General features: G+C 43.1%; 2 protein-coding genes, 1 long non-coding RNA gene and 3 other non-coding genes across 6 annotated transcripts; 2 read left to right on the top strand and 4 right to left on the bottom strand.

Annotated features, from left to right (window-relative positions):
• Window positions 1-9649: 9649 nt before the first annotated feature.
• LOC142447331 (U1 spliceosomal RNA) lies at window positions 9650-9813 on the bottom strand. The gene has a single exon (XR_012784072.1). It is a non-coding gene; the product is annotated as a U1 spliceosomal RNA (small nuclear RNA).
• Window positions 9814-16607: 6794 nt separating this feature from the next.
• LOC142447609 (small nucleolar RNA SNORA67) lies at window positions 16608-16752 on the top strand. The gene has a single exon (XR_012784279.1). It is a non-coding gene; the product is annotated as a small nucleolar RNA SNORA67 (small nucleolar RNA).
• Window positions 16753-23885: 7133 nt separating this feature from the next.
• Window positions 23886-50670, bottom strand: CMTM6 (CKLF like MARVEL transmembrane domain containing 6). Its single transcript, XM_075547103.1, has 4 exons — window positions 50440-50670; window positions 35932-36108; window positions 32683-32781; window positions 23886-26557 (listed from the first exon to the last, which is right to left on the bottom strand). Exons 1-4 carry the CDS (start codon window positions 50572-50574, stop codon window positions 26414-26416), a joined length of 555 nt encoding a protein of 184 aa, XP_075403218.1. The 5' UTR covers window positions 50575-50670; the 3' UTR covers window positions 23886-26413.
• Window positions 50671-64694: 14024 nt separating this feature from the next.
• Window positions 64695-64801, bottom strand: LOC142447517 (U6 spliceosomal RNA). Its single transcript, XR_012784214.1, has one exon. It is a non-coding gene; the product is annotated as a U6 spliceosomal RNA (small nuclear RNA).
• Window positions 64802-75495: 10694 nt separating this feature from the next.
• On the bottom strand, window positions 75496-122150 carry DYNC1LI1 (dynein cytoplasmic 1 light intermediate chain 1). Its single transcript, XM_075547102.1, has 13 exons — window positions 121911-122150; window positions 121652-121725; window positions 96794-96910; window positions 95909-96139; window positions 93173-93342; window positions 91306-91399; window positions 88650-88785; window positions 87942-88053; window positions 85408-85467; window positions 85241-85285; window positions 83112-83232; window positions 77320-77469; window positions 75496-75654 (listed from the first exon to the last, which is right to left on the bottom strand). The coding sequence occupies exons 1-13, from the start codon at window positions 122054-122056 to the stop codon at window positions 75542-75544; spliced, it is 1569 nt and encodes a 522-aa protein (XP_075403217.1). The 5' UTR covers window positions 122057-122150; the 3' UTR covers window positions 75496-75541.
• A 107-nt stretch (window positions 122151-122257) lies between these two features.
• On the top strand, window positions 122258-124508 carry LOC142447231 (uncharacterized). The gene is made up of 2 exons (XR_012784056.1): window positions 122258-122468; window positions 123994-124508. It is a non-coding gene; the product is annotated as an uncharacterized LOC142447231 (long non-coding RNA).
• Window positions 124509-139361: the final 14853 nt, after the last annotated feature.

Below are 139361 nucleotides of genomic sequence, written 5' to 3'. Positions count from 1 at the left end.
ATAACCACCAGCCCGCTCCTCAGGAGAAAGACGGTTTTCTACTTTTTTTATTTTAGGGTTTTCTATTTCCAAAGACTCACAGTCTCAGAAACTCATAAGGGCAGTTCTGTCCTGTCCTATAGGGTGCCGATGAGTCGGAAGCAACTCGGTGAAGTGAGTTTGGATTTGAGTTTCGTGTCTAGGAAAATCCTGTCGACACCGTGTCGTCATTGTGAGGTGCCATCTTCTGACTCCGAATGGCCTTACACACTACAAAAGCAACCATTGCCCAGCCCCGGGCCACCCGCCTGCTCGCACTGTGGAGCCATCTCCTTGAAGGCCTTCCTCCTTGTCTTGCTGCCCCTCTCCTGGTCCAAGCGTGATATCCTCCTCCAGGGACTGCTCCCTCCAGAGGGCTGTTGGCAAAGCTCGCAGTTTATTCAGCGGGCAGCAGCATTGGGAGAAAGTTTGAAATATCGTGAGACTGCCAGAATGTGCCTCAGAGACCCGAGATGACTCCATGCTGTTGGGACAGTGGTCCCCATAGACATGCTGGACAGGACACAGCAAGGACGCCCACCTATCAAGCACGAGCTAGCCACTGTCCCCGCCGAGCATCTGCCACGCACAGAAACCAAGGCGAGGCCCTGATCTTAGCCCATCCCTCAAGGAGAGCACCAGCCAGCCCTCTGAGAGAAGCTGAACAACATTTTACCCTCCGACGGATTGAATGGTGTCCCCTCAAAATAGTGTAAATCCTGACTTCAAGGCCTATGGTCATACAGCCCAGGGGGGACGGGTTGGCTTTCACTGTTAATGAGACAGGATGAGCGTAGGCCGAATCTGGAGTGCATCTTTTGACACCTGAAAGCGATCGAACAAGCCAGCAGAAGAAGTCGAGAATGCAGGAGAGAGCTGCTGAGCCTCACCTCAGAGAGCATCCAGGAGCGGCCTCTCAGAGAGGCAAGACTTCTGCAGATCACCCGGCCATGCAGCGCAGGCACTCATTGGTTGTGGCTCTTCCTCATGCCATCAGTGAAGGTGGGGAAGATGCTGATGGATTACATGATTCAGCTGCGAGGGACTCTTCACAAGGTCAGTGACTGAAATTTTAGAAATCTCACGTGCGGATTATCCCATTTTGCCATGCTGTTAGACTTGACAATGAGCGGTCTCTGAAGGAGGAAGTGGGATCTCACTACCATTGAGAGAAGAGCCGGGAGCCCGGTGGGTCTTGAACCTCTCCCATCAGGGACAGGAAACTGTTCCACAAAAGGAACCTCAGGCAGGTGGCAGAGCCGAGTCCCGGAGCACAAGGCAAATAGGAAGAGACACACTGCAGCGGTGGATTTGTCTGTTTGGCTCACAGGGCCTCCCCCAGCACCACCCTTCAAGGGCTTGCCAAGGTTTCAGCCACTGGCCATGAGAATCCACAGACCCTCACAGTGTCCAGGGGACTCACTTGACAGCAAAGTGTGGGCTGCGTGGCCGTGTGGCTGTGAGATCCACTGGTCCTGCCGATTGTCGTCCGACCTAGACACTGCTTTCCTCGCAGAGTGACGGGCTGGCCTGTGGAAGCAGCTGGCACACCAGCTCAGAAACCACCCTCAAAGGATGGGCCCCAGCCTTCCTGGCACCACCGGACCATCCTGTGGTGGCCCCATCCAGAGAGGACCTGGGTCTGGGAGGCAAGGGGCGGAGGCAGGAGGGGCCTTGCCTTCCAACCCTCCCAGAGGCCTTCCAAGGGGAATGGTGCTTCCTGACCCTGCAACGCGGGGTCTCTGGTACCCAAAGCGGGGGGTGTTTCCATCAGGGGACAGGCAAGAGCCACACTGAAGCATGGCTGTCACCTGGGCACTTCTAGCTCCCCCAGTGAGGGCCCCAAGGGCAGGAAGAGAGGTCACCACAGTGATGGGAATCATTGACCCAGTCACGTGGTCGGGGAGAGGGAGGGAGGAGTATTGGGAGCGCTCAGGTGAGCTACTTGAGGCCACTGAGAGCAAGGTACACAGGGTGGCAAGCCCTTCAGGATGAGAGGCGGGGTCGCCCACTAGCTGAAGGTCTGGAGGGGAGCAGGGAGGGGTAGTCATTGTGGACTCGGGGAAGTGAGTGAGTGTCTCCCCAGAACAGAAGGACCCCCAGATCCCACCTCAGGACTGCAACCTCCACCACCACCCCACCCTCCAGCCTACCCCCAATTGCAGGAAATTGCTGACAGATCTGTATCTGATTTCTCTAGAAATATTTTTGGCTAATGGGTCTTGCCCAAAGCCCTCCTACCTCCCAGGGCAGCCCACAGCTAATGACTTGTTGGAGCTTGAGTTTAAAGACTCGGGAACCCCATCACCCATATCTAGGGTCCTCAGGCTCTGCCGGGGTGTCCGCTCCAAGTCCCCGTGTCAGTGAGGTAGCCCGGGGACCTGCCAGGCCAGGAGCCAACTGGGCCTCCGAGATGCCAGTTCTGGACTCTGGAGCTGTAAGGGTCAGAAGACGTCTTTCTTTAGTCACTGAACTTCTCACGCAAGCAGGTCATTTGAGCAAGAGGTAGATTTCCCACAAAATGAAAACCCTGGGCAACAAGGCTCGGGGGCAGTGGGGAGACGTGGCCAAGAGAAACCCAGCACACAGGCATGTGCATTCTAACTAAAACCAGGGGGCTAGCTGGGGGAGTACTGCAAAAACCAGCCAGCCAACCAACCACCTGCGGGGGTGTCACTGCCCCCTAGCGCCAGGCCACCAAACTGCAGCTCTTTCAGTGTGCACGTATGGCTCTGAAGTAAAACCGGAAAAAAAATGTTTAAAAGCTATTCTTCAGATCATGGTGATTTCATTTGTTCGTAAAAAATACACGTATGGCTCTCGAATAAATTTTAAATTGTCACAAAGGAAAAGATTGCCTCTTCTGTCTCAAAAGTCTGCCGAGCCCTGCTCCGGAGCCAGGGCCTAAGTCTGAACTGTAGGACAGAAGACCCGTACTTCCTTCCTTCCCTGGAAGAAGCCCCAGACATTCCTGACTTACTAGATGGTGGCAGAGGCCTTGGTCTGAGCGGTGATGGATGCTCTTCTGCGAGGACCTGCTAACCGATGTGCTCCTCACGGCTGCTGTCGGCAGCTCATCCATGAGGCAGCCGACAGAGAGAGGCAAGCTTGCTAAGCATAGCAACCGAAGCAAGGCCTCTCCGAGCCGAAAACGCCTTAAGTCTTCCCGCCTACGTTTGTGTGCAAAGCTTCCTGAAGTTTAAAATATCCTTGTCTGACCAAAGCTTCCTGAAGTTTAAAATACCCTTGTCTACCGCAGCTGGGAGCCTTACTGTGGATGAGGGAAGGACGGCCGCGATGCTCCTTAGGTGCATGTTCTTAGGAGAGACCGACCGGTCCTTGGGAATGGACATCATGCTTTGCAAAGCGGCAGCTGCAGGAGATGGAGACACACGGGGGCTGCGACAATGGGCTCAGACATCGCAGCAGTGGTGCAGATGACGCAGGACCAGGCGATGTTCTGCACTGTTGTGCACGGTCACTGTGAGCTGCAACCGGCTCCACCAGACCTAACACTAGCACAGAAGCTTAAACACGTGGCCACCTTTCCTTACCTGACTGTCTGACGTCATAAGTACAAGGGGAGGCCTTGCCGGCACCCCTGGGACTCGGTGTGCAGTTTAAGGAATTGTTCGATATTCCTGTTAGAGGGCTCTGGGTGGGGGACGGGCGCACAAGCAGGTTTTGTTGCCCTGGGCTCTCCAGTGGCTCTCGCACAAAGGGCTGGAGGCATGCAGGTGCTTCAAGAATTACTCCGTAGCAAAAACTGCTTCCGCTGCATTACCTAGCACCCTCAAACAGCTCACGGCACACAGAGGGTCCCAAAGGAAGGCCAAATCCAAGGGACCCTGTGTTACGCTGGACGGACTAGAAAAACAACTCCAGTGACATTCATATGTGTGTGAGTGAGATATTTCTATCAAGAAATAATTACAGATCAAGCAAACAGCCCAGCCCAGACCAGGTCAGGTCCATAAGTCCAATACTAATAGTTAAGTCCCTCTTCAGACTCACAGACCCACATGCAATATGGAATATCACTGGCTGGTGAGTGCCAAGTCCCAGGGAGCCAAGGGCCGTGAACCCATCTCCAGGGCTCTGACAGGTCCCAGCGTGGCTTGCCAGCAGAAGGGTGAAGCCAACAGAGAGAGAGGTTCCCAGGACCCTCCTTATGAAAAGACCACGCCCACTAGGAGACATCATTCAACAGTGACCTGATTGACAGCTAGACGCCACTCCTACACTTGTATAGATCAAGTTGACGTGAAATTATGTAACTACCACAGACCCGCCTTCCAAATGACCATCTGGGGAACCCGTGTCCCAACTGGAAAAGGTATTTCACCTTCTGGGGTTAGTTATAGAATCATATGTCAATTTGAGGATTGAGAATATAAGGGGTGGAGCCTTGCCTGTCAGTCAGACCATAGCCAATGAGGCCTCTGTGTGGGCATGGCCTTCTCCTGAGGATTCTGGGAAATCCAGTACTGGAGGCAGGAAAGACGCTCACTCTCTACCTCACTCCCTGGGAGACATTGCAGCTGACAAGACACAAGGCACTACCCTAGTGCCCTGAGCCGGACAAGCCACATGGTGCAACCAGACCTCGAGCCAGAGAAACCACAGAGACCCCTGCCAGCGCTGAGATGCTTACAACCCCACTGGACCCAAAGACTTTCTACCCACTGGCTGGTGATTGTACTGCATTTGGCTTCATTGCATGTGTTTCGTGAGTCTGAAGAGGGCTGTATAGATTGGCATCACACACATGGGCTAATATCAGACTTATGGCCTTGGACTGGACTGGGTTTGGGATGTTTTCTTAATGTACAATTGTTCTTCCTTATATACATATGTGTGTCCATGGATTTGTTTCTCTAGTCTCCCCAGACTAACACACCATCAATGAAGGACAAACTTTGTAAATGTGACCCACTACAAAGAAAGTAACCCAGCACTAACTTGGTGCTTTGGTGGAAACAGTGACTCCCACACGGGGCTGCTCTGACAGCCTCCACCCCAAATCACCGGACATGTGGCTGCATCTAGTGAGACACCCAACAACAAATACTCTGAGAAGCCGTCCAGGCGGCAGTCAGAGAAAGCTGTCCTAGAGCCCTACGCTCCGCCAGGCCCCATAGAACCACAAGTGCCTAAGACGAATCTCCCAGCTCACTGGGCCTTTTGGCAAGGAAACTCCTCCGATGCCTGTGGGCTTCTGGCTTTGGGGACGTCACTCCTCCTTACTGTTGTGGCATGACTGCGGCCATTGCTGTCCCCTGATGGAGATATTCTCCAGCTGAAACTCTGAATCCAATCCCCTAAAACAGGGAAAGCCCCAGAAAGTTCTGTTGTCAGAAGTTAACAGACCCTCCAGTTAAGGGCTAAACCCAACCCCTGGGCCCTTTAGCATCTTTGCAACCAACCGCGTGTCTTCCCTACTGTGTCTCCAGACTGCTGGCTTCATGAAGGTCTCATGCTCCAAACGGGCCACTGGACAAGAAAGCATCGCAGGTGTCAGAGCTCTGGAATGCTCCAGTGACCTAGTCATGGAACCGACCTATATAAGGAGGCTTCAGAAAATGAGAGACAATTCTGTGACCTTTCCACTCCATTTCCCCTACAAACTTTTTAAAGCCCTCTGTAGCCCCCAGCAGTGGACAGGCTGTGAAAGGGCTGAGCTTCAGGTGGGACCCAGATCCACAAGCACACTGCCTCCACAGTGACTGAACTAGCCCTGAATCCGAGCTGTATGGACGGACCTCGGGGCCACCAGGACCAGACTAATAAAAGCATGCCGTATTGGAGGCCCAATCCCCAGGACACGCAATTGTTCATTCACACAGCTGATGTTTATATTACAGATAATGGTTATACAAAGTGACGATGTCTAGGGGAAAAAAGTGTAACTCCAAACTCACTGCCATCGAGGCAATGCTGCCTGCCTCGTAGCAACCCCGCTGGGTTTCAGAGACTAACTCTCTACAGGAGTAGGAAGGCCAGCCTTTCTCCCTCGGAGCTGCTGCTGGTTTCAAACTGCTGACCATGCAGATCGCAGCCCAATGCGTAACCACTACACCACCAGGGCTCCGAGAGAAATATATAGACAGAAATCCAATCAAATATCTGTGGCCATCACCTCTGCTATAGACCAATTAGGCCTGTGCTCTAATCCACCCCCGGGTCTGGAACCACCAAGATGGATTGAAATATCCAGTAAGGACTTATGGAAGCCACTGCAAGGGATTTCTCTGCCACCACCCCAGACTCCACTGGTCTGCCCGACTGCATCTGTAGACTGCATACGCTAGTACACCTCTGCCCGCCCGACCGAGCCCAGAGGCACACGCCGACCTCTTTTGGCATCAGCGGTGGCATGGAGGGAGGATGGCTCACTGGGTAGACCTGTGTGACTGGACAGACGTGGACCCGTGCTTGCCCTGGAAGGGCATCGACAGTCAGCCCCGCCTGTCTGCTGCCTGCCTATGGAAGTGCGTGGGGGGGGGGGGCAGTTTTCACTATTACACACACAGACCAAAATTCCCTCGTGTCTTCCCATGCTTCTTCCAGCCAGTACCTCCTCAGGATGATGGAAATGTCACCCCCACAGGACTCAGCTCCACTGTCCCAAGGGCAGGGGAGGGGAGAGCAAGAAAAACTTAGCCTGCCTTAGAGGTTCATTTCAGGAGCTTATTGGAAGATGGCCCCTGATGGAAGAATGAATGAATTCCAGAGCCTGAGCGCTTGCTGCTGCTGTTGTTCTTAGGTGCCATTGGGTCGCCATTGGGTCGATTCCAACCCATAGCGACCCACCCTAGGCCCCACAGAACAAAAGAGAGGGCCCCTTCCCTGATAAGATCACTTCCTCTACCTGGGAGCTGCCATTCTGAGCATTGCACCATTAAGTCTGTCACCTCGCTCCAACTTCCTCATAAATACAAGGAACCGTGGGGGCAGGGTTTCTCCAGCGTACATGGAAGGATAAAGGGGATTATGCAGACCCAACTTCCCAATAAACCTTATCTAATAGCAGTACTGTGAGGCACAGTGTCCTAGTAAATTAGACACCTTTCCATATCGATAGAGAACTGCCACATTCCACTGCATTCCCACTGCCTCACATGTGAGTAACAAGACTGATCATAGCATGCCCATCAATCGTGGAAGTAGATCTGAGGTGGGACAGTGGGCTTGGTGCATAATGCCCCCACATTCTTCACCCCTACCACACTCTCAGCCCAGTCCCTTTGGGTTTTAGCGTGCCAGCAAGTATGTGCAGACAGCGATGTGAAAGGCCGTGTGGGGCTTGTCCCTTTGCCCCTGCCAGGAGAACACTGTGGGCTAGCTTTCTGAGGGGGTGAGAGATCCATGGAGGGAGGCCAGTTTCCCCAGCTGACACTGAGGTGACCTAGAAGCATGTGCCCAGACATGCCAGCAAGCCCGGCCAAGACCAAGAATGCCCCACAGCCTGAGCCATGACCCACAGAGCCATGAGCTAAATAAGTAGTGTTTATTTGACACTCTTTGAGGGTGGCTTAGTGTGAGCATTATTTGAGACGGGAGACATCACTCATGCCATCAAGTCGATCCTGACTCCTAGTGCCCCTAGAGGACAGAGTAAAACTGCCCTGCCCCTGGGGGCATTCCGTGGCCGCAGATCTTTATGGGGGTAGGAAGCCCCATCGTTGTCCTATAGAGCCACTGGTGGTTTCGAACTCCTGAACTTACAGTTAGCAGCCCAACACATAACCCACTATGCCACCAGGGCTCAGGGTCTGCACCCCTACCACCATACAAAACCATAGAGACTGGTTTTATTAAGAGCCGGTTTCTTTCTCTGTTTCCCATGTAGACTCCAAGGCCTAGAGCCAGAGGTCAAAACTGGTTTGTCCAGTGGCAATGGCAGGCCCCAATCTGCCCCTGGTGGAACCAGTTTTCTGCAGGTGTTGAGAGCTCTGATTATATCTGGGAGGAGGCGGCTATCAGGTGTCTGGCATGCTACCCAAGAGCACAGGTGGTGGAGGCAGAACTAAAGACACAGGGCTGGGCCATTGGAAGCCTGGAGCTGGCTCTGCTGAGTGATAAAATGGAAACATGAGTAAGAGTCAGAAAATCCAGCAAAATCAGAGATTAAGCATTGAAAGCACTCAAAATATTAATAGGACAATCTCAAGGAAAATTGAATGAAAAGGCAAAACTGCAGATTTGAACCAAAACCAAAAGCGGCCATGTCGTGACTCATGGTGAGCCTATAGGACAGAATGTACATTACCTCTTTATGGGGCATCTTTTCATCTTTCTCCTATGGAGTGATCGGTGGGTTCAAAGTAAATGAAAAAAAAAATTCATGCCCTATATCTTGCAGTGAAACAATACCAAATGCAAAGATATAATCTTAAAAGAACCAAAGATAGCCGAGTAGGAATATAGGCTAAAAGTAAGATTTTTCTTGCAACAATAGAGGCCAAAGACAATGGAATACCGAAATTAGGACAAATCACTGTCAACTTAGAATTTTATGCCCAGCTTAGCTATTTTTTGTTTTTTTCCAGCTTAGCTATTTTTACAAGTATCAGTAAAATAAACACATTTTCAGACCCACGCTGAAAGAATAACACTTCAGTCAGAAGACAGAATTCAAAAAAAAAAATAAAAGTTAATCTCCGCCCCACCCCCCGCTGTCAAGGGGAACGAACAACAGAAACATGGTGAAGGGAGACGGCAGTTGGTGTAAGATACGAAAATAATAACTTATAAATTTATCAAGGGGTCATGAGGAGGGGAGGGTGGCGAGAGAAAAAAGAGGAGCTGACACCAAGGGCTCAAATAGAAAGAAAATGTTTTGAAAATGATGGCAACATATGTACAAATGTGCTTGGTGCAATTGATGTATGGATTGTTATAAAAGCTGTAAGAGTCCCCAATAAGATGATTTATTAAGGAAATAAATAATAAAGATCCCATTCTGGGTAGTTACAAAAAAATTAGTTATGTAGAATAAATCTGACAAAAGCTATGCATGACCTTTATGAAGAAAACCATAAAACTTTCATGAGAAATAATGGCCCATATCAGTGGAGATTCTAGGTTATGGACGTGAACAGTTCAATCAGTAAGATGTCATTTCCCCCTAAATTAATCTACAAATTCAGCGCAAGTCTGAGAAAAACATCAACTAGAATTTTTTTAGGAAACTTGACAAAGTCATCTTTAATATTTATAGTAAAATTAAAGTGCCAATAATAGAATACTCTGAACTCACCAGATTTTATTATTATTTTTACCAAGATTGAGTTATTAGCCCAGGTATGGGGAAATAATACAAAAAGCCAACAAGAGACCTATGTGTGTATATAAACTTAATAAGGAACAGAGGTAACACTGATTATTAGAGGCAGATGATCAATGAATCAAGGTAGAACAAGTTCTAAATATAAAATGCAAATCTAGACATTATTGAAAGTACAGAAGATCTCTGGCCCACTTACAAACATTCAGCCATTTGAAATTGCACATGCTCTCTGTCCCAACAATTTTACTTTTAATTAAACACCCAAAATATAAGTGCTCACGTATGCATAAGAAGAGCTGCTCAATTGTGATTTTTCTTTTCTTTTTTAAAAATTTTTTATAGGGGAGACCACAAACGCAGTCCCCCACTACCACAAATCATGCAGCTGAGTTTCCCGTGTTTGGGGAAATCGCAGGGGTCAGCATATCCGGAGAGCAATGGATGAGCCTCGCCCTGGGAAAACCACCCTCCTGATCATGGTATCTCCCCTGCCAGGTACGTATTCAACCGTGATTCTTACTGTAATGTTATTTACAATATCAAAACTTGAAAACCACAGTAAGCATTTTTTGTCATTAGGAGAATAATAGGTAAATTGTGGTACATTCACTTAAATACCAACTAGCCTTTAAAATTAATGAACTACTTCACCCAATTTGCAATTTAAAATAAATGAATTAAATTACATTAATGACTAGTTATATGTCGTTATATGTTATATGTTCATATATATATGATCTACTTATATTTTTGAAAAGATTAATTTTAAGCAGCAAGCTACCAAAGAATACATACAGCACAATCTCATATTATGCATTGTTTAGGGTTGCATCAGAATACAGTAAACAAGGCACAGACAAGAAGACATCAACCTAATTTGAGATAGGACTTGCCTCTGGGGTGGGGGTTGGGGTAAATATAGAGGTTCTGGTACTTTAAAAGTATACTTTTCACAATGGAAGAGAAAATTGCCAACCAAGACTCTTACGTCCATTGTATTTTTCTATATATGAAGCACAAGATTGATGAACCTATAGGGAGGGGCAAGTAGGATAAATTCGGGGTGGGGGCTGTGGTGGAGGAGACAATGTCAAGGAGCTCAGGAAGGAAAATAACGGGAACTGACTGTAGGAGCAATTGTACAATGCTGCTGGATGTGGCTGAACTACGTATTGATACATGTATTAATTCCCAATTAATAATTTAAAAAGAAAAAAATTCTTATATCCAGCAAAATGATCCCTCAAATAAGAGGGAGTATTTCCAAACAAGGACAGATTAAGGGGAAAGGTGAATGCAGAATCAGCACTACAAAAAACACTGAGGAGAATATTCTGCAAGGATAACCAGCGACAAATCGAAGACCAACATACAAGATAACACCACCCAGAAAGCAACCCAATTAAAGCAGTATTAAAGCAGCACAAAGTCCCCCAGTCCTACTTACAAATCAACTTGACTGGATCTTGTACATTGGTACAGATATGAGGTAGTTAGTTTATTGTGCCAACCTGGCCGATGAACACATGGGTTAATTGAAGGGCGGAGGGATAAATGGCTCAGTGAGCCTCACCTTTCCAGTTCTCAGGTCTCTTGCTTTGTGATGGTCGGACCAGGGTGCAGTTGCCTTGGCCAGTTCCCTGCTTCACCTGGCAAGGCTCACTTCCTGCAAGACATCCCCAAGGAGAAGTTGCATGGAACTACCCCGATGCAGCCCTGTGTGCTGGAGCAGCCATGTGGGGAGACCCCTGCCAGCACTGAGATGCTTACACGTTCACTGATTTGACTTTTCTCCTGCAGTCGGCATCATAAGTATGTGTTTTGTAAGATGGAGGAGGACTTTGTGGATTGGTGTTGGACATATGGGTTAATGTTGGACTTATGGTCTTGGGCAGCACTGGGTTGGGATGTTTTCTTGATGAGCATTTACCCTTTATATAAAACTCTCTCTTAAACATGAGTTTATGTGCATTTGTTTCTCTAAAGTACCCAGACTAACACAAGATAAGAGATCTAAACACATGGACTCCAGGACAGATGAAACTCCTCAGGAACAATCATGGGAGTAGCGATGCCATGAGGCTAGGGGAAAGGGGGGGGGGAGGGAAAAGAGGGAACTGATTGCAATGATCAACATATAACACCCCCACCATCCCACAGCCCCACAGGAATGAACAGAAAAGTGGGTAAAGGGAGACAGCGAAGGGTAAGATAGGAAAATAATTGATAATTTATCAGGGTTCATGAGGATGGGAGGATGAGAGAGGGAGAGAAAAAAGGGGAGCTGATACTAATGGCTCAAGTAGAAAGAAAATGTTTTGAAAATGATGATGGCAACAAATGTGATTGATATAATTGATGTATGGATTGTTATAAGAGCTGTAAGAGTCCTGTGGTTGTTTCATAATCTGGTGCCAACTTGAGACTATTGAGAGTGAAGGGGTGGAGTTTAGTTTGTCAATCAGGTCGCTGCCTGATGACCTCATTTGGAGTTCCTAAAGAGATATATAGCTCACTGGAGGTGGGATACTCTCTCTGCTTGGTATTCCTGATGACAAGATACATGGAGCTACGCTAGAGCCCTGGAGCTGAAGGAGCCACATGGAGACCCACACCAGTACTGAGATGCTTCCAAGACCACTGGGTCCACTTTCCACCCACTGGCCTGTGATTTTCCTGCATTCAGTGTCATTGCATGTGTTGCATGAATCTGAAGAGGAATTTATAGATTGATATTGGACTTATGAACTTGATCTGGCCTGGGCTGAGGTATTTTCTCAATATTCCGTTGCTCCTGTATATAAAAGCTCTTTCTTATACACCTATGACTCTCCCTGAATTTGTGTCTGTAGTCTACTCAGACTAACACAAGCCCCCAATAAAATGATTAATTTTTAAAAATAAAACAAAGATTTACAAAGAAGCCAATCATCATTTTTTAAAATACACATCAAAATGACAATAAATCCACACATATCAATAACAACATTGGATGTTAACGTACTAAATGGACCAGTCAAGAGACAGAGAGTAGCAAATCGGATAAGAAAAAAGCCCATCAAAATGCAGCTTACAAGAAACATATCTTAGACACAGAGACAAAAACTAGACTAAAAACCAACAGATGAGATGAAAATATCAAGGTAATGGCAAGCAAAAAACCAGCAAGGGTGGTTCTGTCAATCTCCAGTAAATAGACTTCGGGGGGGAAAGCCATCAGGAGGGAGAATAGAACTAGCAGACATGACCATAACATACTCATCTGATGAAAGAACGATGCAATGTGGTAATCAAACACTCACAGGACTAACACGAGAAACAGACAACAAAACAGGAGCAGTAGCAGACTTCAACACCACCCTCAAGGAAAACAGATCGTTGGGAAAGAAATGTCATAAAGACACAGAAGACCTAAACACAATTTAACCAATCTGACTGCCTACTCTTAAGCAGACACTCCACCCAACAAGAATACAGTATACATCCTTTACCAGTACACAAGACCCCCTCTAGAAAAGATCCTATATGAGGCCACAAAGGCACCCTTAATAAATTTTAAAATACTGAGATTTAATAATCCTTGTTCTTAGACTATAGTGCTATAAAATTAGAAATGAACAATTGGAAGTGCAAGGATTTAAAAAAAAACCCAAATACACAGAAACTGAACAATACTCTGCTTAAAGACTACCAGATAATTGACCATATAATTGAAATTAAATTCCACACAAAAAAATTCCTTAAGACAAATGAGAGTGAACACACAATATACCAGAACCTTTGGTGCACAGCCAAAGCAATACGCAGGACAATTTATTGCAATAAACACCCATATGAAAAAAGCAGAAAACTAAAAACATTTTTTTTCAATCATTTTATTGGAGGTTTGTACAATTCTTATCACAATCCATACATACATCCATTGTGTCAAGAACATATGTACATTTGTTGCCATCATCATTATCAAAACATTTGCCTTCTACTTGAGCCCTTAATATCTGCTGCTCATTTTCCCCCTACCTCCCCACTCCTTCCTACCTCATGAACCCTTCATCATTCATGAATTATTATTTTGTCATATATTACACTGTCTGACGTCTCCCCCCACCCCTGCCTTCTCTGCTGTCCCTCCCCCAGGGAGGAGGCTATATGTAGATTCTTGTAATCAGTTCCCCCTTTCTACCCTACATTCCCTCCACCCTCCAGGCATCACCACTCTCACCACTGGTCCTGGAGGAGACATCTGTCCTGGATTCCCTGTTTCCAGTTCCTATCTGTACCAGTGTACATCCTCTGGTCTAGCCAGATTTGTAAGGTAGAATTGGGATCATGATAGTGGCGGGGAGGAAGTATTTAAAAACTAGAGGAAAGTTATATGTTTCATCGTTGCTACCCTGTACTCTGTCTGGTTCATCTCCTCCCCACAACCCTTCAGTAAGGGGTGTCCACTTGGCTGCCATTGGGCTTTGAGTCTCCACTCTGCACTCACCCACATTTTCAACGATATGATTTTATGTTCCTTGATGCTTGATACCTGATCCCTTCGACAGTTCATGATCACACAGGCTGGTGTGTTTCTTCCATGTGGGCTTTGTTGCTTCTGAGCTAGATGGCCACTTGTTTATCTTTGAGCCTTTAAGACCCCAGACTCTATATCTTTTGGTAGCCGGGCACCATCAGCTTTCTTCACATGTGCTTATGCACACATTTGTCTTCATTGATTGTATCAGGAAGGTGGGCACCCACTGATATGGTTTTTAGCTCTTTGATGTCTGATAACTGGTCCCTTCTAAACCTCATGGTCAGCCAAGCTGGTGTGCTTCTTCCATGTGGGCTTTGATGCTTCTCAGCTAGATGGCCTCTTGTTTATCTTCAAACCTTTAAGACCCCAGACGCTATATCTTTTGATAGCTGGACACTATCAGCTTTCTTCACCACATTTGCTTATGCACACATTTTTCTTCAGCAATCGTGTCAGGAAAGTGTGCATCCTGGAATGCCAATTTACTAGAACAAAGTGTTCTTGCATTGAGTAAGTGCTTGAGTGGAGGCCCAATGTCCAGCTGCTGCCTTAATACTAAACCTCTAAATATATGCACATAGATGTTTCTCCACACTCATATAAATATATTTACATATGTACATTCCAGTCTTTGGACCTCTATAAATACCCTTTGTCACCTAGTTCTTTCCTCTATTTCCTTTTACTTTCTTCTTGTCCCACTATCATCCTCAGCCTTCATTTGGGTTTCAGTAATTTCTCTAGGTTACCTTGCCCTTGCTGAATCCCTACCAGGCCACTCACACCCTCCTTGCTACTAATTTTGGATCACTTATTGCTCCCCCGTCCCTGGGTTGGTCAGTACCTTGCTCCCTCCTCCCCCTCTCCCGTGTCCCCCCGGAACCATTGGTCCCATTGTTTTCTCCTCCAGACTATTCATCCAGTCTAATCTAGATAGATCTGCAGCAATAATAGGATGCACCAAAAAATCAAGTCATTGCAAGATAAGCAACGAGTGAGAACACAGCTGTGAAAGTAAAAAGGGAAATTAATTAAAAGAAAATATTTTTAAAAGAAAAACCTGTTAATAGATAAAGGTCTGATTTCTTATCTCTAGAGGTGTCCTTCGGTCAGGTCCAATGAGGGTACCATGCTTTGGCCCCAGAGTCTGTCCTTTGTACTCCCTCGGGGTGGGTGGTGCTCCCTGCTCTGCTCCCATGGTTGCTGTGTCGCACGCTTTTAGAGGTCTGCCTCAGTGTCACAGGGTCAGTCTGGGCCAGTCCAGCCCTGAGTCTACAGTGCTGTTCCCCTTAGGGCCCTGGGCCAACAAGGGACGTGTTGTCTCCTAGTGGGATCAGCCATATTGTCCACTCTGTCCATTGGCTGTTCAGAGTGGAGATATCGTCCTCCAGGCCTCATGGGCCAGGATGTGCTCCACTCTCTTTTCCTCTCCCTTCTTTTGCTCTCATTTGTGCTGATCTGACATGCCCCTCCTCTCCCCTAGCTGCAACTAAAAACATTTTAACCTAGCATCTTCAAGAACTAGAACAGTGGGTCTCAGGCTTCCTAATGCCGCAACCCTTTGATACAGTTCCTCATGTTGTGGCCCCAAACACAAAATTATTTTCATTGCTATTTCATAACTGTAATTTTGGTACTGTTATGAGTTGTACTGTAAATATCTGATATGCAGGATGTATTAAGTGACCCCTGTGAAAGGGTCATTTGACCCCCAAAGGGCCCGAGACTCACAGGTTGAGAACCGCTAAACTAGAACAAGAGTAACAAATCTTCAACCATCAGGAGAAAATTAATTATAAATATTACAGCAGAAATAACTGGAAAAAAATCAGCAAGACAAGAAGTTGATCCTTTGTAAGAGTTAACAAAATTGGTAAACCACTGACAAACTTAGGAAAGGAAAATACGTAAGTATCAAGGGTAAGAGATAAAAGGGGCGACATCACAAGAGACCCAAATGAAATTTAAAAAATAACACATTGCTACAAAAGGCTGCACTCCAACAAATTTGAAAACCTAGGTGAAATGGACATATTGTTTAAAAAAAATTACTACTTAGTCAAATTAACAGAATAATGTAGAAAACCTCAACAAACCAATCATAAAAGAAGAAACAGATCAGGTCCTTAAAAATCTTCCAACCACCAAAAGTCTAGGACCAGATGGCGTCACTGGAGAACTTTACTAAACACTCAGAGCAGAGTTGACACCCCCTTTTCACAAATTATTTCAATATAGAAAAGAACAGAAAGCCCACAGACTCATTCCATGAAGCGAGAATATATCCCTGATACCAAAACCAGGCAAAGACGTTAACTATCAAGAAAGAAAACTATAGACCAACCTGCCTCATGAACATAGATGCAAAAATTCTCAACAAAATCTTGGCCAATAGAATCCAATAATATTTCAAAAACCTAATACATCATGATCATGTAGGAGTCATACCAGGCATATTTAGAATGAGAATCAATGACTCTACCACATAAGCAAATCAAAAGATAAGAACTAAAGGATTATTATCAGTCAACACAGAAAATGCATGTGATAATATCCAACCACCACTCCTAAAAACACTCAGCAAAATAGGAATAGAAAGGACATTTCTGGAGATAATAAAGCCCATGTATGCTAACATCTCACTCAATTTGGGAGAAACTGAAGGCATTCCTCTTGGGAAAAGGAGCCATTTTATTTCCTTATTCCTATTCCCTATTCCTTTCAACATTGTGCGGGAAAACCTGGGACCATACATCAACAAAAAGAAGTCAACGGGTCCAAGACGATTCCGTCTTCCCAGGGGCCAGCGCGTGCCCCTCTCGGGATGGCAGCAGCTTGGAGTAGAACATGGTCTGCCCAGGAGGGTCTTGGGTGAAAGCAATGCTCTTTCCCTTTTGCCTTCCTTTGGCAGCCTACATAGAAAAAAAAATCAAGTTTGGCTAAGAAGAAATAAAACTCTCACTACTCGCACATGATAGGATCTTATGTCTAGAAAATCCCAAAGACTGAACAAGAAAAAATTGCTGAGACAATCCAAAGACTCAACAACATGGGAGGACACAAGATTAACATGCAAAATTCTAGTCGAGTTCTGTAGACTAACTAAGAGAGCGTGGAAACAGCAAACAGCACCATTTACAGTAAACACACACACAGGAAATACTTAGGAATAAACCTAACCAGAGAAACAAAGCACCCATACAAAGAAAACACAATTCCAAGAAACCAAAATAAGACCTACATAAAAGGAAGACTACCCCATGTTCACGTACAGGTTTCCCATTGTTAAAATGTTGATACTACCCCAAAGAACCCATAAACCACATCTGAGCCAGATCCTAACTTCATTCTTTAAAGAAATTAAAGAACTAAATACTAACTTTATATGGAAAGGAACGAGACCTAAGATAAGCAAAGAACTTCTCAAGAACAAAGTAGTGAGTTCCTCACTTTCCAACCTCAAAACCTGTACAGCCACAGTAGTTAAAACAGAGAACCCAGAAATAAATTCCTTCACCTTCAGCCGACTGATCTTCAACAAAGGGCCAAAACACTGGGAAAGAGAAGTCTTTTCCACCCAACAAATGGCGCTGACTAAATGGGAGCACAGGCCCCTTCCAAACCCGAGAGGGAATCTTGATTCTTTTAAGCCACTTACAATAGTTTGATTCTTCATGCCAATAACTGATTTAGGAGCGTGCATTGTAATATATTCTATTAAGACATCACCAGCTACTCCTTGGGAGACAAATAGGCTTTTTGCTCCCATAAATTCTCGTAAGCCCACAAGGGCAGTTCTACCCTGCCCTATAGGGCCCTTAGGAGTCAGCATGGGCTCAGTGGCAGTGAGTTTATTAAGATAAGTGGGCCAAGGTCACCAAGTTCTTATTGTTAGGTGCCGTCAAGTTGGCTCAGACCGGTAGCGACCCCAGGCCCCACAGACTGGAACACTGCACGTCCAGCGCCGTGCTCGCCGTGGCTCCTGCGCTTCACTCCACAGTTGTAACCAGTGTCCATCCACTCGTTGAGGTCCTCTGCTTTGCTGCTGCCCCTCGACTTTACCAAGCATGAGGTCCTCCTCCGGGGACTCCTCTCTCCTAAACAAATTCACCAAGAAGCTTCTTGGAATCTTAGAGCAGCGGTTCTCAACCTGTAGGTCGCGACCCCTTTGGGGGATCAAACGACTCTTTCACAGGGGTCGCCCGATTCAAAACAGTAGCAAAATTGCAGTGATGAAGTAGCAATGAAAATAATTTATGGCTGGGGTGTCACCGCAACATGAGGAACTGTATTAAAGGGTTGCGGCCGTAGGAAGGTTGAGAACCACTGCCTTAGAGAGATACAGAAGAATTCCTAACTTCTTCTTTTCTGACTTTCTAAACGTGTCTCTGTGGAGACATTGTTGTGCAAGCGAACCATGTTTGGAAATGTTGCCACCATCTGGTTACATAATTGGTCAGCCCTGAGCATAAAAAGTCACAGCAGAAGACAGCCGGACAGACAGAAACCGGGAAAGAACACAGGATTCCTGATGACACTGCTGAGACCTGTCGTGGAATTGCACTTCACAGGGTTTTTGTAAAATGAATCTCCCTGACTGCTTAAGATATTTGAGGGTTCCCTTGGAGTCCCCAGTTGCTTACTGAAAAACCAGAAGTTTGAGCCCACCAACCACTGCTTGGAAGAAAGATTTGGCAGTCTGCATGTGTGAAAATGTAAAGCTATTAAGTCCCGTGAGCGAGATCGACCTGGTCCTATGGGATCAGTATATGAGAATCAGAAGTCAAAGTATTGCTACCGGCGTTTGAGTTCATACATACCTGGGTTTACTCTAAACAATGTGTTTAAACACGTCTCTGTGGTCAGTGGATGGCTGCAGACAAGTTCTCGCAGTAATATACTTCCCTTGGACTCATTAGGGTGTGCACTGCAGAGAATAATTTAATAGGGCTCTTCTAGCCATACTCTTTGTTACGCTCACTAAATGACATTTTCCCAATGGCTCTGGGTAAGAGAACGTGGGGGGTGACACTGATAAGGTTCATTGTGGTCGCCTCCGGCTGGGTATAAAATGAGCCGTCTTTGAAACAAGACGGGGGAATCTCACTACCAACGAGAGAAAAGCCAGGCGTGGAGCATGTCCTCTGAAGCACCGAACCCCCTTGATCTAGGAGACAGCTTTGATACCAAAGGAAAAGCTGAGAAGTAGGTGCAGCAGAACCCAGAGCCAGCACATGAGACACGGTGGTGGACTTCCAGCCCACAGAGCAAGTAAAGCTGAGTGCCTCTGGGAAGAAAGATAGCTTATGGACTGGGTGCTTCCAGGCACTTGAGGGAGCTGGTTTGTTGATCCAGAGCCAGAACTGCGTGCCTTTGGGTTCAGGCAGGCTTATGGTGGTGTGCCATGCCTTTGGGCATTTATTGGCAGACCCCAAAGAACTTTGTAACATTGTACAAGCAGGGTAGAGACCAACAGGTCGTATGGCTGTAAGACAAACCAGAGGCCTGCCTGTGGGGATGGCCGAGAAGAGGCTTGCTGTCTGCATGATTGCAGCCCTATCATTCGTAACCTGGTTGACTTCCTTAACAAACCCCATAATTGTGAGTGTTGTCTGAGTTCTGTGTGGCCATTGCAATCGATTATCAGATCCAGCTGAGATGCAGTGCCGGAGGAGGATGGTTGGTGTCAGAATTGGTAGGATGGAGCAGTCCAGCCTCAGCCTTGGCCAGCTGACGCAAAACGATGGAGCGCTGGTGGGTACGTTTTGGACTGTTAACTACAAGCCTGGCAGTTCAAAACCACCAGCAGCCCTGCGGGAGAAAGATGAGGCTCTCTGCTCCCGTAACGACTAACAAGGCCTCGGAAACCCTATAGAGCAGTGGGTCTCAACGTGTGGGTTGCGACCCCTTTGGGGGTCAAACGACCCTCTCACAGGGGCCACCTGATTCATAACAGCAGCAAAATGACAGTGATGAAGTAGCAACGAAAATCATCTTATGGAGGAACTGTAAGAAAGGGTCGCGGCATGAGGAAGGCTGAGAACCGCTGCAGATCACAGTGAGTCTGAATCCACTTAATAGCAGTGGGGTTTTACTTGGGGGCGGATGTAGCTGGAAGTGCAGAACCTTCGTGTCATTCTTTTTTAGAGGGTGCTTTAAAGGGGGGGGGGGCGGTGGCAGGATGCCAAAAGTGACTGGAGGCTCAACCACCTGGAAGAGCTGATCCTTCCATCAGTTGTTTTTAAGCAAGACTGAAGCTACGGAGAACGACTTTGTGGAACAAATTGTAGTGGATGTCTTGAATTTACCAAAACAATTCAGAGAGCAAGATCTAATCAAAACAGTGGCCTCTATAGGGATCAGCTGGCCCAGTTAAATTCTAGGCAGAGATTAGCTCCGGTTATGAGCTTTTTTCTGGGAGTGCAAAAGGGGGTAAGGTTGATAGATTTTATTGAAGGACACAGGACAGTCACGAGAGCTTATCATGAACTTTTAAGACAATTGAAACCTGGTGAGAGGCCAGGACAGTTGTTCTGAGTCACTTATTTCTATCACAATGCACCTGCTCGTTCTTCCAGGGTAGCTAGGGCTGTCTCCCCAGACTTCCATTGGGAAACATGACCCCATCCCCCCTCGAACTCTGATCCTGCACCTCGACTTCTTTCTCTTCCCTAAACTCCATGGACATGTAAAAAAAACGTGCTTTGAGCGCCTCCGGCTGGCTCAAGTGGCTGTTTGGGCATGATGTAACTAGCCGAGCGCAGAATTCTTCAGGGAAGGGTTAGAGATGGAAACACTGCCATCAGCAGGTCAGACCTACGTTAAATGGCGAAGAATCTCTTCAACAAATGGTACTGATGGAGTTGGATTTCATTTGCAGAAGAGAGAAACAGGATCCGTACACTTCACTCTACATATAAAAAAATGAACTCAAAAGTAATCATTTATTGAGAGGTCACGGTTGGGGGGAGAAGAGTTGCTGATACCAAAGGCTCAATAGAAAGTAAGTCTAGAAAAGAATGGTGGAAACATATGTACAAATATACTTGATACAATTGATGTATGGATTCTTATAAGAGTTGTAAGAGACCCCAATAAAATGATCTTTTAATAAATTTTACCACTGGAGATCCCCTCATAGAGGGGTTTAGGAGAGGAGATGGGTCAGTTAGGGTGCGAGGCAGTACCGATGAAGAACACAGCTTTCCCCCAGATCCTGGATGCTTCCTCCTCCCAACTACCATGATCTGAAGTCTACCTTGCAGGGCTGGATAGGGCAGAGGTTGCACACTGGTACATATGAGGGCTGGAGGAACAGGGAATCCAGGGTGGATGATACCTTCAGGACCAAGGGTGTGAGGGGCGATGCTGGGAGAGTGGAGGGTGAGTGGGTTGGAAATGGGGAACTGATTACAGGGATCCACATGTGACCTCCTCTCTGGGAGAGGGACGGCAGAGAAGGGGGAGAAGGGAGACTCCGGATAGGGCAAGATATGACAAAATAACAATGTATAAATTACCAAGGACACATGAGGGAGGGGGGAACGGGGAGGGAGGGGGAAAAAAAGAGGACCTGATGCAAAGGGCTTAAGTGGAGAGCAAATGCTTTGAGAATGATTGGGGCAGGGAATGTGCAGATGTGCTTTATACAATTGATGTATGTATATGTATGGATTGTGATAAGAGTTGTATGAGCCCCTAAAAAATGTAAAAAAAGAAAATGATTAGGGCAAAGAATGTACAGATGTGCTTTATACAATCGATGTATGTATATGCATGGATTGTGATAAGAGTTGTATAAGCCCCTACTAAAATGTTATAAATAAATAAATGAATTTTAAAAATCAGGGAAAAAACCTCAAGATGGATTAAAGATCTAAGTGTAAATCCTAAAACTATAAAGATCATCGATGAGAAAATAGAGGCAAACTTACGGGCCCTAATACAGGGCATACACACACTGCCAAACACAATGAAAAACACACACAGCAGAAGACTGTGGCCTCCTAAAAATCACACACCAACACCAAAAAAGTAACACGTGACCCCCAGAAGAGGAAAAAACCACAACAAAGGACTAACCTCGAATATCTGTAGGACACGGAACTGCCTCCACAAAGGACGCAACCATCCAAGTAAAACTAGGCAGTAGACATGAACAGTTCACCATGACAGTGGCTCACACACACATGAAAACGTGCACAAGACCACGAGCCACTTGAGGTGCAAATTTAAAGTGAGTTAAAGCAGTGATAGCAGAGCTGAAAATCAAACACAAACTAACAACGCTGGAGAGGGTGTCAGTCTGGGAGCCACAGACACTGTATGAGGGACCTGTCAAACTGCATGGCCACGACGGCAAGTGGTATGGCTCATCCTCAAAGTGAGACGAGAAACACCATACGGCCCAGCAGTGCCTCTACTCAGCAAAATAAAGCAGAGCTGCAGCATGAACATGCACACCCACGTTCATTACCGCGCCAAGCACAATAGCAAGACAACGACTAAGTCCTAACTTGCCACTCGTGGAAGGAGGGACAGGCACAACTGGGTCCATACACACAGTGGGGTACTGTGCACATCACTAGAGGGTGATGATGAAACCGTGGGACACTCCACGTCATGGATGGATTTGGAGGCCACTCTGCCGAATGAAGTCAGACAATTGCACAAAGACAAATACTATATGAGAAACACTTAAAAATGGGGAAATCATCCAAATGAATTAGGATTATGTCTGTTAAGAGCTCACAGTAAAAGTATTCGTGCCAAAGACACAAGCTGACGGGCATTAGAGGTGGAGGGAAAGAGGCTAGCGCAGGGGTGGAAGAGCTTTGAGACTTCAGAGCCAGTCCTGTCCCTCACAATTTAAAAATGACTCAAGAGCCATACATATATTTTCACAAATGACGTCACCACTATCTGAATAAGATACTTCTAGGTCTTCAGTTTTACTTTAGAGCCACATGCACACAAGCAGCATATGGCTCAGGAAGTGCAGTTTGCTGGCCCTGAGCCAGAGGGCAGACAGTATTGACTTGGAGAAGAAATAAAGGGGTGGGCAGGGCAAGCTACCGGAGATGTGTTAAGTGAAATTGTTGAGTACAAAAATGTTCTGAAATGTAAACCCCTATCTGCTTTCCAATACAGTGATTTAAAATATGTATAGACCTAGCTGGAGGATATGTTGAGAAACAATGGTTTCACTCTGGATATTTTTAATAAAGACCCCCGTGACCTTATAGCAGTCTGTTTTTACTTACCCTCACATGCCTGAGGCAGGCAATCTGATGAGTGTGTTTCAATGGATTCAGATGTTTAAATAGGTTTTCTGCTCCTGGCAACGGAATGCTCTTGGATCAGAACAAAATACAAAACCCTCAAGAATGTACACATTCCAGTAAGTTCTTGATGACTATGAAGACCTTGTTCTTCTCATGCAGGCTGGAGGCTGGAATTCTGCAAACTATACAAATAGCTGTAACTTCCCCAGAACCACCCTTTTGCCTTGTGCTTTCCTAAGCACTGACCATACTCCAAAAGAGAATGTGCCTATTTTGTTAGCCACATGGAGAAATGTGACGCAGAATAGAGATTGGCTGTTCAGGAAGTGTTTAAAGTTTAGCACATCACATTCCTTTTGTAACTCTTCACACAGAAAACAGACAAAGCCCTTTGTCACGGAGCTGCAACCCAACCTGGGTGCCGATCGCTCTGAGCAGAGACCCTCGTCAGAGTGGCTGCAGGGCGCTGGCCCGCGTCCCAGAGGTGAGCAGCCAGAAGGCAACCCCGGGGCCCCTTCCTCCAGCTTCCCCCAACGGTAGGAAGATGTACTCCCACTTTTCAACGAGAGGGAAAGCTCATGGAGAGACAGGACTTGTCTCTTTTCTACCTTCTCTCCAACCCTGAGCATCTTCATGACCCGGTGTTTTCTGGAGACAATGATGCTGTAGAACTTCTTCCTAAAACTCTGGAGAAAACTTTCATTGAAACACCACATTTCTGTAGTAATTCAATTAAATACAAGTGTATAAATATTTTAATAAAATGTATTTATTTAAAAGATTAAAAAAGTTGACATAGAGATTTTTAAAAAGGCCCACAGAATTGATAAATACAAAAACGATTGGCTATAAACAATGTAAAAATACATCCCCGAGTCCCTCAATAAAACATAATTTAAGTATAGCAATTATAAAAATCTTTGTATTATAAGCATATTTCCCTTATAATTAAGAGCCATTTTAAAACATTTTTTATAAAATCAACTGCCATGGTTATTAATTTAAAAATATTTTAAATGTAACGAGTTTACCCTTTTCTGTATATGAGTGGTTTTTGTTTTTTTGAGTCCAAGTTCAGCTTAAATGATTTAATTTGCCATTATAAACTTTTAGGGACTAATTCCCTTCACAAAAGTCAAAGCAAACTAGTCCTGGATTGCCTAACAGCCAGAGAGGAAGGCTCCCGAGTGACCCGAAGCACTCGTGGATGTGAAGGAGCCGGTGGCCAGCTCTAAAGCCAGTGCTGCCGCCAACGACGCAAAGCAAGGAGACTCTCCGAGCAGCAGCGCTTCAGCTCAGTGCTAATGCACGAAACATCCAGTGCCTCTTCCTGCCACGGTGACACACAATTCTCCACAAATGTGTAAGCCAGCGAGGTATGTCCACCAAGTTCAACTGACCCTGATGCATGGGTGGGGACCCTGAGGTTCTTTCTCCAGATGGTCTGAAGGGAATTCTAGCTAGATCTGGACGGTATTTAAAATGGCAATGGTTAGAAGTTTGAGTGGAGAAATTTCTGAAAGCAGAAACTGGTTATCTCTGAATCCGCCTTTATTCTTGAACCCAAGGATATTTGTCTTTTCGATGACAAGCCCAGCAAGAACCGCAGCCGTGATCAGTTGCAGTATCTCCCAGCTAAGGCGTGGTGACATTATCACTAGCAGTGCCATCCACGCTCTGAGGCTAATGGACAGTCCTGAGTCCGTGAAACAGAGCAGGCAATGTCACACTGACTGATCTCTGAGTCGCCCTAACGCAAGTGAAGCTTATCTACCACACATACTCGGCAGTTGAGAAACTAGAGGAGGATCGGGTCATTAAATTTCATTATTGAAAACATGATTCCACTGTTCCAGATAGAAAACTAGCCCAGGTGCCATGCACCAAAGTACTGAAGAACCAGACAAGAACCAGACACATGGACCCCTCACCTGAATGGTGGAGTCCCGAGTCAAAAACTTAGAAGCAAGACAGGTCTAGTCCATGAACCTACTAGTGAGAAGAAAGGTCTCATTCTAAGTGCCCTTTTCAGATTGCTCCAGGACAGGATAGACCATTCTTCCAAATGATCGAGACTAATTTGACTACACCCTGGAACATCAACAGGATTAATCTGGACAGGATTCTCTCCTGGACAGTCACTATATTAGGTCTCCTCCAAAGCAAATCGAGGCAATACTACATGAGAACACGGACCCAAACCACCCTACTGTGCACCTGCAGTTCAAGGGCGCAGACTGCAGACCACCTAGCGACTATTGACAGGAGCCAGACAATGAAGACCGTACAGGCCACTCTGGTAAGACGGAAAAGGAGCGTCCTGAACAACATCAGAGACCAGAGTGACTGATTCTTAGTTTTCAGACCAGATCCCACAAAAACATTTAAGGCCCAGCAGAGCTGTATTAATTTAAGTAAAAAATAATCAGATGTCAACATGAAATACACCATTTTCTAATCACAGTATGAACTCATCTCTTCTTGCTAAGTGCTTTTGGGCAAACTGTCTTTTTTGTCTTTGGTCTGTAGACCTATTATTATCAGTTCATTCAATCTTTCTGCATTGCATTATATCACTGCCTTTTTTTTTACACTTGATATTGTTAGCAACAACCAAAGTGCAACATAAACATGGAGGTTGCTAATGTTTATGCTAATGCTAATATACATAAAATATCAATGACTTTCATATATAATTTATATTACGCTACAGTAAAATCAGAGTTAGTAATAATTATCCTAAGATATCATAATATCATTTTAAGGCATAGTGAGAAAGCAAAATCTGATTTTAAGAGAAAACCAAGACTAAAATTTTAAAGTATTTATCCTTAAACATACATTAAATTTCAGTGAACAGAACATAGTATAAACAAAAACAAGTTTAAAAAACCCAGACCCATCGCTAAGCAAATTGATTTCAAATCGAAATCATTAGGCTGTTTATTCAGCTATAAAGCAGTTTGGAAGTAGAGCCTAATGAAATACCTTATTTTTTTACATGACAGGATAGTTTATGATAATGATCTGTATGATTTTAAAAAAACATTGGTCTTGCTCCCTGCAAAAAATTTTCATTTGATGCAAGTTTAAACTGTTGTTAAAAAAGCCTCTGGCCTAATTGTGACTGACAGAGTCTAAAATGGCTGCAAACTGCCCTCTTGCTCTTCAAGTCCTTGTTTTCCAAAGAAGTGGATGCACAGACTCTTCAAGACTGTCTGCCAGGTTCAGGCATCACGCAGTCACTGCCTGATGGGCCGTCCGCTCAGAGCTCAGCGGTGTGGGAACGCTTCTCTGCTAGTGCGGAGCATTCAGTGGTTCAGTGGCGGGTTCTCTCCTCAGGGGCAACTCAGATTTTCTCAGCTGGCCATCCTGGTATTTTTTATAGAACATAATGCTAAAGTCAACCAGAAACGTGATGCTGGCCCCAAATCCAAATACCTGAGGAAGAAAAGAGGGAGAGGTTACTGGAATACAACCTCACATAAGCAAGACGATCCATTCCTCTTACACAGCAAAACCAAACGTGCTGCCAACTGAGTTGATTCCGACTCCTCAGAACCCTCCGGAGAAGCACGCCTGCCCCTGTGGGTGTTTGAGGTTGTCGACACTGGGGAGACTGGGAACGGCAGTCTCATCTTTCTCCAAAGGAGTGGCAGGTGGGCTTGCACGGCCGACCTCCTGGGGAGCAGCCAGGCGCATCTGTAATTCACTCAGTCGCCGGGGCTCTTCTCACATACGCATTGCTCCATTGTTCCTAAACTCAGTGGTACAATTTATTTAAGTCAACGCCCTTCTACCTCCAAAACTGGAAAACAAAGCTTTAAATAGTTTTGTTCTAAGTGGAGAGCAAATGTTTTGAGGATGATGAGGGCAATGAATGTACAGATGTGCTTTACACAATTGATGTATGTATGGATTGTGATAAGAGTTGTATGAGCCCCTAATAAAACAATTAAAAAAAATTTTTTTTGGGGGGGGAGGTATTTATCTGATGTCAAGGAGTCCAGGAAGGAAAAGAATGTTTGGAACTGTGGTAGCAATTGTGCGATACTGCTTGATGTGGCTGAACTATAGAATGATAAATGTATTGACTCCCAATTAAAAAAGAAATTATATACCTACATTGAAAAAACAACCCCCCCAAAAAAAAAAGAAAAGAAAAAACAAACCCAATGTCTTTTTGTGGTGAATTAAAGACAGGACCAAAAAAACCAAAAACAAAAAGTTTTCCAGAATAAGCGTTATTAGTCAAAGTTCCATAAAATACAAGCAACCTGTCTTGTGTGTGTTTGTCTATGTGAGAGGGTGCCTATATAGGAATCTAAGTAAGGCTAACAGTTGAAAAATAAAATCCCACAAAATGAAAGAAGCCATAAGCTAACTAGCAGTGTTTGGACTGCCCTACAAGTATGATGAGAGGAACACAGGAGTAGGCAACTGAGCCAGACCCAAGTTATGAACACCCGAACCATTCTATGGCCAAGAGATTCTGCTGAATTACTTCACAAACATCTTGCCACACCGTAATGACACAGCAGCACGACCACACACACTACCTACTTCCTCTTCCTTAAAGCACTTCCTCATTGTATTCTTATAATATAGGATCAAACCTTCTGAGAATCCTGTGGAGACAGGAGACCCTGGAGGAAATCTATGCTAGCAAACCCCGTAGGGACATGGGCAAGGAGTGCTTTCTCAAGAGAGAAACCCCGATCTAGGTGATGGCCGAAGTGCCTTTCAACTTGAGCACAGGCTTGCAGCATTCCCTGGCATCTGGCTGCAGTCCTCGGATCCTTCCCCTCCCCAAGCTCTTCCACTCTACAGGATGTGCATCCTGCTTTGTTCCAAGTGAGCACAAAATTCATTGTCCTCTCATGCTTCCAAATCCAAGTCTCCTCTCCCCTCTGGCAATGTTAATTCGGCTTGGTGGCATCTAATTCCTTCATTTGCTTGGCAAGCTTCTCAAACAGTTCAACTGCACATCAGTAGCACTTTGCCAGTGAAGCAGCCTTTGACCACTCAGAGAGGCTTCCAGTCCACGCAGGGCCTCTGTGCCTATAACCCAGAAGAGGTCTACTAGCGCTTTTAGTCACATAACCCCTAAGACTGTTTCTGAAGGATGGTGCCTGCCTTCCCATTTAAGTCTATAAAAGTTCAGTAATTGAAATAGTTGCAAAAGATAATTCCCAGCATTCTTGAACTACTAGTCACTTTAAAATATATCCAGTGAAATCTAAATCAACTGTAATAATCTAATTCATCTACTAAAGATATATAAACATATATAAATGGCTTATTGATTGATATTTGTTAGATCAATTGTACTAATTACCCTATCATACTCTTCGGCAACAATGATACATATGTATTTTTGAATAACACAAAGCGCCCTGGTGGCGTAGTGGTCATGCACTGGGCTGCTAGCCGCAAGGTGACCAGTTCGAAACCACCAGCAATTCCTGTAAAGAGCGACAGTCTCGGAAACTCACTGGGGCAGTTCTACCCTGTCCTATGGGTAGCTGTGAGTCTGCATGGCCTCCGTGGCAGTCAGTGTTTTTTTTTCTGGTTTGAAAGACACAGCGGGTAAGGGAACTAACCCTAACCTCCAGTAGAGTCAGAACTCCATGCATAACTTTGAACTCTCCCCAAACTATATAACTATTATAGTCTACTGTTGAACGGAGGCCTTCTTAACAATACACACAGCTGATCAGCACATATCTTACATGTTATATGAGTCACTCTATAGCAATCACAACTGTTTACTGTGATACGTAATTTACTTCAGAAATAAGCGGCTAGCCCAGAGATGATTAGTGCCCCAGTGTTTGATTAGTGTCCCAGCATAAGTGCATGCTCCAACACTGAGGCCAACCGCGAGAGCACCAGGAGGCGGCTAGGACATGGCACCGTATGGACTGTGGCAGTTAAAGCACTGGTCCTGTACTGGGTTATGTTGGGCAGCTGAAGCACCAGCCACTCTGCAGGACAAAGATGAGGCTTTCTGTGACCTTGGAAACTCACAAGGGCAGGTCTACCCTGTCCTAGAGTCACTAAGAGTAAGAACCTACTCAATGGCAGTAACTGTCTTTTGGCCCTGTCATTGACTTTATGCAGTTTTGATTTAAAACTGCGCCCTAATTGTTTACATTTCTTTTGACTGAAAATGGTGCCTGTGCTTGTGTACCTAAGTGTTGATAAATATTAACATTTTATAAGATTTATGAATATCTTATGGGGCTAAATAATACAAAAGTATTTACATATACTTCATGCACTCATGACACAACTTTCTTATATATATATATATATATATATATAAGCTATGAGTTCATCTGGGGTTTTTGTTTTGTTTTTTTAATGTTGCCAATCTCCGAAAAAGTTTCCAACACATTTATTTTAAAATTTTGTTTATAATAAGGGCTCCTGCACAGCTCAGACCCATGCTATTTAGGGGTGAACTTTACTTCCAAGAAGAAATACAGATACTCTTAAAAAATGAAGAAGGGGGGAGAATCTATCAAATAGCAATTAATAATTAGTAAGGCCCTGCTACAACTTTATTCTGGATTTTTTTTCAACTGGCTTATGTAATGTATCCAAGGATAAATGTTACTTACTCCTGGAACGAAGCATGGGGCAGCACTAATTCTTGTTTTCACATGTCTGCGTTAATCTGTGCGCATAAGTGCTAAGAAACCATGGTCACATGAACAGGTGGGTAAGATAATATCATAACCATGCCATGCACTTCCCCGAGCTTATTTTGAGTTGTTCTACCTTAAGAAATACTTTGAATGATTTGTTAACTGACAATGCACTTAATTACCCCTTTAATTTTGGTAAGAACCAAGGATTAATTTGAAACCCCAGGATGTGCAAGTGGATGCGTTACCCAGTTGTGAGACATTCACACCCACAACACTGGTGCCAATCCCTGACCGTCAACTCCCCAAAGTTTCATGATTCACGTGGCTCCAAACTGATGCCAAGCAAGACTGTTTACAGTCTCATCTCTTCCACCATGAATGTTCAGGTGTTTGCCTCAGAATATTAACGTGCTGTCCCAGGTCCTGAGCGTGTTTTGCAATATAGTACACGCACAGGATTGCCTTTCTAAAATCTACACTAGTCTTTGTTTTTCTTTTTTTCAGAATATTCTGAAGTTAAGAGAGCATCTGGCAGACAGATTTCAGGTAAGCACTATAGCTCCCTCTTTATTACATCCAAGGATGTCATGTGTTTCGCATTGTTGGTTGGTTTTCACATCTTATGAGGATGAATGTAAGTTTGGGACTGGCAGAAAAAAGAAATTTTGTGCTTTTTTTTTTTTTAAGTGTGACTAAGACGTAGTCAAGTAACATGGCCCTCCTAGCCATAATCTTTTGTGATGTGTTGTAAATTTTAGCCTTTACGCCTATAGTTATAATCCAATTTTGGAGAGTTCTCTGTTACAGCATCAAGGTGGGGTGGGTTCTGAATCTCTGCTTGACTAGAGGTGTGAGCCAAGACATCACTCTTTGTTTCTTGAGGGGAGGGGCTGCTCAGGCAGAAAAAACACCTCCTTCAAAGCCACTCTCTGGGTATGAGAGCCATCTCAGAAGCAGACAGAAACCCAGGGCTATTAAGGAAGAAGAGTCACCAGTGGAGCACATTCCAGAGACTGTGGGGCAGAGCAAAGGAGTCAGACCGAGACCAGACTGGGGCAAGGAGATCCTGAAACAGAACAGAGGCACAGCACCCAGGTTATGATGCAGAGTGGTGGGCTGGCTTCCTGTCCATGGCAACACGGCCCAGGGGTCCTGCGGATGAGAGAAGGCCTGGGGGTGGGCTTGGCTAATGGCTGAGCAGGGTTGTTGCTGTGGACCACTGATTCTACGCTTAATGTTTTGTGATCTTGGCTTCTGGTAAGCTTTTCACTTAAACCACCCTTCATCTTGAGTATGGTCTGTGAGTTCTATGTGGCAACTGAAATGGATTAGTGACCTCAGTTGAAAAGTAGAGTGCTGTGAGGAGAACGGCGGGTGTCAGAAGAGGGTAAAGGAAGATGGAGGGTGAAGAGGTGACTGGCTTCTGCCTATGGCAATGGGCCTCAGGCGGCTGGGAGTTGGAGCCTCCTTCTCCTTAGTGTAGTCAAGAGGAAATGAGAAATGGCCTCCAGGTCTTTTACGCAGGGACTGTGAATGGGAAGATGGCAAAGAACTAACTAGACTCTACTAGAGACGCATTCTGACAGATCTTAGTTTTAAGAACGATAAGGTATGAATGTAGACAAGATTAAAATTGGTTTCCTTAAACACTACCCCTGAGGAGCCCTGGTGGGACAGTGGTCATGAGCTGGGCTGCTAACCACAAGGTCAGCAGTTGGGAACCACCAGTCGCTCCCTGGGAGAAAAGTGAGGCTTTCCACGCCAGTAAAGTGCTACAGTTTCAGACCCGCTCTCGGAGTTGCCATCAACTCCATGGTGCCAAGTCTGATTGGTTTTGAAGCAGCTTGTACCTAACTCTGCCCAGTTAATGTGGGCACATCCAGTCCAGTCCGTCTGGCTCACAGTGACCTTATAACAGAGCCGAGCTGCCGATCAGATTTCCTGGGCTGCAGCTTTACAGAACAGATCAGCATGCCTTTTCTCCCACACAGCACAGTGGTGGGTGGACTCAAACCACCAACTTCTCCATTAGAGATGAGTGCTTACCCACCGCACCACCAGGGCTCTGTTACTCTCGCACAGTATTCCTGGGGAAGTCTAAAAGCACCCTTCGGGATATGTGCACCCCACTGAGGACCGCTATCTGAACCGCCTTCTATCTGCTCACTTAGCATCCTCCCCCCAGATCTGTTCACCTTTCTCTTAGGTTGGGCTGCCACTTTGACTAGCTCCTCCCGTGTGTGCCCTACACCCACAACAGCGTCAGGCAGATAGGGGTGGTTCTGTTTTGCTGAAGAGTTGAAGAATATACAAAACAACAAAGGTATACTCCTACTATATTCAAAACAATAATATGTTCATATATAGAACAAATGGGTTTTTGTTAACAAAACACAGGGTCTATGTTCTAAAATTGATGGGTGGTAATGACTGTGCAATTCTTTTTGGTAGGATTGAACTACTGAATTGTCTATGTGGATTATGTCCCAATAAAGCTATGAAAGGGGGGGAAAAAATTCCTAACCTAAACTATAAAAAATAAAGAGAAAATAGTTGTAGGTTAAGTCCAAAAAATAGTAATACAGTAGATACCCAAGTACAAGCCAACCTGAAAATCAGCCAAGGCACCTAATTTTACCACAAAAGTGGCATCAAAAATGTGCTGAGAAACTCGGCTTGTACACAAGTATATAGAGTAATAAGTAAAGATGGGCCTACATTTTTAAAGCGATCACATTTATTTACTTTCAGGTCTTTCTAGTCATGCAGTAAACACACCATCTAGTCAACAAAGGACACACAATAAAAATGAGAAGCTCTGCCACCGTGACGTGTAACTTGCCAAGCTTTTCCCAAATCCCTCTTACTTCTCAGGGGAATGAGCAAAGGCCGAGCGTGCAAGACACTTACGATTGCAGCCGTTTCCGTGGGGGTCCTGTCGTGGGTGGTGGTGAAAATAATGGAGGCCAGCAGAAACACAGCACCCGTTACCACGGTAATATAAAAGTCCTGGGGACATGTAGCAGACACAGGAGGAAACCAGCGTGAGCACACTGAGAGGAAACGTGTTTCACTTTTTACTTTGCTAGAAACTTTGGTGGTTTACTTATTTCCCCCCCTTGACACAATCTCACATTTGGCCTGGACAGTTTCAGAAAGCATAGCCAAGATAACCTTTTAATAAACACAGACCCCTAAAGGACTGTGTAAACATACCCGAGTGTGCTATAGCCCTTTTCCTCTCTGGATATATTACAATCATCAGAGTCAAAGGATTGGTTAGAACCCCATTTCACTTCTAGCAAAGAAAGCCCTCTTATTCCCCTTCAAAGAACTCTATACAAGGACGGCATCTTTGGTTAGCACTTGAGTACATTGAAAGCGCTTTGGAAGAGAAACCCAGTGTGAAATAAGAGACTTCCAGGAGTTTTTTAGACACGAAGTCCTGGCTGAGGGGTGACCCAGAGTAAGCTGCTGCGAAAGCGTCCACGTCTCAGTCCAGGGCAGCTACAGCTCTTCGCGGGGCTCTCAGCTCATCAGGATGAATGCAGTGCTTGGCATGGATGGGCCCAGCTGACTGACGGAGACACTGGCACAAGGAGAGTGACTCCAAAAGGTTTTCTGTCAGATCCTTTGAATTTGCTGAAATGTAAACTCCACTGCACCAGGCATCAATAAAACTGACTTAGAACTCCCACCCTGTCCAGGGTTTGCTATCATGTATTAAACATGTAAGAAGTTTTCTGTCTTTAAGAGACGTTTTTCTGTAGTACCTTTTCAATTTTTTTTATTCCTTTGAATATTATTTTAAATCTGTTACATACAAATAAACTACCCACATTCAAAATACATTAAAGGAGCTATTAAGCACGTTATCATTTTATACCTCATGACTGTTGGACATTGTTATTCTAATTAGAATCTGACCCATGATAGCATGAGCTAGCAAAGATTCTCATACATTATCATTTCTCTCTATACCCCAGCACCATGAAACACTCAAAATATCTCTGAAACAGAAAATCTCTTCTACATAAGATATTTAAATTTAATTATATTAATATACAAAGATTAAGTGATTTTCAAATGATGCAAGGAAACAAATATAACCTCTTTATGATGTTAGAAGGAAAATAAAGCACACGCACTATGATAGCAACTTTGAAGTTGTCAAAATCATCTATGAATAGAAATAAAAGACTTGAAAAACTGATATGGTCACAACAGTTTCAGGGTGAAAGGACTGAGTAATATATTTTTCTTTTTTCAGTTAACATCTACTACAAAATGCTCAACTTTGGTGTCTACCTGTTTTACATTCTGTTAAATTGAGCCCATTACCTAGGTCAGATTACAATCCTGTCTGTGGCAAAGAGAGCAACGTGCTTCAACACGGCAGAGGCAGCAGCACAGGAGACATGCAACGCTCCTCACATCACTCTGGCTAATCATGTGCCCTCGAGATACAGCACAAAGGAAAGCATCGTCCTGATCCTTAGAGCTTACAACAGAAATGTTCTATGGATGCAAAATTATTTGAGATAGAAATGCTTCATATTTTAAGCATAAATTTGCATATGCAAACTACAAACCAAGCAGCTCAGATACTCAGAACTTATCCCTTATGGCATACTTATCTGTAAAGGAAGGAATTTTCAGATTACAATGGAAAACATCTTAAGGTGGTATCTGCATTTGCTCACAAATATGAATCGCAGAAGTAAGCAGGTTCTGTTATTTTACTAATTCGCAGGTCCCTGCACGGACAGTATTTGCTGAGACAGCATCTTGAGTACAGGGCATTTATTCTCATCGGTCTATGCTGAGACTACAGAGTAGAAGGCAGAGTGTAAAGACTTACCTGGGTTCAAATCTCAAGCTATTTTGATTCCGTTAGCTAACCAATAAATAAGCCTACGTTTCATCAATAGAAAAAGGAGCAGTCCTTCATAAGGCACAAGGATTCAAAATCATTTTGTAGGACGCATGGTATACAATAGGCATCAACTGTGGGGATTATCAGGCCTGATCTGATGATGGACTATTCATATATTGGCCATACAGAGAACTTTGTATTTGATCAGAATCTACTTAGAATTCAGTTATTTTTAACTGTTCATATCAACTTTCTGGAGGCTTTTTCTTTCATTTTCAACTTAATAAAATATTTTTCAAAGTAGATAGATTCCTAACCAAGTGCTTGCTTCTCATACATTTAAAATAGTCTTACTGCTTTTACTGTTATCTCTAGTTCTTACTACGTTACAATTCCACTTTAATTTTCACTTTCCCTCAAGATGAGTATTTCCCTATGTCGGCCTTAATATGTGTCACTCTTCACAGAGTGTTAATGACAACTCAAATGCTGCTGAAAAAATAAATTACTCAACTCTTTCTTTTCCCTTTAATTCTGACTCAGAATTATCTCATCTGTCATCTCACAAATCCAAATTACCCGCAGGATCTGGAGACTAACTCTTTTAGAAAGTAAAAAAATTCACATCCAAACTCGCTAACTAATCAATCCCAAAAAGCAGACAGCCTCATCATTCTCCCATGGCTAGAAGATTTGGACTGCCGACCTTGCGATTAGCTTACCCAACAAACTAGAACTTCCAGGTAACCTGTATTGTAAGGATATTTTTCTGCACAATCAATTCAACAAATGCCATCTTAATTCACTTACTGACACCTCTTTTTCTCCATATAAAATCCAAACAAAATAGTTACATGCATTTTGTTTTCAACCTCAGAAACAGCTCGTGTTAGTTCATTACTCTGTGTCCAGTAAATGCCTGGCATGTAAAAAGTGTGGACAAACAACTGTAAGACTGATGGATGGGGCTCTGACGCATGAAAAGCCATCAAACAGGAGAAAAGCCTCATTTTAAAAAAGCTCTTGGGTGGTTTAGACTAAACTACCAACCCGTGTAAACAGTTAGCAATGTGTGTTGCTCTCCCCGGCCTAAGTCAGGGGGAACTGAGTTACTAACAGCCGACAGGTGGAGCAATGGTGAATGTCTCTCTGAGGGGCCCAGTTTTTAAAGTAGCAATCAGAACCCTGAACAATAAACCTATGGGGGGCAGGGAACCAACTATGAGAGATTACCCAAGTAATTATTATGCTCTTAGTATAGGAAATGTATTTTTAATGCTTACCGATAGTCGTATTTTTTCAGCATCAATCCTGTCATAAATTGGAGTGCAGTACACAATCAGTATGAGGAGGCTGAGAAGAAAGGCACAGCAGCTAACAAACTCAAAAAAGTAAAGTCCTCCACACAGAGTGCATTGTGAAACGACTTCTTCACAGACAAAGGCCAGCAGAGACAGCAACTACAAAAGAAAGAGAACATTTTGTGTGTTTGCCAAAGAAATGGGCAGCATTTAGAAAGCACCATCCGTTCACTCAAATATTGATAACATGAAGACGTAGCAAACAGGAGTACGGAACAGCCCTTCCTCCAACCCCCAAATCTGCACAGAATTTACACCTGGCTGTCACACAGGTAAGCAAGTACCGTATATACTCATGTCTAAAAAACTGGGGTTCGGCTTATGCACGGTCAGTGGCATGAATGGATGTCATCTGGTCAAGTCCAACTCACAAAAGGAGGAAATCTCATGAAGCCTGACATAGAGTTAATAGTAAAGTGGGTTTGAGATGCCTGGGAAGACATTCCAGAAGACATGGTGCGACGTGCCTTCCAGAAATGTAGTATTAGTAATGCTATGGATGGCAGTGAAGACTGCGCTTTGTATGAAAATGACAGCAGTGATGGTGATGACGGCGATCTCAGTGAGGACAGCGTCTATGATGACCTCACACCAGCTGAAGCTCTGCTTTGGGATACGGATGATGATGAGGAATCTAGTTTTGAAGGATTTTAACTCTTTACATTTTAGCTTGGTTGCTGACTGAGCTCAGGGAATAGTGCTCTTAAGGTATCATTGTTGATGCCTTATTGTTTGTGTTGAACCTATTTTCCACTTACTGTGCTGGTTTACTATTGTTAAATGACTTGTTGTCCTTTTGTTTTTTATTTAAAATAAATATTTAAATACATTACGCCACTAATGTCTCAATTTTTAGTAATTTTATTTTCATTTGTTTTGATTACTGAAACTCACCAATAGTGTCTGCATTTTCCACCCTCAGCTTATACTCGAGTCAATCAGTTTTTCTGGTTTCCCAGGTAATAATTAGGTACCTCGGCATATATTCGTGTATATACGGTAAATGCTGCATGCTTCAAGAAACACAACTGAAATGCTCCTGAAAGGGGAGGATGGCTAACTCAGCGGGCTAGCTTTGAACAGGTTATCAGGAAAGACTCATCACTCCCTGAGAAGGCCATCATGTGTGGCAGCAAGCTAGTGAAAACAAACAAACGAGAAATCACCAGTGAGATGACTGAACTAACAGCTCAACAATGGGCTCAAACCAGGCAAAAACCGGGCAACAGGGCAACACCGGGCAGCGGGGCAGCTGTTAGACCTCAGACCGCCAGGAGAGCCCACTCAATGGCAACTACCACCAGCAGCAAAAATGCTAGTACAGAGGCCAAACTGACATCATAAAAGCACACTGCTTTGTGATGATTGCCTATGCAGCCAATATTTGTCATTTTAAAATGTTGCGCTGCATTTACAATATCGTCCAATCATCATTTACCATATATACTCGAGTATAAGCCCAGTTTCTCAGCACATTTTTAATGTGGTTTTTGTGGTAAAATTAGGTGCCTCGGCTGACATTCTGGTCAGCTTATACTCAAGTTTATACAATATATTTCTTCCCTAAACTTTTAAGCATTAACTCCCCATTTTCACCCCCATCCCTCCAATGAACGGTAATTACAGCTGATGAATTTTGTGGTGGCAGCAGTGAACTGCCAAGGAGTCCACACTGACTCACGGCAACATTATACCCAACAGGTTAGACGGCACCAGCCTCCCAATCATCCTCAGCATGTTTAAGTCCATTGCCGCAGCTACTGGGTCACTCCATCTCACAGAGGCTCTCCTTTGCCCTCATTGGCCCTCTACCTCACCACATTATGTGCCCCTGTAGTGGCTGATCCCTACCCATTCATAAATGCCCAAAGCAAGCAAGTTGTGACCCAAATGGTTTTTAATGGCTAATTTTTTGAAGCAGATTACCTTTCTTCCCAGTCTCTTAGCCAGGGACATTCCCGGTAACCTGTTTATCATATTTGAAATACTAGTGACATAACTTTTAACATGACAGTAACATGTAAGCTATAACAGTACAACAAATTGACAGATGGGCGGTGGTGAATTCAACAACCCAATTTTAAAAAAGTGAAAAAGATAGCCACAACCTTATCGTCATTGCAACGAAGAGCTACTACACAGTATAAAGAAATCCTACAAATAAACAGGACAAAGACAAGGAACCAAGACAAACAAAATGAACAATTGGTTTGATCAGATTTCACAAATCCCAATGGGCCAAAATCAAGACTCTCGTTCACCTCATGAAGAAAGAAAGAAAACACTAATAAAACTGGAATGCCAAAAAATTAAAAATGCACCCCCCCACCCCCGAAACAGGGTGACAAACAACGGAAACATGGGTGATGGGAGACAGTAGTCCATGTCAAATATGAAAATAATAATTTATAATTTATCAAGGGTTCATAAGGATGGGAGGAGGGGAAGAGAGGTGGGGAAAAGAGGAGCTGATACAAAGGGCTCAAGTAGAAAGAAAATGTTTTGAAAGTGATGATGGTAACATATGTACAAATGTGCTGAATACAATAGTTGTATGGATGGTTATATGAGCTGTAAAAGCCCCCAATGTTTTTTTTAATTTAAAATGTGATAATACCAAGTGCTAGAAAGGACATGAAAGAATTGTTGTTCGTATACATCGGTATAGCCATTTAGCCAAACAATTTGGTGTTACATATCAAATTTAAAGAATTGTATGTACACTGTCTTAGTGTTAATACCTCTCCTAAGTATATGCCCATAAAAAAGTTATGCAGTGTACACAGAAATAATTGTAACAACATTGTTTTCTTATAAGCTGACAGTATCTACCAGCAGTTGCTGTTGGTCAGGTCTGCGGGGCAACTTTTGACCTGATGTCCAATAGATTGAAATATTACCTAGTCCTTCCACATCTTATGTTGAGCCCAGGGTTGCAGCCACTGCGTCAATTCCACTTGTTGACAGTCTTCCTCTTTTTCACCAACTCTCTAGTTTACCAGTCACCAGTCGTGGCGTGCGTCCGTCTCCAGGACCAGTTCTGCCTGATGCCATGCACAAAGCACACGAGGTGAATTTTCACTTCTAAAGAGCAACCTGGCTGTTCTTCTTTCAAGACAGAGCTGTTCATTCTTCTGGCCATTCAGGTACATTCAATATTCTTCATCAATACCGTAATTCAAAGTCATCCATTATTCTTTGGTCTTCCTTATTCATTTCCCAAGTTCCCTTTGCAAGTGAGGCGACTGAAAATGCCTTGGCTTGGGCCAGGCCCACTTTATACCTTCAAGTGCCTGCCATCTTTGTTTTTCAACACTTTTGCAGCAAATTTGCCTCGTGCAATATGCTGTTCTGTTTCTTGACTGCTGCTTATGTGGATTCAAATAAAATCAAATCATGGCAGCATCAATCGTTTCTCCACTGAAGTTGTCCATTAGTCCAGTTGTGAGGATTCTCGTTTTCCTTGTACTGTGTTCATCCATCTCCATCAGCAAGTGCGTCGCGTCCTCTTCATTGCCCATAGCCAGCGTCTGCTGTCTGCATCCTACAGGTGGTTCAAGAGCCTTCCTCCGACCCGGCTACCGCTTTCTTGTTCACAGAGTCCACCTCTCAGGACATCACCTACCCCGCAGCTCGAACAAGGATGGTGAAAGGCTTCAACTGACGCAGACTTCAAACTACGAACGAGCCCACTGCTGGGTTCAAAGTGCCTCTTTGTCTACTACAGGCTCTGTATGAGAACAATTAAGTGTTCTGAAATTCCCATTCTTTATGCTTTCCATAATTTGTTACGATCCACATAGCTCAGTGCCCCTGCATAGTCAATGAGACCCATGTTAGTATCTTGAATTTTTCATCAATTTTTTCAGCTCTTGAGAAATACTACGTATGTTCTTTCCTTTTGATCTTATAACTCCATATCTTTGCATATTTCGTTATAATACTTTGCCTTTGAAATGTCTGTTCAGCCTTTTTTCTTCATCATTTTTTCCGTTCACTGTTAGCTGCTGTATGTTCAAAGCAAGAAGACACAGTGTGGTGTCTCTAGGCAATGGAGAGGCGCCTTGGTGGCACAGTGGGTACGAGTTGGGCTGCTAACTGTAAGGCCAGCAGCTTGAAAAGAGCTGCTCCGAGGGAGAAAGACGGGGCTTTCTGCTCCTGTAGGGAGCGACGACCTCAGAAATGCACAGGGGCACTTCTACCCTCACGATGAGTTGGCATCAACTTGATGGCAGTGAATTTGGTTTCGGGTTATCTAAAAGATGACTATACAAATTTCAACTACACCCAGCAACATGAATGTCATAAATAGAATGTAAAATAAAAGCCCTGGCAGAGATGTGTAAATAGACTGTGTCATTCGGTTTATTCCCATTTTTAATAAACAGGCAAAAACAAGGGAGAAGGAAAGCAGAGGGGAATGATAGGGCACAAGTTCTATCCACGGATGAGCGGACGCAACAAGCTCCCACCCATATAACTACCACCATCACTAGACTACCCTGAACGGAACGAAATGCAAGACCACATGGCTGAGCTTGAGGAGAAGGGCTGACAGCACAAGATTACTCAACGAAACTAGGGAGGTTGAGCAGAGGCCAGATCTAAATGCCCCCTTGTAACTAGTTTCAAGGAGTATGGATTTTCGAGGTTTTTAAGTAAAAGGGTGATATGATCAGGCTGATTTTTCGTAGTTCTCACTGGTTACAATACGAAGAGACGGTAGGCCCCAAGTCAGTCAGCTTTGCATAGTGACTAGAGATGCTGGCTTGCTCATTCAAAGCAGGTGTGACTCACTCATCCTCCCATTGCTGTTAATACTGTAATTTGCCTCATTGCAAAAAGTTCTCTCTCTCTCTCTCTCTCTCTCTCTCTCTCTCTCTCTCTCTCTCTCTCTCTCTCTCCCTCTCCCTCCCTCTCTCCCTCTCTCTCTCTCTCTCTCTCTCTCTGTACTGAGAATAAATTCAGTTTTAAATATGCAGTGTTTCTTAAACTGACTGAATGTGGTAGTCTCAAAAAAGGTTGGCAACAGTAAAAGGCTTCTAAAGGCACGTTAAAAAATGCATTCAAAATCAGTGATTCCGAGTCAAACGCGTACTGAATCCAAGGTGTGTGGGGCAGTGCTTGCCCATGCTATGACAAGAAGTTGAGGGATCGAGGGAAAGTTTAAGAAACCATGCGGGTAGGAGAGAGTGAAGTGGAGATAGTCGAGCCGGAGGGCTCTGGAGCTCAGTGGAGAGGTCGGAGGTAGAGAGAAAGCTCAGCTGCAAGAGGAACGTGATCACCCATAATGAGGAAAGCAGGTCTTGCGAGGGCTGTGCGGCGTCCCAAGATCCTCAGGGCTATGGGAAGAGACCGCCAGCAAAGGACAGTAAGAGGAGCAGCAATTCAAGGGTTCGTCAACCAAGAGAAAAAGGTTTCTACCCAGAGAAAGGCGTGGACAGCAGCTAAATGCTGCTCGGAGGTACAGTAAGAAGGGAAAGTAAGAACATGGAAGGAAACCCTAGCCTGAGCTCCAAGGAGGGGCTTGGTGACACGAGGAGGGCCCGTCCCTGCGTCAGGCAGGAAGGACAGATTACAGTCCCTGCACTGGGAAGCAAGGGGAGTGGGGCAGCACCAGCTAAGGAGTGGGAATGAAGCCGGGGAGAACTGAGCACACTGACATGCTTAAAGAGACAAACAGTAAGAAAGGGGCGGCAGAAGTCAGAGGAGGCGGCTCACGAGGGCTCTCTCTCTACAGGCAGGGTTTGTGTGTGTGTGTGGGGTGGGAGGGAGGCCGGGCGGAGCGGACTCTTCTCTAGCATGAGGGAAGGGAGAAGAAAGATGACATGAGCAGTTTGTGGATTTTGTGGAGGAAGTGGGGGGAGTTTGCTTCTGTGAAACCATCAAGATGACAGCTGATCCAAGTCAAAGCCTAAAGGGAAATGTCAGCCTCAGGTTAAACAAGCTTCTGCAAGGTAGCTGAAAGATTCCACTATCTTTCAATCCCATTTTTCCAAGACCTTTTTGAAGGTCCCTCGTATACTGTATGATTCCATTTACAGCACAACTCCAGTACTAAATGTAATTGGATTTTCACGTGAAATGTCAAGAAAATTTTGCATCAGAGCTCAAACAAAACATCGGAATCCGACCCATCGCACGTGATTTTTGTAAACAAAAGCAATTCGTGTTTTGGTCGTTAGTTGGCGTTGTGTAAACTTTTTGCAGCTGTGTCCAAGTGTTTTGCTATTATTTTCTTAGTTTTTGTGGCTTTTTGTACTGTGTTTAAAACATGGGTCCTGAGAGTTTTTTGGTTTTTTTTTAAGAATCATCATGGTAAGGAACTGTTTAACCGTTATCAATATTTTTTATAATTTAGTAAACCCTTTTAGAAAACAGTTAAGGAAACGCCAACAGCAGACCACATTGGACAATTTTGTTTTTGTTTTTCTTTTTTAGAGAAAGCCAGCCAGGTCTTAGTGAAAAAAGGGAAAAAACTCCTGAAAAGCAGCTACTAGTTGATTCTCCATCCCACCTCTCCCTATCGGTGTCCACAGATCCAGATCCTCATCAAGCTCAAGGTATGGGTCATTACTGTAGTTGTTAAAAACGTTTTGAATATTGTGCTTATTTAAATTACATTATTTAACTCCGAACTTCTTCACTTTGAAATTTCTGTGCAATGTTTTGTATAAAAAGGCAAGGTTAGGGTAAAAACTTGGTGGTCGAGAACAGATTAATCCATTTTCGGTTATTTCTTAAGGGAAAAATTGATTCGGAACGTAACTGTATCACATCTCCATGCTCCTTCTAGAACGGATTAGTGTTGAGGTCCGGTGTTCTCCTGTGTATAACATTCTTGAAATGACCAAAGTTGGGGAGATGGAGAGCAAAACAACAGTTAGGAGGACCAGGGAGCTGTGCCTAGAGGGTGGCTGCCAGGAGGAAGTGTATGACGGCATCGTTCCGTGTTTGACACCAAGCGCATGTGTGGTGGCCCAACACAGAGCTGCACATGCATGCGTGCCAAGAGACCACCTTATACATTTTAGGGGCAACTTCCTAGGAATAGATCATTACTTTAAAATAAAATTTAAAGAGGTGAAACTTAAATTGATTTTGCCTCCAATGGGTTCCTCCCAACCCCTCCTCCTGGCAGTATAAAAACCATATATACTCATACCTGAAAAGACTCTTTAGGATTGAAACAGAACCACAATACTTCTCTAGACATTAATGAGGCATAAGGTAGCCTAATCTATCTTCTTTCCCGGATGCTGGATAGGCGTTCCCCAATCATGCCACAGAACACACAGTGACACACCAGGGCAAACCCCGGAAAGTCAGAGTGTAAAGGAACTTTCTTTCACTCCCATAAGTATATAACAAGATGAGCTTTCATATGACAAGAGCAAAACAAAGTATCAAATGTCTAATATTTTATTAGCTTTATTCTTTCCTTTATGTTTAGTCTTATTCATGGTCTAAGAGTTTCTCTGAGATTTGCAAAATATAGTTCCGGTGCATAAGTCAATTAACTATGAAAAACTATCAGCCTAAAATTCTACAAGGAATTTGAGAATCCTGATGCTGAACCATTCCTCCTATAATAGTTAGATTAGCAGCAACACTTATTTCAGACGACTGCGTGACAATGAATCTCATCCACAGTACAGAAAGGACTGCTTGTCTCTATGGGAAAGGTAGGCTCCAGCTCATCCAGGAGCAGTCAGTCTCAAATTTCAGACCCTGCTCCAATCTCATCTCGCAGCAGTCATCTCTACTGCTTGTGAGTCTCCGAGAAGTACTAATCACTGGGAGTTTCACCAGAGACCTGGAAGTATAGTGGTTATGAAGCCGGCTGCTAATCTTTAGGTCAGCAGTTTGAAACCACCAGCTGCTCTGAGGGAGAATCTGGCTTTCTATCCCCAAAGAGCCACAGTCTTTAAATTGTGCACACCTGGTTTGCAGAAGGCTCTGGATCCTTTTGCAGGGCCCACATGGACTAGCTTTGTTATCAGAGAGCACTGTGAAATCAGTTAGGGCAGACGAAGTTGGGTTTACAGTTGTTTTAGTTAAAAAAAGAAAAAAGTGATGGGGAAATCAACATGGACTGTTGTCAAGCATTGGGCTATGATCCCCGCAAGGTCCACAGTTCAAAACCACCAGCCGCTTCATGGGAGAAAGACTGGGCTTTCTGGAACCCAGAGGGCAGTTCTACCCTGACCTATGGGGTTGCCATGAGTTGGAAGTGAGTTCAAAAAGAGCCTCGGGCTGGCTGTTTCTATAAAGATCTAGAGTCTGGGAAACCCTGTAAAGGGTCACTATGCGTCACAGTGGACTTCAGATCATGGAGTTTTTGGAATTCCTTCGTAAAAGGAACCCCGAGCGAGCAACAACTGAACACTTTGGTGGCTAGTCTAAAGGTTGTGGTTCAAACCCACCCAGTCGCTCCATGGGCAAAAGACTTAGTGACCTGTTCCCATGACTTCGTAGTGGAAAACTTATGGACAATTCATTCTGTCACACTGCGTCCCTTTGAACTGAAAATCAATGGCCAGGCCACAACAACAGTCCCGATTATCCACACAAGAAGGAGATCCTAGTTCAATCCCAGTGAGGGCGCCGGTGGTGGGCTGCATGGCGCTACCGCTGCACAGGTTTCCCCGATGGTTCCAGGTGAAGACACACTAGGAGGAAAAGTCTCGCCAACTACTTCTGAGTCCAGAGAAAACGGTCCAATGAACGGCACAGCACTGAGCAGCATGCATCCTGCTACACATCGAGTCACCACGAACCAGGACCAGTTAACTCAGTGGCACCTACCAACCAATAAAATGCCCAGTCCAAGGTTACGGCTAGCCCCACAGCTATAATCAGCATGAAATTCTGCTCTGTTGCTCCAACTCTGATGCTGCTAACCTTCCTTTATAATCCCCATTGCATTAATCTCAAGCACAAAATAACTTATGTACACAAGGTTGTAATAGGAATAGGAACATGCAATAATGGGGCGGCAAAATCCGAGTACAAAAAAAAAACCCCCAGTAAGAAACAATTTCTATGCTGCATATGTAAGTACAGAAAATGTAAGGCCAGTGGTCAGATCCTCCGGGGTCATGGGCAGTTGGAGGAGGAGGAGTAGAAAAGCAGGATTCAAACTGAGGCAAGGACATGTGAGTTCTGGAGGGCGAGAGCACATCCTGGGAAGAGATCAGAAAAGAACAGATTCATGTAGGCAGACATTTGCATGGTAAGCCCAAAAGGTAATAAGGCAACTAGCTTAACTGGATGGGGAGGGATGAGAAAAATATTTAAGCAGTTTGAGCACGATCACTGATGATTAATTACGCAACCAAGTCGGGACTTTGAGATGAAATAGGTGCTTACTACCAGAAACAGCTAAGTAGTCAAAGCTAGACACATAGAAAAGACCACTGACTTAGGTAAGGAGTTAACAGTGAAAATAATCCATTAGTTGGAAAGCCCAATTGTTTTTCTGGTAAAGAGTCACCACACTAAATATTGTTGATGGGACACTAAGTACCTAAAAGTGTATGCCTAATACGGCTCCTTTTAATGACATCAAATATTATCCAAATATAATTAGGGGCATTAGCAAGTTTAGAGCTGGGAGGGTCCCCAGAAAGCACAAGGCCTGCCACCTTCATTCTTCCAGATGACGAGACCAAGCACTGACAGGCAAGTCCCAAGTTAGCCAGGCACAGACCAGACCCACTTTTGTCCTCACCACAAAACACTGTTAATGAAGCTCATTTTATGACTAGGTTTTTCCTGTAAGGTTGGGTTCTTGAAGTTACACCCCTCATTTTATATATTCCCCTCCCATTTTTGCTAGGTCAAACATTAAATACAGTCGAGGCCACACAGTTGGGAAATCTTAGTGACTAAAAGACCATCTTTGGCACAGCCCCAGATAATGACACCCCCCCCCTGAGTCACTCTCCATTTCCGATTCACTGTTTTCTCTGGAACATTGATATTCTTTAAAATCAAGTCAGTATATCAAATGCTAACTGTTCATCAACTGTCTTTAACAGTATACTACCACAAAGTCTGTTTTTAAAAAGAACTTTTTATGTATTTGCTATTATATGTATTAGTATTACAAGTACTAATGAGGCGAAAGAAGAATTTGCCTTGAAAGAGTTAAGACAAGTCCTGTTTGTTATCTTCATTCATGATAAGAACAGGAGAAAGATAAAAACAAATGTCTCCCCACGAAGTTCACTTATTTGTTCAGGGGGAACTTGTAATGTTACAAGAATGCTTTTTCTAAGACAGTTTTAAACAGCTACTAACTGAAAGGCTGGTGGCACAAACCCACCCAGCAGCTCAGCAGGTGAAGGATCTGAGACCCACAAAGATGACGGATTAGAAAATCATATGCTCTGTCACAAAGTAGCACTATCAGTGAAAAATCAGCCCCCTCAAAATTATATTCAAGAACATGTTATTAAAAACCACATATGCTAGATGATTCCAATAAAACAATATTTTTTCTTACAGTAAAAACAATATTTACTCTCACAAACGGTCCAAGTTATAATTTGCTGATTATTAGGGATCTTTCCCAGGTAAAGACATAGCATTTCAATATAGTACCTATCAATTTTCAAATTTAAAAAATGAAAAAGATCAATATATATATATAAGCTCAATTGCTTCTCAGGTTGTTTCTTGGCACTTACAGGTTATTAATCACAATTAATAAATTAAAGTTATTGGTACATTCTAAAGAATGACCATAATCACAGTACTGTGCAGGATAGTCAATTGGGACTCTAAATAGATTTTGGAGCTTGTTACAGAGAGAATGAATATTACACACATTTAAATCATTGCATCGGCTTACTTGCAAGTACTTTGATATTAAAATAGTTCATCGCTTAAAACAAACTCCTTCAAAAGCAAAGCAAACTCTCAGAAGCGCACAGAACAACACTGAGGATAGAATAAACTGATAAACCGCATAGATCTGAGAGCCCAGGGACTCCGACTCCTTACACAGAACTCTCAGCTGAGGCTTTATTTCAGGTCTAGAAGAGTGGATGGTAGTTAAAATAAAACCAAACAAAAAACCCAAACCCACTACTTTCAAGTAGATTTCGAATTATGGCCAGCCATGCTTGTCGGCGTAGAACTGCACTCTGTCCACGGGGTTTTCAAAGCTGTGCCCTTTTTGAGAAGAACCTTGGAGATGTACTGAGTTGAGCTCTGGGCTGCTGAGACCTTCTGGAAGCAGATCACCAGGAACCTCTGGGTGGGTGTGAACCACCAATCCTTTCAGTAGTTAGGCACGTAGTCATTCCTACCATCAACGGACTATCAAGTCGGTGAGGCTCACATTTTAGACAATCCTCTGACAGAATTAAGGTACTATCTGAACAGTGAGCATGAGTAAGAGTTTCCTCTTTTCCCTCTCACACACCCTCCCCCCCTTTTGACAACTTGGCTCCCTCCTGTGGGGTTCAGCTGTTCACAGCAGCCCCACAAAGCTTCTGAGGTTTACAAATTATGACCAAAATATTTTCTGCTTTGAATTTTGTTGATCCCATGCATTTTCAGTAATGGAAAGAAATACATTTGGGGGCAATACGGATTTTGGTACGATTAGTAGGACACATACCCGGAGGCTTCAAAAAGTTTGTGGAAACAGCCCAATACCTTTTAATGCATTTTTCTACCAATTTTCTGAAGTCCCCTACATGTTCCACATGGACTCTGGTGGTACGATTGGTGGGGTGAGACTTGTGTTTCATGTTCACACAGCTATCCACGCAGCTGGGTAGCATGTACTACCCAGGCTAAAAAAAAACCCACGTACATTGGTGGGTGATATATGTCCCACAGGTCACAAAAGGATTAAAGTAAAACTTGAGGGGCAAACCAATTCTTAGGACTCTAATTTAAGAATTGCTGAGGTATAAGGTGTCTGATTTTTAAGTACTAAAGCATAATTCCTTTTTCTGTGTAGTCATTGAGAAAACCTGGTAAGATTTAAAGGGCCCAGAAAAACATGCCCAAAAACATAAATGTATTAACATTTTAAATAAAATTGGGTGCGGTTTCCAAGGTCTTTATCAAAATATCTTCTCTTTTGATTAACTTGTTTTTCTCTTTAAGCTCTGCAATTCCATTTGTTTAAAACAAACAAGTTATCTAAAATAAAACAATCAGGAGACAGAGTTTGGGGTAAGGCAAAGATCATGCCTGTTGCCCCAGGCTGACAAATAATTAACTTTGAAACTTTTGTAACATGTATTCTGATGACATAAGACATTGTTAAAATAGACAAAATAGGAACCAAAAGGCACACATCAAAATGAAAGGCCACAATGAAAAAATATTTAAACTCTGTAGTACAAAGAAAGCATTCTCCCGCCCCGCCCCGTTAACATATAACATTATTTCATATTTCAATCACGTTAAGCAGAATTGTAGGAAAGCATCCCTGTGACATCACAAATTCCACATGTAAAGATACATAGACTTCATTCTTTCCTCATTTCTCATGGTGAATGAGGAGAGCAAACAGGACTAGTCGTCTTAGCTCTTTCAAGGTAAATCCATCGTTCCCTCTTCTCCACAGTCAAGTAAAAATCTACCACCAAAATTGCAGGCTGTATTCTAGCCCACGGATGTGGGACTAGTTTACTAAATGAGATTATCTGACTTACTGGATAAGTTTTGTCACTTGTCAGGAAAGAAAAGTAATGGCAAGCGAGCACGGGCGATTTAACGGGCAGCAAATACAGAGAATGTCTTGTGAGCAGCAAAAATGCCTTCCAGGAGTTGTTTGTTCCTGTTCTAAATACTCTATTATTCACGGAGACACATTTTCACTCTAAGGAAGAGAAAGATGGGAAAGATGGCTGACACCTCAGTCACATGAGAACTGACAAAAGGAAGCGCAGAAGGAAGCACAGGCTCCGTGAAGGGGGGAGTCTCTGCAGCAGGGATCCCCCAGTGCCTGGGGGAAACAAACCAGGGTGGAGAGGTCTAGGAGGAGGCAGGAGAAAAAGGGCCAGGCCCTCTTGGGTTCTAAAGTGAGTTCCCAATCAGCCCACATGTGATCACTTTGGTGGCAAGAAAGTAGCACCAGTTTTCTGGCTGCTGTTTTTCTATCAGTGAAAATAGGTCACCTGAGTTCTAAGAAGGCAAGTTCTAGTTACCTGGGCTCTGAGAACTTATTTTCTACCCAAAGAAAACAATGGGCTAGTTTTAGTTGAGGCAGTTTTTAAAATTATTTTTAAAGACCTATAGATTCTCTAAACTGGTCTTGCAAGGAGCCCTGGGGGAGTAGTAGTGAGTACTCATTTAACCTCTAACTGCAAGGTCAGTTGTTCAGACTCGAGAGAAAGGTGAGGCTCTCCCGCTTCCATAACAGCTCTGGGTCAGATTCCACTGAAGGGCACTGGATTTGATTTTGTTCTGGTGTTTTGATCCTCTGGCAGAAAAGTTAAAAGTCAATACATGTGGGAACTGGATTACAAAGTAAACCTCACTGCTGTTAGTTGCTTTGGGGTGTCAAGTCAGGTGCGACCTCATAGCGACCCGAAACATACGACAGAAGTCAACACTCCCCAGCCCTGCCCTGCGCCCGTCCTGACAAGTGTTCTTCTGTCTGAGCCCATTGCTGCAGCCACTGGGTCAATCCCTCCCGGCAAGCGCCTTCCTCATTTTCACGGCCCTCATTTCACCAAGCATACGTCCCGTCCCAGGGACCCGCCTCTCCGGGTAACACTTCCAAACCACAGTGAGTTTTCCTATTTTCAACAACAGGCGTTCAAGTAACCTTAATTGCTTCTAGTAAAATGAAAGTCCAAGAAAGGGAAAGAGAAACATCCTAGTTCTGCGACCGACAAAGGCTCTCCTTCACACCCACGTACTGCTCATTCAGAAAGCCATTGTTTTCCAGGAAAATAAACCTTTTGGGAGATAAAAAGAGTTGGGCTGACAGCCAACTCCATGCCGTGCGCAGTTGGGAAGACGCTGCCCCAGGTCAACGACCCAGTGGGCTCAGCCGGCAAACCGCAGGACCAGACGCAGATAAACAAAAAGCGCTCGGCAGTGTAAATACAGGCACTTTTGACCGATAACGCGGACCAACAAGGCGGCGCGGGGCGGAAGCTGGCCTTCGAAGGATGAGTGGAAGAGTCTAAGTGGCTGCCTCGGGTCTCCTCGGACGGACGCACTTCCTGGACCCGCCGAACACGCTGGGTGGCCACTGGGGTCCCAGGTGTGGGGCGATCCAGGGGTGAGGGCGCCCCGGAGAGCCGGAGGTGGCCCAGAGGAGAGCCGCCCCTCCCTAGAAGGAAAGGGTGAGGAAGCGGCCACTTCCTGCACAAGCGGGGCGCGCAACGAAGCAGCCTCCCAGGGCGGCGCGCCAACGGCCTGGCAGCGCGACCCCCGCCGCCCCCTCACCAGCTGCAAGCCTTTGAGAAGGAGACGGTGACACGGCAGCCTGCTCAGGTAGAAGTAGCCGCCCAGGACGCTGCGCGAGCCCCTGGCGGGTCCCGGGTCGGCCTCGGTGGTCGGGCGGTACACTCCGTTCTCCATCGCCCCGGCCAGGCAAGGCGGCAGTCGGATGGCCGGCGTCGCGCCCTGGAGCGGAGACAGGGCACAATCCGCCGCCGGAGCTCGGAGACGTCACTTCCGGGGCTCCGCCCACGCTTCCGGTCGGCCCCGCCCACCGCGCGCCCCGCCCGCCCCGCCCGCTCACGGCTCGCCTGCTGCCCACACGCCCCGCCCACCGCGCGCCCCGTCCACCGCGCGCCCCGCCCGCTCACGGCTCGCCCGCTGCCCAACTCGTGAATCTCTCTTCGCAGAGACGTTTTACGCTTCCATTGGCTCTTCCGCTCGCTCGGTCTTCCATCCTGCATTCCTTCCGTCCCTCTCTGAACGTCCACACTCCCGAGTGTGCTCCCGAGGGACTGTTTTAGTATGATGCTCCGGCCTAGTGAACCCAGGCCATCCGTCCCTGCCCTCTGGCGGAGGAGAGAGAAGTTCAGACTGTAGATTGGTCGTCTTTTCGTAGCTCACGCCGACTGCTGTCAATCTGTAATCTATCAAGGGGACCACGGGGGGGGGGGGGGGGGGGAGAAGATGAGCTGATCCCCAGGGCTCCATAGAAAGTTAGTGTCTGGAAAAGAGCGTTGGCACTGCATGTACTGATATGTCTGATACAATTGATGTGTGGATTGTAACAGGAGTTGTAAGAGCCCCCAATGAAAATGATCTTAAAAAAAAAGTAACAATTTCAGATAGGGATATGTCATGCGAGGGCAGTGTTGTGATGTCGGGAGAGGTGCGTCAGGACCGAGTATCGGAGCTGAGTGGAAGCTGCACGGCGGAGCCAGGCTGGGGAAGACGAGGAGAGATTTCCTGCACAGGACTTGGCCCCGTGCATTGCCGGGTGGGGGGGGGGCGGGGGGGGCCTGGTCCGTGATCGGAAGGCCAGCCGCGCTGGAGCTAAGTAACTAAGAAGGCGAGGAGATAAAAGTGGATGAAAGGCAGAGGCCACAAACTGGAGGCTGGAAAACCCAGGGAAGAAATTGGATTTAATTTTTAAAGCAAAGCGTCGTCTGGAAGAAGTTGGACTACTTCCTCTGAAATGCTTTTTATTTAGACTTGTTTCCCTAAACCATTTAGCTAACTTGCCTTTTTCTTCTTCACCAAGTGTCGTCCTCATTTAAATTTGTGTGAACTTTAAACTCATCCACCAATGCCTATTTTGGAGGGGTGGGGGTGCCCACGCCATACTGGGTGAGAGGGTGTCAGAGAGAGTGACCTCAAAATGACTGTCTCAAATGTTTGTGCAGCATCTCAGTAGAAAATTTAAATGGATCATTTCTGTCCAAGGCGCGTAACTCAGGGGCGTTTAGCTTGTCACTAGTGCCCCACCCATACCTACACCCACCGTGCATCGTACGCGCGCCTGCATGGAAGACCTCCTTGAGTGAGAAGCTGGGGCTGCGGTGTGGGTCTAGGCAGGATCACTTTTAGGGGGTGCCCGCTCAGGGAAGCCAGTTTCTGGGGCACACGGGGAGGTGGGGGTGCTGCACAGCGGAGGAGCCAGCCGAAGCAGACCGAGCGCTGGAGACGCATGGATTTCGGACATGACAGACAAACCCTTGAATAGAGCCTGACTTTCCATAGATCTGCTCTGCTTCTAAAGAAACCACGACCCAGAAACCCCAACTCAGAAGCAGACCATCTAGGAATGGTTTTAATGTATTATTTATCTGTACTGTTTCCGTATGACCTGGTGCAGGAGGCGTCCGTGTTGGAGTGGTACCCTAAGTGACCACATGGGGTGACAGCTGCTTTAGTGACACTACTGTGTCAGGCAAGTGATGCTGTTTTATCAGCAGATATTGATTGGGGTATGTAGAGCGTATGCTAGGCACACCTGTTTTCTCCACAACAGAATGGAATTGAGAAAACCGAGGCCGAGAGACGGTTCCAACAACCAGTAAGTGGGGCAACTGGGCAGGAGGCCTGAGAAGTCTGACTGGCCACCTTGCTATGTAACAGCTGCCTCAGCAAATCTCTGTCCCCAAACCATCTTTCTGTTGGTGTTTCAAGATCTTGAAAGAGGGGAAATGTTATCGCTATGGGCTGTTCCCACGGTTATCTGCTGCTCTCCGGCCCCAAACCTCCCTGTCTCCCTCCAGTAACAAAAGTTCCCATTGAAAGGCAAAGAGACAGAGAGACACTATACCAAAGGGAGTGAGTAGGGGTTGTCTCCTGCCAGTCCAGAGTAACTTATTGTCTTGGATTAAATACATTCTGAATGTCCTCCCAAGGCCAAGACTAATCCTGCCCGTTGAACTCCAGAAATGACTGGTCATCCCTATTATTCTTCAAACCTCCACTATCCTTTACACCTGCAATTGGCTCTGAAATTCAATTCAAACATAAGACGTGTTGATGAATAGTCGATGACTAAAAGGACTGAGATGTGATCAAAGGTGTGAATGGTAAAATCCACGCGGAGTAGGCGGGTGTTTGTTGTACGGTTCTTGAATTTTCTGAGTGTTTCGATTTTTTTTTCTCAAAATAAGATGTTAGGGGGAAATAATCAAGAGAGAGAAAGTGAGAGTGAGACTGGGTGAAAGAGAGAAAGAGACAGAGAGTAACTGATTCATTGTGGGACAGGACATCATAAGATGGACAGTTTCTATTAAGAGAAACCTTAGTTCCTTTAGGGTACAGTTTCAGAAATTCTCTAGGGATATCTTGCTTCTTTATTACTTTAGAAGAGGAAAAGAAAATAGTCTACCTGTGCTGTTTACCTGTGGTTCCCAAACTTCAGGATGCATAAGAATCCCCTAGGAAATTGATTAAAAATAAAGATTTACAGGGAGCCAGGCCCAAAGATTCTGCACCTGTTTGGAGGTCCTGAACATATGCTTCCGTGCTTAGTAAGCCTTCCAGGAGAGTCCAAGAAAAACATCCAAACAAAGAAACACTGTTTTACATGTTTTATAATGTGGTGAAAGTGGAAGCCAGTAGGGAACAGAGAACAGACAAGCTCTAACTTCCTTTGTGCAATTGATTTGAAGGTATCGGGTTTAAAAAATAATATCCTTCCCTGGGTGGCACAAACTGTTCTATGTCTTCTTAATCATTTTATTGGAAGCTCTTATACAGCTGTTATCACAATCCATACATACACCCATTGTGTCAAGCACATTTGTACATATATTGTCATCATGATTTTCAAAACATTTTCTTTCTACTTGAGCCCTTGGGATCAGCTGCTCATTTTCCCCTCCCCTCCCCGCTCTCCCACATGAACCCTTGATAATTGATGGTTTTTTTTTCATGTCTTACACTGACCGCTGTCTCCCTTTAGCCTTTTTTCTGTTGTCCTTCCCCCTAAGAAAGGGTTATATATAGATCATTGTGACCAGTTTCCCCTTCGTTCCCCCCACCTTCGCCTTATTGGTCCTGAGGGGTTTACCTGTCCTGAATTCCTTGTGTTTCAAGCTCTTACCTGTACCAGTGTACATGCTCTGGTCTAGCTAGATTTGTAAGGTAGAATTGAGGTCATGATAGTGGGAGGGAGGAAGCATTAAAGAATTAGAGTAGCGGTTCTCAACTTGTGGGTCGTGACCCGTTTGGGGGTTGAGCGACCCTTTCCCAAGGCTTGCCCAATTCATAACAGTAGCAAAATGACAGTGATGAACTAGCAATAAAAATAATTTTATGGTTGGGGATCACCACAACATGAGGAACTGTATTAAAGAGTTGTGGCATTAGGAAGGTTGAGAACCACTGAACTAGAGGAAAGTTGTATGTTTCATCAGTGCTAGACTGCACCCTGACTGGCTGATCTCTTCCTTGTGACCCTTCTGATAGGGGTGTCCAGTTGCCTACAGATGGGCTTTGGTTCTCCACTCTGCACTCCCCCTCATTCACATTGATATGATTTTTTGTTCTGGGGCTTTGATGACTCATACCTGATCCCATTGACACCTCAAGATCACACAGGCTGGTGTGCTTCGTGCATGTGGGATTTGTTGCTTCTCAGCTAGATGGACACTCATTTATCTTCAAGCCTTTAAGACCCCGGGCACCATCAGCTTTTTTCACCACATTTGCTTATGCACCCGCTTTGTCCTCAGTGATAGTGTCAGGAAGGTGAGCATCACGGAATGCCAGGTTATTAGATCAAAGTATTCATGCGTTGAGGGAGTACTTCAGTAGAGGGCCAATATCCATCTGCTATCCTAATACGTAGCATACATAGATCTATTTCCCTATCGTTATATATAAATATATTTACATACATACATACATGCCTGTATTTAGACCTCTATAAATGTCCTTTGCCTCCTAGTTCTTTCCTCTGTGGTAAACAAAAAGATTTCTCCCAAGTCATCTCCCCCAAATATATATTAGACTTAGGATACTGCTTGCAACTAATGGTAAATGATTGTCATTACCTCCCTGAAGGCAGTCAGTTGCCAGACAACTGTCTGGACCCACCACAAAGGAGTCAGTTCCCTGCTGTTAAGGACAATAGGCTACTTCTCCCTAAAGGCTTGCTGTAGGTAGGGTTTACACCCTACTGATAATGGTTTCTATAGTGAGCCAGAGAACAGGTCAAACCTGTTCAGTGATATCCAAAATTAAGCTGCTTCCCTAAATCTAGGACCGCCCATCTTGTCACATGTGTACCCCCAATACCTCCCCTTCCTATTACATGGATACCTCGAGGTATCCCCCCTCCCATTAATGTATTACCTATAGCACAACCCTTTCCTGTGACATATGTCTTCACCTGTAATTAGGGAGCTTGCATGTCCACAGAGAATATAAAAGCCTTGGTTAGCAATACATCTCTCTCCCTCTCTCTCCACGTGCATCACCAAGTGAGGCTGAAGTGAGCATGCTACCATGAAATGTGTCTGACTCCATTATTTCAATCTCTTTTCTCTCTCACGCTCTCTATGACTTTACTATAATCTTTACTTATTATCGCTGCTTTACTTTCCTCTTGTCCCACGATCATGTTCAGCCTTCATTCAGATTTCAGTAATTACTCTAGGCTACATTGCCCTTGATTAAGCCCCACCAGGCATCCTGCACCCTCCTTGCCATGGATTTGTGATCACTTGTTGTTCCCTTGTCCCTGGGTGTGTTAACACCCAGTTCCTTTCCCCGCCTCCCCCTCTCCCCCTCCAGATTATTTATCCAGCCTATCTTACCTAGATAGACATGCAGAGGAAATAATAAGCACAAAAACAAGACAAAACAAAACGAAACAAACAACAAAAACTAACAATAGAAAGCCTATAAATAGTTCCAGGTCTGTTTGTTGACCTTTAGGAATGTTCTCCAGTTGAGTTTGATGGGGTACCAAGCCCTGGCCCCAAAGTCAAAATCTACTTTTGGTATTCCCCGGGGACTTCATTGCTTTGCTTCCCTTGATGCTCTGTTACACGCCCTTAGTGTTTTGCCCCAGTGTGATAGGGTTGTGCTATGTCTTAACCAAAGAGTTGTATACAAGCTGTACTGCGGTGGAAAGGTCTGGCAAGCTGCTTTTGTAAAAGTAACAATCAAGAGAACTCTGTGGAGCAGTTCTGCTCTATAACACAAGGAGTGGTCATGAGTCAGAGTCAGCTCGATGGCAATGAACTTGCTTTTATTTATGCCTCCCAATTAAACACATTTGGCTCTCTTATGTTTTCTTAATCAATTACAGAAGAAATAAAGACTTTAGGGCTTCCTAAGCAAACACTTGCAGTGGGGGAGATCCTTTTGCTTGGAGCATCCACCCAGAATCTGTTACTGCCATTTGTGAATAAACAACTCTGAAAAGGCAAATACTGGGATTGGTTACACTGAAGTGAGACATCTTATACTGAAACATACTTCAGGTGTTAGAAGGGAAGATGTATGATGAAGGAGCTTTCAAAACGGCGAAAACATCTCATCCTTTCATTCCATTTTTCCACAAACTCATGGAAGCACCTTTGGGATTATTTAATATTTGTAAAGTTTTTTTTCTGAATATTTTAAGGGAAGGAATTAAAAGCATTCATGAGAATATATTCTTTGAGAAAATATTATTTGATGGAATTTTAGACATTCAAAAAATAATCGAGTGTGACTTTTTCTGTTGAGATGTTAATTTTTCACCAACTTTTCCTCACAAAAATTCATCGTCTCTCTCATCTATGTCAGCACAATTAGGAAGTGATGAGGAGACATAGTTGGATCCAGAAGAGAAAGATATGACTTCCTGATAAGAGGATCTGCCAGGGGGAGCTCAAACTGGGTGTTAAAGGTCACTGAAGGTTTCGACAAGTAGAGTCTGTGCACAAGGTATTTCTGGGTTGAAGGACAATGGAAGGAAGACAGAGAAAGGGAACATAGGCATAACAAATGAGGGCAAGAAGGACAACGAGAAGGCAAGAAAGAAAAGTCTGGGCTCAAATCGGGGAGGCCCTCCGAGACCAAGCTGTGGAGCTGGGTCTTTTTGTTGTTGGACAAGGTGGAACCTCCCAGGGGCTTTGGATAGAGATATGAAATGACCGAAGCTCTTTCTACATTTCTAACCCAGTATAAACAGGAGGGAAGCCCTGGTGGCGTAGGGTTTATGTCTTAGCCTGATAACTGAAAGGTCGGCAGTTCGAAAGCAGTTTCTACTGCCGTAAGGAGTTACAGTCTTGGAAATTTCAGGGGTGGTAGAGGAGGACAACAGGAATTGGTTTCAGTGCTGTGTCCGTAGATGATTGGAAGAGGGTAATGACAGAGACAAGACTCCCTGCATAATGCAAATAGTAGTTGAGCACTGGATTGCCAACCCAGAAATTAGCTGTTAGAGCCCAACCAGAAGCAAATCAGAAGAAAGGTCTGGTGATCCACTTCCTAAAGGTTACAATCTTGAAATGACCTTGTAGACAGAGACGGTAAAGAAGAAATATGCTGATGACAAAGTATAAATTTCAAAAAGTTATGACTCTCAAAAGACATAGCTTGCTTTGAAGACTTACTGAATTTATTTATAAGGAAATCAGAGAAGGCTATGAGAGATTTTGGTAGATATTAGTTAACTAATACTGTAATGAGATTGCCTTGGTTAGTTTGGTGAATATTCTACAATCAAAACCAAACTCTCTGCCATTGAGTCAGTGCTGACTCACCTCGACCTGTTGGGTTTTGAGACTGTAGCTGTTGACGGGTGGAGAAAACCCAGTCTTTGCTCCCGAAGAGCTGCTTGTGGTTGCAAACTGCCAACCAAGCAGAATTGCAGCCCAACGCAGACTCACTAGACCACCCGGGAGGACGCTACGGCGATCCAGTGGTGACTTGGGTGAAGAACTTTTCTGTGCGTGCAAATGTTGGATGAGGTCTAAAGACTCACGAAGATATGATGCCTTGAAATCTGGTGTTGGTAAAGACCATGGTATGTGCCATGGCCCGCCAGGAGAAGAACTGAAACAGCCTTAGAAGCGAGGCTGGTGAGACTTCATCTCACATACTTCAGTCGTGAGGGACCAATCCCTGGAGGGAGTGACATGTGATTTGGTAAAGGAGAGGTGCGGCCCCGAAGAGGAAGCCCCTCCATAAGATGGATTGACCCAGTGGCTGCATGCATGCAAGGAAACTAGCAATGACCGTGAGGATAGCACAGGACCAGGCAGTGTTTTATTCTATGGAAAGGAGGGTCAGTCACTCTGGGTCAGAACCAACTCAACAACCCGACAACAAAAACAACAACAACCAGGGAGAAGTCATGTTCCGTTCTCTCAGATACTTATCATTTGCTACTTACCAAGTCTTTTGTAGCCTAGCTGCACAGTCTGGGTCCAATCTGCAGTAAAGAAAACACAGGACCCTCTTTCCCTACACTGTCAGACCCTTAAGAGAGTTTTACTAGGCTCCCCGGCATCCAGGGTCAGACATCTTCCAGGGGCTGCTCCCGCAGGCAGTCGACTGAGAGGACAAGCCAGGAACACTCCGTTTCATTTACACCAGCAGAGGGCTGCAATGGCCACGCAATGCTGCTCGGGTCTCTGCTGCGAGGTTTTTGTGATCTGTGCTGCAGTTCCTGTCTGCGTGTTGTCGAGGGGAAGGTGCGATCCTACTTTCTGCTGGGGGTTTTCGTCCAGCACAGGTTGATGACATGGGACAGGAAGATGCTGAGGTCAGGTGGACGCTCCTGAGAACCTGGGGTCTGGTCCCTGCCTCACCAACCCCAAACCAAACAGCATGCACTGCCACCAAGCAGATTCTGATTCATAAAGTTATGGTCGATGCCAACTCATAGCTCTTTAGGACAGCCTAGGAATGCCCCGGCGTTTCTGAGACGGTGGTACTGTTTTCAGGAGCAGAAAGCCTGTCTCTCTCGTAGAGCGGCTGGTGTGGACCTTGTAGTTAGCACCCCAACACATACCCACGGTGCCACTGAGGCTCCTGCCCATTCATAAATACCCTGTGTAGAGTGTCCCCCCTGTAAACCTTTACGGGAGAAGACAGCTGAGGGTTTGAGCAATTGGCAGCCCTTAACACAGAGCCGTGCCCACGACCACGGTCAGTAACCATGCTATAAATCAGTTAAGATGATAGACATGAAGGGCTTCCCCTTTCTTGATTCAGTTCTTTCAGAAAATGTCAGATGTTGACACAAGTTCCCGAAGGGAATACCCACAAACGGGATCCTTAGAGAAGTGTCCCTCTGTCCGGCCTTTCCACCCGTGATCTGCCGGGCACAAGTTCACGTTGTTGCCCATCATCTGACCCGTGTTTTGTTTGGTGAAAAGAAAGAGAAGCTTATCCGACTCTCTGCTCCTTTTTCCTTGCGCAAAAAGCACCATATCAGATATCTTCTAATAGCTCTGTGTCCATTTATCCCGGAGGAAGCCGCTCCCTGTCAGTTGGCAGAGACCAGCTTCTTTGTTTGAGCGTGTGATGCTCGCTCGTGTGGCGGTACCGCAGCGCGTTCTGCCAGTGTCCTCAGGGTAAGCATTTAGGTTGTCGCTTCCACTTCACAGCGACCCCGAGTTCGGGGCAGTCTGGTGAGCTGTGCCCACTCTCCTTTCTAGAGCCCTTTCGTCCGCACCCCTGGGCTGGGAGGCCGATCCAAGGGCGGGTCCAGCCTCGCTTTGCTCTCTGCTCTTCCCCGGGGCGGAGGAGCTGCCCTGAAAGCCATTTCTATTTCGTTTCATTTCAGTATTGACCGGTCTCTATCTTTGGACCATGTATCCGTATCCTATAGCCTTTGGGTCCTCCTCTGGAACCCCTTTGGGAACACTTGCTGGGTGGCCTACCGGTGTTCATTATGTCGTGGGGTTGTGATCGGCATGGTGGGCAGTTCAAAACCACCTGCAGCTCCGCGGCGCGGGAGAGAGACCGGGCTGTCTACTTAGTCACCAGGGTCACTGTGAGTCAGCATTGGCCCAAGGGCTGGTGCTTGACCTCAGGTCAGCCCTGGACGAGGCTCAAACCCGTCACCCTGTCCACAGCAGCCGGGCGAGGTTGTCTGTCTGCTCCGGGAAGACGCACACAGCCTTAGAAACGCTGCAGTGGCTGTCTGTGAGTCGGAAAGGACTCGGTGGGGATGGGGCGGGGGTTCCTATTAGGCACATTCGCCATTAATCAGCTACATATTACACATATTTTCTCTCCGTTTTGCTTGTTTGTCCTTTGGCTTTTCTTGTGGTTTCCTTTCGCCATCTTTTAAATTATTATTTATTTATTTTGGGGGGTAAAAATGGAGACAGCAAGCATCGATCAGTCTCCAGACTTGTCGTTCCCCATCACTGGCTGTACTCCTCTCTCTGCGTCCGTCCCATCGTCACTGACCTACCCCCCTGTTGCTTCACCACCACGTGTGACTCGCTGCAGGGCTCTGCTCCCCGCCCCTGGGGACAGCTTGGTCTCAGACTGATGCTTCTTAAAGGAGCGCGGGGCTGGGGCAGGCATGCGGTACTCACTTACTCAGGTGTGCGCTTACCGAAGGAGGACCTGGGGGATAATATCTCATGGTTTGAAGGTTTTCCCAGAGAGATGGGTAGGTCCAGGGATGACTCCAGGCTCATTAGGTACAGTACGTCTGGATTCCGTAAGGCGGAAATTCCGTGGGCTCTCAATAATAGGGCGAGACAAGAATAAGGACATGCGAGGGCAAGTCAGAGAGGATGGGGTCGTAGAGTTCGAATCCACGCAAGCAAGCGTTTATTCCAAACACAATGTGCTGAAGCGCCTCTCTGTCATCATCAGTGGGTGGCTGCAGACCAGTAACATTCAGTCATATTAACACTCCGTCTGAGGCTTTCTTATTAGGGTGCCTTCCATGACAAGGCCCAATCAAAGTAGTGTGTGTGTGTGTGTGTGTGTGAGAGAGAGAGAGAGAGAGAGAGAGAGAGAGAGAAAGAGATGCATCTTTATTTGAAAGCCACTACTGTCTTTTTAGGCGCTAGCTTTGCCCCTTTTGCTTCCTTGGCAGCCCTGATGGCTGTTCTTCTCGTTGGGCCTTTCTAATTTCAAGTTTCTCCACAGCACGAGACGCCCGGTGATGGCCCCCGGAATTTGCACGGAGACTTCCTTGTTGTTGGAATGTCTTCCCATTGCCCCTTCTGTGCTTCCTTCTGAAGAGGACAGAATAGCTCATTTGCCCAGGGTTCCTCTTGGAGAGGGATGCCGATTTGCATGTTGCATTAAGAAACTGGAAAACCTTTCCATCAGTCCAGTGTAGTGCCCTCCCGTGTCTGAGGGAAATCTTGTGCCCCCTGAAAGTGCACAACTTGACCTTCATGCAATGGCAGAGGAACAAGAAAGATGGCGAAGGGCTCACAGTAGTGTTATGGGATTTGCTTGAAACATATCCCTCCAAAGAGGTGAACTTGGTCGCTCCGTAGACAAACTGTAAATATAAAGTGCTAGAGGATTTCTCAAAATAGGAAATTTAAAGCGCTTGGTTGTCTTTCACTTCATCAGCAGGAAGCGACTTGGATGGGGTTAAGTTTGGGCGTCTGCATTCTGATCTGATTTTAAACTTCTTTCCAGAGCTGTCGTCATGGCAAGTTTTTCATTTCCGGAAGGAGTTATGAGTGTATTAGAGCTTAAATTCTTGTTGCTTGGTTTTGCTCTGTCTTGTTTTGGGGCATGTTATTGTCTCTGCAGGTCTGTCTAAATAAGATAGGCTGGATGAACAAGCTAGAGGAAATATAACGGGACCGACAGTTCCGGGGGACATGGAAAAGGGGGAGGTGGGGGGTAAGGAAGTGGTGTTAACAAACCCAGGGACAAGGGAACAACATGGGACCCAAATTGGTGGTGAGGTGGGTGTGGCAGGCCTGGTAGGGAATGATCAAGGGTAAGGTAACGAAGAGGTATAGCTGAAACCCAGGTGGGGACGGAGCATGATAGTGGGACAGGAGGAAAGTCAAGGGAAATAGAGGAAAGAGCTGGGAGGCAAAGGGCATTGATAGAGGTCTAGACAAAGACATGTACATATGCAAATATATGAGGATGGGGGAAATAGATCTATGTGTCTATATTTATAGGTTTAGTATTAAGGTGGCAGAAGGACATTGGGCCTCCACTCAAGCACTCCCTCAATGCAAGAATACGTCTATTAAATTGGCATTCTATGATGCTCACCCTCCTGACACAACCGCGGAAGACAAAGTAGGTGAATAAGCAAATGTGGTAAAGAAAGCTGATGGTGCCTGGCTATCAAAAGATATAGCATCTGGGATCTTAAAGGCTTGAAGGTTAAACAAGCAGCCATCTAGCTCAGAAGCAACAAAGCCCACATGGAAGAACACACCAGCCTGTGTGATCACGAGGTTCCGAAGGGATCAGTTATCAGGTACCAAAGAACAAAAAAATCATATCATTGGGTGCACACCTCCATGATACAATCACTGAGGACAAATGGGTGCATAAGCAAATGTGGTGAAGAAAGCTGATGGTGCCTGGCTTTCAAAAGAGATAAAGGCTTGAAGGTAAACAAGCGGCCATCTAGCTCAGAAGCAACAAAGCCCACATGGAAGAAGCACATCAGCCTGTGCGATCACGAAATGTCGAAGAGATCAGGTATAAGGCATCATCAGAACAAAAATATCTTACCATAGTGAATGAAGGGGGAAGTGCAGAGTGGAGACCCAAAGCCCATTTGTCGGCCACTGGAGATCCCCTTGCAGAGGGGTCTAGGGGAGGAAATGAGTCAGTCAGGGTGCGATGCAGCACCAATGAAGAATACAGCTTTCCTCTAGTTCCTAAATGCTTGCTCCACCCCCCCGCCCCCATCATGATCCAAATTCTACCTTGCAAGTCTGGATAGAGCAGAGGATGTACACTGGTGCTGTTAGGAGCTGGAGGCACAGGGAATCCAGGATGGATGATACCTTCAGGACCAGGGTGTTAGGGGCGATACTGGGAGGGTAGAAGGAGAGTGGGTTGGAAAGAGGGAACTGATTACAAGGATCTACATGTGACCTCCTCCCTGGGGGACGGATAACATAAAAGGGGGTGAAGGGAGATGACGGACAGGGCAAGATATGATAAAATAATAATTTATAAATTATCAAGGGCTCATGAGGGAGGGGAAAAAAAGAGCAAATGCTTTGAAAATGATGAGGGCAGTGAATGTACAGATGTGCTTTACACAATTGATGTATGTATGGATTGTGACGAGTTATATGAGCCCCTAATAAAATGTTTTAAAAAAAAGATCCAGAAGAGAGAGGCAAAAACAAACTAACAAAAGAAACAAGAGCTTAAATTGTAAAACGCTTCCCGTGTGGAAGGTTGCTGTCCACAGCAGAAGCCCCCTTCCATGTTGACTCTGAACTTCAATGCCGACACCACGTGTTCTTCCTGACTTCTGAACCAGGGTGGCTCAGACATTCCCAGACAGGTCTGGGGAGGGGCAGTTTTGCCCAAAGAACCAGGGAACTTGCCTGGCTATGTCCTTAATGATTGACGCAAGATAGCTGCATGTATCTAGTTTAAATTAAATGTTGGGGTCCTGGTGACTCTGACTCAGGGCTGCATCTGCATGGTCATGATTCTTAGTCACCATCCATGTGGCCGGGCTCGAAGTCTCAGAACCCAACCTGCAAGCTTCGTAAAGGGCCGTTGCATGCATCTCCCACCAGGGGCCTTCCTTAGCCTCCACCCCGGCAGCAATGGGGGATTGACCTGCCCCGACCCCATCATGACTACGTCACCATTTCCTTTTGCTTTCCGTTATCCATAATCAGCCCGCTGGAGTTTGTCCGTGCACTTCTTGCTGGCCTCTGTGCTGTGTATGCTGTCTGGCGGTTTACTTCAGCTGGTGTTTGTCCGTGCACTTCTTGCTGGCCTCTGTACTGTGTATGCTGTCTGGCGGTTTACTTCATTCAGTGTGATTGTTTTTTTTTTAATCTTTGTGCTGTTTGAGGCATTATACAAGAGTCTCTATAACCTATGTTTGCATCTGTTTTCCCAAGCACAAGTGTTAAGTGTAATTGAAAGATTCAATTGTATGATATATGAAGTATATGCCAATAAAACTATTTTTAAAAAGAGAGTTAGGTTTAAATGAGAATGATGAGAGCAATGAATATACAAATGTGCTTTAGACTATTTTATGTACATATGTTTGTTTGATTCCTGGATAATGCAAAGGCATAAAAGCCTCATTGTTCTCCCAAGGATCAGCTGGTGGTTTTGAACTGCTGACCTGATGCTTAGCAGCCAAACAAGTAACCCACTATGCCACCAGGGATAAACCCACTGGTGCTACAGCACAGAGCAAGGTTTGTTGTTGATAGATGCAGTCCAGCAGGCCCTAACTCATGGTGACCTCATGCACAATGGTATGAGAAGGTTCTCGATCCTGCTCCGTCCCCATGGTGCACTGTGGATCAGATCAGGGTGAGCCGTAGGGTTTTCATGGGCTGATGATTGGCAGTAGATCACCAAGCTTTTCCTCGTAGCTCATCTTAATCTAGAAGCTCTGCCAAGACCCGTGTAGCGTCGTCACAACCAGCCAGCCGCCACTGATGCCTCGGTGGTGGGTGTGCAAAGGCAGTGGCAGCGTTGTGTTTGTCGGCGTTGTGTTTGTCATAAGTACGTGGGACGAAATATAGCAGTTCCACTTAAGACAGCCTTGGAGGAAGAAAGCAAACTTCTTAATTGTATTAAGTTGTTTAGTGTCATCCTTTTTTTTTTTTCATATGGAACGCGTCATGAATTTGCATGTCATCCTTGAGCAGGGGCCTTGCTAATCGCCTCCGTATCGTTCCAATTTTAGTCTAGGTGCTGCCGAACCGAGCGCTAGTGTAATCCTTTTAAAAGTCGGTGCGACTAAATGCGAAGTCCACCTCCAGCGTGTCTTTTTTGGTTGGTTTTTGAACTTTTCACTGCGATTGGGATGAAAATGTGCAGAGCAAACTGGCTTCCATGAGCAGTGCATGCACGCTTTGTTTCATGACATTGACTGCAACCTCTGCACTGTAACAGCACTTTCCCCACGTCCTTCCTGATTTCATTTTCCTTCTTTCCCATCCCTCCCCGCCTTCTGAAGTGCCGATTGATCTCGTGTGGCTGATCGTTCTAAGGTCTAACGTATAGTTCCTTGGTCCTGTTGTTCACCCTGTAGGTCTGTCTGTACTTGGCTGAACGTTGAGCCATGGATATCCGCAGGCCGTCATCTTGGGGATTCCACCAATCTCTCTCTGACTAGTACATCTGGTCTTGTAAAACAATACTTTTGCTCTAAATTTTCTTCCTCTATTGAGGACGTCTTGGCAATCCTTTGCTAGTTGGTTGACTGTGGTAGTTGGGTTCTATCTGTTTCTTGTGGGCTCGGGGTCAGGGAGGCTGAGTTCCTTGGGAGCCGTTAGTCCTTTGGACTGATCATTTCCACACATCTTTGATTCTCTGCACTCTAACTTGTCACATGTAGCTATTTTAAAAAACAAACCCTCTCACTGCCACTGAGCCGATTCTGACCTGTAGTGACCCTGTAGGATAGGGTAGAACTGCCCGTGTGGGGTTTGTAGACTGTTACTCTTTAGAGAGTACAAAGCCTTGTCTTTCTGCTGTGGAGATGCTGATGGAAACTGAACGGTTGACCTTGTGGCTATCAACCAAACGTGTAACCCCTTAAACCACCAGGACTCCCCGTCTCGCTGCGTTCTAAAGCACCCGTGCTATTGAATTATAAACTAATTGACGCTCCACCCAATTTGAAAGAAATATTGGTACATCAACTAGTTATTCAAATTTGATTTAGTAGAATTTTTCTCAAAAATTAAAGTGAGCCTATTATAATTATACACAGGGGTACAACTTATGGTATTTGTTGTCACTGATAATATTTGAGCCTGCAAGGATTAAATTTGTGGAAAACTTGTATTTTGGCATTAAGTTTGGCTGCGTCCAAATTGTTAGATTTTTCTAGTAATATCAGTGGTAATATTAACAACTGTGATTTTTATGATTACTTATAACAAGACACAATATTTAAAAGATCCCTGTAACTCAGTAGACCAATATTTTCTAAAAGACCAATGAACGATTTTACAAAATCACATCAAGGTAAAAACCCATTCAAAGTGTAAGATTAACCAATGGATTCTACACTGCAACTAACCTTTAGAAAACTGCCACCTGTGGAGTTCAATGTAGTATCAGAGAACATCCATACTTATCTGGAAACATTGTTAAAAGATGTCCACCTACAAATCACATCAGCTGTATGCAGCAGCAAGAGAGCAGCCATCTTTTATTATGCCAAATGTGAAAAAAATTACAAAAATAAACACGAAATAATACTACTCTTCTAAGCATGTGGGGTTTTTCTGTTTGTTTTAGAAAAATTATTTTTCATTTGAATGGGCTCCATTAAAGGACTGCTGGTTAACACTGTGGTTAAGCACGTGACTGATGACTAAAGGTCAGTGGTTCAAACCCACAGAGTGCTGTGAAGAGAGACGGTGATCTTTGTAAAGATTGGCGCCGTGGAAACCCTAGGGAGGCAGTTCTACTCTGTCCGATAAAGTTGCCATGAGCCAGAATCAACATGATAGCAGAGTTTTAGTTATTCATTTCTAACACGGCAAATCTAGATAAATATTACCCACATTAGTGAAAGTCCTTTGGAGTTCTTAATGTCTGAAACCATAAAGGGGTCCTGACATCAAAAAATTTGAGAGTCGCTGTACTGAAATTTTAGAAAAACAGTCTTACTTCAAAGTGAGGTAAACCAACAACTGCCATTAATTCTAAAAAGATAAACAAATATGAATAGCGATATAGATCTCCAATTTTCAAAGTATGACTATTTCCTGATTTCCAAAGAAAACTCTTGAACACTCTCCTGGACTCCCTGTGTTGTATTCACACTGATGTAGAACACCTTATGCTTTTTGTCAGCTGTAGGATGAGCTCAGCAGAAAGAGGAGGCTTTCTGCTCCCCTATAGATTTACAGCCGCAGAAAGCCACGGGGGCAGTGCTACACTGTCCCGTGGAGTCGACTCGAGGGCCATGAGCTTGATTTGCAGCACGTGGATTACAGTGTGCGCAACCAGCAAAAGCACGAGTATTGGCGGCTCCCTGCTGGTCCTCTCACATGTTCACGAGAACAAATTGCCAGCTACCCCCGAATTTTCTAGTACAGGATGGCCCAGGACTCACTAGGCTGTGAGCAGGCACACTTTAAAACAGACAAACATACCCACAGTGCTCCCATTTTATGACGGTGAGAAAGCATTCATGTCTGTGCAACAGTTTAAAACAACTTCTCGTATAAGCAGACTTTGCGCCTTGTTGGTGTCCACTAGAATCAGTGAGGTGTTATGGGCTCTCTTCACTTCATGTTCAGAATCCAGAGAGATCCCAAAGCAAAAATAAAAGAAAATGCTCTAGTTAAGCATTTTGCTTCGGTTTGTTTCTAAATAAGATACTCATACGATTTTGCCATTTTCTAGACCAACTAGCTGGAGACGGGAAAATTCCAGTAAACTTTAACCCATCGTAATGCGATCTTCATCGTTTCTCAGCCTTTTGGCTGAGATCAAGTGCAGTATCAAGTGTAATAAGAGCTTCACTCATTATTGCTATTGTGCTAGAACTTGAATTCTGAGCACTGGGTGTGGAAGGCTACATTTTACAATGGAAACCCTAAATCCATTGGAGTCTCCACACAGGTTGTGCAGGCCTTGGATTATTTCTGACCATGGACCAGCAAAATGAAAAATTTTTCCCTGAGGCGGTGTGTGTTTGCAAGCGGATCTCCACCTAGCCAGCCTGGGGAGGGCCAGTCTCACCTCACGGACTTGCCTGGATGTGTGCTTGATGGAAATTGGGATACTAGAGTGCCGAAGTCATACCCTGACTGCCTTGGCCAGAGGGCCCTGATCCAATCTTGTAAGCTTTTCTAACCAACAGACATGTACGCATCCCTCGCACGGGCCCTTTCCCGTTTCTGTTGTCCTGCCTGCAACTGTGCGCAACAGAGCCGCCATCAAACATCTGTCACACTCTGTTCTCCATGCCCAGTGTAAGTGGCCACAGGGCTGTGTGGGCTACTAACTGCAAGGGCAGCAGTTTGAAACCACTAGCTAGCTCTACAAGGGATGAGGCTATCCTGTGAAGATTTGTGCCTTGGAAACTGACAGGGGCAGCTCGACCTTACCCTGTAAGGTCAGTAGGAGTCAGCATTGGTTTGATGGCAGTGGAAGATTCTTGAGAATGTCCTCTAACATAAAATGACAATGATGTCCCTACGGCGGACCAGAGATGTGCAAGGCATGGGGGAGACGTGCGTACCCTGATGATAATGAGGGAGAACATGGAAGAAAAACGTCAGGTCTGAGCGTATGATTTGCATCAAGGAAGAAAAGGAAGACCCCAAGAGAGCCAACTTCAAGCCAGGTTGCTTGTGAGAGAGGGTATTTCATTACACAGAGAGCTCATTATCGAAGCAGTGCTGCGCACCTCAACTCCCTCATAACATTGTCATCATGCTTCTTTCCCGTCTCCAATTCCTTTGAAATGTGTGGTCAGGGGAGTCTTAGGTACGAATTTGATTCTCTACTGTCTGCTGTGGGTACTGTTTGCTATCGGCTATCGGCACTTCTGTTTGTATAGGAGTACAATTTCTGAGAAACCATTTTATTTCACACCCACGCACACACGGAAATATTATTACATATGCAATCGTGTATTATCAGTAATCATAAACATTAATCAAGAATGGATACATTTTTTAAAGGAAGGGCTACAGAGGCAGACAGGCGATATGAACAGGTGTGAGTAGGAAAAGGGGCTACATACACTCCTGACCGTGTATAGGCTTCTCAGATGATGTTTCTACAAAGGTATTTGTATATGCTGCAAATATATACATGATTGCAATTAGAGAAATGAGGGGCCAGGGTATGCAAACCTTTCAACCATCATAACCAAACACCTTGACCAAATGCTGGGCCTGGCCAGAGCTTAAGACCACAGCTTCTGGGGACACCAAAGTCAATTGGCATAACACAGTCCACAGAGAATCTCAAAAGTACCATGACTTTCCAAAAGAACAAGCAAATCTATCTTGGAGAAGTACAGCCAGAATGCTCCTGCAAAGCTAGGTTTATGAGACTTTGTTTCACTTACTGTGGACATGCTATCAGCAGAGACCAGTCCCTGGGGAAGGACACCATGCTTGGTAAACTAGAGGAGCAGTGAGAGAGAGGCAGGCCCTGGACAAGATGGACTGATACAGTGGCTGTAACAGTGAGCTCAGACTAAGAGCAGTTAGGGGGCTAGTACAGGACCAGGCAGTGTCTCTCTGGTGCATAAGGGTCGCTCTGAGGTCACGCCACAGCACCTAACTAACCATAAACTTCATCTTTAAATGTAAAAAGTTCAGTGATTTTTGTATAAAGGCAGTCCCCGGATTATGAATGAATTTGGTTCCTAAATCTGTCTTTAAAGTGAGTTTATATGTAAATAGAAACAGATAATGGTCATATTACCTTTTGTCTTACTATATAGTGCATAGTGTACCTTTATAAAATAAATTTTTTGCGTAGTGTAACTTTTATGCATAAGTTTCTAAAACGTTCAGATCCTACTAAAATATCGTTAACACAGTAACATTAACAATGATGTTTTGATGCTTGTCACTAGGAGCCACTGTAGTGAGTGAGCTATAGCGCAGGCTTCAGGACTCTGTGCCCTGAGCTGGGGGCGCCCTTCTTTGGTAGGTGCAGCTGGATCGCACCCTCTCGCTCTGGAGATCATTATCTCTCCAGTGAGCCGAGAACTTGGGTAGAGGAAGGCCAGGCACGGGCCAGGGCCAGCAGGGCTTTGAGTCAGGGTCTGGGGGTTGCCACACAGTGCCTGACTGTGGACAAAAGCAAATGGGTGCTGGCTGGAGATGTGGAGTCCCCTCCTGGCCCAGCCAGGCCATCCCCAGAGGAAGCCTTGGGTTTGCAGTGAAGGAGACACGGCTACAAGTTTGCTGATTCTTACTTTATCATAAACCCAGTGGCTGCCTGGATTCCTAAGACTGTGCGGGCATCATCACTAGATAAAACTTGGAATATTTTCATTACCCACTCCAAAGAAACTCTTTATCCATTAGCAATCACTCCCAGATTCTCCCACTTCTTCGTCCCCGACGACTGCTATTTTCTTTACGAATTTGCCAGTTCTAGGCCTTTCATGTCACTGGTGGGTGCCATCGAGCAGGTTTCCAACTCAGGGCGACTCAGTTCACCGCAGAAGGAAACCCTGCCGGGCCCTGCGCTGTCCTCACACTAGTTCCTGTGGCTGAGCTCACTGGTCAAGCCATCTCCTTGAGGGCCTCCCGCTGTTTTGTCACTTTAGCAACACGATGTCCTTCGCCAGCACTGGCTCTCCTGAAAACATGTTCCCACTTGTCCATCTCCATGGAATGATACACTCCGTGGCCTTTGTCCACTTGTCCATCTCCATGGAATGATACACTCCGTGGCCTTTGTCCACTTGTCCATCTCCATGGAATGATACACTCCGTGGCCTTTGCTGACTAGCTTCTTTTGCAACATGTTTTCAGGGCTTATCCATGTTCTAGCAGCTTCTATCTGCACTCCAGTGCTTTTGCTGGGGGGCTAATACTCCATTGTTGGCATATGGCAGATTTGCTTATCCATTTTTTCTTGTTGATGGATAGCTGTTTCCACTCCTTAGCAGTCATGAATACTTCTACTGGGCGTTCGTGCTCAAGTCTTTGTATGGCTAGATGCTTCCATTTCTTTCAGTACAGTCCTCATGCCCTGGTGGTTTCGTAGTTACTCATCGGGCTGCTACCTGCAGCAGCTCAAAGTCACCAGCTGCCTCGTGGGACGAGGTGCTCCCCTCCCCCTCCCTTAGTCAGTCTCATGCACCTCCAGGGAGCAGCTCCGCCCTGTCTTGTAGGGTCACTGAGTCAGCACTGGCCCAAAGGCAAATGAACTCAGTATCTCATTGCTGTCCTGTCCCTGGGAAATGAGGTGTCTTTGATTTTCTAGATAACTGAAATTTATCTCTGTGATTGTCTTCCTTCTTTAATTACTAAAAGGGGGAGGGTTCTCTGGCATATGTTTCCTGTTCTCTTGGGTACATAATTAGGGGTGAAATTGCTAAAGTAACTCAACTTTTTGAAAAACTACACTCTCCCCAAAGCATGTGCATGATTAGACATATTCACCGTGAGGGTCCTAATTTCTCCACAGCCTCAGCAAACATGAATCATCTTTGTAAAATGAGTTCTATTTAATTGAAGTTCTCACTGTACTTTTAGATTTGCATTTCCTTCATGGATAATGTTGATCATCTTTTCATGTTCTTTGGTCATTTCTGTATCTTTGGAGAAACCTTTTCAAATTCTCTGCCCATTTTAATACTAGGGTCTATTTTGTATTGTGTTGTGTTGATAATCATTTCTGGATACTACATTCCTATCAGGTAGTTGATTGGCTAATCTTTTCTCCCAGGAATTCTCAAAAATTTGAGACTGGCATTATCTACTAAAACGGAATATGTAAATAAAAAAGGTGAACAGCTGGTGCCATAATCCCGTCTAGGTAGACACATTTCTCGAAGGTGGCGGTCCCAGCTCTCTAACCTTCCCGGGAGAACTTGGAGCCCCAACTCTGGTACTGCATCTAAACCTTAAGGACTCAAATTGTGCCTTTTTAACGTTTCTTAGTTTGGGGAACAGAAATAAATTTGAAGGGGCAAGATCAGGGCTACAAGGTGGATGGAGTAAGATTTCCCAATTAAAATCTTAGGGCAGCCCTGGCTGCAGTTGAGGGAAACCCCGTCTTCTTGGTCCTTTCTTCCACTGAGGACTGCATTAGAATCGCAATGTGAATGGCTCGTTAAATGCAGAACTACATCTACTTTGTAAATCTTCAGTTTCACGCCTCCCTCCCCTCCACCAAAAGATCACCCCCACCCCTTTGGAGTCTCCCAAAAATTCATAGAATCTTCTGGGCGGATCTCTTCCCCTGGGAAGCCAGTTTTGATCAGATCTTTTCTTTAAAGGCACCCTAACGCACCCGACTGAGCGCAGTACCGAGAACTCATCTGCAGCCATCTCTTAGCTCAGAGACACGCTTAACCATGCATTGCTTGGAAGAAACATGCTTGTATAAGGGGAGTTTGCATTGGGGGAAATGACAAGATTATGAATTAAGGTGTAATATTGTACAAGTTAATACAAGCAATGAAAGTCCTACATATGAATTGGAAGCCTACTGAGTGCTTCTTGACTCTCCTTCATGTAGACACACCACTCTATGGGTCCAGTACTCTACTCAACGGAAATGAGGGTACATTTCCCACAAGAAATGCTCGAGTGCCCAGTGACATTATTCATAACACTAAGGGGCTTCAAAAAGTTCATGGGAATATTCCATTATCTTTCCATTCAATTTGCAAATCGCTGTAGTAACCAAAAACACCCCAAGACATCCTGTGGGTGAATTAACGGCCTCTGGACATCTCCACCTCATTCCCAGAACCTGTGAGCATGTCACTTTACCTGGCTAAGGGATTCTGTGATTAAGAACTTTGAGATGGTGAGATTATTCATTATCTGAGTTGGCTCAATTTAACCATGTGTCCTTAAAAAAGGGAGGTAGCAAGGCCTGAGAGGGGTAGATGGAAGTGGAGTTGAAGGTGCTATGCTTTGAAGATGAAGGGGTCACAAGCTAATCACTAGAAACGGCCTTTACCACAACCTAAAGCACTACTAAGTCAATGCTGGCCCATAAGCGACCCTACCAGACAGGACAGAACTGCTCTTGTGGGTTTGAGACTTTAACTCTTTCTGGGTGTAGAAAGCCCAATCAATTCTCCTATGGAGAGGTTGGTGGTTTTGAACTGTTCACCTTGCAGCTAGCAGCCCAACTCTTACTACATTACCAGGGCTCCTTCAAATAGCCTTTAGATGCTAAAAAAGGAAGGCAATGAGTCCTCCTTCAGAGCCCCCAGGGAATCCAGGTCTGGGGCACCAGTTTAGCCCCATGAAGCCGATTTAGGACTTCTGGTTTTAATGAATCTCTAGTTTTAAGTATCAAAACTGTGGTAAGTTGTGATAGCAGCAATAGGAAATATACAACCATGTTAGCTTAAAGAATAAATTATATTTGCACAATGGAATATACTGCAGAGTAACTAGCTACATGCAACAAATCCTATTTATATGAAGCATAAAAAATGGGCAAGATCTAAGGAGGAGGTTCAGAGAATGGGTACTCTGGGTGGGGGAACTACCTGAGGGGCACAGGGGAAACTTCTGGGGTGTTGGGAATGCTTTCTGTTTTGATCTAGTTCAGATCATAAACTCAAACTTATACAGTGTATATTTTATACTTCAATAAAAAGTTCACATAAAAAGAACCCAAAAAATTAGCTTAAAAACAAATTTCCTTCCTTGCAAAAATTGGTACAAAAATAGATTTTAAAAGTTTAAACATAGCAAATGGAAAGCCTTAGTTAAAACTGAATCCCACATTGAACAATTACAGTAGTTTCAGGTAACAACTAAATGCCTAGGATTTCCTAGTACATCTCCAATGTCACACACAAAAGGGTCTAGCATGCACACAGAGTAGCAGATATTTCAAAGTATACCAGGACACACAGCTTGCAATTTTTTCTCTTTAGTTACAGTTGTTTCACCAAGCTCTAGTTTAGAAAATTTGGTCTTCACACCATAAAAGAGCACTGGAGTTGTGGTGGGGTGGACACTGAGTTGTCCGCTACAGTCAGTGGCTCACTCTCTAGGGGCTCTGTAGGAGCAAGATGGGTTGTGTGCGCCTGTAGAGGTTGGAAGCCCTGGAAACCCACAAGCGCACTAGGAGTCGGAACTGACTCAATGGCAGTAAGTTTGGATTTCTGGTTTGGTATCACAATAAACACAGATTCTGGACTGAAGATTTTATCCATGACATTTTTAGCTTCTATATTTTAAGAAATAAACTGTTTACGCAAATCTTTTCATGCTTATAAATATCCTAAGTAGTTTCTACATGGAAACAAATTATTGCCCTCATATATCAGCATTTATATTCAACTCTGAGGAATCAAATATTATCCAACTACCAAGATTTTAAAGTTCTAGCGAAAGATTTATGCTTAATAGTTATTCCTGTTGATGAAAATATTAGAATATGCGTTTTAGAATTAAATAACCAAATTTGTAGGGATAACCAATTATTTTCCAATTGTCTGAAATGACTCAACAGGTCAAATGCAGATTTGATTTTTGTTGACTGTCAAAAGATCAAAATTGTTTTTAAACTTCTAAAACAAGGATTGAGAACAAGTTTGAAGCAATGTAACTGCTGAGAGGAATTCTGCCTATAAGAAAGTAGTTATGCATCAGTGCATCAGTCAAGCGTTAAGCATTTCACACTGATTCTTCCTATTAAGTAACAGTAAGACTATATTTTCATTGACTAGGAAGGAGTAAGATTCTGCAGTTTGGAACATGCAGGGGTGGGGAGGGGAGTGTTGATCAAGGCAACCCCCCAAATTAAGTTACAGAATAGTGAATTTCCTATCCTCACTTCTTGTAAAGGAGGAACGAGATCAGAATGCTTAATAGTCCTAAGTAAGTAAAAAACTTCAAAATACTAACAAATCTTAACCCATCACTAGTTTATAAATATAAATTTAAATATGAAAATGCAATAAATTATTTGAACCTGAATGCAGAGAATAAATACTTTATTAACTGATTACAGTTGAAAGTCACAAACAAAAAAAAGGGTTTAAGGCAGAGCCATATATATATATATATATATATATGTGTGTGTGTGTATATATATATATATAGACAAATCCAAAGACTGTTACTCTTTACATCTTAATAACCTCTGCATTTTTCTTTTACACTTTTAGACAGTGTGCTTTATCTTAAAGAAACAAATCTTGGCCAATATTTCCAACTCATGTTTTGATAATAACTTAAGTGGATTGAGATAATGAGTGGTACATCAAATACTATCTAATAAGCTTTCTCAGTATTTTGCTAGTGTGGCTGGACATTTTAATTGCATTCATTTATGTTGGTGTGCACAAATCTGACAATTGATCATTATCTTTTTTACCCCTGTAAAATACAGAACTTAGAATTTTTAAAAGTTTTAATTAAAATAAGCTTGGACTTCCAACTAAGTCAAATGCACAAATTGCATTATTACTATCTACCCTTCTCTAAACCTTCCTGTATCTTTTAAATAGCCTTTACGATATGATCACTCCTGGCTGTGTTTCAGTTCTAAAAATTTTGAATTTTTCAAAATTCTTTTCTTATGCAAAATGTCCATGCAAATAGCAACCCTACATCATGTAGAATGACTGTCTTGCATGGTGCCCATTATAAAAATGGGCAACCTCAAAACAAACAAACGAACAAAATCAGACACGAATTTAGTCCATCTGAAAAAGCACTCAAGCTCCCTACTTCCACTTTTGAAGGAAAAGGCAGAGGCAAGTTTACATTATCCCAGAAAATTGAATAAATGGCTTTATTTGGTATCTTCAAGAAGCTTCTCCTTCCGTAGGGGATGTAGGTGTTGTAGGAGAAACAGTAACTGGTTTCCGTGCAATTCTGTCTAATTCTGCGTGAACATCTGATAGGACAGGCTTCTGACCTATATTGAAGAAAGAGAAAGTAAAACAAAAATACTTCAAAGTATATATAAGTTTTTAGTTAAAAAGTGTACATGGCTTTATTTACTTTTGTAGCGTACTCAATGTCCCTGCCATGGAGACTCCGGTTTATCCCAGCCCCACAGGACAGAGCAGAGCTCTCCCTGTGAGTTTCCCACACTAACTCTACGGGCACAGAAGGTCCGGGCCCTTTCTGCAGTGGTTAGTAGTTCGGCACCACCACCGCTGGGGGTCGCAGCCTGGCTCATAACCACTGCGTCACCATCGCCCTTGATTCTAACGTTAATGTTTGTGCTGGTAGTTAAAACTGTGGGGTCTGTTACGAAATAGATATAAAGCTAGCATCTATTATTTAATTTATCAACTCTAATCAAGGCAACCTGCACTTGAGAATTCTGCCCTGAGAAGAACACTACTTTTTAATGAATTTTATTTTACTGTGTTCTCAGTGAAGGTTTATACAGCAGTTTAGATTCCCGTTCATTGACTTCTACACAGCTGTTCCGTGACACTAGTTAGATCCCAAACCATGTGTGAACAGTCTCAGTATTTTCAAGCTAGTTGTTTTGTTTCTGTCAGTCTAACTTCCCTGCCCTCCTTACATTCTCCTGTTTTAAACATGATTTGATTTCCCATAGGTGATTACTTTACAGGTGCACAGTACCATGGATGACAATATTCTGTGAATCAATCCACTATTTAGCCACAAGATGACTTCAGAGACTCATCTGAATTCAAAGTTTAAAGAGTATCTCAGGCCACCAGTCTCAGGGAGTGCTCCGCTCACCTCTGGTCCAGGAAGTTAGGTTTGTTTTAGGACCCTGAGGTTCCATCCCACATTCTTCTCCCATCTCATCAGGGCCCGTTGATTGTGGCCCTGATCAGAATGGTGGGGAGTGGCAGCCAGGCATCTAGTTCATGCTCTGATTACCCTTTATTTTTGTTGAAACTACACAGCAAGTTAAAAACCAATCACTGTCGTCGAGTTGCTTCTGACTCCTAGCCAGCCTATAAAACAGAGTAGAACTGTCCCTGTGGGTTTCCAAATCTGTAACACTATATGTAACACTAAATGGTTCCATTTAGAAATTTCTATACATATTGTTCAATGACACTGGTTATGTTTTTTCATAATGGGTCAGCAAACTTATTACTTCTGTTTTCCATAACTCTAGGTCCTTGGCCCTTCCCCCACTTACCTTTTCATTTCTGCTTTAGGCTAAATATTGATGGTTTGGCCTCATGTATTTGTACCAACCTCTGAGAGGGGGTTAAGTTCAAGTTTAAAGATATCTCAGAGCAATAGTACTAGGGGCTCCTCCTCTAGTTTCTCATGGCCCAGTAAGGCTGGCCTTTGAATTTGTTGAAGAACCTGAGGTTCAGTCTACATTTGTCTCCTACTGTGCCGGGGAAACCTAGTTTTAGTTTCAGGGTACCTGAAGTGCTGGATCACATGAGCTACATGATTGAAGGTTTCACTTTAAGGAGATGAAAATGTTGTTAGATTGTGAATGATGGGGTGCACAATTCTAAATACACCAAAAACAATTGAACTGTATACTCTGAAGGAATGAGTTTTATGGAAATATAATTTAAACATCATATTTTTTTAAAAAACACTGAAGCAACTGTCCAAGGGACCATACCTGACTTTTTGGTGGATGGTGGTAAACCACTGCTTCCACTTGCAGCCCCACCTCCAGGACTACCACCACCTGGGCCTCCTGGGGAGCCGGTTTTCTTACTCAGCAAACTATTGAAGAAATTTGCCAGGACACCTTCACTTGTGGCTCCAGCTATGAAAAATAAGCATTGTTACATTAAACATTAGATCCCCCATCAATGATTATTACAGTAATCACACACAAGAAACAAGCTTAAATATAAGAGCTATATATATTCTGAACTCATTTCTAGTTTGATAATTATTAAACTAGAAAGCTATATTAAATGTTATGACCATTTTAAACTAGCTGATTGAAGATGCAAGTATCTCCTTGTTTGAAAGGCAATTTTTAAAAATATGGGTACTATAAAGTATGTGTACCAAGTATTTTGAAAAACTTGCATGATTCTATCTGAAAAACAACAAAGTATCCTAGAGATTAGAGAATACTGATTAGGTGGTGGTAAAATTGCAACACTCAATATTGATTTGTAAAGTTGAATAATCCATTTGATAAAACAGTATCAAGGTATAAAAACAATCTTTGATTTACTAATTCCACCTGCAGGAAACTATTCCTATAGACACAGCTATGATGTTATAGGTTCTTGTTATTTACTTACCTATAAGTAAATATAACAAAATTTTCAAAACGCTTGTATCATGGATGTTAAAATGATACCATAATGAAAATGGTTAACAATCTGATTAACTATGAAATATAACCACAGAAAGAAAGACAAGACATGGAGAAAAGATGAAAACAAACCCACTGAAAAAGGGAAACAGACAAGGATGCCCCTTGTACCCACTTGTGCCCACTCTTATTTAACATTGTACTGGAGGTCCTAGTCAACAGCATAAGGCAAAAAGACATCAAAGGTATTTGCCTGGGGAAGGAAGAGGTAAAACTATCATTTGCAGATGACAACATTTTATATATGGAAATTCCCAAAAGCTCCACAAGGGGAAGACTGGAAGCAATAGAGGAGTATGTCAGAGTGGCAGGATACAAGATCAACAAACAGAAGTCTATCAGACTGCTATACATCGGATAGGGCCACAGAAGAGGAGATCAAAAAGGTGGTACCCTTCACAATAGCCAAACACAAATGGAAATACCTAGGGATATACCTGACTGAAAGAACAAAAGATCTGTATGGGGAAAACTACAGAACACTATTACAAGAAACCAAGAGCGACCTCAACAAATGGAAGAATATCCCATGCTGGTGGATCGAAAGATGTCAGTTCTGCCCAAGGCACTATATAAGTTTAATACCATCATCTTTCTTCAAAGAATTGGAAAACTGAATTACCAACTTTATATGGAGAGGAAAGAAGCCCAGAATTAGCAGAGAACTCCTCAAGAAGAAGGACAGAGTGGGAGGGCTTGCTCTACCTGACTTTAGCACATACTATACAGTCACAGTGGTCAAAACCACCTGGTATTGACCAATGGAAAAGAACTGAAAACCCAGAAATAAAATCATCAGCATACAGACAATTGATCTTTGATAAGGGTCCCAAAAATATGTAATGGGAAGCGATGACCTCTTTAACAAGTGGTGCTGGAAAAAACGGATATCTAACTGCAGAAAAATGAAGCAAGCCCCTTCACTCACTCCATGCTTAAGAATAAACTCAAGATGGATCACAGACCTCGAGGTAAAACCCCAATTAGGGTCATCAATCAAGGAATTGGGACAAACCTGAGAACTCGGTACAGGGAACACATAGGTTATTGGAAACAGGAAAGGACACAAATACAGATGAGGCTCAAATTGACAAGTGGGATACACTGAAGATAAAACACAAAATAATTCACCAAGAAAGCCCGCCGACTGGGAAAACACCTTTAGCCATGACTTATCAGAAAAAGACGTTATTACTAAAATCTACAGTACTCTGCTAGCTTCCAAAGAGAAAAAAAAGGACCTGAACAGAAGTTCCACAAGGGCAGAAATCTCAACGGCCAAGCAACATATGAGAAAATGTTCCCCATCATGAGCCATAAGAGAAATGCAAATTAAAACAATGAGTGAGATACCACCTAATACCCTAAAAGATAGCCCAATTCAAAAAAACAAAGTAACCAGTGTTGGAGGGGCTGTGATGAGATAGGAACTCTCATCCACTGCTGGTGGACCTGTAGGTATTTATAGCCACTATGGAAATCGATTTGGCAAGATCTGAAACAGATGGAATTTGAGCTACCATATGACCCAGCAATCCCCCTACTGGGCACATATATACCCAGAAGTGACAAAAAACATGCCACGGTCAGACATCTGTGCTCCAATGTTCATCGTGGCACAGTTCACAATTCCAAGGAGTTGGAAACAACCCAAATTCCCATTAACAGATGAATGGATTAAAAAACTGTGGTACTTACATATAATGGTACTACGCATCCCTACAAAACAGTGATGAACGCATGAAGCACATCACCACATGGGAAGAACTAGATGAAATTTTGTTAAGTGAAGTAAGCCAAGCACAAAAGCAGTCCGCTGAGGTAAGCTTAAAATGCAAAAGGGGCATAAGGAAAAAGCTATGTATACATATTCCTGCGGTGAGGTCCAGGTAGTATGGCAAGGGGTCAGACCAAATCCAGACCAAAAAAGGGGGAAAAAAAAAAAAGACAGGGGGAGTGGGGGTACAGGGCACTAACCAACCTGAGGGGAGGGTGTTGTTTAACTCTCCACAGGGAAAGTGGGACCAGACTTCAACCCAGTGCGCCAAGATGTGAATGCAACACACCAGCAAGAAGCAGGGAACCAATAGAGGTCTGAGGGGCCGGCTTCAATCCCAACCCCACCCCGAAGAAGAATTCACTTCAGAGGACAGCACTGGAGCTACAGCTCAGGTAGAGGGATATGTCTGATCAAAGCACACAGGAGCAAACAAAGGGAAGGGAGAGAGAGTGGAGCACACCCTGGCCCACCAAGCCCTGAGGACCATATTCCTGCTCAGAGCAGCCAATACACAAGAGAGAAGGACCATTGGGCTGGGCACATCACAAGATACAACATCCTTCAATGATCCATAGGGCTATGTACGGGAGGCAACATTGGAGACAGTGCGGGAATTGTGCCCGATCTGACCAAGGCAAAACACTAAGGGCGTACAACAGAACAGCAAGGCGAACAGAGCAACAAAGTCCCCAGGGAATACCAAAAGTAGACTGTGGGACCACGACATGGTGTCATCCCATCAGACTCCACCAGAAAACACTCCTAAAAGTCAACCAACAGAGCTTGCACTACTTTATTACAGGCTTTTCTTTTTTTTTATCATTGGTTTTTGTTGTTTTGTTTTCTTTTGTTGCTTTTTTTGCTGTCTTGTTTTTAAAAAAATCATTTTATTGGGGGCTCGTATAACTCATCACAATCCATACATCCATCCATGTGTCCAGCACATTCGTATATTTGTTGCTATCATTCTCAAAATATTTTCTTTCTATTTGAGCCCTTGGTATCAGGTCTTTATTTTCCCCCTCCCTCCCGAACCCTTGATAATTTATAAATTATTTTTTCATGTCTTACATTGTCCTATGTCTCCCTTCACCCACTTTTCTGTTGTCAGTGCCGCCTTTCTCCCCTACCTTCCCCTAACCGTTCTGGTATCACTACTCTCATTATTGGTCCTGAGGGGTTTATCTGTCATGGATTCCCTGTGTTTCCACCTCTTATCTGTACCAGTGTACATCCTCTGGCCTAGCCGGATTTGTAAGGTAGAATTCGGATGATAGAGGGGGCGGGGGGCAGAGAAGCATTAAAGAACTAGAGGAAAGTTGTATGTTTCATCGTTGCTACACTCTACCTTGACTGGTTCTTCTCTCTACAACCCTTCTGTAAGGGGATGTCCAGTTGCCTACAGATGGGCTTTGGGTCTCCACTCTGCACTTCCCCTCATTCACAATGATAGGATTTTTTTGTTCTTTGATGCCTAATACCTGATCCCATAGGCTGGTCTGCTTCTTCCACGTGGGCTTTGCTGCTTCTCCGCTAGATGGCAGCTTGTTTATTGTCAAGCCTTTAAGACCCCAGATACTATCTTTTCATAGTCAGGTACCATCAGCTTTTTTCACTACACTTGCTTATCCACCCGCTTGTCTTCAATAACTGTATCGGGAAGGTGAGATCATGGAATGTCAGATTAATAGAGCAACGTGTTCTTGCATTGAGGGATTACTTGAAGGCCCAATATCCATCTGCTACCTTAATACTAAACCTATAAATATATGCACATAGATCTAGTTCCCCATCATAATAAATATTTGCATATATATGCCGGTGTTTAGATCTCTATAAATGCCCTTTGCCTCCTAGTTCTTCCCTCCATTTCCTTTTACTTTCCTCTTGTCCCACTATTATGTTCAGCCTTCATTTGGGTTTCTAGTTTTTGCACATATTATTGTCTCTGTATGTCTATCTAGATAAGATAGGCAGGATAAATAATCCAGAGAAGAAACAACGGAGCCAGCGGTTCCAGTTCCAGGGGGACTTAGAGAGGGGAAGGTGGGGGAAAGGAGGGGGGGTGTTAAACCAGGGACAAGGGAACAAAAAGTGATCTAAGATAGATGGAGAGGAGGGTGTAAGAAGGCCTGGTAGGGCTTGATCAAGCGCCATGTAACTGAGAGGAATGACTGAAACCCAAATGAAGGCTGACCATGATAGTGGGACAAGAGGAAAGTAAAAGGAAAAAGAGGAAAGAGCTAAGAGGCAAAGGGCATTTCTAGAGGTCTAAATAAAGGCATGTATATATGTAAATATATTTATATGTAACAATAGGGAAACAGATCTATGTGCATATATTTATACAGGTTTAGTATTAAGGTAGCAGATGGACATTGGGCCTCTACTCAAGTACTCCCTCAACACAAGAACACTTTGTTCTATTAAACTGGCATTCCATGATGTTCACCTTCCCAACACAATCGCTGAAGACAAAGCAGGTACATAAGCAAATGTAGTGAAGAAAGCTTATGGTTCCTGGCTATCAACAAATATAGTGTCTTAAAGGCTTGAAGATAAATAAGCAGCCATCTAGCTGAGAAGCAACAAAGCCCACGTGGAGGAAGCACAGCAGCCTGTGTGATCATGAGGTGTCAATAGGACCAGGTATCAAAGACCCAGAACAAAAATTCTATCATTGTGAATGAGGGAGAGTGTGGAGTGGAGACCTAAAGCCCATCTATAGATAATTGGATATTCCCTTACAGAAGGGTCACAAGGGAGAGACAAGCCAGTCAGGGTGGAGTATAGCACGGACAAAACACACAACTTTCCTTTAGTTCTTTAATGCTTCCTCACCCCAATTCTACCTTACAAAACCGGCTAGCCCAGAGGATATACACTGGTACAGATAAGAGCTGACAGATAAACTGACAAGAGAAAAGTAGGTGAAGGGAAACATTGGTCAGTATAAAACAAAAAATTTTTTTATAAATTATCAATGGTCCATGAGGGAGGAAGGGAGGGAAAAAAAAAATCAAAAGTTGATACCAAGGGCTCAAATAGAAAGAAAATGTTTTGAAAATGATAATGTGCTTGACACAATGGATGGATGTATGGATCATGATGAGTTGTAAGAGCCCCCAAAAAAATGATTTTAAAAAAAGAAAAGGAACTTGGTTATATACAATAAAAAAAGAGACTAGAAGGTATTACACAAAACTGAAAGCAGCTATGGTAAAATGTAAAATTCTAGATGCATTTCAGTGCAAAATGTACAGTATTCTTTTCTTGGAGAAGAAGAGAAGCATACCTTTCATGTTTGGATCAATTTTTTTTGAGCCAGCAGGGATAGGTGACACGCTGGCAACATTGGATGACACGGATCGATTTGGTGTTCGAGGGGAGCCTCCTGGGACTCTTGGTGAGGCATCCTATATAAAAACATGAACAACCAGTTATGAAACCCCAAAATCTGTCAACTTCATGAAAGCTATTATCATAAAAATAAGTTACTTTGCAACTGTCCCACTTCTATTCAACCATTATTTCTACACTGCAAGCCACTGACAATGTTTGTAAGGGTGTCCTAGTCATTAGGTAAGACTACAGACCCATCACATTTTAGAATACTGAATTTCCTTCAATAGAAAATGAACATACTAAGAATGAGTTATGGTCTATCTAGGTAAGTTGGCAGGATAAATAATTAGGAGATGAAAAGAACAGGGCCAATGATTCTGGGGGGATACGGAAGAAGGGGAGGTGGGAAAAAGGAAGGGTGAAGGGACCAACCCAGGGAAAAGGGAACAAGTGAACTAAAACCAATGGAAGGAAGGTCGTAGGATGCCTAGTGGGGCTCAATCAAGGGCAATGTAGCAGCGAGGATTTACGACACCCGAATGAAGACCGAACATGATGGTGGGAACCAGAAGGCAAAGGACATTTACAGAGGCCTAAATACAGGCATGTACATATCTATCTCTATATCTACATATAATGAGAGGAGACCAGAACTGTTCTCATATCTATATGTTAAGAAGAACAAAAATTTAAAAAAAGAATTAAGATTGTAGATGGACATTGGACCTCAACTCAAGTATTCCCTTAACACAAGAACACTTTGTTCTAACAATCCGGCATTCTGTGATGCTCACCTTCCTGACATGATCACTGAAGACAAAATGTGTGCATAAGCAAATGTGGTAAAAAAGCTGATGGCGCCCAGCTATCAAAAGATATATCAGTCTGGGTTCTTAAAGATAAACAAGTAGCCATCTATCTGAGAAGCAACAAAGCCCACATGGAAAAAGCATACCAGCTTATGTGATCATGAGGTGTCGATGGGATCAAGTATCAGGCATCTAAGACCCAGAATAAAACCATTCCCAAGGTGAATGGAGGCTGGGTGTAGGGAGATGGGGCATGGAGTGGAGACCCAATGCCCATCTGTAGAAAACTGGTTATCCTCTCACAGAGGAGTCACAAGGAAGAGATGAACCAGTCAGGGTGTAGTATAGCACTGATGAAACACCAACTCTCCTCTAGTTCTTTGGTGCTTCCTTCACCCCATTATAATGACCTCAATTCTACCTTACAAATCAGATTACACCAGAGCATGAACACTGCTACAGTTAAGAGCCCACAACACAGGGAATCCAGCACAGATAAACCCCTCAGGGCCAACAAGGAGAGTAGAGATACCAGGAGGATTAGGGGAAGGTGGGGGAGAAAGGGGGAATCGATCACAAGGGTCAACCTAGGACTCCCTCCTAGGGGGATGAATGATAGAAGAGTGGGTGAGGGGCAACAAAGGACGATGGAAGATATGGAAAAAATCTATAACTTATCAAGGGTTCGGGAGGGAGGGAGGGAGGGAGGGCAGGGGAAGAAATGAGGAGCTAATATCGGGCTCAAGTGGGAAGAGAATGCTTTGAAAATGATGATGGTGGCATATGTGCAAATGTGCTTGACACATTGGAGATCATATGGATTATTCTAAGAGATTTAAGAGCCTCCAATAAAAGTATTTTTTTAAGTTATGATTAAAAGCATATGCTTCAGTGTCAAATCTGGGTTCCAATCCAGACTTGTATAATCTCAGATTATACACAACCACCTTTACAGCCTCCATTTCCCAATCTATAAATGGGGCTAATAATACCTGCTTGTGGGGCAGTTGAGGACCTGTGTTTATAAATCCTCACAAAACATGAAGGGCTCACCACAGTAAATAACATATTGTTTGCAAAATAGATCTCTACATCACTTGTTATCTAAAAAGAAAACGAAGCCTATCATTTTCAATCTCACCAGATTCAAGAATTCTGAGCTTTATATTAAAGCACACGTATATGAACTACGTATATAATCAAAGGGAGGAAAAACCCCTAAAACTCTGTCAGCATTTACAATAGTTCTGTCACATTCTTTAATACTGACCACAGGTCTTCCAGCTGCAGTTGGTGGTTGTTTTGCTAATAGGGACTGGGGAGGAGAGAAAAAGAATTCTGGTTAGATATTCATAGCATGTACTGTTGTATTTTTAAAGAAAACCTGTAAGAACAGTTTATGCACCAGCAATTTTTGCTTCTGATGCAAATTCATACCTGTAGCTTCATAAGAAACACTTGGTCATCTTCAGCTACGATTTCTTTTTCATGCACAAACTGAAATAAATAATGCATACCTGAGTAAGTATAATATATTATGCTAAACCAAGTAATTTCTCTCTAGAGTATATTCATTAAAAAACACTTCAACCCTATAAACACCTACATATACATAAACCCTGGTAGTTAGTGGTTAAAAGTTGGGCTGCTATCCAAAAGGTCAGCAGAGTTCAAAACCACCAGCTGCTCTAAGGGAAGAGTTAACAGTCTTGGAAACTCATAAGGGCCGATCTACCCTGTCCTATAGGGTCGCTATGAGCATCAACTCCTTGGCAGTGAGTTAGAGTGTATCCACATAGGTGAACTGTCAAGCCAAGCCCTACAGCAGAGCTGCCCAACAGCTTTCTGTAAGGATGCAAACATGTTGTTTGTATTGGACACAAGCATAGCCACAAGCCACCAATGGCTTTTGAACACCTGGAAAGTAACTTGTACAACTATTTTTACTTTAATTTGCATTTTAAAGACATGTGGCTAGCAACTACAGTATTGAAGAGCATAATTTAGGCCAGAGGGATATTAATATCACTTGTAAGATTTGTTAAACAACAATTGGGTGCTTTATCTCAGTTTTATAAACATGTAAATGTCAATAGCCATATAATAGCTCTTCTATCTTCTGAACAATTGGGAAAATGGAATTACAAATGCCTCCTGCTTCTACTGTTGCTGAACAATGTACTCCTCAGTCTATTTTTAATTCCCTGGACCCAGAGATCCTTTTAGGCTTTTCTCCCTCCAGTCTTTATTACTCAGGTTAATCGCAACAGATAGTGGCTCTAAGTGAGACTAGACCTTCCCCATAGGGTTTCCCTGCTGTCTTCCTTATGGGGACAGTCACCCGGGTTCCCTCTGCCAGGGCTAGGGCTCAAAACCACTACCCTTTCAGTTAAGTTCAATATTTAATATTGTACCACTAGGGCTTCTTCAATGTGACCCTTTTTAATGGCAATGAGATTATCCCACTCCTCTGCTCAAACTCTCCAATAGCTCCCCATTTTACTCGGAATGAAATCCATGCCGTGTTCCCTAAGGAGAAGGCCCCATGATATCCTAACTGTCTCATTCCTTACTGCACTGCACGTGTTATAGCTTCTCCACCCTGCTTTATTTTCACAGCACCTATCACCACCTGATTGATGGTCGGCGGGACATGGACTGGTTGCTACAACAGTGTGAGTGGATATTCAAACATCTAAATAAAATTTAACAATTGGTTTTTCATATGACTTACTTATTAATTATAGAAAGGGGCGTTAGAAAGCTTGTGGCAAAATCCCATTAAGTTTTCATTTTATTTCTCCATAAATTTTGTGAAGGCCCTTTGCATACCAACAAAGGGCAGGTACCATGCAATTGAATGTTTAGATTCCTAAGAATCTTACATCTTATATCAAAACTATTTTTCCCTGAATCACATGTCCAAATTAAAAGTAAGCCAGTGAGGAGTGTTAACCACAAATACTCATGTTTACCATAATGTTTCAGAAACACTTGAAATTATAGGTCATCACTTATAGCTTACCACAAAATCAAGAAAGATGAAGGAGGAGCAGTGTGTGGATCCAAGTTCCATATTCATGAGAATGGGATGCCACAGTCAACACTAATAATTAAATACAGGAAACCGGAATCTCTGGGAATGCTGTGAAGCTACTCTGGATAACTAACGACCGTGGAGATGATCTGAAGCCTGGCTCAGGAAAGAGAAGCCAAGAAAACGATGCTTTCTTGGTCTCTGGCTGAGCTTTCGGTTGGAAAGCTCAGATTTTAGATGTTCCAACTGTTGAAGATCCACACAGTCATGTTTTAAAAGATGAAACAGACTATATGCTCTCTAAAGATCTGCAGTCTTGGAAACCCAAAATAGGGCGACTGAGTTGGAATCGACTCAGAGGCAATGGATTTGGTTTTTACGGTTCACATTAGAACACTGGTTCTCAACTTTCCCAAAGCCGTAATCCTTTAATACAGTTCCTCATGTTGTGGTGACCCCCTAACCATAAAATCATTTTTGTTGCTACTTCATAACTAATTTTGCTACTGTTATGAATTGGGCTAAGCCCTTGGCTGCTAAACGATGGGTTGTAGACTCAACCTACCAGCCACTCTTCAAAGAGAGAGGGGTTGTTGCTGCCCTAACACAGTCCCTACAGGGTCACTGTGAATCAGAACCAACGCCACGGTAACAGGTTTGCTTTGGGTTATTAAGGAAGACTATGGAATCTGCACAAACATTCTGTTAATATAAATACTATACTAAAGGCCAAGTAACATTTCAGCTACTGAATAGTTATTTTGCATACACACAAAAAGCCCTTCATGTGAACAGTCCAGTCTATTAGAAATAACCAAATTACACTTAGAAATCCTCGTGATAAAAAGGACCTCCTTGCCTTATACTTTTAAGCTATGAAGTTCCCTCTCAATTTGAAAGTCTAACTATACGGACTGTGTAGTAAAAGTATTACCTTTCGGACAGGTGGCTTAGTTATGATGTCTTCAAAATTATCTTCTGCTTTCAATGTCTGAAAATTTTCATGTAATATTCCTATTTTCTTATCATTATCCCAACCTGCTGGACTGGAAAGAAATGCATACAATAAGCGCTAAAGTATTTATACATCTATTCTTTCACCCAGTTTGTAAAGAACACACTGATGAATTATGGAAAAAAGCATCACAAATATGAAGAGCAATTTAAAGAATCATGGAAAATAAAACAGCTTTTTGCAAAATCTCAAGTTTTGTTATTATATACTTAAAATAGCCATCAATCTTCCTGATACAAAACTGTCATTGTAATGTTTTTTTGGGGGGTGAGGGAGCAATAATTATTACCTCCAAATTTTATTCAAGTAGTTTTTAAAAAGCAATCTAAATTACACATTGGCTTATTCAGACAATTAAAGAATGAGTAGATACAATACATTGATAATATGCACTCAATAGAGTTGAACCACATTAGCAAAGGTCTTTTAAAAAGACTCACACAATTAGTAAATCTAAGAGGCAAAGGTAAACAGATCAAAGCAGTTTATACATAAAGCCATCTATGAACAGTTTCTCACGTACTCAACGTGGAAATGTCTACTGGTCCCACCTTAAAGCCGAAAATTATGATTTGCCAAAACTAGCATCAATGCATGATCAAATAATATACTTTAGATTATACTTACATAAATACTGCATCTTTTTCCACAACAACAGCAGGAATCTTATACGGAAATCCATAGAGTTTCTGAACGATATATTTATATACTAAATCTATATTTTTGTTTTCTTTTACTGAAGTGTAAATAAGTGCTGCACCATCTGAATAATATCATTAAAGGAAATTTCAGATAGCTTCATGGACAGACACCATAAAGTTTTGTGTTCTGAGCTTAATTAAGATGTACATCTATATGTATACTAATTTCAAAAACAACTTCTAAAGTTATTTTATAATAGGGAATTTCAAAACTATAAAATACTTAAATAAAATGCATACAAACAATCTTTACCTAATCTACTTACCTTATGAGGGTGAAAGTCTTATTTAGCCAAGAAAGTAAAGGTAAATTTATTAACATTGACATTGCTATCCCTTCTATATTTTAAGCACACATAGGACTGGTTTTTTAAAAAAAATTTATTTGCCTTACAATTCTTAACTGCTTAGTTGTATTTTCAACAAAAATGGTGTATTACTAGCTCTTGTAGTTTTCACAAATCTAAGGAACTGGGACTCTGGAGAAAAAAGTGAGGAGACCCACTGAGGAGGGCACAGTACACCCAAGGTAAGAGAGGGCAAAACAAGCCTCCCGGGAATGGCACAAACGTGAGAGAAACAGCCTCATTACAGCAGCTCCTAACCCTGGTCGCTTATCCACAAGGGCGCGGGGCCTGTACCAATGAGTGCTGAAAGGCAAGGTAGTCTGTCAGAGAGCTTATGGCCGCAGACTGAAGACTATCTTCTAGAATGGGCCATGGTCCACAAGAGAGGTGGCTTAGGCTAGAGGAAAATGGCGTGTGGTCTAAGAACTTTACTTGGCATACTCATATTTCCTGGGACTGGCCTAGAGTTGAAGAATCCCAAAATGCAATTTTTAGGCACTCCTTACCTTAGAATAAAGCTTGATGGAAACAAACATTATAATCTTAAGTAACAATTGTGCAAAGTTTTCATTGTCTTCCTCTCTATGATAGCTGATTTATGATCATTTGCAAGATTTCAATAGCTAAAAATTTTACATTACAATTGAAATTGTCCATTAAACTGTAGACTTCTCACATTTTAAGATACTTTTAAATTCAATTGGTACTTAAGATCTATAATTTTAAAAAATAATTTTATTGGGGTCCATACAACTCATCATAATCCACACATACATCAATTGTGTAAAGCATACTTATACATTCGTTGCCCTCGTCTATCTCAAAACTCACTTTCCTCTTGGGTTTCTGGAATCAACTCATTTTCCTTTTTCCCTTCCCTTTCCCTCCCCGTTACCCTCTCCCTCACGAACCCTCGATAATTTATAAATTATTGTTTTACCTTATCTTATACTGCCTGGCGTCTCCCTTCACCCACTTTTCTGTTGCCCATCCCCCAGGGAGGAGGTTAAGATCTATAATTTAATAGACAATATTCTTCCTGGATACATTTCTATACTTGTACCTTCATAGATCACTAAAAGGTCTTAGGCATCTATGTTGAAAGTTGAAAGGTCATTTCAACTAGGGTCACTTAAAAAACTTTTTTTTTTAAATTCAAGACTACTATCCTTTAACTCAACTCAACCATTATGTTTTGTAGGAAGAAAAAGCTCATGGATAGGACAAACAGAAGGAAAACGTGGAAAGGAAAAATACCAGTACTATGTGTCTATCTTATTTTAGCTAAGCTTTCCATTAAGTGCTTGAATTGAGTACCCATTAATAAAGATGATCTGTACATTATAGAAGAGTTCCATGGAAAATGCCATTAAGAGCTATTGGGGGAAAAAAGAGCGAGATATAATGGAATTTCCCCATGAATTTTTGGAGTCCCCTTGTTAAAAAAGTGTATCAGTTATTACTATCCACTCATAATATAAGTTAATCACTTTTTAGACTCAAAAGCATTGGTTGGGGAATCAAATTGTGAAATATCAGATCCAAGAGAAATGGATGGGAGCACACTCAAACTGTGTCCAAGTTTTCAACAGTAAATTCTCTTAGTAGCATTCATTTTCACCTTGCTATGCTAGTGACTGGCTCGGCTAATTCTTATAATCTAGATTAACCAAGATTCCCTATGGCAGACTTTCAATCCTTGAGATAATCAAAACCATCTAACCATAAAAAAACAGATTCTATATCCTCATCTTGGAATATTCTACTTCAGGATAGATCAGAAATTCTGATGTAGTCAGATTTTGAAACCATTATGTTAAATTCTATGGAAGTGACAACAAAGTATATTAAAAATAAGAACATACAAACAAACATCAAGATTAATCTTACTCTTCCCCACCCCTCAATAAGTGAATATACAGCTTTCTATTCAGATATGCTTGTAAGATCAACTCATTAACATTTTACACAGAAGACGAATAACTTTTAGACATGTAAGTACTTTAAACAAATTTTAAAAAAAACTTTGTTGCTTGTTTTATATCTAAAAACATCCATGTAGGTATAAATCACTTGAAAACTAAAATGAAAAACTGGGATTTAAAATGAAATTTCCAAACAGAGGCAGGAGAAAAAACATTCTAAGAATTTCTTATAGCCCATCAATTTAATTCCTTTGCTTAAAAAAATCCCTGATCAAGTAAGGTACATAGTACCACTGTATTAAAAGGATACACTGTAAACAAAACTTCCGGATATGTGACTGAATAAAATCAAAATGCTCATCTCTGTAGTCATGTTCTTTCTCCAATACACTAATGGCATCACACTGTTAAGATAATTAAAAAGAATAATACACGATTAACTCTAATAAAAATTAAATTAAAAGATGGTAAAAGTTAATTATGAGATGGGGCAACTGAAAAGTAGAACTTAGAATTATAAGTATTAATTTCCTTTATAAATATTTTTAGTTGTGCTTTTATAGTTGTTTTTGCTTTTATATGTTTTTATGATGCTCAAGTCTCATAAGTTATGAATCAGTTAACACTTTCAGAATACACATTGAGCATGTAATCATTCATAATATAAACTTAGAAATACAAAGGTAAATAAATACATATTGTTATAAAATAGAAAAATCTTTACTAAACAAAAATATCAAAATGTGAAGCTACTGTGTCTTGGCATATCCTCCATCTAGGCCTGTGCAGCTTCTAAAGGCAGTATTTCCCTCTAACTCTTCCCAGAAGAATTCCATGCTCTTCAATCGACATTACATCGAAACAGCAGTTCTGACATCCTTTATAAACTCAAGTCATGTTCTGTTGATATGTTCTTTGCATTTGGGAACAAAAAGAATAGAGGGTGTGGTCAGGGCTGTGGGGATATCCCAGTTTCCCAACGAAACTCTCACGGGACAGCCCTGGGGACCCTTGGACAATGAACAGGTACACTGTCATGATGGAATCTAATTCCTCAGTGCAACTTTATTGGCCTTTTTCTCCTCAACGCAGTTCTCAATTTTCTTAAAAACTTCTTAAGTTCCTGTGATCATTTTGGGTCCTTTGAGAAAAGCTATCAAGGATTACCCTTCCTATGGGATCCCCCCAAATAGTGAGTAGAATCTCTGACCTAACCTCTTGGCCTTGAATTTAAATGGTCCAGCAGATTCTCATGGAAGAAACTGTTTGGATTGGACATTTTTTTGAAAGCACCCTAACAAGCCAAAGACAAGTAAGTTACTGAGAGAAACTGTCCACAACCTCCCACCTATCAGACGTGGTTCAAGATGTTTTGTTTGGAAAACACCTGTGCCTGTGTGACTTGGAAACCGTTAGTAGCAATACTTTTCAACTCACCCTACAGTTACATGGAAAAGGTCTAAGACTTAAACCAGAACTACTAGCTGAAAGGCTGGTAATACATTTTAACTTAAACATTTTAATGCTCCCCAGTCTTTTATTATTACGTCTTACTTTAAGTTATACAAATATTAAGATAGGTATTTAAATGTTTTTGAAACATTTACATTTTAAAAATGAATAAATTCCGTAACTTCTTTTAACTTACATGTACAAATTTTAGATGTTACAAAAAACAATTATAATTTTAGATCTCAAGAGGATTTATGGTCTGTCATTTTCTTAACTATTCCTTGTGTTATAAACAGTAAATCATAGGCTCTCGCACAATGACTTTTTATTACAAAGTGTATGCAACGACAGGACAGTTAGCAGAATCGTGATAATCACAATCTTAAAGGAAATGCATAGTGTGATAGGTGTTCAACATGAACTTAATTGATAATACTTAATTGCATATGCAATATGGTTAAAAGGGTAAATATTTTGTTATGTAAATGTTGAAAAATATAAATTTTTGAAGTAACATTCTCTTTCCAAAAATTGTAAGATCATGTGACCAACATGTGACTATCATTCCAAATTTAAACTTTAAATTTTTTCTTTAATTCTCTACGAAACTAATGTGTTAGGACACACACACACACACACACACACACACACACACACCCCACCCCACCCCACCTGAAAACAGAAAGTCGTTTCACTGGTAGCAGATTTCTAGGAAGCAAACTAACCTTTGTGCAAACTACTAGTACTGGAATGCCCAAGTTATGTGTAAGCGTATCCGCACCCAGAGGTAAAACCACACTGTCATCTTTGTCCTCCTGTGACGCAGTATTTCTTCTCTGAGGAGAAGCCGGGAAATCTTCTCCTGGCTCTACGTATTCTTGGAAGTCTCTAATCACTGAAAATCAAATAATTTAATACACAGTTGAGAAGGTGCTTTATTTAATCACTTAGATTTATCTGTCATACTCTAAATATACATCTTACTAAACTTCATACTTATTTTTGGTAAAACAGAAGAGAAAGAAAGGGTTTGAGAAACCTATTGAAAAGGCAAGTGCAGAAGCAGACACCGGACTCACGTTATGTATGTATTAGGAAGCCCAGCGCAGCACTAGGGGGCTCCAAAGAGCATGGTTCTACCTATGCATGGTGAGTCTGGGCAAAATACTTTGGGCAAGTCACCATCTGTTTTTCTACTTTCTTCTGCTATCCGAAAGGCCAGTGAATAGGTAAAAGAAAATGTGTGACAAAAGTCTCCAATAACAACATCAACAATAATTTAATAATAGTCTATAATGTAAAAGACAGTCCTGGATAAGTTTGAGATTAGAAGAATACTTTATCCAGGTCTCCTCCTTTGTACCAAGGCTCAATTTTGGGTTGTGTTCATTTTATAACCCTGGAAGGAATTAATAAGATATTACCATTACTGACACTGATAAAATTTTAGAACGTATTTGCAAAATTGCCACTAAAAAAAGAGATGAGTGTATGAAGTCTTCCCATACACTTTGCATCAGTCATTCCTTTTCTGAGAACTAAGGAAATCATCAGTGCTGTACGTACAGCAGTAACTACATAGGACCAGTCATATTGAAAGCAACACATCTGGGGACAATGTCAATTATCCACAGAACACACTTAAAAAGGTGATGAGGGAATATTATAATCATTTTTAAAAAATCTAGGTTTTCTAAAACTAATGTTTTAAGAAAATAATAATGTTAAGAGGAGAAAAAAACGACAAAACAACCAGTCCAGTAAAATCAGAGAGTGATTCCAATTCAGAACTAAAAAGGATGTGGTAGTTATATAATCTGCTGTCAATTTAAGACTTAAGAATGTAGGAGTGGAATTTAGCCTGTCAACCATGGAGCAGCTTGATGATCTCAAGTGGAGGCACTAAGGAGATAAATAGCTTGCTGGAAGTGTGACACACGCTCACTCCCTGTGAGACATTACTGACAGCAAGACTGATGGAGTGACACTGATTGAGCCAGAGCCCTGGGAACTGGAGGAGCCACGTGGAGACCCACACCAGCACTGAGATGCTTCTTCCACCACTGGATCCACAAGACTTTCCACCCACTGGCCTGTGATGTTCCTGCATTCAGCATCATTGCATAACTGCGTGAGTCTAAAGAGGAATTTATGGACTAGTACTGGACATATGGGCTAATATTGAACTTATGGACGATCTGGGCTGGGATGTCTTAATGTACAATTACTCTTTGATATAAAACTCTCTCTTGTACACATATGACAAGTCTCCCTGGATTTGTTTCTCCAGACTAACACAAAGGGAAAAGAGTAGACATGAGTGAGGTCCTCTTTGGAATATGAAGACTGGCTCATGTGGGGGAAATCTGTCCTAAGTTTATATGCAGTCAAAGAAGAGAGAGAATCCTGAGCAGCTGAACCTGGTTCCTCCAGAACACAGAGGCACATATGCACCCTAGACAGCTGTGCTAACTACTACCTTCATATCAGAGACTGAAATCTAACAGAGGTCTTCAAATTTTAGCACACACCAGAATCTGTTAAATCCCCATCAAGTGTTTCTGACTCAGCAGTCTGGGGTGAGGCCTATGAATTTACATGTCTGACAGATTCCCCTCCGATACTGATGGTGCTGAAGGTCCAGGGACCATGCCCGAGTGTGGGCTAGTATAAACTTGGATATAAATCCAGGGCAACAGCCACAAACAGTGGCTAGGAGGGAAAGAAAGGTAGGGATTAAAAGTATTTAGACATTTTCCCAATGACTTAAGACTTCCTTAAATATAATTCTTATAAATCTCAATTTTTACGTCAAAGTTACTGCCAGCTAATAACATCTGTAGTATGTATTTTTAAGTAAGACAACAATGGCAAATGAAGAACACTAAATTTAGAAATGTGACTGACTTATAATTTGTTAAAAAGGATCTGTATTATTTTCATAATTTCCCTAAAGATTTCCAATTCACACAGGCACATACAAAATAGGTACCTCATAATGTAATTATCAAAAGTAGTGTTATGTTTAAATAGCTAAAGAAAATGATTACAATAGATTATAAAATATAAATGTTCTCTGAAATAAAAATCTATCTAAAATATACATATACACATATATATGTATCCTGTAAATCACAAAACTCACTTAGCATCTTTATGTTATTAATGTTTTATCTGACATACTTTGACAAGGTTAATAAGCTAAAGAAAAGGTTCAAATTTTTGTTCACTAAAAACCAACTTTCCAAGAGGAACACAGACAGCTTTCAGGCATGGAGAAAGAGCAGCTCTACTAAAGAGTCTGCCATTACATATACATTTCTAATATGAAACTATATTGTTTTAAATATTAGTCACTTATTTCCTTCATTAAACCTTATTCATAGTTAAAGAATCCTAATGATTGACGTCAGTAAAGGAATTTTGTGTTTGAAATCTATTAATGTGTCTCAATTACTCACACTTTTGCTCCATTTCTTTCATTTCTTCAGGAGGAATTTTCAATTTGTCAATATGCTCTCTAACAACACTTGCCCATTTCTGTAAAGAATCCAAAGCAGTCCAAGGCTTTGACATATCAACAACCAGCATCACTAGAGTGTCCTTCAGAGAAATGGCTTCTAGCGAAAATCTGAGGAGGCCTTTGTGATACAGATCTCCATCTAAGATCCACACATTGCATCTTGTCTGATCTACAACAAAAGAAAAGTTACCAAGGCAACAGGACCAGGTTCTTTCATCATCGAACTAACAATACTGCTTAGTATTTCAGGGCATCTCCACAGGAGAAGTCTATTGCCTTTGAGAAGAGTCAGCTAATAGGTCACATCTACCAAAAATACTCTAGAAAATAATTCAACTATCAACGAGGCACCAGCGTCCTCTACTTCCTACTTCTCAATCCAAACCAGAGACTGCACAACATATTTACAGTCTTAATATCTATCAGTAGACAAAACCATGCATATTTTATATATAAATATATATAAATAAAGTGATCTAGAGAGAAAACAGATGATCTGATGAGAAAAACTGGAGAGTAGATATTTTGTGTCACAAAGTGAAAAATGGTGAAAAGGAAGTCAACAAAACAATCACGGGATAGTAATTACTATCTGTAGGAGAATGAGTTGAAAATTGAGACTCTCCCAGAATGACAATGGCAGCACATGGGAATCACCTGAGATGCTCCCAGGGATCACTATGAATCCCAATCCCAAAGCAATCAACTCGGAAAGCCTAACGCCTCACTGACTGGCCCAACTCAGTAGGACGTGTAGTGCGAATGGGAATACTGAGTCCAAGACTAGCAGGAGCTGCAGTACACCTCAGCAACGAACACTCACCATCCCTGTCTTCATCATGCACATTTAAATACAAATACTCCAATCCTCTTCCTTTCTTGTACTCCTCGATTCCCTGCATTTTTCTTATTAAGCTTGTTTTTCCAGCTCCATCTTCACCTAGATACATAAAGAAATGAAAAATATCATTTTAAAAATCTTAATATGGATTATTTAGGATGGTTAAATCCAACTGGGAATTGGATTCAAACAAAAAGGTGTTTGAAGGTATTTAGATAACTAGGTAGCCACGGAGTAAAAGATGCAGCCTTCTTCTCCACCTGGGTTCTTTCTCCAGCACCGCTCTCTCTTGTTTAGCCTCATGTCACACCATCACAGACAGTTTCTGCTGTGGGCATGTCTTAGGGTCTGGGTCCCTAAGTGACACAAATGGTTTATGCTCAACCACTAGCTTTCTGAAAGTTGGTGATTTGAACCCACTGACAGTGCTATGGGAGGGCTAAAATGATTCAAAAAGCAAAACAAAATGAAATGATGTTTCACTCCAAACCCACTGCCCCGGAGTCAATTTCAACTAAGAGCAACTCTCTATGAGGTTTCCAATACTAGGCTTCATGGGAGCAGGTAGGTGCATCTTTCTCCTGAGGGGTCCTTCTGGTGCACAGCCCAATGCTTACCCTGAGAACAATCAGTCTTTCTCAGGAAAATCCCATGGAGCGCAGTCTACTCTCTAACACACAGGGTTGCCACGAGTTAAAATGGACACAATGGTGAAAAATCTGTTTTGTTTGTGGTAAGAAACTACAGCCCGGGAAACCCAATACTGGGTCACTGTGCGTCAGTGTCAATCTGATGGCAGTGGGTTATTTGATTTCTGTGCACAGGGTTTTCTTATAAATTGTAAATTCCTTTAATGCTAAATATTACTGCTTTATGGACTTATTAGTTAAGAGTAATACCATATTCATAACACTTATAGATAATATAGCTGAGTTTCCTGGATTCCTGAAGATTGACTTCTCTGAATTAAAAATTCTTTTCATGTTCATGTTATGCTCCCCCAAATACATTCAGGTTTTAGATCTTCTGAATGACTACCATTGTAACTGAATGCAGCAAACTGCGTGCAGAGCCCACGTCTGCACTGGGGTTTGTAAGGCTACTAGTGCGTGCCACGCTGAGGACAGTTATGCAGACAGCAGAGAGGGGACACCCAGGTAAACTCAAAAGTAGGTCAGGGCAGTCAATCCCATGTCCACTTGTACTGGGAAAGCAGCTCTTTTTATGAGACATTTCCCAATGCTTTATAATAAAGTGTAGCTTATGTAAGCAATGAAGATCTTGCCGTTAAATGAATACTTATTCTGTAATACTATTTTTGTACTACATTAAGTGGACCTAAAAGTAAGTTTGAGTTAAAAAAGGTGACATGTATGATGATGTTTTTCCATGTTGGTCTACCACGCTTGAAAAGGAAAGGAAACCTTATTAACCAGTAAAAAGTAAAACACATCTGGGAAAAAAAATAAACACATCTGGTTACTGTGAAACCCAACACTGGTATTCAGTCTCAGCAAAAACATCCTTTGTTATATTAACATACCTAATTTGATTTTTATTAGTTCTATGATTTTTATACTTAATATATAATGTTTTGGCTTTGTATTGTGCAAGCGTTATAAGCAAAAAGATTTTCTATCCTTACTTCGGTAGGCATGGGGTTGCTTAGACATTAGAATAGGAGGGGAGTTATTAAATTTTTGTGAAAAGGTATCAAGAGACTGGTCCAGAACTAGAAAAGGAAGCAAGGTTTCTAGTTGCTTTTACTTGTGTGGCAAACTGTTTTCCTGAAAGAGTTCTCTAAGTTAAAATGACATCAATTAAATTATGATGAGCTCACAGAAACATTCTATAAGCAAAATCAAGTGTCTAGTCTCATAACTTAACAAAAACAGACAGCAGTTAGATAAATGAAACAGCATTTAACATGACCCAGGATTTATATTATTTCACGAATTCTCAGCTTTGATGTTAGAAAATAAAAAGATAAATAATTCACAGTAAACATTTTGGGAGTTTAGATCAACTAATTTTTGAACATTTCAAATGACTAAAATATGAAAGTTTCTAAATAAAAGATTCAACAAATAAATCTCAACACAGAAGATAAAAATCTTACAGTAACAACTAGAAAGAACTACTGACATGATTATCCCCCATGGTGATTTTTTAAGGTAATAATTTTGTGCTCTCCTCTTTTCACTATTTTCTATTTTAAAGTTGGTCAACAGACTCACAACAAATAGCCCAAATCCCCGACATTAAACGCACTGTGGGAGCTGTACATGCCCTCTATTTTGAATTCTTGCCACCAACATTAGAGAATGGCCGCTTCTGTTTTCTAAGGACTAAATACAAGTGGCAGGGCTCTTCTACCCTGGTCATGAACTAGTCTGTGTCTGCTGCCCAGTATTTATTCACTGGACTGGTGGTTCTCAACCAAACATATTTCAAAAGTCCCTGCAGGCTTATGAGAACCCAACGAGCACTGGTGGAGCTGTGGGGTAAGCACATGACTGGCAACCACAAGGTTAGCAGTTCAAATCTTCCAGACGCTCCATGGGGGGGGGGGGGAAATGGGGCTGTTTGCTCTTAAGCTTAAACTCTAGAAATGTTATGAATTACAAATAACCAGAAGATGGTGTTTTGTTTTTGAACACTGGATTGCTGGGTCCCACCACTGAAATTTCTGATTCAGTAGCTCTAGGTACAAAAATCTTTACTTCTAATAAATTCCGAAAGATGCTGATGCTGTTTAATCCAGGACTTACAATTTGAGAACACACTGTGTATTTATTGCAATATGCCAAACAATACAGATCTGTACATCAAAGTTACTGTCCTCCAGCAACTGATAAACTGAAGAGGAAAAACCAAACAGGAAACAATTTCATGATACTGTTATTGGGAATATGTGAGAGATCGGATTTAATTCCTAGTGAATGCACCTCATACTTAGCCACCCACCATCTATCTGTCATTAGAGGTTTTCAGTGAAATTTCCAGATTAAAACTAGGAAGAAAGGCTGGCAATCTACTTGAGAAAATCAGCCATTGAAAAACCTGTGGATCACAATGGTCTGATCTACAATCTCTGCAATAGATAGTGGGATGGCATCAAATGTGGATCAGCAGAGCTAGGCGGTGCGCCATCTGTTGTGCATGGGACTGCCTCAAATGTCAGGATGTGGGGATCCTCTCAAATGGCAGCTAACAACAAGATACATGCAACAAATCAGGAGCCCACCACAGAAGAGACAGCGCCTGGCTTTGCTGGGACTTCAGAAGTCCTTGCTGCAAAGGTAATACTTTATAGACAAATTTCACCAAGTTGAGAGCATGGAGAATTCTAGGACATAAGGAAAGTAGGCAGAGAAGCCTAAAGGCAAAGGAGTGTCCTTGTGGAAAGGAGAAATAACTTGGAAAGTATGAGGACAAAAGGAGGTAGCGAAAAGGCAAAGCTCACTGCCATCAGTCAATTCTGACTCGGGGTGACCCTCCCTAGAGGGCAGGGGAGAACTGTCACAAAAGTACTTATTAATGTAATTTTTTTCATAGCACTATGTCTCTAAACCCCCTACAGGGCCACCAGGTTTCTGAGACTGTCACAAAAGTACTTATTAATGTGATTTTTTTTCATAGCAAAATGTCTATTTCCATACCCCCTACCGGACCACCACCAACAGATCTTTTATTAAATAATGAAAAAGCACTTTCAAATCAGTTGTAGTATATATATGAACTCAAGTAGAGTATATATGAACTCGAGAAGGACACACATTCTGACCCCTTCCCCATTTGGAAGGAGTCTGGATGCGAAAGTGGCTTGGGACCAACTGCTAACCTAAAGGTTGTCCATTAGAATCTTCCAGCATCCTTGCAAAAGACAGACCTGGTGATCTGCTGTAATCCGGAGATGAAAGGAAAAGGGTCCCTGGCAGAAATTGAGAGAAAGCTGACACTGTGGGAAAGCAGCCACCATCATGGAATACTTACTTCAAGTCCAAACTGTCAAAGCGAGTTTGCTCTTCTACTCTGTGACCTTACTAATCTGTAACACATAGGGGCAACTCAAAGACAGCTAACATCAACATCCCACTGTGGACTCTCTTTAAATCTTTTATTGGGTATTAATGGTATTTAAACATGAAGGCCTAAGAAGCCAGAACACAAATTTCAAGTATGTCATTGTGTTTCCAGATATACAAATTAAATCACTGTAATTCACTTTTCCTTTTGCTCGTGCCCTGGTAAAATAAAGCATTCCATCACCGTTTCTACAGTAACAGCAGTAAACACAGAATGCTTATCACGGGAATTAGGAGTGCTGGTGGCCTAGCGGTTATGCAATTGGCTGCGGTCTGCAAGACTGGCAGTTCAAAACCACTAGCAGCTGCTTGGGAGAAAGATGGAGCGTTCTACTCCCATAAAGAGTTACAGTCTAGTTCTAGCCTGTCCAATAGGGTCACTATGACTTGAAGGCAGTGAGACCACGGAGTTAAGGCATTGAATTGCTAACTGCAAGTTCAGAGGTTCACAATTGAGAGGTCTGAGAGGCCGGCCCCAATCTCAACTATGTGGACACCTGCCCCTACCCCCAGAATAATTTATTTCAGAGGACAGCACTGAAGCTGCAGCTCCGGGAGAGGGACATGTCTGATCAGAGCACACGGAGCAAATGACACAGGAGGAAGAGAGAGTGAAGCACATCCTGGCCCACCAAACCTTGATGACGAGATTTCCGCTCAGAGCAGCCAATCCACAGAGAAGACCATATGGCCGGCTCCACTATGAAACACGACATTCCTCACTGATCCATAGCCCTACAGGGGACAACACTGGAGACACAGTGTGGGAATTACACTCGACCTGATCCCACCACACCGATGCAAAACACCAATGTGAACAGAGCAACAAAGTCCCCAGGGAATACCAAAATAGACTTTGGGGCCAGAACTTGGCACCCCATCAGACTTGACCAGAAAACACTCCTAAAAGCCAACAAACAGTCCTTGAACTAACTAAAGCTTTTCATTCTTGTTGTGTTTTGTTTTGTTTTTTGTCATTGGCTTATTGGTGGTGGTGTTGTTGCTTTGTTTTATTCTGTTGGCTGGTTTTGCTCTGTCTTGCTTTTGCGCATGTTATTATCTCCACAGGTCTGTCTAAATAAGATAGGCTAGATGAACAATCTGGAGACAACAACGGGACGGACAGTTCGGGGGGGACATGGGAGAGGGAGAAGTGGGGGGGAAAGGAAGTGGTGTTAACAAACCCAGGGACAAGGGAACAAGTGATCCAAAATCGGTAGTGAGGAGTGTGTAGGAGGCCTGGTAGGGCGTGATCAAGGGTAATGTAACCAAGAGGAATTACTGAAACCCAAATGAAGGCTGAGCATGATAGTAGGACAAGAGGAAAGTCAAAGGAAATAGAGTAAAGAGCTAGGAGGCAAGGGGCATTTATAGAGGTCTAAATAAAGGCATGTACATCTGTAAATATATTTATATATGAGGATGGGGAAATAGATCTATATGCAATTATTTACAGGCTTAGTATTAAGGTAGCAGATGGACACTGGGTCTCCACTCAAGTACTCCCTCAATGCAAGAATACTTTGTTCTATTAAACTGGCATTCCATGATGTTCACCTTCCCAACACAATCACTGAAGACAAAGCGGGTGCATAAGCAAATGTGGTTAAGAAAGCTGATGGAGCCCAGCTATCAAAAGCTATAGCGTCCAGAGTCTTAAACACAAACAAGCAGCCATCTAGCTCAGAAGTAACAAAGCCCACATGGAAGAAGCACACCAGCCTGTGTGATCACAAGGTGCCGAAGGGATCAGGTATCAGGCATCATTAGAACAAAAAAAATCATATCATTGTGAATGAGGAGAGCAGAGTAGGGACCCAAAGCCCATCTGTACGCAATTGGACATCCCCTTAGGGAAGGGTCACGGGGAGGAGACAAGTCAGGGTGCAGTAAAGCAACAATAAAACATACAACTTTCCTCTAGTATATAAATGCTTCCTCCCCCCACCCGCCGCCCCCACTATCATGATCCCAATTCTACCTTACAAATCTGGCTAGACCAAAGGATGTACACTGGTACAGATAGGAACAGGAAACACTGGGGATCCAGGGCGATGATCCCTTCAGGGCCAGTGTTGAGAGTGGCGATAACAGGAGGGTAGGAGGGTAGGGGGAACAAATTACAGGGATCTACACATAACCTCCTCCCTGGGGGAGAGACAACAGAAAAGTAGGTGAAGGGAGATGTCTGACAGCGTAAGATATGACAAAATAATTTATAAATTATCAAGGGTTCATAAGGGAGAGGAGAACGGGGAGCGAGGGGGGAAAATGAGGAGCTGATGCCAAGGGCTTAAGTTGGAGAGCAAATGTCTTGAGAATGATATGGGCAACAAATGTGCTTTATACAATTGATGTATGTATGGATTGTGATGAGTTGTATAAGCCCCTAATAAAACTATTTAAATAAAATTTTTAAAAGTTCAGAGGCTCAAACTTGCAAGTTGCTCCGCTGGAGAACAATAAGGTTAATTGTTCCCATTGAAGATTTCTGTCTGAGAAACACAAAGGGGCAGAGTTCTACTCTGTCCTGCAGGGTTGCCCTGAATTGGCATCAATTTAATGGCAGTGGGTCTGGTTTGGTTTTGGCCTAGCCTGAATTTTAAATAATTGTGTACCTAACATTCCAAAACTATGAATCAATCCATTGTTCTAAAGACAATATTTAGAACGTTAAATATGAAAAAGAATATATTGTTAAATAAATACAATATGCTCTCAAGGTAGGTAGTTGAGGAAATGGGGTGGATGTCATGTGTGACTTTCTCTAGCTACACAGGGGGAAAGAGATTCCAATTCCATATCTGCCCAAGGCTGACACCTATGAGGCAGAGGTCAGACATGGCTCTACCTTCCATCCTTCTTTACCCTACTCTGACATCAACCATCCCTCCCAGGACACTCTACTTCTCTGCTGAGTTCAATAATCTGTTCCAATGTTCACACAGAACTCATTAATAATACTCACAACTCTGAGTGTTTATTCGGGAAGTTAACAAACGGCCTATTCAAGTCAAGATCAGAAAGTACATAAGGCTATACAGGTCCTTTGATCTACAGCTGCCTCAGCCTTTCAGCCACATGGTCCCTTGGCCTCTGCCTCCTTGGGCAAACCTTATAGTTTCTGTAGGGCTGACAGATGCCCAAAGGGTACCACTCCCAGAAGGCACTCAGCTTTACGCCTCCTGTGAGCCAGCAAGCACACGCTTACTCCTTCCGTGCACCAGGAAGCCTGCCTCTGGTGCTGCTGCCACCACCTACGCCACTTCACATAAGCACACCCCACATGTACTAGACTTGTGGGTCTTCTTTCTTGGTGATCAAAGGCTCTCTCCATTCCTGCTTCTGAGATGACTCACGTTTATATCCAGCAGAATGGCAAAACTGACCAATCCCCAAGTGAAAGAGTTTCACACATTCTATTTGCATGGTCTCACCCAATCACTTTGTGTTTTTTGAGTTACAAAGACTATGACTAGAAGAGCCATAACAAGCAATTTCACTGCACAGGTGGCATAGTGGTTACTTGCTGAGCTGTTAACCTTGAGGTCAGCAGTTCGAAACCACTAGGGAGAAAGATGTGGCTTTCTACTCCTGTAAAGAGTAATTTAAAAATAAATAAAACAAAACTTTATTCCTAATAACAGTGCTTGGCACAGAGAAGGTTCTCAAAGTATTTGAAGAAGTACTTGTTGAAACAAAGTATTTTAGGGGAAACAATTTCTATCAACTACTCTTCTCCCCTCTGTTACTTGTCATATTTAATAATGTTTGGGAATGAAAATTGGTCGAATATTGAATATTTGGTTTATACCAACTACAAGCTTTTTCAAGAGTGGTAGTGGCCTAGTGGGTTATTTACATTGAGCTTGCAAACGCAGGACTGGAAGTTTAAATCCACCAGTCATTCCTCAGGAAAAGATGAAGCTGCATTCACTTAAAGATGGAAAGTCTTAGAAATCCAAAGGGCAGATTTACTGTCCTACAAGGCCACTGAATCAGAATCAGCTCAACAGCAGTGAGTTTTGGTATTAAACCTTTTTCAATAGGTCTTAAATCTCAATGAATTTGTGTTTTCCGTACCTTTTACTTCCCCTATACTTAAATGTCATTTTGAGTCGGTCAATTATATGGTTTACTCTGCCAGAAATGACAAATCAAAAAGAAGGTACTACACCCATCATCAAACAGAACATCTGTTTTTGTGATCCAAGTGAGTTTTATGAGAGTTAGAAGTTTTAGGTTTACACAGATATCCACAGGGTCCCTCACCCCCTGCAGCCTGCCTAGAAGCTGCTCAGAAAGTCACGCGGTCGGCTCCAGGATCAAAAAGGACATTTCAAGATCTTGAATTACAATGCTGCCTGTGATAGGTAGGATAACATCTATAGATCTACCATGAAAGCTGGTTAATTATTCTAAAGTTAGAATTATTCTAAAGTTAGAAAACCCAAAAGGATGAATAAATTCAGTATATCTCAAGCTGAAAGAAAGAAAAAAATTAAGTGGTGAGTTGAAATACTGAAGGATTCCTTGGGCAAAATATTGAATGATGTAAGAAACAAAAAAAGATGTAAAGAACACATAGTCACTGTACCAAAAAGACAAGGCTCTCCACTCCTATAGGCGTTTAAGTCTTAGAAACCTACAGGGGTGGTTCTACCCTGTGCTATATGGTTGTTATGAACCAGAAATACCTTAATGGCAGCGGGTTATTTATTTACTATATATACTCGAGTATAAGCTGACCCCAAATATCAGCTGAGGCACTGAATTTTACCACAAAAACTGCATTAAAATGTGCTGAAAAAACTCAGCTTATACACAAGTATATACAGTATTTATTTATTGGTATCACAAAGAATTGGTCATTTCAGAAGACAGCATATGATCAAGTACCAATGGTACTGAAGGAAAAAGTTCAAACAGCATTTGAAGGCATTAGCAAAAACAGTGCTCTAGAAATTAACGGAATACCAATTGAAATGCTTCAACAAAATGATGCGATGCTGAAAGCACTCTCTCACCTATGCGAAGAAATCTGACGCTAACTACCTGACCAATTAGAAACTCTCAATGCCATGGAGTCCAAGGAACCCATACCTGTGCCTGTTCCAAAGAAAGGTTACCCAGCATGATATGAAAGAGCTTCAAAAAGCTCATGGAGAAATTCCATTATCTCTCAATTCTATTTTTCCACAAACTTTCTGAAGCCCCTTCTATGTCAGAAAGTCCTTCTCTTCTTTGGTCTTTCTGGAAAATGCTGTTAACCAATAGTCTCCTCCAAGTTTTCTTTTTCTCATAAAAACATGCCATGCCAAAGTGAACACTTCATCACATGTATGTAGCTACGGTCGAATATAGATGCTGTGGGTAATTGCATGTCATGGCGGTTCCAGGTGTGTCGAAGGACAAGTGCTCCCTCCGTGAGGTTTTCAAGGCGGTGACCTTTCGGAAGCCGATTGTCAGGCCTGTCTTCTCAATTTTGGGTAGGTGCCAACCACCAATCTTGCAAGCAGTAGTTGAAATTCATACTACACTCTAAGTCATCCCTCATCCTGCTGAGGAGTGACCTTCCTGCGGCATCCTGTCACACTTCCTTTACGGCCCCTCAGAGGAGTCCGGCTAGTGATGTGTATACTGAAGTATGCCGATGGAAAGCAGCACACTGATATCTGCAGCTTACTTTGAAAATGGATCGTGTAGGAGGATAAAGCAAATTTAGTTAAATGTTAATTTGTAGAATATAGGTTGGAGCAAATAAATGCAACTCCTCAGTGTTTGAATTTCTTCACAAGAGGTCAGAAAAAAAACTTTAGGGGACCCAGTCAGAGGAAAATGTCACTTACAAAGATCCTGACCTTTCTCTGCTGCCTTTATTCCCTCCTGTAGCCCTTTCCCCATATTCTTCCATTCCTGTAAAGGGGCCTCACTTTCTTCCAGCAATCATCACTTCTCTCTGGAATAACCCCTTTCCTCTACTTCACACTTGGGAGAACCCTGGCTTATCCTCTGGTCTCAGTTTTACTTTCTCTAAGAAGCTTTCTTCAACTCCACAAGTTTGCTTAAGCACCCTCTTCTCCTTTGAGCTCCCAAAAGACACTGCACAGAGGTGGGCCAGCTACTTGTCAGTTTCTTCCAGTAGACTACAGGCTGTCAAATCTGTCCCCTTCACTCAATAGATAATCTTTGAGAACATGCCTTAATAGTAAATAGGTCATAAAGTATCTTCTTTAGTAAGGTGATTACAGATTACAGCAGGTACTATCCCAGGTTGCTCACTAAAACCAGAAAACATGGCATATACATAAAAGATCTGTTACCAGTGTTCCTATTTCTTAGTCACAGCCAGTATCTAGTTCCATAACCATACTTCAACTGCTTGTCTTGGGTCTTTACCAGAATTTATTCAAATTATTAATTTGTTATGCCTATAAAATACAAGCAACTACCTCCCATTAATAGCAGATCAATGAAAAGTGGAAGCTGATAACACATATTTCCTTCACTATACTTAGGAAAGCATTTTCCAATCATTCACCTGAGTTGTTGGTTTTTAACTTTGCCAGAGGCAAGGTGGATTAAAATTAAAACTATTAACTGGTGTATCAAGCACCCTCTCTGTTTTCATTCTAAGGCACAAATGAAAGAATAAGATGTTTAAATTCTGGATGCCTAACTTTCGTCACTGGTAGACATTTAAAAGTCACCTTTAATAGACAAAGCATTAAAAAACACAGAAGCTAATAATTTAAGAAGTAAAATAAAATTATATACACATCACTGCATTCAATTAATGTACCTTTAAAGTGCTAAGTAGAGTAATTATGTGTGACTTCAAGTAATGCTGAAAAAAATTCATCTGCCTCTCTTCTATAAAATTTAAGAAAGCTTTATCTTCATTTCCTTTGCCTCTGGGCTGGCAATGAAGCAGACACCCCATCTATAAGCCTGCCAGGAAATAGTTAGTGATCTGTGTATTAGTCTGGGTATTTTAGAGAAACTCATATGTATAAAAGAGAGTTTGATATAAAGGTTAAGTGCACATCAAGAAAACATCCCAACCCAGTGATGCCCAACCCCACAAGTCCAACATTAACCCATATGTCCAACACCAATCCACAAAGTCCTCCTCCATCTCACAAAACACACACTATGATGCCAACTGCAGGAGCAACGCCAAATCAGTGAACGTGTAAGAATCTCAGCGCTGGCAGGGGTCTCCACACGGCTGCTCCAGCACCCAGGGCTGCATTGGGGTAGGTCCATGTGGCTTCTCCTTGGGGATGTACTGCAGGAAGTGAGCCTTGTCAATTGAAGCAGGGAACTAGCTAAGGCAGCTGCACCCTGGACCAACCATCAGAAAGCAAGAGACCCAAGAACTAGAAAGGCCAGGCTCCCTGAGCCATTTATCTCTCCACCCTTCGATTAACCCCGCTTGTGTTTATCGGCCAGGTTGGCACAATAAACTTTAACTCTATCAAACTGAAAGTATACACTCATAAAACAGAGAGTTCCTGTTTACACAAATGAAGATGAAAGCCCTTCTGTAAAGAATCCCTTAGGTCATGGTGTTAAAATGATCGCTAAATATTTTATCTAAATTTACATTTATATTCATTGGTTTCTTAATAAGGGAAAATTTTAGAGCTATTTTTAAAACACACAAAAATTAAAACAGTTCAAGGACTATTAGAATAAAGTTACTTTCATGTCCACAACTCCTCTGTGGTTGGTTTATGTGCTGTCACTGGAAACTATACCACCAGGATTTCAAACACTAACAGGGTCACTAATGGTGGACAGCTTTCGGTGGAGCTTCCACGGGAAGACTGACTAGGAAAAAGAATCTGGCAAGCTACTTAAAAAAAAAGCCAGTAAAACTTAAGGATAATAATGGATATTGTTCTATGTAATATGAGCCTCTCCCTTTCAAAACACCACTGGAGAAGAGGTGTCTCCTCAAAGTCAAGCGGGCTCGAATAATATGGATGGAGTAAAAGCCTTCAGGACACTTGCTGATCCCAGGGCTCCAAATGATAAGAAACAGCTGCAAACATGCATTTGTAATTAGAAAGTGGAATGTGCAAGGTCTGAATCAAGTAACCAACAGTATGGACTACACCTCAACATAATTTTTTTTTTTTAATCCTCACAACTGGACCAGTAAGTAACATCTGATAACTGGAAAAAGCAATCATGACTGCAGTCGGAACTCCCGAGATGATTTCCCTACGACAACCTTCTAACTTGGAGCTGAAGTCACTCCTGGAACCACCTTTTACCCAAATAAGAAAATCCTGGCCTATAAAATAACCATCCCATTGGAAGAACAACCAACTGTGCGAGATCACCAGGACAACAGCTGCCAGAAAGAAAGTTAAGTAGGTGGAGAGGGGGAGTGGGGTGGGGGTCATGGAGGCGGGGCTAGAGGGAGGGTAAGGGAACCAGACTAATGGAAACAGCAGACCCAGGGTGGAAATGGGTTCAGTGCTGACACATTTTGGGGACACAACCAATGTCACAGTCATTCATGTTTGAACTTGTAAATGGAAAACTAATTTGCTACACAAGCTTTCACCTAAAACAAAACAAAACCCACCGCTATCAAGTTGTTTCAGACTTATATCAACCCTATAGGACTACTTAGTGAGGTCTGCCGGCCCAGTGAGCTACACACGGAGCTGCTAACTGTCGTGGTCAACAGTTCGAACCCACCAAGTGCTCCACAGAAGAAAGATGAAGCTGTCTACTTGTGCAAAGATTTATGACTTCAGAAACCATAAGGCCGTTCTACTCTGTCCTACAGGGTTGCTACGAGTCCCAACAGTGGCGAGTCTATTTGGGGGAAAGCAGATAATAAGACTACTTAGTAGAATCACTTGAAGTTTCTAAGCCTGTAAATAGTTTGTTTTTTTTTTTTAGGCTGTAAATCTTCACAGGAACAAACAGCTTACTCTCCCTCAGAGGGGCTAATGGGCTTGAACTGCTGAAGCTGCTGTTAGCAGCTGAATGCAAAACCCATTAAAGGCTATTAGGATTCCTAGTTTCTTTTTTTAAAGCCAACTCAAGGGATGTATTGCATTGGGTAAATTTTCTGCAAAAGCCTCTTTAAAGTAGTGAAAAGCAAAATGTCACTTTGAGGACTACGGTGTGCCTGAGCCAAGCCATGGATCACACTTCACATACGTGCTGAATCTGTACCATAAATATGGAAGATCAAAGAACGGATACACTTGAATTCTGGTGCTGGCAAAGAGTACTGAGAGCACCGTGGCCTACTAGAACAACGGACTCCAGCTCGGAAAAAGTACCGCCAGAGTGTTCCTTAGAAGATGACAAGGCTTCCTCTCACGTGCTCTGGACATGCAGTCAAGAAGTGCTAATCCCTTAAACAGTGGCATCATGCTTGATAACGCAGAGCTAACAAGGACAAAGACTGCAATGAGAGGGCCTGGCACAACAGCATCAACAATAGGCTCAAACAGCAATGGTTAAGAAGCTGGGGCCGGAGCAGCATTATTTAGCTGTACAAAGGTGCTTTCAAAAAGTTTTTAAAAATTCATTCCAATTCCACAAATTCTTTGACGCCTCCTTGTATATAAGAGTCAGAAATGACTCAATGGTACTTAACAACAGTGCAGGCTTGGGAAAGCTTCCTGTAAAGGACTCGATAGTAACATATTTTCATCTTTGCAAGGCCATATAAAGTCTGTCTCATATATCTCGTCCCCACCCATCCTTCCTCTTTTAAAAATGTACGAACCATATTCAGCTTGTTGGCCATACAAGCACAGAACCTGTGTCCTATGGGTGGACCAGCGAAGGGCAGTTGTGCTGCAGTGGCTACAGTAAACTTCTCCACAGCAGGTACTCCAGAACTCGCAATGACTGGACCTTGTTCAAACAGGTTATTCTCTGTGAGCTGTCTATAAGGATTCAAGCACTTAATAGAACTTGTTCCAACATCAAATGACTCACATCTAAGCTCTGAAGGCATAATGTTTAGAAACAGTGATGGTGGCTGAACATGAAAAGCAATGCAACTGAACTGTACCTGTGAAGATGGTCGAGATGGAAAAACTCTTGTTGCACATATGCGGGAACTTCAAAATGTTCATGGGAGAATTATCCACAAACTTTTTGAAGCCCCTTCATACATTTACCGCAAAATACACAAATTGATTACAAAGAAAATCTCTTTCAATTCCACACAAAGTCATCACAGAAGTGAAGCACTCATGATACGGATTTATCTCCACACTAGATCTCTAATTCAACAATAGGACGTAATGTCTATAAGCCTTGTAACAATTTTATAGCTCAAAACAGCAAGGATTTAGATATGATTTCTAACTGCAACGACACCAAAAGCAGCATGCATCAGGGCAAGCCAAGTAATTATATTTGCTCTACATCTTCTAAGTTGAGAAGAACAGGACAAAAAGGTTATGATGATTGTTCCTTAGAGGCTAGGATGGCGAGACTTTGTCTCTCATACTTTGAACACGCGGTCAGCAGAGACCAACCAGTCCCTGGAGAAGGGCGTCATGCTTGGTAGAAGGGCAGAGAAAAACAAAAGCCCTCAAAAAAAAAAAAAAAAAAAGCCCTCAGTGAGATGGACTGACCCAGCAGCTGCAACAATGGGCTCGAGCACAGGAACAATCGTGAGGACGGCACAGGGCCCGACAGTTTCCCTCCGTTGTACACAGGGTCACTATGGGTCAGAAGTGACTCAATGGCACCTAATAACAACAGGGCTAAATGTCTATGGAGATAGACTTACAAAGGTCCATGACTATAATCCTACATTATTATTTGATCAATGATACCCTAGGAGCCCTGGTGGTATAGTCGTTACCCACTGGCCTGCAATCTGCATGGTCAGTAGAGTTCAAAACCACCAGTGGCTCCTCAGGACAAAGACTGGGCTTTCTACTCCTATAAACAGTTACCGTCTCGGAAGCCCATGAGTCAGCACTGCCTTGACAGCAGTGAGTTTTTTTATCCTAGAGAGGAACTCTTTTATTAGATATTTAAAGTATTTTGGTTTAAAAAGGTAACAAAAATGAATCATATACAAATGAGAAGTCAAATTAAAACACTTAAGTACACACAATAGCTACCTTTTATTAAACTTTTCCAGTGTATGCCACTGTTGTGTAATGTAATCGCATCTAATCTTCACAATACGAAAAAGTGAGCAGTATTATGGGAAGGATTTTGCAACTTGCTGAAGAAGGCTCAGAATTTGAATCCAGAGCACGTGTTCTTAGACACTACATGACACAGCTCTGTTCTTGCCTTCTATACTTCAAGCTTCTAGACTTCCCCAATAAACAGCAATGGCAAAAAGAGAAAATTAAGAAGCTAAAAGTACCTCCTGCCCTCTCTTGCTGTGGGAGGCAGAAGCACCACACGCTTACCGCTTTTCATGTAGAGCTCATTCACAGGTCTACTCCTATGCTGGAACCATGATGGTCTCCCGCATCATGATGTGCAGGGCAGAGGAAGTCCAGCTTGTCACATCCTTTCCTCATCCAAACAAGACGTCAACACTGTAATGTTTACAATTTTTATTTTGGCCTCATGTGATGTAAACGACATCATCCTATTTTACTGAAAGCTGGTAACAAAATTCTGATACTTTGAAAAAAAACATCAGATTACAAAATATGACGAGACTCATTTAAAAAACAAATATAGGGGATTCAAAACTTCATGGAAATAATCCATATCTTTCAATTCTATCTCCTCACCCCTCTACACACAGAAAAAAACTGAAAAATGAACAAGAATTATTCATGTGATATATTTTCTCTTTATGTATTGGCTCTTGTATTACTTTTATAATATAATGATCATGTATTACTTTTATAACTTATTCCAGTTAATTTAATTTTAAGGTAAAAGTGTTTAGACATAATCTTGGTTCTTTTAACCCCACAAAGTGTGAAAGAATCTCCCTGCATGGGTCAGAGGTTACAATTTACCCATCACCCCAGTCTCTAAGGGCAAGAAAAGAGCTGACTGGGGTCAGGGTTCCTTCTAGCACATCTGAGAGGCTGCCTTTCAGTTCTTCTTCCAGGGTCTAGGCACTTTTTGGGCGAAAGGTGAGGCGTTCTACTCCCATAAAGAGATACGGTCTCGGCATCTCACCGGGGAGTTTTGCCCTGTGCTGTAGGCTGGCTATGAGTTGGCATTAGCATGACGGCGGTGAGTTTGGGGGTTGGTTTTTAGGTGCTTTACACTGCATTTGAAGTCCTGCTCACTAGGTTACTCTACTCACCTGACCTAGCACAATTCTACTCAGATGCCACCTTTTGCACACAATCAGCAATATCAGATTTTTACTTCTTTGCATCTTTTCTCCACAGAAATTTAAAGCTCCTGGAGGGCAGAGACCAGATCTTAGCCCGGTTTCCCCAGATGACACAGCACAGCATTTTATGCACAACTTCTAATAAATATTTGATGAACAAATGAATAAACATGCAATTTGTGAGGTTTCATAAGTAAAAAGTTTAAAATCTGTCATGATTTTATAAATGAAGAAAATATTGCCCCCCAAATTTAGCAGTGGCCACTCACTTAGGGACAGAGCCCCATTGAGAACATGCTTTCACGTAATTAAGACCCTTTCCTGTTTTACATTTTCAAAGGGCTTTTGATGGCATTCTTTCTCGTAGAGACCTCACATTCGCTTAATAAACACTCGCTGGCCTAAGCTATGGTCCTTCCAGCTCTGTGTTCCGTTTCTGACACTTTACATCAGGGGAACTATTATGAACTACTCTTAAACCCATCAGACTCTATCTCTACCTGCAAAAAGTATGACACTTTTATTTACTGAGTGCCTACAATGTGACAAACACCGCATTCCTTAAATCCGGTGGGCTCTATACACTGGTGTCAGTGCTTACTGCTGAAACTGATGAACATCGTGACCTAAAACAGCAGACCATAGGCTTCATGTATGAGCCAACTCTGGGATGTCCCCTGATTTTTGTAAATAAATTTTTGGGATGTCCCCTGATTTTACTGAAATGTGACCAAGCTCATTAATATTTTGTGTATGGCTAATTTAGGGATACAGGTAAGGTTAAGTGTCTGTAGTAAACTGTATAGTTCACAATGCTGAAATGACTTACAATTTGTCCCCTTATAGAAAAGTTTGATGACCCTGGTCATTATAAGATATCAAGATGCCACTTGACTCACAAACTATCCTGTCTTTTTAGTAGTACTACTTAACAACAACAACAAAAGCCCAAAGCTACTGAGTGCATTACAATATGCAAGACAGAGTAGAACTGCTTCTTCAGGTTTCTGAGACTGTAACTCTTTATAGGAGCAGGCAGCCTCATCTTTCTCTCTGGAGTAACTTGGTGGGCTTGAACCATCATCCTCACAGTTAGCAGCCCAATGTTTAATCCATTGCATGAGCAGGGGTCCTTGTAACACCTACTAGACACACAAACACAATTTTACATTAACCTTTAAAAATCACTCATTCAATACATAGAGCTAAAACTCAATGTGAATGCCCTGTTTTTTTCTGGGTCTCACAAGTTTTCTGTCATTGATAGAGGTCAGTCTTACTGTCCCCTTTAAAAATCATTTTCTGTTAGTGGAAAATTGTTTTCCTTCTTTGACGGATTTCTACCTTACGCTGGTCCAAGCTTTCCCTATGTGGTGATGTTTGATTCTTTATCTATTCCCACAACCAATCAAGGCAACAAATAGCATTAACTAATAAAATTAATGTTTTCCCCAAGTCATGGAATCTTCAATCACAGCTCATCACACGATTTCATAGTTTCAGAGGGTACAATCTGATTATCTTTTGGGTTTCTTTCCCATTTTATTGGGGGCTCCTACAACTCTTGTTACAAACCATGCATCAATTTTATCAGACATATTCACACATACATTCCATCGTTCTTTTCTAGACATTTACTTTCCATTGAGCCCTTGGGACCAGCTCCTTCTTCCGCCCCGCCCTCTCATTCTTATTATCTTTAAGGCCAGCCCTCACACCGAAAACCACCAGCCCTCTTGAGAATTACAAGTTACTACTTCTCTGTCTAGTTCCACAGGAACACCATGAAGTTGCCTATATGCAATAACTCAAGTGTAAGAGAGGCAAATTTGGTTCTAAGTAAGAAGGTTGTTTCAAACATACTTCTTGATACTCAGCAATTTGTGGGGTTTTCTGGCAGCACTATGAGGAGGTACCAAAATAACAGACACCCCCCCCTCCCCAAAGCTCTATCTTTAAAATTTCTTATGAAACAATCTTATCACCTTCAAAGTACTCTCCAGTACACTTAATACATTTGTCAAATCTGCAGTTCCCTTCTTGGAAACATTTTTCAAACTCATCTGTCTGGATGGCTGACCACCTCCCGCGTTTTTTCTTCACCTCCTCTGTGCCATCATCGCTGTCCTTGCATGTCCTTCTGCATTCGCAGAAACAAAAAGAAGCCACAGCGAGATCAGGTGAATTAGGTGCGTGGGCAAGAAGTATGCTGGGAGTTTTTTTTTGTTGTTGTTTGTTTGTTTGTTTTTGCCAAAACGGGTGCACTGAGATAGCTGCATGAGCAGGTGCATTGCGTGGTGGCAAAACCAGTTCCGTCTTCCACATACCAGGTCTTTTTTGTCACACACTAAAACACAATCTTTTCAGAACCTCTAAATAGAAATCTTGATTAACAGTCTGACCTGGTGGAATGAACTCCAAATGCACTATGAATCAACATTTCTGTCCGTTCAGGAAGTTGACGAGTTTTGTCATCAATTGACATTTCACCTTTTTGGAAACCAGAAACCTCATGTACACTTAAGCATTCCCATAGTGCCGTCCTTATAAGCTGGGTTCAACATCACAACAGTTCCTGCGGCATTTTTCCTCACAGGTGCACATGCTGTCTTAAATTGGCCATTACAAAAGACGAGGTTCAAGTGAAACTGCTTTTACGAAAAAAAAAATTCACTGTGACCTGAGAGAACCTTCCCAGGTGACGCCACTGGGTACACTAACTCAGAGCAAGTTGCTTGATGCTTGCCTAGCAGGAAAAATACATATTACAAAAGCTCCGTTCTACCCAGTACAATTCTGATTTTTTGGTGGGGGTTACCCCCTCATAGGCTAGTAGTTTAAGGGAACAAACAATACAAACTTTAGATTCACTCACTGGCTGACAAGAAATAGCTAAAGGAATACTTAACAGTTTTACCCCAAATGTTAAAAAACATTTCTCTGAAAATGTTTAATAATTTACAAACTTTAGAATCACATAAAAAATATAGACAATCAGCTCAGATTAGACTTTGGAGGGTCACTAAATCCAAATAACTTAATTTACAGGTAAGAAAGATAAGGCTTAAACTACTTGCCAAAGAACTACCAAAACCAGTGGCCTCTAAGTCGATTTGTGGGGTCACCGTGAGTGACCCCATGTTCACAGAGTAGAACTGCTCCAGAAAGTTTTCTTTGCTATCATCTTCAGGGAGCAGATCTCGGTGCCTTCCAGTTCCCAAGGGGGTGGGGGAATTGATGGTGAAACCACCAATCTGTAGAATAGCTGAACACACTCACTGTCTCAGGCACATTCTGATTCGCAACCCCAAGAGGAGCCCTGCGGATAGCATGGGTTTACATGTCGGGCCTGCTAACCAAAAGGCCAACAGCTGGAACCCAACAGCCGCTCCTGGGGAACAAAAGGAAGCTTCCTGCTCCTATAAGGATACACTGCCTTGTAAATCCACAGGGCAGGTCTACTCTGTCCCACAGGGTCGCTAGTAGATGAGGACACTCATTTTCTTTAATTTGCAATTATTTCAATTAAAAAAAGTACACTATCTATGAGGCAGGAACTGTGCAGGGGGACAGCATTACAAACAAATGTCCGATGAAATCAGCCTATCTAAATCAATTATTTTGTTTGTTATAAAATAGATACCATTGGAAGAATAGCATAAAATGTGTTAGAAACTGTGAAACATTCACTTGTATCTCCTGAGAAAGTTCTCTTACCCTTTAGGGAGATACTCTAGTGCATAGGTTAAGAACCTTGGCTCTGGAGCCTGGCTATACATCTTTGAATCGCGACTTCTTCCTGACTCAACAATCTTTATGAAAGGTATTACATAGCTCTGTGTCTATTTTCTGACCTTTAAGATTGACATAGATTCCATTCCAACTCATGAGAGTCCCTACAGGACTGGTTAGAACTCTACCTGTGAGTTTCCGAGTCTGAACCCTGTATGGAGCAGAAGGCCTCTTTCTCCCAGAGTGGCTGGTGGTTTCAAACTGATGACCGTCCAGTTAACAGTTCAATGAATAAACAAGCCTTGCATGTCGGGTACATGTAAGTAAGCTATGGATGTCAGCTCTTAGTATTATTTCCCTTAGGAAAAAGGAAAGTAATACAAGTATGAAGAAACTGCCCTAAAAACAGCTTTTTAGCTACACTTACCTATCACTGTAGTAAAAATGGATTAGGTATAAAACTAGTTGTTACTGTCAACTTTGACTCTTGGCAAGCCTACTATGTTTTATTATCAAGGAGGTTCAACAAGTTCATAGAAAGAGATGCCATGCTCCTTTCATTCGTGTTCCCATGAACTTTTTGAAGCCTCCGAGTACGTCAGAGTAGAGCAGGGCTCCATGGAGTTTTCAATGGCTGCCTTTTCAGAATTAGATTCCAACTTTCCCTTAGGAGCCATCTCTGGGTGGACTCAAACCTCCAATCTTTGGTTAGCAGCCAAGCGTGTTAGTCATTTACACCTCACAGAGACTTCATTAAATACAGCGGCAGTCCCTGGTTGACAAGAATATCTTTCGGTCACAGTTGTATGCAAATTGCAACAGTGAGGCAGAGCCTGTATCTAATGTTAGTCACATGTGTACTCTGGTATATAGTATACCAGACCAGGGGCTTCAAAAAGTTCATGGCCAAAATGGAACTGAAAGATAATGGAACTTTTCCATGAACATTTTGAAGCCTCCTCATATAGTGTACCTTTTTATGCACAAAATGCTAATAAGCACTTAAAAATATACACTAAAACAGTACTAATAAAAAGGTTTAGATACATGTTACAAATTAGCATCCACTTATTATTCTGAACCATTGTAAGTACCTCAAAATTTTAAGATAATAAGCTTTTATTGGGATTGGTTCGTTAACTACAGGTTATACAAGTCAGAAGCTCATAAGGGACAGAGAAAAGCAGTATTTAAATGGAAATTTATAATAAGCTAAATTCTACTTGATACAAGCACAAAATACCTGCACTTCAATGTTAAAAGCAAACTTCATTAAAACCATTAAAATCTTTCAAGAAAAAGAATGATTAAGCCTTAATGTTCATAGTCTTTCTGGGTATTACCACAGCATCTGGCAGATCAAATGACTGATTCAACAATATTGAGGAATATGCTACTCCTGAATTAGAAACATATAATAAAAATATTTTTGCTCAAAGATAACTTTAAGAAGTTATGTAATAGTAAAGAGTTTTATATCAGGAATTCTCCCTCAAAGAAACTTCTCTATTAAGTTAGAAAGCCATATCAAAGAACAAAAAAAACGTATCATTGTGAATGAGGGTGAGTGCAGAGTGGAGACCCAAAGCCCATCTGTAGGCAACCAGACACCCCCTTACTGAAGGGTCATGGGGAGGAGACAAGCCAGTCAGGGTGCAGGGTATCAACGATGAAACATACAACTTTCCTCTAGTTCCTAAATGCTTCCTTCCCCCCATCATGATCCCAATTCTACCATACAAATCTGTCTAGACCAAAGGATGTACATTGGTATAGATAGGAACTGGAAACACAGGGAATCCAGAGCAGATTATCCCTTCCGGACCAGTGGTGAGAGTGGCGATACCGGGAGGGTAGAGGGAAAGTGGGGTACAAGGATTACAGGTATTTACGTATAACCTCCTCCCTGGGGGATAGACAACAAACAAGTAGGTGAAGGGAGACGTCGGAAAGTGTAAGATATGACAAAATAATAATTTCTAAATTATCAAGGGTTCATGAGGGAGGAGGGAACAGGAAGGGAGGGGGAAAATGAGGAGCTGATATCAAGCGCTCAAGTAGAAAGCAAATGTCTTGAGAATAATGACGGCAACAAATGGACAAATGTGCTTGACACAATGGATGGATTGTGATAAGAATTGTGCGAGCCCCCAATAAAATTATTTTTTAAAAAGGTTAGAAAACCATGCTAGAGACACAGAATACCAGATCACTTCCAAGTTAGAAAACTCACACAACAGCCTCTAAAAGTCATTACTTCATCTACAAACTGGCAAACTAAGGAGGGGAGAGGTAAAACAAGGTTTATATGAAAATGCTGAGAGCTGTGTGCGTGCGTTCATATGTAAGCCCACATGTGTATGTGTGTGAGCGTGTGTGTATGTACACACTCCTACTCCTGAGCCCTTCCTCACATTGAACAGGGAGTTAGCAGCAACTTGTAAGGGAGTTACAGAGGCTTATGTCATCATTTCTGCTAAGTTAGTTCTGGTAAGCCAAACAAATCTGTCTCAGATTTGCTTTTTAAATAGGGACTTCTAAACAAATTCCTTCACCTACAAATAAAAGCAGAATTTCAGAGACCACCATGATTCGTAAAAGACATGCTATAGCCAACTGTCTCTTTAGCTGACACTCAAACTCCGAACAAAGGCAACTATAACACCCATCTGCACGCCTTCCCTCCACCAGCGCAGACTAAATGCCGCAATCATCAAAACCAAACAAAAGCAAAACCACGGTGAAGACAAATGTCTCAGAAATCATTAGAGGTATTTAGGAAGCTCTTACAGTATTTTAGACAATTAAATATTTTCATAACCAATATTAAAATCAATTCCTGCTTCTTCCCAAAGGTCTTTCGTGAAAAATTCTAATAGTGTCAAAAGAAAAACAACCAGTTTCAAGGCATATTAGATGGAATTTTGTGCATTACTAAACTTATAAGGAAAGAGCTCTTCTAAGTATGAGGGTTGGAGGAGTCTAAGTTGTCTAAGAATATTCAGTCTCCACATGAGACAATGCCAATGGGGGATTTTTTTTAAAGCATGGTACAACCTCAGGGCAAATTAGGAGCAAGAAGAAATGAACAAAACTGCCTTATTGTGAACTTATTTTTTCACTACAAACAGACCATCTAAGTAGCAGCTACTGCACAGTAATACTTGAAGGGAATTTACAAAATGAAACGACAGTATTTGAAAGTAAATTTTATTTTTAAATAAAAGCCATTACAATTCTATCACATTGTCTTAAACGCAATTCAGTTTAGTAATTAATCTAAATTAGTAAATTAAAAACACTTTCTGTGAACTGTTTTGCCTTTACATCCTAAAATTTATTTCTCCCTCATAAGCATCGCATACATATAGGGCACTAATTTAAGGAATTTTGATAATTTTTTGAAGGAGCTTTGATCATAAATATCTTTAATCTAGTTAAGTCCATCATAAAATTTACAGGGTTGTTGATCAGTTCAAATACACCATTTCATTTAATCTTCTTCACAACCATAACAGTTCAGCATTATTAATTTTGTAATAACCATTTTAAAGATGGAAAAAATTATTTGCAGATTCCAAGATACTTAAGATTTTAGGCTAGTATGTATTTTAGGCTAATCTGTCGCAGATGCTTCCAATCACATTAAAAAATGAAAAACCTAATTTTTTAAGCCAGCCACGTGTAACTTTAAAGAGCAACAAGAATGATCTATTCCAGACAGCTGCGGTTCATGAAACAGAGGTAAGTAATCTATTTCTATTAAGAAACTCACCCTAAGCCATGTGAACCCTGTCCTGTGAAAGACAGGGCTTTTGTCTTTACAGCTATAGAACATAAAGTCTTGAGACACCAATGGCTGTTTTTTTTTTATTTGGCCATTTCATAAGCTGAATTTCAGTATCTCACATTTAATTAAAGCAGAAAGCTCTTTTAAATGGCTCAGGGGCTAACAGACCTGCAAAAAATGTGAACCTGAGAAATGGTCCCCCTGGCTGTCTCCTAACCCCTCTAGGGCGTCAGTAAAGAAACAACACACAAACTTCCAGAGGATGGCGGGGAAACAGGCAATCAGAAGAATGGAGGCATTAGGATAATAAGGAAATTATTACATCCACTTGGCTGAGGGGCCTGGGCTACGGTGGTATTATTGCCCTTTATAGAGTTCAGTATGGAAAAGTGACAGTTTAAAAAGCTGCTGCCACCCCAGCACATTGTATGCGAAAATGCTGAATCAAGTAAGACACCAGGGCTCAATTCTTGCTTCTCTGTCGATTATACAAAGAGCTGGCTATTAAATATTAATGGAATGCCATTTGCCCTGAAGCTCTTGTAAAGAGCCGCCTGCTACCAATTTTCGTTAGGGAAGAAAAGCCGCCCTTATTTTCTAGGTAAATCCGAAGCCACTAGACTCCCTCGGGCGCGCTGGCACATCCAGTCTTTCCCATGGGAGGCTGCCAGGGCACGCCATCATTCCAGGGAGCAGGAGGGTGCAGAGAGAGGGTGGGTCCCCGTAGGTCCCGGGGCAGGGGCTCCGTGACCCCGCTTTCTTCCTCAGCTATCAGCTCCAGGCCAGGCGGCGGGGCGGGGCGGGGCCGTCCGCACAATGCGAGCGGTCGGCAGGCGGGGTGCCCACGGTCCCCGCAAGGACGGACGGACGGACGGACGGGGGGCACGGGGCGCGGCGGGGCCACTTACCCAGCAGCAGCACGTTCTTGCCCGCAGGGAGCTTGGAGCGTGACCGAGTGGAGACCTCGCTGAGGATGCAGGACCTAACGGGGAGCAAAGCGCACGCTGAGGCCGGGGGCCCGGACCGCAGCGCCGGGGACACGGACGGCCTCGGCTGCCGGGACGCACTGGGCCCGGGCCTCGCGCCGAGCTTCAGCGGGCACGGGGTCCCGGGGCGTCCGCGGGGCCAGGAGGGGCGGTGGGGGGTCAGGGAGGGTGGGGTCCATACCAGAGGTTCTGGCCATCCTCGTCGTCGCCCGCGGCTGCGCCGCCGTTGCCCGACGCTAGCTCGCTGGCCAAAGGGCCGCCGTTGTAGGTCGAAGCTAAACCGGGCGGTGAGGAACCGAAGGAACCGGCCCGCCCCGCGGCCGCCATCTTGGTCGGAAATCACACGACTCCCGGCAAAGCTGAATGAGCTAGGCGTCCGCGGCGGCGGCGACGGCGGCGGGAACCCGGATATGGGGCGTTCGGCGCACGGGAGTGGGGCGGGGCCTACGGGGGCGGGGCCGGCCCAAACCGCGCGGAGGGAGGCAGCAAGGACTGACTGCGCATGCGTCGCGGGCGGGCCGGCGGGCGTGGAGGGGTTGCGCCTGCGCACAGGGCAGGGCGGGGAGCTCTGCGGCGGCCGAGTCCCGCTGATCTCATCGTCAGGGAGCGCTTCCCTCTGCCCCGCCCGCCGCTGGAGCTGCAGCGGGGCGCCTTGGGGTGTGTCTGGCGGACAGTGCCCCTTCCGTTCTCCCACCAGTGAGATCTGCAAGCCTCGCAGCTGGCACACGTGTCCTGCACGGTAAGACTTAAGTGCAGGTTCTCGGGGGTCTCCACGGAAACGGGCCGCTGGTACCGGCTGTAGGAACCGCTGTGCGGACGGCGCCGGACAGTGCGGCGTTTCCCTCTCGTACCCAGGGTCGGTCACGACGGTCGTAACCGACTCGGTGGCCCCGGACGAGAGCTGGGACAGCGGCGAGTCCGAAGGCCGACGGCGTGGTGCAGCCGCCCGAGGTTTCTGGGCTTTCTCCTCGGCGTTCTCAGGTGGCGGTGTGCACCTCAAACCTCGGCCCCTCTTCGGAGCAGATGCCCCCACCTGCCACACCCCCATACGAAATTGTTGACGGGGCTTGTTGTCATGGTCTCGGTATTTTGAATGAGATTTGAAGACACTGCTGACCCATTCATCCATCGAACCAACAAAGGTTTATTCCACAGTAGGCACTGAGAATACACAGATGGAAAAGAGGCTCTAAAATGATAAGAATGTATACAGTATCAAGGGTTCATGAGGGAGGGAAAAATGAGCTGATATCAAGGGCTCAAAAATATTTTTTAAATGATGAGGGCAACATAGGTACCAATGTGCTTGACACAATGGATGTATGGATGGATTGTGATAAGAGCTGTACGAGCACCCAATAAGATGATTAAGAATTTTTTTAAAGAGAAGAGACTAAGATAGTTTCCCATTATCACTTTACCAATTAAATATATTTGAATATCTGAATTAGGTGTCAAAGTTTGGTCCTATTATACCTTGTAAGAGCAATTGCTTAAAATAGCCTGGGCTTTGTATATTATCACTATCATTTCATATTTGAGAATATGAAATCTGGACTGATCAATGCTATTATGCTAGTGAGACGATTCCTCACTAAAGACCATATATTTATGATACAGTAACATTGCAATTAGAAGCCTGGAGGGCTTTGGAGACTGGCCAGTGGGAGTTCCACTCCAGTTCTGCCAGTTTCCTGGCTCAGTAAGCTGAGGCAATGTATTTAACCTCTTTGTGTTTTAGTAAAATGGGAATAAAAGGACCTAGAGTTGTTATGAAGGTTAAATAGGATGATTCATGTAAAATGGCTTAGAACAGTGACCGACAGATCTTAAGTGTTACATACTTGATTGTTATTAATCATTTATTTTTAACTCTTCTTTTCAAATTATTAATAGCCGGCCAACTCCTGGAACTGACGGTACCAAAGAACTCTTTGGAGCTAAAAAAAAAAATCTTTATTGTGTTGTTTTTATGTGTAGGAGAGAAACCTGAGTCCTTCCTTAGGGTCCCAGGTTTCCTGTGGTGTCAAGCAAGGATGGGATCCCCAGGAAAAAAGGCCTGAGTCTTTAGTCCACTGCCTAACAGGAAATCAGGAAATGAATCCGTTTATGCACTTCATTCCATCTTTTCTTTCTCAGGACATTTTATCCTTAATTTTCTCTATGTACAGAGTTGCCACTTCCATTTCACATTTGGATTGGATTCTGTTTCTTAAAAATACATGTGTTAAAAAATATATATATGTTGCTCTTCTCCCTCTCAGTTTCTCCATCATCCTGAGTGTGTGTTGCTCCGACTTCACCATGTCGTCTCATAAGACTTTCAGAATCAAGAGATTCCTGGCCAAGAAACAGAAGCAGAATCGGCCCATTCCCCAATGGATTCGAATGAAAACCGGTAACAAGATCAGGTACAACTCCAAGAGAAGACATTGGAGAAGAACCAAGCTGGGTCTCTAAGGAGCCCCCGAGGGATGGCATGCACCGCCGCATTTCCCCAGGCTCAGTAGCAGTCTGTCATGCTGAGTTGGATTAAAACTTTTGTTACCATCTAATCAATTGAACTTGTATTGGCAAATAATCTGGTTTCTTCCTTGGTTTTGATGCTTCCACATCAAATTTAACAATAAATAATGTAAGGCTGTTGGTTTGAAAAAAAAGCATGTTGGCGAATAGATATATGCATACCCATGTTTATCACAGCGCGATTCACAATAGCAAAAAGGTGGAAAATACTCTTTAGTGAAAAAATGGATGAATAAACTGTACATTCACACAATGGAATACTGTTGTTTTTGTTAGGTGCCTTCAAGTCAGTTCCAACTCTTAGCCACCGTGTGCACAGCAGAACAAAACACTGCGCAGTCCTGTGCCATCCTCACTTTGTTATGTTTGAGCCCATCGTTGCAAGGACCGTGTCGATGGACCATTATACAGTGTTAAAGAGTAACAGATTAAATACCTGGAGAACATCATGCTGAGTGAAATTAACCAAGTACAGACAGTGTTTGAAACCACTAGGACAAAGAGTCCAGAAAAGGTTTTTACACAAAAGGAACAGACTTTGATGGTTACCAGAGGTGGGAAAGAAAGAGAAGTCACAGGCTACAGAGGAAACAGATACTAACTTAGGTGAAGGGGGAGACAATATTCAATAAGACGGAGATAGACAATGATGAGGCAAGGCAAGATATTTGGAGATTTGCTGAGTTCTCAAATGTAAAACATGATCTGCTCTATAAACCTTCACCTAACAAAAATGTTAAAATAAAAATCTGGTCCTTGTTCCTGTGAATATGATCCTTCCAACTCTTTGGAAATAGAGTTAGTTGTTCATTTTGTCACTGGCTCATACTAGAGTAGGACGAGTCCTACACTAATCACTTTGGGGTTATTTAAAAGAGCAGAATAGACTCATGCTCACAGAGTGGGAGACTGTGAGAACCTATCTACAAGTAGAGGAATCCCAAGGATGCTGACAGACCACAGAAACATCTGCATGACTGGTATCCTATTTTAGTCTTTTGACCTCTGGAACTACAAGAAAGTAAATTCTGTTTTTGGGTGGGTGGAGGTGGTGGTGGAGGTGGAGGTGGAGGTGGTGGTGGTGGTGGTGGTGGTATCCTATTTTAGTCTTTTGACCTCTGGAACTACAAGAAAGTAAATTCTGTTTGTTTGGGGGGGGGGGGTGGTCTGACAGCCTGGAGGAATCACTGAAAAGTACGGCCCTAAAACACTCTTCAGGGCTGGAACTGAAATCAATCCCAGAGACCACTTTTCAGCCTAAAAATAGACCGGCCCATGCATAATAGCACGAGAAGGATTGTATTCTTTAGAACAATTATATGAAATCAAAAGGACATTTGCCCCAAACCAAGATGAGAAGGGAGAAAGAGGTAAAAAGATCTGGTTGTTGAAAGGAAAGGGGAAACCCAGTGCAGAAATGAGGAGAGTTCCCACACATCATGGGGAACACAGCCATTGTCGGGACATTTTATGTGCAAACTGAGGAATGAAAAACACATTCGCTCTGTAAACTTCTACTTAAAAGTGTCAGGCTTCTGACACTATTCGTTGACTTGCTAGTGAATTAGGGTCAAAGTGGCATTTGTTCCACGATCATGCATTCCCTAATCTTAATGATATGTTTTTCTAATTAGGATATTCTGTGATTTGGACATTGCGCAAACACTATGTGATATACAAGATATCCTCAGATTACAAACTAGCTCCCTTCCTAAAATCTGTCTTGAAGTTGAATCTGTACCTAAACTGGAACAATTAGGTATAATTTTTATCTAAGGCAGTTAGTCAATTGTCTTAGTATGTGGTGTACCCTTCTCTCTATAAATAATGTTACAGAAACACTTCTAGATATACCAAAATATCTTTATCATTCTAACAATAATGTGTTGATGCCTGTCGCAGAGTAGGGCCCATTTGCTATGATGAATCAAAACCTCCAGGTGTTTTTTTTTATATATATAATAGGCTTTATGAGGGTTGGGGCTGACAGGCAGAAAGGTTAGGGATAAAAAGGGTTGTCTTCACCAAATGCCTACTCTAAATGAAAGTAAGCTGGCCGTGCTGCACAAAAAGGGGTTACAAAGAAAGTAGACACCTACGAGAAAATACAGAACTGAGCATGCCCAGACTACAGTCACCTAAGTGCAGGTGAAGGTCAACCTTCACAGGTCAAGGTCACCTGTACACCTGAACTTAGCCACTAGGGATGGTAACACCCTCAACCATGCCCCCTCAAGTAGGGTAGGCCGGGATAAAAGCAGCCCCAAGTGCAGGCACTCGTCTCTGCACCCTGATTCTGTGCTCTTGGTCCTGTATTCCTTTCACAATGGTTCTCCTGCTCTGAAGTGGCCATCTTCAGTGGCAAACTTGAGTGGTCCCTGGGTGGCCCCACATGCTTTCCAGAGATAGCATGTACTTTACGAGACTCTATTACCTGAAACTTCCCTTTCCCTCATAAAAGTTAACTTGCATTTACAAAAATGCTTCTGCTGCATGAATTTGTTCAGCGTTAAGAAGCAAGAACCAGATGTAAACCATCCCAGAAACCTAACAGGACCATAGAGGTATGCAATTGGATGTTTTCCTAGTGGATATTATATGAGTAAAGTGTTAAAATATCCCTATTCAGCCATCTTCCATTTAGGTGGCTTATAAGAATAGACACTCTACCTATTACAATTTGCAGTCCTGATACTTTGTAAAGTATGTTTCACACAGCTTGGAGGTATATACACTGAGATTTTTTTTAATTGTTTTCCTTTCCATCCTGCCAAATATCCTAGATCAAATCATGCTAGAATAAATGTCCTGACAAATTACAGTACTGCTATGGTAAACCTCTTCTATGGGAATTTCAATATGAAGCAATTTGAGAATCAGGTATTATAACAACTTAATCTTGACGTCATCAGTAAAGAATTGTATAAAAAAAAGAATTCTACAAAAGGAAAGATGTGGTACTCACCTAATCTGGTGTCAATTTAAGGATTAAGAGTGTAGGGGTGGAGTCTAGGCTGTCAATCTGGAGATAGCCAATGAGATCTGTGTGTGGGCATGGCCTTCTCCTGAGAATTCTGGGAAATCTGGTACCTCCTCCATGGAAGTGGAAGGCACCTCTCTTTGATACTTCCTGGGAGACATTTGTGGGGGGAAATGCCAGCACCCCACATCTAATCTTGGGTTCAATAGGTTCAATTTTATGGTTGAGCTATATAAAGATTATAGTAAAGTCATAGAGAATAAGAAAGGAGATTGAAATAATGGAGTCAGACACATTTCATGGTAGCATGCTCACCTTAGCCCCACTTGGTGGTCCATGTGGAGAGAGAGGGAGGGGAGGGGAAGGAGGACAAGGGGAAAGGGAAAAGGGGAGCGAGGACAGGAAAGGAAAGGGGGAACCGACAAGCCAAGAGGGAAGCCAAGAGAGCTCTTTATTGCTAACCCAAGCCTATATACCTTCTTTGGGGGGAGTGCAAGCCCACTAATTACAGGAAGTCACAGGAAGGGGTTGCACTATAGGTTATACATCAATTAGAGGGAGACAATCTAGGGATATACACACAATAGGAAGAGGAGGGATTGGGAATATACATGTGACAAGAAGGGCAGACCCTAGATTCAGGATGGCAGCCTAACTGGATGTCACTGAGCAGGTTTGACCTATTCTCTTGATCTCCATAGAAACCAATATCAGTAGGGTGTAAACCCCACCTATAGAAACCAGACTAATGGTCACAAGCCTTTAGGGAGAAGTAGCCCATTGTCCTTAACAGCAGGGAGTGGGACCTACCTGTGGTGGAACCTGAAAGTAGTCTGGCAATTGACTACCTTCAAGGAGGATGTCTCTAAGCTGACCTCCCACCATTTGCTGGCAAATAGCCTCTAATGTTTGGCATGTCTTTGGGGGAGACAAAGCTGGGGAATCTCTTTATAATCCCACAGACATTGAAGAAGATAAGCCACATGGATGCAACCAGACCTCTGAAGCCAGAGAAGCCACAGAGAGACCCCTGCCAGCACTGAGATACTTACAACGCCACTGGACCCAAAGACTTTCTACCCACTGGCTTGTGATTGCCCTGCATTTGGCTTCATTGCACATGTTTCGTGAGTCTGAAGAGAACTTTATAGATTGATATCAGAAATATGGGCTAATATTGGACTTATGAACTTGATCTGGACTGGGCTGGAATGTTTTCTCCATGTTCAATTGCTCTTGTATATAAACCTGTTTCTTATATGCATATGTTTGTCCATGGATTTGTTTCCCTAGTCTACCCAAGCTAACACAAAAGAATTCATAAGTTGCTTGGAATTGTTTGCATAAATGCTGATTGCATGGAGCGAATTCTTATGCAGTAATTGCTTTTTCTTTCTTTCTTTTTTTTTTTTAGTAATTGCTTCTTCTTGCTTACTTTTCTGTTATCTCGGAAACTAGCAACTGTCTTGTTTTTCATTTTTCTTTAGATTCCTCTGTCATTAAATCTAATTTGGAATTATTGAGTGGTATAAAAGGGTAACACAGTCAGCTATTATCCAAAGGTTGTTGGTTCAAATCCACCCAGACATACCTCAGAAGAAAAGCCTGGCAATCTACTTCCAAAATAGCAGCAATCTGCTTCCACAAATCCCACAGAGCACACTTCTACACTGACACACATGACTAAGGGGCGACTGGCTTTAATGTTCATACAGTCGTGTGAAACTCATCAGATACTTCTACAATGTATCTTCTTGCCCTCTCTAAGTCCTTGTGGCCTGCTCCCACCTAAACTAGTTGCTCTGTGTAACCAAGACACCTTGCATAATTTCCTTTCACCATTGTTCTGAGGGGTTCTTTTGCCTTCCTCCCCTGCCTACTTCTTTTTTATTTTAATGGGAAATTACTCCCATATGAAAAGGGTGCATGTATAATGTTCTTAAAATAATATTTTAGTGTATTTTGAGTGAAAGTTCACACAGCAATTTAGGTTCTCATTTAACAATTTGTATGCCCATTGTTCAATGACATAAGTTACATATTTCACAATATTTCACCATTCTTGTTGCTTTCATTCTGGGTGTTCTATCTCCATTAATCTAGCTTCCCTATCTGCCTTTCCACCTTTCCCTCTTACCTTCCCACCTTTGCTTTAGGGTAATAGATGACCACTGGCATGGGTAAAAATTTTAAGACCTTATATATCCAGTCAGTATATCAGTGCAGCCAGCAGGCAGATAGCATTCCTAAAGTGGGCAACAGATGAAAGCTTAAAGAAGGGACTATTAATGAAGATGTCAGTAGAGTTAAAAGAGGAATCGCCACAGCAGGAAAGTTAGTATGCTAGGCTTGAAAGGACAAGAAGAAAGAGTATCTGCCAGAACCCAGAGAGCTGAAACTACTGGAAAAGGACAGAACTGACCTCTCTTTTCTGCTTCCCAGTCTCCTGTCAGTGTCTCTCATAGGCCAAACCTACCAGAAGACAGAAGAAAAGGGAACCTGAGTATAGCAATCAATGAGAACAAAGGGTGGGGGGCGGGCAAGGACAGAGAATGTATCAGGAGGGGCGAACAGAAGAGATCCAGAATACCTTATATGTTTAAAAATGCATTTAGCCGTGTCACAGTTACATAACTTCATGTCAAATTGATAGAGGGAAGGGGTGGAGTTTAGCCTGTCAATCAGGTCACAGCCTGATTGTGCCTCCTGGTGGGCGTGACCTTCTCATGCGGATTCTGGAAACTTCATCTTTTTCTCCTTGGAGCAGGACATACTGTCTCTCTGCTTCCCCTTCATATTGAAAATCCACATGGAACTATCTGATGGTAGCCAGAGCCCTGGAGCTGAAGGAGCCATGTGGAGACCCACCAGCACTGAGATGCTTCTACCACCAGTGGATCGACAAGACTTTCCACCCACTAGCCTGTGATCTTCCTGCATTTGGCATCATTGTATGTGCTGCACTACTCTAAAGGTATCAGACATATGGGCTAATATTGGACTTATGGACTTGATCTGGACTGGGCTGAGATGTTTTCTTAATATACAATTACTCTATGATATAAAGCTTTTTTATATTTACATGTGTGTCCCTGGATTTGTTTCTCTAGTCAACCCTGTCTAACACAAGTCAACCTTCACTTGATGACAGTTTGGCTGGATACAAAATTCTTAGGTTGCCAATTTTTCCCCCTTAGGTTTTGAAAGGCCCAGCCACTTGTCTGCTAGATAATTCTGTTGCAATTGAGAAATCCCAAGCCATTCTGATTCCTAATCCTTTGTTTGAGTGGATCCTTCCTCCCACCAGTGCCTCCCACAAACAGCTACCCCCTCCCAGCTTCTGTATTCATACTCTTCCTTCCTGTCAATTACCATAGGGAAAAATCATGCCCTTCAACTAAAGCAACCTTCCCTCTGATGAACAAGATATCACCTTTTTTTTAAATAGCTATCACTTATTTTTTTTTACATTGTATTAGGGGCTCATACAACTCTTACTACAATCCACACATATACATACATCAATTGTATAAAGCACATCCGTACATTCTTTGCCCTAATCACTCTGAAAGCATTTGCTCTCCACTTAAACCCTCTGCATCAGGTCCTCTTTTTCCCCCTCCTCCCCGCTCCCCGCTCCCTCATGAGCCCTTGATAATCCACAGATTGTTATTTTGTCATGTCTTGCCCTATCCGGAGTCTCCCTTCCCCCCCTTCTCTGCCGTCCATCTCCCAGGGAGGCGGTCACATGTGGATCCTTGTAATAAGTTCCCCCCTTTCCAACCCACTCACCCTCCACTCTCCCAGCATTGCCTCTCACACCCCTGGTCCTGAAGGTATCATCCACCCTGGACTCCCTGTGCCTCCAGCTCCCATATGTACCAGTGTACAACCTCTGCCCTATCCAGTCCTGCAAGGTAGAATTCGGATCATGGTAGTTGAGGGGAGGAAGCATCCAGGATCTGGGGGAAAGCTGTGTTCTTCATCTGTGTTCTTCATCAGTACTACATCGCACCCTGACTGACCCATCTCCTCTCCTAACCCATCTCCTCTCCTAAACCCCTCTATGAGGGGCTCTCCATTGGCCGACACTTGGGCCTCGGGTCTCCACTCTGCACTTCCCCCTTCATTCACTATGGTATATATATATATATATATATATATACACACACACACACACACACATACATACATACATACACACACACATATATATTCTTTTTTTTTTTTTTGCATGATGCCTTATACCTGGTCCCTTTGACACCTCGTGATCGCACTGGCTGGTGTACTTCTTCCATGTGGGCTTTATTGCTTCTGAGCTAGATGGCCGCTTGTTCACCTTCAAGCCTTTAAGACCCCAGACACTATCTCTTTCGATATCTGGGCACCATCAGCTTTCTTCGCCACATTTGCTTATTCACCCGTTTGTCTTCAGCGATCCTATCATGGAGGTGTGCAGCCAATGATATGATTTTTTGTTCTTTGATGCCTGATAACTGATCCCTTCGGGACCACGTGATCACACAGGCTGGTGTGTTCTTCCATGTGGGCTTTGTTGCTTCTGAGCTAGATGGCTGCTTGTTTATCTTCAAGCCTTTAAGACCCCAGTAAGATATCACCTTTTCTGATCAAATCAAAGACATTGTTCCAACAAATCTCCCTTCCTTCACACAGTCATTTTTCTGTCTTCACTTCATCATTCCCATTAGGGTACAATCATGTTAATTCTTTCATTTAAAAAAGAAAAGAATATTCCCTTAATCACTCCTGCATAAATTACCACTCTATCTCTCTTTCCCCTATAATTGTAAAACTCCTTGAAAGGACTGTCTTTATTTGTGATCTTTAATTTCTTCCTCCTTAGTCTTATATCTCACTTTAGTCAGGCTCTTATCTCCATCACTCCATAGAAACTACATTATTGAAGTTGTGCAGCCCGGGCTGCCTCAGGGTGCAGCTGGTGGGCGGGGTGGTGGGGGTGGTGGGGGGTAAGAAACTACATTATCCAAGGGGGGCAGGGAGGGAGGGGGAGGGAAAAAAGGAGACCGAGCTGATTCCAGGAACCCAAGTGGAAGGCGAAATTTGAGAATGATAAGGGCAACAAATGTATAAGGGTGCTTTACTCAATTGATGTATGTATGGATTGTGATAAGAGTTGTATGAGTGCCAATAAAAAGATTTATTAAAATTAAAAAAAACTACATTATCCTTGTCATGGATGCTCTCCTTGCTGCTAAATCCAACAGTGCACTCTCAATCCTCAGATTTATTGACCTACCAGCAGTATGTGATACAGTTGACGCTCCCTCCTCCTTCATATTCTTTCTGTATGGGGCTTGCAAGTCACCATATTCGCTGCATTCTTTTCTGCTTCACTGATGGCCACCTCCCAGTGTACTTTTCCATTTCCTCATCTGGCTGGCAATGTAATGATGCTGGAGTTCAATCTTCCCTCCTCTTCTCTATCCACACTTACTCCCTGGGTGATCTTTATTTTTTTTTTTTTCCCTTAGATTTTATTTTATTTTTTTTCTTCTTTTACATTTTACCAGGGACTCATACAACTATCACCACAAGCCATACATATACATACATCAACTGTACAAAGCACATCCACACATTCCCTGCCCCAATCACCCCCAAGGCATCCGCTCCCCACCCAAGCCCCCTGCATCAGGTCCTCCCTTTTTTTTCCCCCTCCCTCCCCAGTCCCCCCTCCCCCACACGCCCCTGGCAATTCACACATCGCCATTTTGTCACATCTTGCCCCATCCGGAGTCTCCCCTCCCCCCCTCTCCACCGTCCCTCTCCCAGGAAAGAGGCCACACGTGGATCCTTGCAATCAGTTCCGCCCCTCCAACCCACCCACCCTCCACTCTCCCAGCATCGCCCCTCACACCCCTGGTCCTGAAGGCATCATCCACCCTGGACCCCCTGCACCTCCAACCCCCACATGCACCAGTGCACAGCCTCCGTCCCATCCAGCCCCCTGGGTGATCTTTAATGCTTTACATTCTACCTATAAGATAAAACCCCCTCAAGTTTATCTTTCCAGCCCAAATCAATAAAGCTCACAATTGACTCCACATCTGTGTTCTGATTTCCCCCCACAAAAGCTTTTATCCATGTCCTTTCCCATTAGGTGGCAACTCCTTACTGCTCAGGCCAAAAGTCGAAGTCACACCTCACATTGAATTTTGTAAATCCTGTTTTCTCTACCTTCAGAATATATACACCATGGGGACAGGGGTACGTGCTTGGGGTACGTTAGAGAAGAGCACAGAATAAAGATTCCTGCCAGTATAGAGCTTAAATTCTGGTAAATAAATCCTATCATCTGTTGAAGGTGATTCATGCAATGGGAAAAAAAATAGGTGAAGGGTCAAGTTGAAGTGTGAACTGCTAACCCACCCAAGGGGAGGGTATTGTTTATATCTCCACATGGAAAGAGGGACCAGACTTCAACCCAGTGCTCCAAGATGTGAATGCAACATGCCAGCGTGGAATAGGGAACCAGTGGAGAGGGATGTGGGGCTGGCCCCAATCCCAAATACTAAGTGGACACCTGCCCCTCCCCCCAGAAGAATTTTTTTCAAAAGACGGCATTGAATCTGCAGCTCCGGGAGAAGGACATATCTGATCGGAGCACACAGGAGCAGATGAAGGGAGAGGAGGAGAGAGTGGAGCACAGCCTGGCCCACCAGGCCGTGAGGATGATGATCCCAATTAGAGTAGCCAGTCCACAGAGAGGACCACATGACCAGCCCCACCTTGAGACATGATCCCTCACTGACCCATAGGCCTACAGGGGACAACACCGGAGACAGTGTGGGAATTGCACCTGATCTGAACCCACTACACCAAGGCAAAACACTAAGGGGTTGCAACACAACAGAACAGCAAGGGATTGGAGCAGCGAGGTCCCCAGGGAATGTTGAAGGTGGACTTTGGGGCCAGGACGTGGTGCTCCCAACAGACTGGACTGGAAAACACTCCTAAAGGCCAACAAATGATCCTTGAACTAACTGCAAGCTTTTCTTTGTTGTTATGTTTTGTTTTGCTTTTTTTGTCATTGGTTTGTTGTCGTCTTATATATTGTTGCTTGGTTTTGCTCTGTCTTGTTTTTGTGCATGTTATTATCTCCACAGGTCTGTCTAAATAAGATAGGCTAGATGAACAATCTGGAGGAGAAAACAACAGGACCGACAGTTCTGGGGGGACATGGGATAGGGGGAGGTGGGGGGTAAGGAAGTGGTATTAACAAACCCAGGGACTAAGGAACAAGTGATCCAAATTGGTGGTGAGGTGAGTGTGGGAGGCCTGGTAGGGAATGATCCAGGGTAATGTTACAAAGAGGAATTGCTGAAACCGTAGTGGGCCTGAGCATGATAGTTGGACAGGAGGAAAGTCAATGGAAATAGAGGAAAGAGCTGGGAGGCAAAGGGCATTTATAGAGGTCTAGATAAAGATATGTACATATGTAAATATATATATGAGGATGGGGAAATAGATCTATGTGCATATATTTATAGGTTTAGTATTAAGGTAGCAGAAGGACATTGAGCCTCCACTAAAGTACTCCCTCAATGCAAGAATACTTTCTTCTATTAAATTGGCATTCTATGATGCTCACCCTCCCAACAAAATTGCTGAAGACAAAGCGGGTGAATAAACAAATGTGAAGAAAGCTGATGATGCCTGGCTATCAAAAGATATAGCGTCTGGGGTCTTAAAGGCTTGAAGGTAAACAAGCAGCCATCTAGCTCAGAAGCAACAAAGCCCACTTGGAAGAAGCACACCAGCCTGTGCAATCATGAGGTGTCGAAGGGATCAGGTATCAGGCATCATCAGAACAAAAAAATCTTACCATAGTAAATGAGGGGGGGTGTGAGGAGTGGAGACCCAAAGCCCATTTGTAGGCCACTGGAGATCCCCTTGCAGAGGGGTCTCGGGGAAGAGACGAGCCAGTCAAGGTACGATGTAGCAAGGATGAAAAATACAACCTTCCTCTAGTTCCTAAATGCTTCCTCCTCCCGCCACACCCCCCCAATCATGATTCCAATTCTACCTTGCAAGTCTGGCTAGACCAGAGGATGTACACTGGTACAGATAGGAACTGGAAACACAGGGAATCCAGGGAGGATGATCCCTTCAGGACCAGTGGTATGAGTGCCGATACTGGGAACGTAGAGGGAGAGTGGGTTGGAAAAGGGGAACCGATTACAAGGATCTACATGTGACCCCCTCCCTGGGGGGCAGACAACAGAAAAGTGGTCAAGGGAGAAGTTGGACAGGGCATGATATGACAAAATAATAATTTATAAATTATCAAGGATTCATAAGGGAAGGGGGGAGCAGGGAGGGAGGGGAAAAATGAGGACCTGATGCTAGGAGTTTAAGTGGAGAGCAAATGTTTTGAGAATGATGAGGGCAACGAATGTACAAATGTGCTTTACACAATTGACGTATGCATGGATTGTGATAAGAGTTGTATGATCCCCTAATAAAATGATTAAAAAAAAGAAGTATGAGCTGGGTGGTCAAGGTAGGTCGCTATATCCATGCCTCTATACGGGCAGGAATATTTTTTATGTCCTCATCTCTAATGTACCCCAAGCACGTACATCTGTTCCCACACATTCACTGATTCCAGCCTCATCTGAGCTTCTGTCATCTCTTGCCTGGATGGCTATAAAAATTCCCTTCAACAGCACATAGAGTGGCCTTTTAAAAATGTATGATCTTGGGAGGAGGGTAACAGGACAGATGAAGTGAATAGGCTAGAGGGCTAACAGTCATTAAGAGGAGAAAGGGAGGGTAGCAACTCACATGAGGGAGAAGAAACCACAATAGAGTAAGCTAGTGGGGTGGGAATATAAATACAGTTTACACTTTGAGCACAAAATTGTCTGAAATGCAACCCCCTGCTCCCACACCTAATTCACAATTCAAAAAAAACTGGGTAAAAATTAAAACATGAGAGCAAATAATCAGCTCTGGTGTGCACAATAGAAATGAAAGATGAAAAAAAAAGAAATGAAAGATGATGTCCCACTTCTGTTCAAAACCCTACCACAGCTCCTCATTTAACGAGTAAAAGCCAAAGTCCTCACAGGCTACAGAGGATGTGGCCTCCCCATGTTCTTTGACTTTCTCTGCTCCACTTTCACCCCTCACTTTTTCCATGCAAGCCACACTGTTCCCCACTGCATTCCGTGAACATACTAGGTATATTGAGTCTTTAAGACTCTTGCTTTAGCTGTTCTCTGTGCTTTAAAAGATGTAAGAAGTGGGTCAAGCCAGAATTGACTTGATGCCAGTCAGGTTTTTTGAGATAGTGATTTGGTTAATCCTCTCAACTCTTGCAAGCTTTTGCTCAGTTCTTAACCTTTTTAAAAAAAATCATTTTATTGGGGCTCATACAGCTCTTATCACAACAGTTCTTAACTTTCAAAGAGACCTATCTTGACTTCCCAGTTCACACTTCAACTTGAGCCTCCACCTCTTTTTGTTTTCCATTGCATGCATCACCTTCAGCAGAGGATAGAATTTACTTACCAGAATTTAAGCTCTCTACGGGCAGGACTCTTTATTCTGTGTTCTTCTCCAATGTGCTCCAAGCACGTAGTAATGCGTGGAAAATGCAGGCATACACAATGATTTGATGAAGGTATTAATACATGAGCAAATTTATTCTTTGTCACCAGGATTCCGAAATTTAATGACTGTTCACATATGTGTGTGTCCGTGTGTGCACGTACACACATACATGTGTGGAATCCCTGGGTGGTACAAATGATTATGTACTAAACTACTATGAGGTTGGTGGTTGGAACTGACTAAGGGGCACCTTGGAAGAAAAGTCTGGCAGCCTCCTCTGAAAGACCATAGTCCCTGAAAACCCTGATGGAGCGCACACAGTTCTGCTTTCAGACACGTGGTGTCTCCATGAGTTAGAACCGATTCCACAGCAACCGCTTTCTTCTTCTTTGGTTTGTGTGCTCCACCCTCTGGGGAAAAAGACATTTCTTTTATAATATTTTAACCATTTTTTAATGTAAGCTTCTAAAATGTATTACTACCCAGGCTACTTGGATAGGTTATCTCAATACAGATGTACCTGTAAGGAATTTTGGGGCGAGAAACAGAACCAAAGATCCAATCGGCAAAATTTAGAAGCAGGCTTTATTGAGAGGCTTGCGGGCGGATTCAGCAACTCAGGAGATTGAGCTATTGAAACCGCACTTTGGGAAATTTAGGCTGCGGTTTTTATACCCCTGCTGGCAGGCACAGCTGGGAAGGGTCCAAGCTGGGGAGGATCTGTGCACACAGTTGCTTCAGAAGAGAGAAGGTCTTTGACCTTATCTATATGCCAAGGACGGCTAGAGTGGAGTGTGCATATTTTCAGAAAACATTCTGGCTCCAGGAATTTGAAGGTTGAGCAGGGGAGGGGGAGATCAGTGTGAGAGGGAGGTCAGTGAAAGGGAGGTCTATGAGAGGTGAATTCTGAGAGCCAAGCTAAAGGCACCGAATTCAAAATGGAGTCCCTTTTGCCAAGACTAGGCAGTACCTTTTCTGGAAAGCTTTGGGCTTCCTTATGCTAATCAATACTAGAACCCTATTAAACGGGAAGTGCATGCAGTGCCTACTGGGAAGCCCACAGGCTGTAACCACAGATGGCTTGGACTCTTTCTTTGGTTACTCAGGGTCGGAAGTGGGAGATGAAATACCAGCCAGGATGAAGACAGCTCACTCTAATCTTCTCATTAGAGCTCCATTTGTCTTCTCTGCTATCTCTCTTCTCCTTCAAGCAAGCCTCCTCTGCTTACTCACCAGCATCTCAAGGCCACACTTGGGCATTCCTTTCTCTCTCTCAAAAAACAAACAAACAAACAGCCCTCACAAAAACAAAACTAATCCTTTGGCAGACAGAAAATCTCCGTAGAAAACAATTTTGACTGGGAGAGGCACCTTCGTGGGGCTGAGGTGAGGGATTCAGAGCGACTTCCTCTTTTGGTAGGGATGCCTCTCTGTGCTGAGAACTAGGCACGGCAGCCACCCCACCGCTTGAGCTGCTTCCTGCTGTACCAGCTCCCGCAGGCTGCCTCCAACTGGTTTTCATTTAAGACTTGCTTCACCCGCTGAGCCTAATGCTGGCAGGCACAGTTGATATAAATAAGAGCTGATGAGCCTAAAAAAACCAACCCCAAAACGGAGTGAGGACATGAGCCATAAGCAACTCATCTCAAAATACTGTTGGAAAGGACTTCAGAGTTTAAGTAGACCTGTTCACTGCACAATACTGAATCTTTAAAAAAAACAAAATTCCCCGGCATTTGAAACGAAACAATGATCCTAGGATTGGCAGAAACCTTTCTAGCAACCTCTTCCAGCAAACCCAAGCAGCGAGCTAACAGTAAGGAAAGCAGTTGTCTGGGGTTGTTCATTTTGCTTCCCAGTTTTGAGTCATGTCTATTTCATCCTAAGCACCTCCTCGGACTGAGTGAAATGATGGCGATCTATTTTTTTTTTTTCAGTCACTGTGGTTATTCGGTACCATTGAGTCAGTTCCAGCTCATAACAACCCTACGTACAACAGAACAAAAAGCTGCCTGGTCTTGGGGCATACTTGTTAATACTATGTTCATAATACTATGAAGCCACGGTATCTATCTCATTGAGAGTCTTCTTTCCACTTACCATCTACTTTATCAAATCTGATGTCCTTCTCCAGGGACTAGTCCAGTGGTTCTCAACCTTCGTAAGGCCCCAACCCTTTAATACAGCTCCTCATGTGGTGACCCCCCATCCATACAATTATTTTTGTTGCTACTTCATAACTGTAATTTTGCTGCTGTTATGAATCAGCCGGCCCCTGTGAAAGGGTCATTCAACCCCCAAAGGGGTCACAACCCACAGATTGCGAACCGCTGGACAAGTCCCTTCTGATAACATGCCCAAGGTACATGAGCCAAGGTCTCACGTCTAAGGATTTGTTTTGCTTGCAGTCCATGGCACATTGAATATTCTTCACCAACATCATAATTTACACGCATCGATTCTTCACTTGTTTTTTTTATTCATTGCCCAACTTTGGCAGGCATGTGAGCCCATTGAAAATACCAC

Source organism: Tenrec ecaudatus, chromosome 4 (genome assembly GCF_050624435.1).
Source record: "Tenrec ecaudatus isolate mTenEca1 chromosome 4, mTenEca1.hap1, whole genome shotgun sequence".
Lineage (NCBI taxonomy): Eukaryota > Metazoa > Chordata > Mammalia > Afrosoricida > Tenrecidae > Tenrec > Tenrec ecaudatus.
Note: the sequence above shows the minus strand (reverse complement) of the source record. Positions and strands in the feature narration are given on the sequence as shown.

Bases quoted from the DNA above. Each gene is read 5' to 3' on its own strand.
- CMTM6 (XM_075547103.1), bottom strand. From the start codon at position 50,574: ATGGAGAACGGAGTGTACCGCCCGACCACCGAGGCCGACCCGGGACCC. The intron at 32,782-35,931 runs GTAAGCATTAAA...ACATGTCCCCAG, and splicing joins CTGAAAAAATACGACTATCG to GACTTTTATATTACCGTGGT. The intron at 26,558-32,682 runs GTAAGTGTCTTG...TTTCTTCCTCAG, and splicing joins CCACGGAAACGGCTGCAATC to GTATTTGGATTTGGGGCCAG.
- DYNC1LI1 (XM_075547102.1), bottom strand. From the start codon at position 122,056: ATGGCGGCCGCGGGGCGGGCCGGTTCCTTCGGTTCCTCACCGCCCGGT. The intron at 96,911-121,651 runs GTAAGTGGCCCC...TTATGTATCTAG, and splicing joins CAAGAACGTGCTGCTGCTGG to GTGAAGATGGAGCTGGAAAA. The intron at 75,655-77,319 runs GTATGGTCCCTT...TCTTCAATATAG, and splicing joins ACCATCCACCAAAAAGTCAG to GTCAGAAGCCTGTCCTATCA.